This window comes from Acartia tonsa, chromosome 15 (genome assembly GCF_053477335.1).
Source record: "Acartia tonsa isolate MP-2025a chromosome 15, ASM5347733v1, whole genome shotgun sequence".
Classification (NCBI taxonomy): domain Eukaryota; kingdom Metazoa; phylum Arthropoda; class Copepoda; order Calanoida; family Acartiidae; genus Acartia; species Acartia tonsa.
The window spans coordinates 11453340-11589615 of NC_137274.1; the positions used below are offsets into that span (position 1 = coordinate 11453340).

Genomic DNA, 136276 nt, shown 5'->3' on the forward strand with positions numbered 1-136276 from the left:
AATACATTAAAACACCGCTTAAAAGACCTTTTCACTTAAAATTTCAGTTGTCTTTCTTCAATAGCAGCCAAAAAACACACAAAGCATGTTTTAAATGGACGTACTGACTTTCTGTTAACAATGATAGAGTTGCTTTCTAAATTATACCTAACTGTCATAGGAATCATCATGAAGAGTTTGAAATTGATAGGATAATTCTAACATGTCTTGTTTAATAATCTAAAATCAATTAATAATTTTATCTAATTTCAATTTCAATTTATCTATGAAATAAATGTAAAGCTGTACAGGTTAAGGCTACTATCTGACTCAATACATTTCTTTTTCTCCTCTTTTTAGCAACCGAATGAAAGTAATTCTTTTCAATTCCAGATAATTATAAGAATTGGTAACATTTGCTTAGATATTTATTTTATAAAAACATAGCAAAAAAAATAATAACCGTATTATAATACAGGTATTAAATATTTATATACAAACAATAAAATTGAATATGAATAAAAATTAAGGATAGATCAATCAAATAATAATTATGTACAGTGTCAAAGGACTAAACAATCTTGTGAGAGGTAAAATAACTTATGCATTTTAAAAAGATATTTGTTAAATAGACTGATTATTTAAAGACATATTTGTTAAATATGTTGCTCTACTGGATATCATTACCCTTGTTAGAATGTACCATTCATAAAGAAGGTTATTTTTTAATGGCAAAACTGTTTAAGCTAGCTTTTTTAACAATTACGTTCAAATTCCGTTAAATTTATTGATATAAATAATCTAATAATTTATTGTTTTGTTTTTATTCGTAATTGTCTTTTTAATATATACATTATTATGCTTAATTAAAAATTTCTGATAAACATCTCATTATATTTAAAGAAAAATTAGCTGTCTCTAAATTTAATATAGAAATAAAATTATTATGGAAAATCAATTGATTAACAGGTATAAGTTATAAAATACAGACGAATTTATAGATGTAATATTGAAAAGATAGCTTTAATTTAAAATGATAAATATGCGTTATTTTTACCAAAAACTAGACAAAACCCTTTTTTGTTGTTGTTGATAGCAATATCTTATTTCTTTACTCTCGTTTATATATAGTTTTAACCAAATATCTTTTGATTTAATTGTTATTGGTTTGAAATTTTGACTAAAAAGCTGGCTTAAAAAATAGCTCATATGTGATAAAATATATAGCATTTTGCGCTAACTTATGAGGTGTTTATACAATAAGTATAATTATAAAAGCAAATATTTGAAAATTATTTAAAATCATTCAATGTTTAATGTAAGATTAAGCCAATTATTAATCACGAAATTACATATAGGTTTTTTATTATTTTGCTAAATAATCTATAAAATATTTACACATTGTAAGTCAACTCTTGAGTTATGTAAGAAGTACAATATCAGCTGATAGATCTTATTTCAATTTTGAAAGATAATTTTATAAAAAAAAAATAAAAAAAAGTTGATTTTGTTTTTTAAAAGTGAGCAAAAATAATGTAGAATTTTTAGAAATATTTTTAATATTTTTTAAAAGCACAAAAAATCTTGATTTCAGGCCTATATTAACAATTCTTAAAAATCCTAGTAGTATCGACACATCCTATTTTTTTGACGTCACTAAGATAATTTCTAAGACACTAATACCGGGTTCGTCAATTACTTTAGTTTAGATTAGTAGGATATGCTATATTGGGTACTGGTAAGCCCCGTAGGGTTTCATAACCACAAGACCCAGCAGCGTAAGGTCCCCCCCCACACAGAGATGATGGGGGGCTATCCCCGCTGGGCTACCCAATATAATCTTTCATGGAACAATGGGCTGTTTATTAAACTAGTCCCCAAAGTTTTATAATAATGTCCTCTAAATCGTTGGTTTAACAACTTTGGAGACTTTATTAAATTTTTATTGGTTTATTTATTAAGTTTAAGCGTTTGAACCACTGAGTGTAATCTACACAAGAGGTAATTTTGTATATCATCAATGGGAGAGTACATCAATTTATCGGACATTGTCATGTCCCTTTAATCCCTGAAAATATCCCCTCCCTATTATTAATTTATTTGTATAAAGAATTGTGGTTGAAACGTATGGACACTTAATTTTGTAAACCAACCAATCAAAATTCATTAAAAGTCCCCAAAGTTGTTAAGCCAAATAATAAGAAAACGTAATTAAAAAACTTTTGGGACTTGTGTAATAAACAAGGTATAGTAATAAACAACCCATTGTCCCCTTTCTCTTTGACTAATCAAGTTCCTATAATGTAAAATTTTTGTCTGGAAAACCTTAAAATTGAATATATAAAATAGCCAAAATGAATCTATAGAAATTATTATAGAGTTGCTACCCTTTCACGATTACACATTATGTCTACAGGATTCTTTAGGCAGGGTTTTAAAAATTTTAGTACGAATATAAAACGCCTACTTATTTACTTATTTAGTGGTCATGGATGACAACAACATTAAAGTAAGAACACACCTCACTGTGGGCTACAATTTAATCAAGACAAAAGTAAGTGCCGAGCCCTGGGACCTATGTAGGGTGAAAATAGACATAAATCCTTGATGATTCCAGGTGGAGACAAAATATTTTAGCGGGGTCTTTTGGTTTTTTTTCAATTTAAAGTTCTGAAAAAAAATTGAAAAAAATATGAAAATCTTTAATAAAAAACAAACAAAAAATAATTTTTAATATTTTTTTTTACTAAAAGATACAAACAACTTATACAAATACTATAACCTTTAAAAAAATCACAATTTTCAAATTTAGACTTTCAATATAAAGATTTGTAGAAAAAACCTAACAACAAATTCTAACATATTTCTGATCAACATAGCAATAAAACGTCTTTTGCAAAATCTTTATCATCAAAAATAAATAGCACTTACTAAAGACTTTATTTCATTTAAACTTACACTTTTCACATTATTTAACTTTTAAGATTGATTTTTTCTAAAAGAAAGGTTGCATGATTTTTTTATTCATAATTAATTGCCTAATTTTGAGATTCAGATAAAAAACTTTACTACTTTATATTAATGGATAATCTTCTAGAAGCGGCTACGCCTCTAGAGGCATATGAGGCCCTTGGGTTGGAGGGGGGAAGTCGAACCCCCCTTACAATTACAGTTTTTTTTAATGAATAAGTCAAAAACATTTATTTTGGAGAGTTAATTCTCTTGGGATAGTGGTGGTACCCTTTCCTAAAATAGTAATAAACCTTACCAAGACATATAAGAAGCTACCATGTAAAGGAGAACCATATTGGTTCAGTGGTTAGTGAGATCCCTTGGTGCACAAAGACTCACATAGAACGTGTTACTTTATTATAAAGATACATATATATGTGGTATCCGCCTAGGATAAATGGCAGACACCAGAGTTCGAAAAGACTACGGCAGTGTGACAGACGTGGACACCTTACTATAGAGAAGCTACGCTTCTCTAACAATCACTAAATAACAAACAGCATCTATTCAGTTGTTCCTTTATTGAAGGTCTAAGGGTTACTAAAGCTATATACAACAAACAATAGTTACACAGATAGGAATAAATAATCATAACATAAAAGCATTATAATACATATACAATAGTCAGTTTGGGCAATAATGATCCCCCATCCCTGGAAAGGGTGGGGGAATTAACAATGCAGCTTAACCATAATAAAGCTTGTCAGATTCAATCATTAATTTTAGGCATAGGGAGGGGGTCGGCAGACCCCTTCCCCAGGACTCGGGGGAGGGCCTGTGGCCCTTCCCCGAACCCCGGTCAGGGGTGCCATAGGCATGGCTCACGGTTGCCGAATACTACAACTCTCCCCTCGGAAGGCTGGGAGAGGGTTTCCCTACCAGACTTCCGACAGTGGTTGAGGCCTTCGGCCCGCTCCTTAGGGCTAAGATATATATATACAATTGATAATGATTCAATGGAATCCTAGTGGTGAGTCTTTTCAGGGCTGATGGGCTCCCAACGTGGGATAGAAGGCAGAGGCTGGCTTTGGTTGGACACGTAGCTCGGCGCCGGCAGGTGTCAGGTTGGCGTGGGGCACAGCTGTTGCTGGGACGGTCAGCAGCGGGGCATTCTGGTTGTTGTTGGCAGCGGCTGGGGCACTGGCTGCCAAGTTGACCGTCTGGGCGGCAGCCTGACCTCCCGAGGGGCCGCGGGGTCTTCCAGAGGGCGGTCCTGGCCTGCCTGGGCGGTCATGCCCGCTATCGGCTGATTGCATGGACACCATTTCCTCGGCTGCTTCCCGGCCGATGGGAATGGCATCCCAGTCTACTGAAAAGTCCCGAGACTTGGCATGGGTGAGCCGGGCTCTGGCCAAGGCCTTCCTGTACAAAGTTGGATGGTACAGGAACACTTGTGACATCGCATTCATGGCGGCCCGTACACCTCCTTGTGCGGCTGCCAGGGAAATGATGGTCAGGTCCCCCAGCAGTTTGAGGATTAACAACAGCAGGCACAGTATGGCTGCGCCATCTCCCCACTCGTGGATAGCTTGTCTGAACCCAGCCCAGACATCCAGGGCGGCCTCTCCTTCCTCCGCCAGTCGGTCGATATTGTAGGACACTATCCCATGGTCCCCAGTGGCCAAACAGCTACCTTGCTGAACGCATGAGCCATAGGACAGGCCGGTCAGCATGGCGCTTTTATACGCTGGGAACGCCAGCAGTTGCTGCCAGTCGTTCAACTCAGCCTGCGAATACAAGCCCCCTGAACTGAAGTCATCCAAGGGTTCTGTCAGCAGCTGCTTGGGCGTATCCAGCGGGGGTGGCCTCTTCTTAGGTGCGGGGGTTAACTCTATCCAGCCTTCCTCCGCGTGCACAGTCAGGGGGTATGTGGAGGAGCAGGGAATCTTGGTGGCGTGGCCGCTATACACTCGTGTCACGGCGTCTACAAATCCTGTGGGTTCCACTGGTACTTTGTCCCAACATTCCTTGCTTTCACGGACAACGTATTTGTTGCGTTGGCAGGTGAGTTGGAGCAGGACATCTCCCCTCAGCACTGAGAACGTGCTCCCCTGGACACGCACTGGGTGGGCCGGGTCTAGTTGCTGGAGCTTCCAGCAGTTGGCCGCTACTTCTTCTGCTGCTGTGCTTTTCATGCGTGTCTCCAGAGTAAATCCAATATAGCCTGCATGTATCTGGGCCTGCAGGGGGACATCAACATCCCTGGCCAATACTCTGGGCAGCGCTGCCGCGGCTGGGTCGGCTGCCACGAACAATGCTGGGTGGTTGGTGGCATGGGCCTCAAAGTCGCAGTTCACTATCGAGGTGGGGTTGGTCATGTTGATGAAAAACTGGGCTTGATGGTCAACCAGGAACGCATCCATCACTAGGCTAGGCTGGAGGCTGCGGATCAGCCTCAAGGGGCAATCTCTCCCCAGGTGGTCCCACACGTAGGTTGCTTCCCCAGTGATGCAAGACAGCTCAGAATGGGGACATTCTAAGGCCAGGTGGTCAGATTGGGACTCCACCCGTCCATCCTCTACTACGTAGGTCTCTTCCTTGACCAGCAGCCGTTGTTCCTGGAGCACTAATTCATTGCGGTACAGCTGGCCCTCGAAGTGGACGTCCTCCCCTTCACAACCCACCCCCTCGGGGCTGTTGACAAGGGCGCCCACCATATCGAGGGTGAAGAACAGGGGATGGTTCAGCTGGAACGTCAGTGGCTGGGTCTTGCCTGGCAGCGTGTAGACTCGGTTCCTGGCCAGGTCTCGGCACGTTTCTGGATCGATCTTGGTTGGCCTCATGAGGGTGGGGACCGAGGTCACCTTGAGGTGACCCCATACCCCACACCTGAATGTCCACTGGGACACAGTGAGCTGACAACTGTATCCTGTTGTTTCCCTAATCTTGACTTGCTGCAGGACGTGTACTTCATGGCCCAGGGGCACCTCCTGGTGTAGCGGTTCCGTGCTACACATCTTTTCTTTATTGTAGGCTGTGACGTGGGTGGGGTTGGCGCAGTCCCACCCCACCAGGACGTAGCTGGTTGTAGGCCACACGGCTGCCAGCAGTAGTCCCCACAGGACCATCCACCAGTGTGAGAAGCTACCAGACAGCCATCTACCTCGCACACGCGGCTGGGGATCTTCGGCTCGGGTCACGGCTGCTTCTCGGGGCTGGACACGGCTGGGCTGCTCCTGGCTAGATACAAATTTCCATTGAGCGTTATCTTTGTGTGGCCGGGGCACCCCGATACCCTCCCCAATGACAGACTGGCAGGCGACTGGCGCTTGCCTGGGTGTCGGCTCCCCTAGCCCCAAGGGGTCCCTTCCCTTGTCCATGGCATGCCCAGTGGCATGGGGCTGAAGTGCGTGTGGCACAGGCTCGCCCTGACTCACGTCCCTCCCCTGCCCTAGGAACTCAGGTGCATGTGGCACAGGCAAGTCCTTATATCCCCAAATTTCAATCTCCCCAGCCTCTGGTGCAGGGGGCACAGGCAAGGTTGGGGTTTTACAATAGGTTGGATACAACACATTTGTTAAATTTAACTTATCCTGGCTCGACTGGAAGTGCTGGGCAGCTGGGTTCCTTCGGCTGGCAGGGGGCGCTGGATGGTGTATAGTTGGGCTCTCCCTACAGGCTGGTGGCGCTGGCTGACTGGGGGTGACGGGTGTCACCCCTTCCTCTGGGACTGTTGGCTTGTTCCAGGATCCAGGTATCTCGGTGGCGGCGACGGTTGTCGCCCCAGGCACCAGGTTGGAGGCTGGCTCGTTCCAGGATCCAGGTATCTCGGTGGCGGCGACGGTTGTCGCCCCAGGCACCAGGTTGGAGGCGCTGGATAGCACCCCCCAGTCATCGCAGGTGGCGGCGCCGGGTGGCGCCCCATACATCGACTCTGATGCGCTGGCTAGCGCCTCCTGCCTCTCTCGTTCGGCGGCCGCCAGGGCCTCCCCGTACACCGCCTCAGTGACGCTGGGTAGCGCCCCTCCACTCTTGCTGGGTAGGCTCGGTCAAGCAGGCTCCATCATGTTTAGGCTAAAAGGCTGGGGCCTCAGAACTTCTGGCTCGGCGATGTTGTTGGGTTGCACCAACTCCGGCCCCAGGTGGTTGAGACTGAAGCCCAGGCCAACCCGGTTGGGTTCAGCCGCGCCTCCCAGTACGTTGATCCTAGCTGGAACGGTCCCAAACTGCGGCATTCCGTCGGCTCGGCCCGCTGCGTTGGGGGCGGCTGCTTGCTGCGGTGGTGCTGGGGGCGCGCTCCCTTCCATGTGGGCTACTCTGCTGGGCTTCCCTGGGGGAGCACCCTTGTCTGCGGTGCGCCTACGGCCGGCTACCTGGTCCCAGTCGGCTCTGCACTCGGCCGCCGTATGGCCGGCATAGTGGCAACGCTCGCACTTGGCAGGACGGTCACGGCGTGGCTGGGTGCGTCTCTCCTCTAGGCTGACTTCCACAGGCGTCGGGCAGTCTCGAGCTCGGTGGCCTTTCCCTTGGCAGCGGAAACAGCGGCCTGGAACCTTGTCATCTGGAGCGACCTTCCCCATCTGGTGGAGACCCGGAGCCAAGGCGCCAATCTCCATTGGCTCCGACTCGCCGTAATGGGGCAACTGGATGCTGGCTGATCCCGTGAGCCCGTCGGTGGCGTCCACTAGGCACACACCCTCCTTCAGCTGCTTGGTAATCATTGTGACGGTGAACATGGCTCGCCTCGTGTACTCAGGTACAGAGGCGATCTCATGACTCATCATTACACGTTTCACATTAGCGTTACGAATGCCACGATTTAATTCGTCGACTAATAATTCGAGATCCTCATGGCTGTAGGCGTCCCTATACAAGGCACACTTTGTGGATATGTATGCTTGTATAGGTTCTGTCGAGTGTTGCCTGTAATCCCTAAACGCTTGTTTCAGCGTCTGGGATTCAAAGGCGGGACGAAATAACATTTCACACTCGGCCTTGACTTGTTCGTATGTCAAGGCTTGGCCTGCCTCGCCAAACAGATGAGAAGCCATTTCCGCCGCTTGCCCTACCAGTGACAGTAAAAGGGCGTTGCGGCGGTTGAGGGAGTCATGGGGCGGCACGCGGTAAGCCGCCCATGACATCTCGAGTCTGCGGATGTGGAAACTCCAGGATTGCTTGGGCGGTCCTCTATACTCCGGCAGGTTACTCAGCATCAGCTTGCGGTACTCGGCTGGAGCCGGCTGAGGGTCATCCTGGAGCCATCCTGGGGCTTGGTCGCCTCCTGGCGCTTGCGGCTGCTCCATCGGGTCAACGGTTCAACGGCGGGACACAAAGTTATAAGTCAATATTATAAATGGTTTGTCACTTGAGGCTTTCTAGCCTAACAGCCAACACTGTTGTATCACTAGGTTGGTAGTTTAGTTACAAAGATATAACTTAGCTGTACTTATCACTAGTTTTATTCTGAGGTTGTAGAGTAGGCTGGTAGGGGTAGATAGCTGTTGAGGGTCTGAACTGCTGTCAGGAACTGATTGGGTTTTCCTTTATCACACTATAGATAGGAGGGAGAAGCTTGTAATGCTTTATTTTCTAAAAATACCTCTGTTAGATGCTATGGAGTAGCTCCGCTCCTGTGTGTGTGTGTGTGCGTGAAATCTCCTTTCCTTGCAGCGCGCTTACGCACCGTCAAATCCGCGCACACAGGTAAAACGCGCACTTATCCCTCAACTCGCTCTCTCATTGGTCCGCTTTGTCCGTTGAATTTTATGATATTTCCCGAACTCCGTTGTGCGACCCGTAAATGGCGCTCTATTTTCCCGGTCGCTAGCTCCACACCGTGGGCGGACTTAGTCAAGTGTGGGTAGGAGGGGGGAAGCGCGTGAGGGGACGGGGTAAATCCGTCCGTTCCCCCTGTGAGGAAGGGGGGAGTGCTGTGGGTTTGAGGTAACTGTGTGATGAGGTAATGGTGCCCTTTCTCCTTAATCCTAGGCTTTATTGTTATGTCACCTTGATTGTATTGTCTTCAATGGAGAGTGGGCCCCTCCCTTTCCTCTGGAATAAGGGGTGTATTTTGTTGTGCTGGAGGCTTGGGTGGTTAGATTGTTTATCAAGGCATTGTTATATTACATCTAGATTCTATTTTTGGCCTTATCACAATACATAACAGATTTGTTTACCAAGCCTGTTCTATTTTTAGTTGTTATCACAATACACAACAAATCCAAGCCTGTTCTATTTTTAGTTTTATCACAATACACAACAGATTGTTTGCCAATCCTTGCTCATAAATCTATTGTTTAACCATCACACTAGGGTGGTAATCCCTGCAATGTGATATAATATCTGCTTTTCTAGATGGGTGGCTGCGCTGTAGCCTCTCAGGATACTTGGAGTTGACGTAGTTTTCTCTGCTTTGGTACACTACACTCGTATGTTGGCTCGCAGCTCGCAGCTATGTGGCGTGTTTCAGCCTATCGGCGGCAGGGAATGTCCCGTCCTGCTAGCGCCGTATATCCGAATCCGGCTGATGGCGGCAGGGAATGTCCCGTCCTGCTAGCGCCGCTGGTTCGGATCCTGCTATCTCTTGCAGTAAATGTTGGCCTATTTTTAGCCGTTTGCACTTATTTGGCCTGTTTCAGCCAGTCCGCAGGCCTGTTTCAGCCCTTTGAGCGCTCAATTCTCCGTTAGATGTCGGCGCTTCTCGCGGTTCTCCGTCAAGTTTCGCTGTTTCACTTCCACAACTGCCGGATGCAGAGTTAGACCTTGCTGTCCAGGGTGGGTAATTCAGGTTGCTTGTGTCAGTTTTTGCCAGTTTCACTGCTGGGAGTACCTTGGCCTCAGCTGCGCGTCTGCTCTACACTTGTGGTTTGCTGTAATCTCACACAGCTGTCACCAAGTTGTGGTATCCGCCTAGGATAAATGGCAGACACCAGAGTTCGAAAAGACTACGGCAGTGTGACAGACGTGGACACCTTACTATAGAGAAGCTATGCTTCTCTAACAATCACTAAATAACAAACAGCAACTATTCAGTTGTTCCTTTATTGAAGGTCTAAGGGTTACTAAAGCTATATACAACAAACAATAGTTACACAGATAGGAATAAATAATCATAACATAAAAGCATTATAATACATATACAATAGTCAGTTTGGGCAATAATGATCCCCCATCCCTGGAAAGGGTGGGGGAATTAACAATGCAGCTTAACCATAATAAAGCTTGTCAGATTCAATCATTAATTTTAGGCATAGGGAGGGGGTCGGCAGACCCCTTCCCCAGGACTCGGGGGAGGGCCTGTGGCCCTTCCCCGAACCCCGGTCAGGGGTGCCATAGGCATGGCTCACGGTTGCCGAATACTACATATACACAGAAACTCTACAATCAGAGTATGTCTGTTTGTTCATCTGTCTGTATAAAAACATTACAGAATATATTTATTTGGTACTAGCGGCTACGCCCCTAGAGGCCTTTAGGGGCACTTGAGACGGGAAGAAGTGGTTGAATTCTACAACTAGATTTTTATTTTAGACTTAAAAAGAAAAATTTATTTTTTGTGTGTGAAATGGGGTCCTTTTTTAGGGGTTGATTTCTCCTAGGATGGTGGAGGTACCCTCCCAAAATAAGTTATAAACCTTTCAAGAACCAATGAGAAGCTAAATAGAAAAAAAAGAACCATTGATCATTTTTAATTACTATTCAGGGATCTAAAGGGATAAGACAATGACCGCTAAATTGATTTACATTCCCAAATATGATACATGGAAAACCCTTCTGTATGTTTCAGTTAATGGTTGAAATGTTGGGCACTTAATTTAATAATCCAACCAAACAAAAATCGCAACAATTCCCCTAAGTAGTTAAGCCAACGAATAACAAATTCCTATATTAAACTATGGGGACTAGTCTAATAAACAGCCCATTGTCCCATCTCGCTCTGATTAATATATTTTTGTATCTGTATGTTACACTTCCTATTTTCTTTATTTGTATTCTTTTAAACTTAAGAGCTTTACTAATTATGGATGTTGTCTTTTTCCCTTGTTAAATCCAATTACCTAATTCTGGATATTCTTTGAGGTTGATAATTACAATTATATTTTATTAAATGGAAAAAGAACAATTTAATCATAATTCAAGATAAAAATTATTTTATCACTAGCGGTTTTGCCCCTAGAGGCATCTAGGGGCCCTTGACAAGTGGGGGGAAGTTGACCCCTCCCCTACTTTCAGTTTTAGTATGTAAAAGAAAATTTTTTTTTTAAATGTTGGGTAGGAACTAATTTTTTCTAAACTCAAAACTTCTCAGGACCATGAAAAACTTGAACCAAGAAGAACTATATCAGTTAAGCGGTTACAAAGAATCTTCGGTACCGACAGACACCCTCACACACACACACACACAAACAGACAGACACAGAAACTGTTACTTTTATATAAAGATTAATAGACACTAAACTACTCCTTAATATGTTGATCCTATTATCAGTCTAAAAGATAGGTCAATAAAGAAGAACCAAATTGGTCCAGCGGTTAGCAAGAACTTTAGACACAGACAGAAAAAACACACGGACATCCTATCTTTTTTATACATGGATATAACTTTTAAACGATAGGAAATTTTTTTTTTCCAGATGATATTTCTCTCCCTGCTTTAAAGCACTATTTATGATCCAAAATAGATTGATGTCTGTTTGTCCATCTTTCTGATGCTTAAGAACTGATATGGTTCTTTCTTTACTTTACTATGTAGCTTCTCATTGGTCCTTGGAAGGTTTATACCTTTTTTTGAGAAAGAGAAGAGAAATCGCCCCTTAAAAAAGGACCACAACACACAAAAAAAAACTTTTTCTTTTTAAGCCTAAAATATAAATATAGTTGTTGAATTCAACCCCTTTTTCACCTCTTAAGTGCCCCTAAAGGCCTCTAAGGGCGTAGCCGCTAGTACCAAATAAATATATTCTGTAATGTTTTTATACAGACAGATGAACAAACAGACATACTCTGATTGTAGAGTTTCTGTGTATATATGTATCTTTATAATAAAGTAACACGTTCTATGTGAGTCTTTGTGCACCAAGGGATCTCACTAACCACTGAACCAATATGGTTCTCCTTTACATGGTAGCTTCTTATATGTCCTGGTAAGGTTTATTACTATTTTAGGAAAGGGTACCACCACTATCCCAAGAGAATTAACTCTCCAAAATAAATGTTTTTGACTTATTCATTAAAAAAAACTGTAATTGTAAGGGGGGTTCGACTTCCCCCCCAACCCAAGGGCCTCATATGCCTCTAGAGGCGTAGCCGCTGCTAGAAGATTATCCATTAATATAAAGTAGTAAAGTTTTTTATCTGAATCTCAAAATTAGGCAATTAATTATGAATAAAAAAATCACGCAACCTTTCTTTTAGAAAAAATCAATCTTTAAAGTTAAATAATGTGAAAAGTATAAGTTTAAATGAAAAAAAGTCTTTAGTAAGTGCTATTTATTTTTGATGATAAAGATTTTGCAAAAGACGTTTTATTGCTATGTTGATCAGAAATATGTTAGAATTTGTTGTTAGGTTTTTTCTACAAATCTTTATATTGAAAGTCTAAATTTGAAAATTGTGATTTTTTTAAAGCTTATAGTATTTATATAAGTTGTTTGTATCTTTTAGTAAAAAAAAATATTGAAAATTATTTTTTGTTTGTTTTTTATTAAAGATTTTCTTATTTTTTTCAATTTTTTTTCAGAACTTTAAATTGAAAAAAAACCAAAAGACCCCGCTAAAATATTTTGTCTCCACCTGGAATCATCAAGGATTTATGTCTATTTTCACCCTACATAGGTCCCAGGGCTCGGCACTTACTTTTGTCTTGATTCAATTGTAGCCCACAGTGACCTGCAATAATTCCTTAGATTATTGATAATTTAGATATAGCAAAGTAAACAACATTTAAGAAGTGTTTAAACAAGGATGACAACATCCATAAAAGCAAAGCTCTAAAATCAGAAGGAAGGACAGACGAACAAAAACTCATATTAAACAATAACATTAATTTGTTAGTCTAAACAAAATTGTATGTAAATTTGTTGAGAATTGTATAAATAAGGATAAAGTAAAAGAAAATACTCTTTTTAAAAGACATACCTTGCTTATGATATTGAACCTTATTGTCATGGGAATCATTATCAGAAAAATCAGATGAATAGTATAATTATATCAAACAAAAAGTTGTTGTAAAAAAGTAAAAAATTAATATTTTTTAAATGGACGTACAGACTTTCTGGTAAAAATTACAGAGTTGCTATGCTTTTTTAATCATACATAATTGTTATAGAAATCACCTTGCAAAGTTTAAAATTGATAGGACAATTCTAAATTAACAAAAAGAGATAACCAGTAATAACTTACGGCAGAGAGACCGACCACAATCAAGAAAAGCTTTGCTTTTATAAAGTGAAAATACACAAAACAAGGATGACAACTTCTATGAGTAGCGAAGAACCTGAATGTAAAAATATTAAAAATTACAATTAATATTAATTAGCATTTGTAAAAATTTATCTATTCTTCAAAATCTAATCAAAATATGCATAATTAAAACTGGATCAGTATGTAAAAAAGGATCTCGCCAACTGCTGAACCAATGAGCTTCTCTATTACAGTGTAGCTTCTTATAGGTCCTGGAAAGGTTTATTGCTATTTTGGGAGAGAGTACCACAACTCTCCCAAGAAAAATCGCTCCTATAAAAAATACCCCCCTTCACAAATATTTTTTTCAATTTCATTTTTAAGACTACAATTAAAAGTTGGGTTGAATCTCCCCCCAACCTTAAGTGTCCCTAGAGGCCTTTAGGGGCGTAGCTGCTAGTTTACAAATATTTAGACAGAACTAACTTTAGAGTAGATATTGTTCAGGGTCATTCAAGAGAAATGATTTTTAAAAAAACTTAATTATGCATAGAAAATAAAACTATTTTGTAAAATGCTTTATATATTTGGAAAACCTATTATAAGACATTTATGTTTCAAATATTTAAAAATAATTATTTTAACAAATTATGCCCTAAAGACCGGTTTTTTCAAAGGCCTTTTTTTCGAAGATTTATGGATTTAAAGGGTGTGAAAAAAACACACAAATCTTTATAATTCAAATTGCGCGGCTTGTGTTAATAGTAGAAAAATGTTGCGCATACCGTTAGATTCGTCATGAGCTCTAGTTTATGAAAATATAAGTACTGTTTTTGTGCCATTTGTAGTGTAGGAGCTACGTTGAAAAATGTGAGAAAAAGGTTGAAAATTTTTAAGTAATTGGAACATTTTATCACGTAGCTCATATACCATACGTAACACAGGAATGGTTTTTATTTGTTAAAAAACTAGAGCTCATGACAATTCTAACTAAATGCATAACATTTTTCTACTATTAACACAAGCTGCGCAATTGAAATTTCAAAAAGGTGCTCGTTTTTTTACAACCTTTCAATTAGTAAATCTTCGAAAAAAAGGCTTTTAGGGCATAATTTGTTGAAATAATCATTTTTAAATATTTGAAACATAAATGTCTCATAATAGGTTTTCTAAATATACAAAGGATTTTTAATGATTATCTTATTTTCTATGCATTATTAAGTTTTAAAAAAAAATCATTTCTCTTGAATGACCCTGTAGATATTAATAAATACAGGATTCTTGTTAGTTTTTTTATTATCAAATCACACAAAATCACGATAATGTTAGTAATTATATCAAAAGTATAAAAAATATAAAAATCAATTGTCAATAATAAGGCATTTAAACAAAATTTTTTGAATTCTAAAGATTTGTTCTCTACAATGAAATGAATATAATTTAAGTTAGAATAATGCTTACAAATAAATGCAGAAAAATTAGAAATTACCTAGCGGGTAAAAGTGACTCAAAAATCAGCCATGTGACGTCATAAAAATGAGTGATTATCCATCTGTTTTTTAAGGGTTTAGGGGTTTTCTTTCCCACTTCTCCTGTCATCTCTTTCAATTTTATGACATCACATGGCTGATTTTTAAGTCACTTTGTCCCTGTACAAAATTACCATCAACAAAATTAAACAGGCATTATACATCCATAAGTAGCAAAGCATAAAAAAATACCCAAGATATTTTAATTTGAAAATTAAACCAAAAAAAATACTTCTTCTTTCATCTATAGACAAAAAAATCCTGGGAAATTAGTTTTACTTTTACAAATACTAGCTGCTATGCCCCTAGAAGCCTTTAGGGACCAGACAAATTGTTTCTTTTCAATCTATTTTAAAATCAGCTATTTACCAAAAATATTTTTTTCGCCGATAGATGGTGTTAGTTATGATTTTGGCTAATTGCAAAAATATCCGCAGGGCGGCGTTTTTTTTATTTTTGTCGATTTCTATGGGGAGGGTGGTGGTACCCTACCCCAAAATAGTTGTAAACCTTCCTGGGACTTATGAGAAGCTACCCTGTTAAGGAGAACCCGATCAGTTAAGCGGTTAGCGAGATCCTTCAGTACAGACAAACATACATCCTGTTACTTTATTATAAGGATTATTACAAACAAAAAAGCTGTTTTACAGAAGTCCAACTGCTATGGATATTTCATACTCCATAATATGCTCCATAATGAAGGAAATATTGACATCAAATTTCAGCCGTTTAACTTAAATAGGAGCCGAGAAAATCTCCCCTACACAGTTCAGACATACATTTCAAATTATAGAGTAGCTTTGCTACTAAAAATCTCCATTATACAATAAAAGGTTAAAACAAAGATATGTTACTGTGAATTGTCTCCATTATATAAGGAAATTAAGCTTTTTAAACCATTCAAAGCAATAAATATTGAATATATGTTACAAAAATGCTAAAAAGTCCCCAGAAATGTATGTCTTATAAAGGTAAATTAGTCTTTGAAAATGAAATTACTTTTGATGTTATTTCATACAAAGATTTCAACTCTCTAACTCTGATATTAATCAATCTATGGAATTAACAAAAAGTACCATAAAGTCATTGAAAAAATTTGAGTGTATCCATTTTAAAGAGTTGTTTCTTCACTTACATTTGGCTTCTCTGGTTGTTCAATCAAAGCCTGAAATTTAAAGAAATTATTATATATTATTAGAGCAAGTTTTTAGGCCTCTAGGGGCAAGGTGGTGGGGAGTAGACCGCCCAAAACAATATCTAATTGTATTTTTTTTATAAATTTAAAATGTTTTATTGAGTTGGGTTGATTTTTTTCTAGGGAAATTTCTTTCCACAAGAAGCTGCATTGTAAAGGAGAGCCATATTAGTTCAGCAGTTAGCATGATTCTTTGGTACAAATAGACAGACATACTCACATATAACTTTAACTTTCCATTAAGGATATATATGAAGTTGCTGTAAATAAAATAGAGAACTCAATTGGTTCATTTGTTTGGACATCTTAAAAGAAAAACATTTTCTAAAAAAAACTTTGAATTCAAGTTTTGAGACAAAATTTATAAAGTGATACAAATAAAAATCCCATTAGATAGATATTTGTAAATGTTGTAAATGAAAAGGAATGTGATATGAAGGGAATATTTTACCTTTACATCCAAAACTTCAGGGATATTAATATCCAAATCATCCTCAGTGCTGGGTACAGGAAGAACATCCTGGTAAAGTAATTTAGATCAAATGAATATTTATAGCCACTGAGACGTGAAAAATTGATGTTGATAGTTGTTGTGAATCAAATCCAATGAAGGAATAGTTATTTCTTGCAACCTATTATAAACAGCTTTCTGTGGATATAAAATGTACAATTTTTATGTTCATAGAAAACTGGATATCATACGATGCTAGGCGTAATTTTTTGTATGGATGAGAACCGGTTCTAATCCACTGGATATTAATTGGTTTAGAACAATTACCAGAAATAAGTTTATCTTTTACCTTTACAACTACAACTTCAGGAATTGCAATATCCAAATCATCTTCATCAGTACTGGGTGCAGGAAGAACATCCTGGTAACAAATTTTGTTATCAATTTGTTAGTTACAAAATTTTCTCCTTATTACCTTTAAAGTTCGTGCCGTGTTCATAAAAATATATTTCAAATATTTAAGAATAAAATGACTTTATCATTGCAGAGAGTTTATCATTTCAAAGCTCATGTTTTAAAAAATAATCAGACGTAATTTTTTTTCAATTTTGAAAATTTGAGTCTCTCCCCCCTCCCTCCCCAACAAAACTATGAAATCGGGCCATGGCGTTTTTTTTGCAATTAGGTTAGGTGGCCAAGCGCCTGCAGGCTAGGAAGGCCAGGTTTCATAGCTTTGTTGGGGGGGGGGGGGAGGGACAATTTTTTTTTCAAAATTGAAAAAAAAATTTTTGAGGATAATACCAAGAACCATAAAAAAGTTATAAGTACAACTACTTATTTTCTTTCCATGATTCCATTTTAAAAAATCAATTATGCAGAACAATCAGATCTGAAGAAAATTAAACCTGTCATGTATTTTTGGAATATTATCCTTCTAAATAAACCAGTCAAAATTTAAGAATATTTAGTATGTTGATTAGCCCACCTGTTTTACATTTGCAAGCAGGGGATCTATTTCAAAATCACTACCACTACAAATTTCTCTCTCAGTTTCCTAAAATATAAAAAATAATTATTAAAAAATAGGAAAGATCATCAAGAACCATCACAGGCTATAAACAATACAAAAGCCAAAAGACTTTAAAAATCATTTTTCAGCTGAAATAGATATGATCATTAAAATTAGATATATTTGTTCTCTTGTTACTTATTTTTTTTCCTAGCATTGATTTAAGTGATAACAATGACAGGGCCAACAAAGATATATAAAATTTTATAAATAGGAATAACTTACCTTTACAACCCCAACTTTCGGGATCTCAATGTTTGAATCCCCCTCAGTGCTTGGTGGGGGGCCATCCTAGTAAAGTAAATTAAATCAAAAGAAGAGTTATATAAATTTCTAATTTTTAAAGCTTATGTTTACAAAAAATCATAAAAACTTTAAAGAGGAACAAATGCAAATTTAGCTTTATAAATTTTGAATCACCTCGGAAACTGATTCTTGAATCTCATCAACCAACTTATCATCATCATCTTTGAGTTTGATGAGTGGAATTGTAAACTGAAAATAATTTTACAAATATATGTCAGGATTTTTATATAAAATTTAGAATTCTAAATTATTTCATAAAAACATTTTTTAATAATAGAAAATGCAAAGAAACCAATACCTGTTTAGTTTCTACAACTGGTTCTTTCTCAACACCCAAGGCTGGCAATTCTATTTCTTGATCCTAAACAAATGATCAATTATAGAATTAGTAATGCTGGTTTCTGGATAAATAACTTGTGAGAAGGTCTCATAATAGTAAATTTAAAAATTACAATTAAAGGTTTAAGGTTTATAACATGAATTAATCTGATCAATACCTTGATTATTGTTCTATGATTTCAAATTCAATTTATACCTTTACAACATATATTGCCTTTATAACATCTGCCAAATCTTCATATACATCAGGTTGATGAACATTTACATCCTAAGAAAATTGATTTTGTATTTTTGACTATTTCATTCTTTATCATTTTATAATGCATGATTCCTAAGAATATTAAGATGATTAACTCACCTGTTTTACATTAGCAAGCAGGGGATCTGTTTCAAAATCATCTCTACTGCAAGTTTCTTTCCCAGTTTCCTAAAAAGAAAAATAATTCATGATATCAAATAGGAAGGTTAATCAAGAACCATCATATGCTAAAAACAATAAAAAAAACCAGAAGATTTTTTATTTAGATTATATACTTTGATCAATGATTTCTCATGATTTTACTAGCCATTGCTTGAAATCTTTTTGAAAATTATAATTATGTTTTTAAAAAATGCATTGTGTAACTAATGCCTTATCAGAACACTAAAAAGTTAAGATTCCATTTTCTTAATAAATAGCTATTTTGAATTTGAATGAAATATGAATTTGAAGTGATACCAGTGACATTAGACAATTAAATTTGATGAATTGATATAATAGAAATAAACTAACTTTATACCTTTACAACCAAAACTTTAGGGATCTCAACATCAAAATCTTCATTTGCGCTTTGTGGACCCACATCCTGTTAAAGCAATTTAGATAAAATAAAAATATTTCTTGTCTCTGTGAAATAATAGATTGTAAAATTTGTTGTTAATCATATTCAACAAATAAAATAGGTTTATCTTTTACCTTTACAACCAAAACTTCAAGGATCTCAATAACCAAATCATCCTCAGTGCTGGGTGGAGGAACATCCTTGTAAAATATTTTTAATCAAATTAAATAAAAAATTTCATGTTACCTGAAGAGATTAATGGGGCACTATTTAATATTTTCAAAAAAAGAACCATATTAACTTTTAAAAGAAAAAATGTAAATTTGACAAACTCCTAACTACCTCTGATAATGAAAAATAAAATTTGAAGCTTAAAGATTAACTATCATATATTTATGAATGAACTCCAATGGTTTGTCTTCAATTCTACTAAAATTTTGAAAAACTACAATGTCTACCTTTACTTCAACTTTTTCCTGAGTATCATCTGCTATATTTTCATGTACATCAGGTTGATGAATGATCACATCCTATATAATAAATATAAGGGCAATTTTGAGAGTTTATATTTATATTTGAATAAAAAGCATTACAGAATCATTATTTAGATGATAATAATTAATAATGAATAGCTTGCCTGAGTTACATTACCAATTAAGTTAACTGTTTCAATATCAATTCTTGTTTCATTACCAGTGTCCTAGTAAAGATAAACTAAAATTTTCTTTTGTTATTTTTGACAACAAAAGATATTTATGATATTCTTTTACATATATAATATATGTACAATTTTTGTTTGGATATTAACCTTTGAACCAGACAGGAGAGGCTGTATTTCCTCAACAATATTGCCATCTACATCCTAAATTATTCAAAATTCTAAAAACAACCAATTTTTGAAGAGACAAATTGTGATATTTTTGGCATGATAGACTTAGTGCTAGGAATACTTATAACTTCATCCTGCAAATTGAAAAATAGATTATTTCAATTTTGATGAGGAAAGATGAAAATTGTGTCAAAAATGATCCATGTGACGTCATAAAAATGAGGGATTATCCTTCTCTTTTTTTAGGAGTTTTCTTTCCCACTTCTCCTCTCATCTACCTCATTTTATTACATCACATGGATCATTTTTGACACAATTTTGGCTTTGTCAAGGTGGACCAGGAAAGCAGCAGTAGTGCCACGAATTCAGTGGCAGCTTTGTCAAGTAGCAGAACTGGCAGCAGCAGCTCACAAGACAAGATGTATTGTTAGTAAATAGATAGATAAACAGATCAATAGTATAGATGTATATACTGATAACTACCTCCCTTCCTTTTTCAAAGACATCTTTCTTCTGCATCTAAATTATTTTCTGCTACTTGGCTGTGTTAATATAAGGGACACCATTGGTTGATTTTCAATGACCCAATAGAAAGGTTGCATCCTGGCTGGGTCATTTAGGTATAAAGCAAAAAAATTACTTTTTAAAGACCTTTCCTAATAATTTTATTTTTAAGAAATAGGTTTATTTACTTTTTTCAACAATTTCTCATTTTCATCCATGTTTTCAGTTTGTTCTGGTCCTGACTTCAAGTCATCCATGGGTTTGGTTCCATCAACTTTGGAATGAATAAACTTGAAATTGTCAAACTTCTCTTCTACTTCTTCAAGGGCTTTTCCACACAAAGTATTTTCCAGAGTTACTCCTAATTAGAATATATTATCAGTATTTAAAAGTATCTATAATACAAAGTAGAATGATGTCTATCCGTCTATCTGTCTATGTTTGTACAAAAGGATCTTGCTAACCACTGAACCGATCAGGTTCTTCTTAACAGAGTAGCTTCTCATAGGTCCCAGGAAGGTTTATAACTATTTTGCGAGAGAGTACCTCAGCCTTCACAAGATAAATAGCCCCTGTAACCCCCCCCCCTCCGTTCCCCCCCCCCAAAAAAAAATTTTTTAATTTTTTTTTTTTTAAATCTAAATTTAAAACAAATGTGTTTTTGATTCAACTTCCCCCTTCAAGTGCCCCTAGAGGCCTCAAAGGGGCAAAGCCGCTAGTTTTTTAATGTAGGATTTTAGAAAGAAGTAATCTGTTAGACAAAAGTATTTAAAATTTAAAATGATTTTCTGCAAAGCACTAAGTAGATTAACTAACCTCTCCCATCCCCCCTCCCACTATCATAACAAGGATGACAACATCCATAAAAGCGAAACACTGAAACGGTAGGACAAACGAACATTAACAATTATATAGTGTCAGAACTGAATAATCAGAATAAAAATATATAAGAATCGAAGCAAAATTGTAGACAAATTTGATGAAATACTGCTTGAAACAGGATAATGTTTATGGACATACTTACTTTTAGGACTTGATTATAGAGTTGCTTCGCTTATAACATTATACTTTGTTGTCCCAGGAATCAATATAACAAAAATCAGATCAATTGGATGAGTAGATCACATAAAAATTTGTTGTTAAAAAAGAAAAAAAATCAACATGTTTAAAATGGACGTACGGACATTCTGGTAACCATTATAGAGTTGCTACGCTTTCTAAATCGTACCTAACTACTAAAGGAATCACCATGCAAAGTTTAAAATCGATAGGACAATTCTAACATGCCTAAATTAAGGAATAAAAGATAACTATCTCGGACGGACGTACGGACGGACGGACGGACCGACCCTAATTATAGAAAAGCTTTGCTTTAAAAAAAATATTATAACATTTTCCAATCTGATCTAACCTGAGTAATCTTCAAATTCAGGCATTCTACATCCTGATATTGTAATTTTCTGCATTCTGTCATAACAAACTAGTCTTGACAGGAATGAGAACTCACACTTGTCTTCAGTTTTTACAGGCCCATTAATTTCATGCCAGACATGCAATTTTGAATAGTACAAAACCTAAACATTTTCAATTACTTATTGTCACAGAATTTATCATATTAACTATTGGTAATGATTTAAAAATATGTGAAATTATGAACTAATTTTATGAAATATTTATATCATTTATACTTTGTTAATTTAAACCTTTTTAACTCTTTGATCCTTTTTATTACTTTTTAATCTAGTAGATAACTCATTATTAACTTCTCAGAAAGGTTTTGAAAAATCTAAGGGAAAAAATTTATGAATGATAATGAATCAATGCAAGTTTTTGTATACATGTTTTACCTCTATCATGACAACAACAATCCAGGACAGATTAACAAAGATGGCTGCTGAGGTGAAGGAGCTGTAGTTGAATTCATCTTGGGGTGGAAACAAGGTAGGTGCAATGAAAGGTAAGATTGTCACAGTAAAGTTTTCCAAGAATATCAACATATAGAAAAAGCTGGTTGATAAAAATTTGTATTTTGGAAGATGTAGTTTGGATGAGTTGTAATGAATATCTACTTGAAGGAAACTTGAACATAAGCAGCTGATGATAATCTGAATCTTCCTCTTTTGTGATTTTACTTGGTTCTGTAGCCATTCTAGAGGCCCAATATTCTGTCTGTACAATGTTGTCTCTTTTTTTCGTGACTCAAATACAACTTTGACTGTTATTAAACATAGAAAATGGAATAACAGGAAACAAGTATATTTGTACCAGCCAGGAACAGTCATAAGCATCAAATTCGTGATGACTAATATTCTAGCCACAACCTGCAACATAACACTGGGGAATAGGAGAACAAGTAGCTTCATTTTTTTCAATAATCCAAGTCCTGGCTTTTGAAGTTTCTTCATGGCATGACCTAAACTTAGCATAACCACAGTGAATAATATCTTTCCAAGAGACATGTCAACATCTGATTCTGATTCATAGAGTCCAAAACTGATAATACTCCACACCCCATTGAGGCCAGCAGAGAATAGATCTGTCCATGATTTCTGAGAGATGCAACCAAATATCGGAAGGAGAACCCAAAGTTGGATGGTCAGTTGAATTATATTTTCAAATGACGTCTCCAACACCTTCGCCATATTCCATAAGATTTCTGTCTTGAATTTGGCCTGGATTGTCCTAGTTGGAGTGGTTGTTAATTGGTTTTCAAGTTGATAGGTCATCAGTAGAAATACAGGCCACAGAAGTTTTGCTGGAATTTTCATGATGTAGAGGAAAGCAGTAACTAACCTAGTTGTTATTCTACCAAAATTTCTTCCAAGACGATATTCATACAAAGACTCAGAGGAATTAACCCTTGCAATAAGGTTGTCAACATGAGTGGTGGGAACTAAAACCACTCCAATAGCGTACATTATTCCATTCAGAATCAAAATGGAGAGAGTCATCCCAGAAGCAATGTCATATTCCTTAGTTATATCCATAGAACCAACAGAGTTGTTACACCATAATTCCATATCTGCCTTTGAATTTGTAGAATTGTAGTCTTTAAAGGCATCATACACCTTGATATCTGAGAAGAAATCCCATAAGTAGGGAAAGATTGAGACAAGTAGTGTCTGAAAGATAACTGAGAACACAATCTTCATTTTCTCAAAACAGCTTTTCTCAGAGGTGTCATTCTGTCCATCTTTTTTGGTGCAAAATGACAACTGTGCTTTGACTGCTTCAATTGTGTTATTACATTTACCAGTGGATTCTCCTCTTATTGTGTCAACTAGTTCCAACTTTAAAGGATCTTCTTGAGTATTTTCTCTTAGACACTGAAGGACTGATTCAGTGTCTTGGCCATGAAGAATCTTTTCACACTCAAGCATATCTAATGCTAATTTGAAATCCTTATTAAGAATAGCTACATTTAAACAGGACATTCTCATTCCATCAAGGTCTTCATGTGTGTGAAATATTTGGAATACATCTTGAAATGTGAGCCCAATTTCATCTCTTTTCTGTTGAAGTATCCCAATCAATACATGTAAAAATTGTTGGTTATACTTGGCACATGCTTGGATGTGTTGAACAATAAATTTAATAATTTGTGTTTTCTCTACAGGCTTTCTTCTTAGTATCTTCATTATATCTTCCTCTGTAAGGTTCTTTGTATAATTTCCTAAGAAAAATAATATTAAAGAGATCATGAAACAATTTTTCAAATTGCATTTTTAATCACCTTTTCCTATGTTTTAAGTTATTATTTTCAAAGAATTATGCCTTTAAATTCCATTAATTTCATTTAATTTAAAGTTCTATTTCACAGGATTTTGATGCTAAAACCTTTGCACTAAAAAGACTTAGGGAAAATAAGCAACAAAATTGATACTCTACAAATATTATTGTAATAATTCTCTTTTAAAATTTGTTTTCAAACTTGGTTTGAAAATAAATATAACACTTCTTCTTCCAATTTTCTTTTCATTAATGTAAGTATGATGACTAAAGCAACATGGTTTAAAAGCAAAATAATGAAGAAATTAAGATTTATTTAGAATTTTTTCTAAATTTGGTGCCACCTAACCGACTTTGACCGGACGCCACGACCGACACAGACCAGATATCCTTATAAGATCAACTCTTGCCAACGTATAATTACTAAACTTAAAAAGTCATGAAGTCACAACTTTCTATCTTACCTACAAAAAAATGACATTGAAAAAACTAGAGGGGAGGGGTCAATTTCCCCCCCCCCCCCAATCTGTAAGGGAGATTTACAAGAAAATTTTTAAATTTGTTATATTTTTTTACATCAATGCAGAATTTGGTTTTTTTCTTTAAATAGTTTATATTGATATGCATTGTTATGCCATTTTAATAAGCTACAAATTCTTTATTAATTTTGACTTTAGTTCTTCACAAGTCAGTGCATTTGTTCTTATTAATGCATTTACTATTCAGTTTACCAACAAAAAGTTTTAAAAATCTTTTTGATTTAATTCAATATTTTTCATCTTTTAAGGCAATATTTGTATAGTTTTCTCTTTAATTGTCATATACCTATAAATTGAAATAAACTTATTTGCAAATTCATGTTCACTTTAAAACTAGCATCATAATCTAGTAAAAAGCCCCTAAAGGCGCTTTAAGGAAGGATTTCTCTTATGAGGGTGAAGGTTCTCTCTTCCATTATGGTTGTATTCCTTCCATGTACCTACAAGAAGCTACACTGTAAAGGAGAACTATATGAGTCCAGCAGATAGCTACTTTTACATCAGGATTATAACAAAATATTTTTATATTATTTTCTAAAATACACCAATTTTAAACAATTTCTATCAGTATTATAATTATTGAAGTTTTAAAAGTTGAATTGAATTAAAAATTTTTAGTTTGAATCAGTACACAGAGAAAAGTCATGTAATTTTGTGCATTTAACACATGATTAAAGTGATCACAAAGCAAGTTTTATAAATCTGATATATATTTGGAAATATTTAGATATTTAGATTTATGACAAAAATTTTGCTAAATTTGATATAAAATTTCTGCTTTTTACACAGTTGTTATCTATTTTGCTTATTGACAATCAAAAAAATGCAATAAAAGTTTAAAATGTTGGACCCAAAAGATATTTCTAAGCTTAATTTAGTGCTACTAACATAACAGGCAATTAGAACAAGTGTATAATAATGTATTAGAGAAACACAACTAAGGGGGCCCTCAAATGGTCTTAGAGAGATGTAGTATTAGTAATGCACAGATAAAATCAGTATGATTTTTGTTATCAATGTTGTGTCAAAGTGCCTCCATAAAATGAAACTTCTATGGACCATTTTACATCTTCTACTTACTAAAATCACCGACTAGCTACTTTAAATAAAGATAAAAAGTTAAGACACGTTCTTTAAAGAAATTTGCATATTTAGAAAGTTTTATACACACAAAAAAACAAAGGAGCAAGTGCAGATATCAAAACGGGAACAGACAAGGAAAATGCTTCATTTTGCTAGGCTCAGAGCAATTTGGAAATCTAACAAATATACAAAAGGACAAGGTTAAGGATGTAAAATAGAATGTCAAATCTGTCCTTTTATATGGTGCTGAATGCTGGATATGTTGATAATGTTGCTGATATGAAAAAGTTAATTGTTTTTCATAATAAGAGTCCTAGAAGAATATGCAAAACATACTGGCCAGACATTAAAAGTGTTTGATCTTGCTGGTACATGTGCTGAGAATGATACCAAAACTAAAGCATAGAGATGAAGCTGGAGGACGCCAACCTAGCTTAGGAGGATGTGAAGGAGACAGCCCAGTAATGGAAAAATCTTGTCAAGGCCTAATATTCCCCATAGAAATGAAAAGTTGGTACAAATACAATACTCTAGAACAATATTATCATATTTTGATCTGTTTAATTAAGAAAATTTGATTAATAACTTTAAAAATGAATTAAGCTTTGAAAAATGATTTTATCACTTTTTATGAAATTCATTAAAAACTTAGGTAATAAATTTTTATATTTCTTCATAAAAACTCAAAACAAATTATTTCAAAACTATCTTTTACTATTTTGGAAACAGAGGATCTCATAACACACCCCACCCGAAGGCGTGTTAGGTTAGAAAAAAAACCCTGCAGAAACGGTTTACACAGGATGTACTGGGACCTTATGGTGAGTTCAGAACACATGCTTTCCCTAAATTGAGTTAGTACCTTCCCATAGTAGAAAATTTTAAAATTATTTTTTATGATCAAATTTTACTTTTATTTTTAGACCACCTTCACCTAACCTGCTTTATTGTCTTATTTTGCCTTTCATGTTTATCATGCAAATTTGCTCACATTACAGTTGAAATGACAGATATTGGAGCTTTCTAAAAAGGTCTCTAACATTTTTCTAGCTCTAATACTTTTTGAGATATCTTATTTCAAAGTATTGTTGTAAAAAACATCTTTTACACAGCAAAACGTTGAAATAAAAAATTAGTTATTCACTTACCTTCATCAATGTCAGAAATTTGAACCCCATGATATAACATCAAGGTCAGAATATCTCTCCTTTCATCATTATTTTCTGATATCTGTAGAGCAGTTCTTCCTGAAAATATGAATTATTTATCTTTCACTAATTACTCGTTTTCAGTATTCTACTATTTTCTTTGCAAATGTTTATTAAAACTTTTAAAAGCCTTCTAATTTTTATTTTATGGATGATTTCTATATACATTTTATGAAACTTATACTTCGTGTCCTACAAACCTGGAAAAAAAGATTAAATCATTTGAGAAGGAGTGATTTCATACCCTAAACATTACCTTGCAACAAAAAAGCATAAAAATCTCACAAATTTAGTAAAGGGTTGATTTACCCCCAAAATTTTTATAAAACTTTTTTATTTTAACCCCCCCCCCCTTTGAAATTTATCCCTACCTTGGGGGTGACCCCAACTATTTAGTAGGGGGTTTTTATCCCCCCCAAACAATTTTAACGGAGTATCTAACCCCATCCCCCCCAAATAAATAATCCCTAAAAAATTCTTTGCTTCATACACATTTCTACTTCCACTATTAAGATTTTTTACCACCCCCCCATTATGAAAAGGCTTGAATGTTCTTCATCAAATACTAAAAAAGTTACACCAGATTAAAACATTTATGAACTATGATAAAAAATACATGGTTTAGTTTTAATGGCAAACAATGCACTGGGTCTGTCTAAATAATGTCTATTCAAATAAAAAAAATTTCCAAATAAGTAAAAAAAAATTTTTAATCAAAATTATTTTTGAAGCTTCTATGAAATAGATAAATCAACTTAAACAAACATTTCAGAAAATATATAAATCTTTTTTCTAGGGGAAATTTTTCTTTGCAGGCTGCCAGGGTTTTGTTACCTCACCAAAAATAGTTAAAAACCTACCAGGACTTGTAAGTTGTTTATTGTGTTTTCATGAATAAGATTAAGATACTACTAAATATTTATAGTACTTCATAATTTGGTAGGTACTTTTTTACATTATCAAATTATGGGGGTTAATATCCCCCAATCCCACATCTGAACAGATTACAGGGGGTTATTTACCCCTCCCAACAGATTTTAGGGGGGGTTTAACTGTTTCCCAAGCAAATCTTATCCCTAGGGTAAAAATTTTGGGGAGGGGGTAAAAAAATTTCTATATTTTACCCACCCCAATTCCAAATTACCCCCACCTAAAAAAATTTCCACTTTCCCCAAATAAAAAAGCATGGACGCCCTTGTTGGGGCAGTGAGGGTTCAAAATAATACAAATATTTTGATACATGATTATATATGCTTAACCCTTAACAGTCGGGGGGGGGGGGGGGCGTTGAACGCCCCCCCATCCGGTTTTTTCTATCTCATTTTCTGTGTGTGAAAGATAAAGAGCCCAAACTGCTTGACTTTTTAAGTGTGGGTATGACACATAATTGAGAGTTGGAATTTTTTGAATATCTCCATCCTGGCGGGCACAGGATGCCGTCAAACCTGGCAGGGTCATCCAGGTAAAGAGCAAAAGTATTTTTTTGACTTAAACAAAGCATTTTATCTTACCAAAATACTAAAATATCCTTTAGTAGTACATCCTCATATTAAATACAGGTGTTCAAGTCAATTTCAGGTTCCAGGTATGATCCTGCAGGTCCTGATCCTCCAGGTCTCCAGAAATCTTTAAAAGGCTCCTGTGGCCGCAATTTTTGACTTAGAGACTTCAAATTTTAAACTTAAGCTTTTCTTAAATGTCTACATAATGTATTAAAATTTCATAAAGATCCGCCGCCGTTTTCCCGCCGACCGCCGACTGCGGCGGCTGGCAGCTGCCATGTACAGCTGCGGCCGCTGAAATATATATTTTGATATTTCTATTATAAAATTTACATAAAGATAAACATTTTCTGCAAAAAAAATTTTCTTCTAGATCCAAAAGTAAAAAAATTAAAGCCGTTTGAAATTTTTGAGTAAAAAAGGACCTAAAAACAAAGGTTGTTAAATAAAAGGGTGAAGGAAGCGAAAATTGACTTAAGGCCGGAAATTCATCATAACACAGGGGACTAGCACAAATTTTTTTAGCCCTCTAGCTCTAATAGGAACTGAGATAATATGGGGGAGCGTTCAACTGATTAAGGTGCGGCAAGGGGCCCGACTGTTAAGGGTTAAAGGAACCCTGCAAGAAACTGACTACTAAAAGACTGCCATGAGTAGACTCAATACCTAAAATTTGAAGCCTCCAGCTTCAATAACAGATAGTATAGACATTTAAAAATGATATTTTTAGCACAATGAAAATTTTGAAAGTTTTTCATTGCTAATAATAAAAATTTCATTATTAAAATATGACGCCTAGAAAGAAAAATATTAGCTTATTTTTGGCAGAAACTTTGGATGCCAATAACTGATAACATTTTCAAAATAAAAACACCCTTCTTTATAGTCAAAATCATTTTAAAAAATTCAGTTTAATTTGTGTTGTTCTGAGATTACTGTAGTCTGAGAATGCCAGCCTTTATGATTTACAGCCAATCAGAAGGCCAAGTCCACGCTAATTCCGCTAAACAACCAATCAAAGCTGAGCATCTGTATTACTTACATTAGTTTCATTTTTTCCTGCTATGATTTTACGTTTACAGATTTAATTTAAACCAAATTTTTAAAAGAGATTTTGACTATGGGATAGGGTGTATTTTTTTAAAAATGTTATCAGTTACTGGCAAAAAGTTTATGAAAAAAATAAGCTTTAAATTTTTCTTCTAGATGACGTAATTTAATATTGAAGCTTTAAATTTAAGCTGAAGGCTTTAAATTTTTGGTATTGGGTCTACTTGTGGCAGTCTTTCATCAGTTGAAGCGGTGTAATTCTTGCAGGGTTCCTTTAATCTATATTTCAGTGACATGAGGAGAGGACCAGATAATGATTAAATGGTGTTCCAGAACTCCAGCCAATTTTATTGTAAAAATTATAACTTTGGTATCAAATTAATATAGGGGTTAAGATTTAGGTGTGACATAATTCCTTTTTTTCCTCTCTTTTAGTTTCATGTGTAATTGAATCTTTGATAAACTTTAACCCTTAGCACGCGGGCACCTAGCCGTGGGGGGGGGGGGGGGGGTCAGCGGGAAAACGGCGGCGGATCTTTATGAAATTTTAATACATTATGTAACCATATAAGAAAAACTTAAGTTTAAAATTTGACATCTCTAAGTCAAAAATTGCCACAGGAGCCTTTCAAAGATTCTTGGAGACCTGGCGGATCATACCTGGAACCTGAATTACTCTTTACCTGGATGACCCTGTCAGGTTTGCTAGCATCCTGGATGGAGATATTAAAAAAATTCCAACTCTCAGTTATGTGTCATACCTATACTTATAAGTCACGCAGTATGGGCTCTTTATATTTCACACACAGAAAATGAGAAAAATTGAAAAAACCAGACCCCCGACTGTTAAGGGTTAATCAGGGAAGGGGGGATTAGCATTAGGGTGGGTCGATTTTGGACATTTTTTTCTGAGGCCAAAGCGGGGATCTGCACTCAATTTATATAGATATAATACACCTCTGGATGATTTAAAATTTATCCTAAGTCTTAAAACCGCTGACGACCAGACATTCAATTGTATAGCTATTTGTAAATGGGAGTCAAAAATTTATTGAATCAGAACTATGGCTTCATGGTGCTCCCTGGAAATGCCTTGAGGAGCTGAGTCAGGAACTTTTGTCCGTTTCAAAAAATCTCGTTCCTAGCCTGAGAAAATCTAAAAAACCTCTACAAATTGGACAATTCTCAATAAACCTTAAAAAATTTTGGTTTTTTAGTGATTTCTAAGGCTAGGAACGAGATATTTTGAAACGGACAAAAGTTCCTGATTCAGCTCCTCAAGGCCTTTCCAGGGTGCACCATGAAGCCATAGTTCTGATTCAAAAATTTTTTGAATGTCGTCTTTGCATACTAAGTAAGTATAAGTAAAAAATTATATTTTTAAGTGGTCGTGTTCTAAAAGTAAATTTTTTAAAATTCTTTTTCGGTCAGAAATGTTTTTAAGGTTAATTTTATCTGTTGCATATCCCCGCTTTGTCTAATTCCGATATGAACCCACCCTAATTAGCATATTTGCCTTTCCTCTCATTTTGCTCCCCCAATAGATTGAAAACTTTCCAAAGTTCTTTTATTATAAGGTTAATAATAAAATATGTATTTTACCATGTTATAAAACACTTAATATATGAGTAACACACAAAAGTTTTAGCCAATAGGGGGTTATAGGGAGTTGGAGGGTTGACTTACTTGATCTTATTTTTATATTTGTCATGCTGTTATCCCCTTACAGTCGGGCCCCTTGCCTCACCTTAATCGGTCGGGGAGGGGGGGGGGCGTTTTTTATATTAGAAATATCAAAACATAAATTTCAGCGTCCGCAGCTGTACTTGGCAGCTGCCAGCTGTACTTGGCAGCTGCCAGCTGCTGCAGTCAGCGGTCGGCGGGAAACGGTGAAGGATCTTAATGAAATATTAATACGTTATGTAGACATGTAAGAAATGCTAAAGTTTAAAATTTGAAGTCTCTAAGTCAAAAATTGCGGTCACAGGAGCCTTTTAAAGATTTCTGGAGACCTGGAGGATCAGGACCTGCAGGATCATACCTGGAACCTGAAATTGACTTGAACACCTGTATTTCATATAAGGAATTACTACTAGAGGATAATTTAGTATTTTAGTAAGATAAAATGCTTTGTTTAAGTCAAAAAATATTTTTGCTCTTTACCTGGATTACCCTGCCAGGTTTGCTGCCCGCCAGGATGGAGATATTCAAAAAATTCCAACTCTCAGTTATGTGTTATACCCATACTTAAAAAGTCACGCAGTTTGGGCTCTTTATCTTTCACACACAAAAAATGAGATAGAAAAAAACCCGGATGGGGGGGGGCGTTCAACGCCCCCCCCCCCCCCCCAACCGTTAAGGGTTAATACTGTGTTTTTTTTTATATTTACTTTTTTATTATCCGGATGATGAATATTGAGTAATAGCCTTACTAACTTTGTTCACCCCCATTCTTATTTTATTTTGTCCTGCTGTTATTATTACTGTATTTTTAGTAGCGAAGCTACTCTATAGTTCACTTTGTCTGTTTGTCCATAACGCTATAGGGGAGAAATCGGATTACTCAGCTCCTATAAAAGATAGAATGCTGAAATTTTTTGACAACATTGACAAGTATAAAACATCAATGGCGGTAGGACCGCTTTTTAGCAGGTTTTAGGTTATTTTGTATTTTCACATTTTTCTCCATATCTTCAGTGTTTATGGTGTGATTTTCAAATTTTTTTCAGTTATAGATATCTAAATTAAATTTCCAGTCATTTTAAGAAAACAACTATGACGGTCAGACTGCCTTTAAGCAGGTTTTAGGCTATTTTTGTATTATTCACATTTTTCTCCATATGTTTGGTGTTTATGGTCCGATTTCCAAAATTTTTTTTGTTATAAATATTAAAATTAAATTTCCTGTCCTTTAAAGAAAACAACTATGATGGTCAGACTGCCTTTAAGCAGGTTTTAGGCTATTTTTGTATTTTTCACATTTTTCTCCATATCTTTGGTGTTTATGGTACAATCTCCAAAACTTTTTTCAGTTATACATATCAAAATTAAATTTCCTGTTGTTTAAAGAAAACAACCATGACGGTCAGACTTCCTTTTTGCAGGTTTTTGGCTATTTTAAAATTTTCCCATATCTTTTATGTATATAGTCCAATTTTCCAAATTTTTTCAAGTTAAGGATTTAAAAATTAAATTTCCAGTTGTTTTACTATGTCTGTTTGTTTTGACTGTATTTTTTTATGTTCAACTCTTTTAACATCTGGTATAACAATCTTAAATGTGTATTGAGTAATATTACCAATAATAAAGTAAATGTGGATAAATATAATTGACTTACCTTCATTATCCTTGACATGAACATCTGCCCCATGTTGTAGAAGTATATCAACTGTACCCTGGTGGCCTCTATCAGCAGCACGATGCAAAGGAGTATTACCTAAATATTTAAATTAATTTTTATATTAGTCATGACCATTTTTACAACTTAATAGTAGTGCAGCTACATCATTCATATCATGTTTCTTCCAACTTATAAAAGGAGTTTAACTTCCTTGTAATTTATCAATATTTGACAGCCATATTAACTTTGTTGACTCTAAACCATTTTTTACCCCCTTTCTTATTTTACTTTGTACTGCTGTTTTTACTGTATTTTCTTATTTTATTTTCAACTGAATTAATAATTGGTATAATAAACTTAAATGTATATTGAGTAATATTATCAATAATAATGCTAGTATGAATACATATAATTAACTTACCATCATTATTCTTGACATGAACATCTGCCCCATGTTGTAGGAGTATATCAACTATACTCTGGTGGCCTCTCCTAGCAGCAAGATGCAAAGGAGTGTCTCCTGAATATTTAGATTAATATTAATATTAGTGTTGACAAACTATACACATTTTTTAGAATCTTTTTCTACATTTGTAGCAAACAGCTACTTCATTGATGTGGTATTTCTTATGTAATTAAAAGATAGGAGATAAACTTTTGTATTTTATAAATGTTTGAAAGCCATATTAAGTTTATTGATTCTGAACCATTTCCTTTTTTCTATCCCCTTTCTTATTTTACTTTGTCCTGCTGTTTTTACTGTACTTTTTTATGTTCAACCGAAATAATATCTGGTATAATAAACTTAAATGTATATTGAGTAATATTACCAATAATAAATTAAGTATGGATAAATATAATAAACTTACCATCATCATTCTTGACATGAACATCTGCCCCATGTTGTAGGAGTATATCAACTATACCCTGGTGGCCTCTCTCAGCAGCATCATGCAAAGGAGTATCACCTGAATTTTTAGATTATTACTAATGTTAGTCTAGACATATTTTTCAGATTCTTTCAGAGTAGTGCTGCTACTTTATAAATATCATCTTTCAAGATTTTAAAAGATAGGAGTTTAACTTTCATGTAATTTATCAATATTTGACAGCCATATTAACTTTGTTGACTCTGAACCATTTCCTTTTTTCTACCCCTTTTCTTATTTTACTTTGTCCTGCTGTTTTTACTGTACTTTTTTATGTTCAACTGAAATAATATCTGGTATAATAAACTTAAATGTATATTGAGTAATATCACCAATAATAAATTAAGTATGGATAAATATAATTAACTTACCATCTCTATCCTTGACATGAACATCTGCCCCATGTTGTAGGAGTATACCAACTATACTCTGGTGGCCTCTCCAAGCAGCACTACACAAAGGAGTATCATCTGAATATTTAGGCTAATATAAATATAAGTCTTGATAAACTTTACCTCTTTTCAGTATTTTTTCTATATTTGTAGCACATCTACTTCATCAATGTGGTATTTCTTATGTAATTATTAAAGATAGGAGTTAAAATTTTTTGTATTTTATCAATGTTTGAATATTAATTTTATTGACTCTGAACCATTTCCTTTTTTCACTGTCTTTCTTATTTTACTTTGTCCTGCTGTTTTGACTGTATTTTTTTATGTTCAACTCTTTTAAAAACTGGTATAACAATCTTAAATGTATATTGAGTAATATTACCAATAATAAATTAAGTATGGATAAACATAATTAACTTACCATCTCTATCCTTGACATGAACATCTGCCCCATGTTGTAGGAGTATACCAACTATACTCTGGTGGCCACTCCAAGCAGCCTCATGCAAAGGAGTATCACCTGAATATTTAGGCTAATATAAATATAAGTCTTGATAAACTTTACCTCTTTTCAGTATTTTTTCTATATTTGTAGCACATCTACTTCATCAATGTGGTATTTCTTATGTAATCATTAAAGATAGGAGTTAAAATTTTTTGTATTTTATCAATGTTTGAATATTAATTTTATTGACTCTGAACCTTTTCCTTTTTTACCAACTTTCTTATTTTACTTTGTCCTGCTGTTTTTACTGTACTTTTTTATTTTCAACTGAATTAATATCTGGTATACTAAACCTAAATGTATATTGAGTAATATTACCAATAATAATGTAAGTATGGATAAATATAATAAACTTACCTTTATGATCCTTGACATGAACATCTGCCCCATGTTGTAGGAGTATATCAACTATACTCTGGTGGCCACTCCCAGCAGCATGATGCAAAGGAGTCCATCCTGAATATTTAGATTAATATTAACATTAGTGTTGACAAACTTTACATATTTTTCAGTATCTTTTTCTACATTTGTAGCACAGCTTCTTAATCAATGTGGTATTTACTCTGTAATTATGAAAGATAGGAGTTAAAATTTGTTTTTTTGTATTTTTTCAATGTTTGACAGCCATATCAACTTTTTCACTTCTTACAATTTCATTTTTTGAACTCCACTTTTGATGAAGTTAATGAACAGCTTGTCCTGCTGTAGTTACTGTGTTTTTTTAAAGTATAAAAAACTTCTATGTATATGAGGTAATATCACCAATAATAAATTAAAGGGACTGTTAACGTAAATTTTTCTCATCTTAATATCAAATCTTAACATTATCTCATTCATAATATCTCACAGATAGAGCAAAAGGCGCTTTTGTTTGCTTAAAAAACGTCTTTTTCCGACGATTTTTATAAGGTAAAGGGAAAGGAAGAAATTTTCAGTATTATAAAAAATATGCATTAAATTGCTTTTTACTCCCATTATAGCTAAAATTAAACTTTTTCACATAGTTCTTGATTTTTCCTAACGGTTAAGCTGACTTTTAACATAATCCTTGCTTTAAACCAATGTATAGTTACTTAGAAATTGATAAAATAAGCAATATTTTTTATTGAAAACCAAATGCAATAACAAAGCTAGAAACTGGTTTTTTATTAGTATCCAATTAACTTAAAATGGCCCATCTCTCGCCCACCTTTAATTACAAATTTGTAAATAATAAAGACACAATATTTCTTTATAAACAGTCTAATAAACGTGTAAACTAATTCTCCAAAGTGGGTTATTTATTGTCCAACACAATAAAAAAGAATATTATTATTTTAAATAACCTATGAGATTCAACCCTTTGTAGACAGTGAGGTATTTTTTTGTCAATAATACGAATTTAAAATATGTGTTTATTACCTAATTACTACGTTATAAAAAAACTAATTGGCAATTTTATATCATAAAATAAATCCTTAACAGTAAGTAAATTGTTTCAACTATATATGACAAGTTAAATATTCCTACAAACATTATAAGAAACAAAAAAGTTCAGATTTTCCCTGTTTTTTCCTTTTTTCCTCCCAAAATACCATAAAATCAAGGCATTATTCTTGGATATTTTTGTTAATAGGACGTTTTTGGTTGATCAGTGTAGTGAAATGTGCTTAGAAAATGTTAAGATTTGATAATCAGAAGAGAAATTTTTACGTTCACACTCCCTTTAAGTATGGATAAACATAATTAACTTACCATCTCTATCCTTGACATGAACATCTGCCCCATGTTGTAGGAGTTTATCAACTATACTCTGGTGGCCTTCATCAGCAGCTTTATGCAAAGAAGTTTCACCTGAAAATTTAGGTTAATATTAATATTAGTTTTAACAAATTTCAGACCTTATTAGAATTTTTTTCTACATTTGTAGTGGAGCTACTTCATCAATGTGGTATATCTTATGTAATTATGAAAAATAGGAGTTAAATTTTTTTTGTATTTTATCAATGTTTGACAGCCATATTAACTTTATTGACTCTGAACCATTTCCTTTTTTCAACCCCTTTCTTATTTTACTTTGTCCTGCTGTTTTTACTGTATTTTTTTTGTTCAACTGAAATAATATCTGGTATAATAAACTTAAATTTAAACTGAGTAATATTACCAATTATAATAAAATTAATTGTTTTTTTGTATTCCTTCTTGTTATGTCAGAAAAACAGAAAACATAGTTTTATTTGTAACACTGTGTAGATAGATAGACAGTTTGATAGAGAGATAGATAGATAAGTATATGTGTATTATCCACATAGGATTCTATTTTCAATTTAATGATTTAAGTTAACCCCCTCATCCCCCCCTCATAAAACTATGAAAGCTGGCCGCTGCGCTCGTCCCCCTGGCCTGCCTAACCAGAGTGCTTGGCTCCCTAGCCTGCCTAGCAGCAGCACTCGGCCCTCTAACCCATAACCTAATCTAACCTAATCGAAAAAAGCACCACGGCCAGGTTTCATAGCTTTTTTTGGTGGGGGGGTGGGAGGGGTTACCAAAATTTTCAAAATTAAAAGAAAAAATTCTAATGCCAAGGAATAGTTCCTTTCGTCCCAGTAGCTTATTGGTTATTGGTTATCTTAGGTTAGGTGTTGCCCTGCAGGGTTAGATAATTGACCCTGCATGTGTTAGAGCCCCCTGCAAGGGCAAGAAATAGGAGAAAAGCTACAATTAGACGAAAATCCCCTAAGAGGCAATATCATACTATACCCTTTACTGAATACTATACACTGTCTTTAAAACATGAATGGGCAATTTGATGTTATTAAACAAAACCAAACAAAGATTTTTTTACTTTTCATGCTAGGTAAAAATCTCTAGAAACAGTAAAATAATAGTAAATGTTCAGATTTTCCTTTTTTTCCTTTAAAAAAAGCAGAATCAAGTCATAAATCTAGGATATTTTTGTTAATAGGACATTTTTTTGGTTGATTAGTTTAGCTTAAGGTGCTTAAGACAATGTGTTTCTATACGGTTTCAAAGTATAAAAAATAATGAGCAGACTCTTTAATGTTTCTTGTGTTCGGAGCTTTAGAGATTATGAACAATATCCTTTTTTAAGGAAATAGGATCTGTGTAAGTCTTTTTGTGTGTGTACCAAAGGATTTTGCTAACCGCTGAACTGATATGGTTCTCCTATACTAGTTAACTTCTCATCCTGGATTGGTTTATAACTATTTTGAGGGTGGGTGAAAAAAACATTGAGAAATCAGCCATAGAAAATAAATTGACGTCCGCCCCCCCCCCCAAAAAAAATCCTTTTCTTTATTTTTTTCTTTTTGAAACTGCAATTGCAAGCAAGGAGGTAAACTTATGCCCCCTCCCCTCCCCCAAAATATATAAAAAAAATCATTGAAAGTTTTATTATTAGTATGTAAATATTATCATTGTTATATAATTTTTAAGCTTTCCCTTATACAGGGTGCGCCACATAAATCCGGACTTTTTCTTATTTTTAAACAAATGAACATAAAATCGTCAATTTTAAATATTTTATTGGATTTTAAAAACTGGGAGGCAAACTAGGTATATGACTATTAGATTATTCAATAAAATCGCCACCAGCCTCAACCACCGCCTCTACCCGCCCCCTGAACCGTCCCTAGATCCTGGTCACCATGTCCCTGTCCAAGCTGGCGAAGTTCTCCTTGATAGTGGCAATGAGGGAGGTTTTTGTGGTATGGGCGCGTCTATTGGTTCGTGCTTTAGTGGCGCTCCAGGCCCAAAAGTCAATTAGATGAAGACTAAAGGCTGCTGGGAGGCCATATCTCCTTAGGGACGTGAGTAACTGCAGGATCAAAATTCACCCATCTTTCAAGCTACCCTTCGACACGGCGGCTCTCATTTGGGCCACAAATAAGATAGAACAACGTTTAACCCTTAACAGTCGGGGGGGGGGGGGCGTTGAACGCCCCCCCATCCGGTTTTTTCTATCTCATTTTCTGTGTGTGAAAGATAAAGAGCCCAAACTGCTTGACTTTTTAAGTATGGGTAAGACACATAACTGAGAGTTGGAATTTTTTGAATATCTCCATCCTGGCGGGCACAGGATGCCAGCAAACCTGGCAGGGTCATCCAGGTAAAGAGGTAAAATATTTTTTTGACTAAAACAAAGCATTTATCATACCAAAATACTAAAAAATCCTCTAGTAGTACATCCTTATATGAAATACAGGTGTTCAAGTCACTTTCAGGTTCCAGGTATGATCCTGCAGGTCCTGATCCTCCAGGTCTCCAGAAATCTTTAAAAGGCTCCTGTGGCCGCAATTTTTTACTTAGAGACTTCAAATTTTAAACTTAAGCTTTTCTTACATGTCTACATAACGTATTAAAATTTCATGAAGATCCGCCGCCGTTTTCCCGCCGACCGCCGACTGCGGCGGCTTGCAGCTGCCAAGTACAGCTGAGGCCGCTGAAATTTATATTTTGATATTTCTAATGTAAAAATAAACATTTTCTGGGAAAAAATTTTTCTTCTAGCTTCAAAAATAAAAAATTACAGCCGTTTGAAATTTTTAAATAAAAAAAGACCTAAAAACAAAGGTTGTTAAATAAAAGGGTGAAGGAAGCGAAAATTGACTTAGACTTATAAAAGGTCGGAAATTCATTATCAAACAGGGGACTTGTACAAAAAAATTTAGCCCTCTAGCTCTAATAATAACTGAGATAATTAGGGGGGGCGTTGAACGCCCCCCCCCCCCCCCGACCGATTAAGGTGCGGCAAGGGGCCCGACTGTAAAGGGTTAATACCTTTTTGGAAATGGCATAAAGATTAAGCTAGGGTTATCATCGCAACACATAGTCTAAAACGAGTTTTAAGGTTACAAATCGGCCTTTGTAGTCGAGAACGGAGAAATTTTCACGAATTTTCACAATTTTTGAAGTTTTTGACATCTCAAAATCTGCCATGTTTCACTTTGATGGAGTACTACGGCCAAGCCATTTCAGATAAAGAGCTCTAGTCTTTTCGACTGTCTTACTTATGTATCTTACAGTATCCCCAGCAAGTTGCATAACTCTACCTCACCTACAGATGGGCTGAGGTCAGATTTAGTGGGCCCTAGTCGAGTATCCAGGGTAAACTATCAGCGCAATTCAATTCTGCCATGTTAACCCATTAGTGACGAACCGGCTTTTAACGCCCGGTTCCAGAAAATGCCGAAAAAAAACAGTTCTCAGTTTCAAGATTGCATCATTCTCAGTATGAATTCCCCCTCTACTACCCTGGTTTTCATTTCCCCCTGGAGCAGGCAGTTTTGCTTACTTCTGTTTGCCGGTATAGCTCAACAAAATTTGAAAACCAAGAAAAACGAGGTGATTTTAAAATACCCCTCCTAACTTTTTTGTTTATGAAGTAAAGTTAGTGATTTTTTTCGTTAAATGTAAAGTTTATTGGCAACTACATTCATTTGTGAATTCGTTTTATTCAAATTATTATTTTTTATATGATTTTTTTATCGTTTTTTTACGTTCTATATTGGCCCGGCTCGGCCCAAGTAAAGATACCCGCCAATCTTATTGCCCGGCTTGGCGCGAGTAAAGATACCCGTCCACATATAATATCAAAATTTTAAAACTTCTAGGAAACGGGCTTTTTTAACTGAAAAGGGTGGCACCTATAGCCAATACACTAAATGTGATATAAATCGTTTTGTATTTTACTTGTAGCTCTATCAATTACATGAGGTTATGTAGTTTTCAATTGCAGATCGTATCGTAGTATTAGCTACTCTACAACTCAATTTGGACGTTCAAAAATTACATTTTTAATTTTTTGGGCATAATAACCGGGTATTTAGGCTTGAATGCCGGGGGAAAGCACCAAAAAACGCCAAATTGGGTACCTATGCCGAACGGTTTCTTTACTCGCACCGAACCGGGTTTTATTGCAACTTTCCTGTGCACGCCACTAGAGCAAAACAAAAAAATTGGAATTCCGTTTTAACCATAACAAAGCTTCCCTGAAATTTTCAGCTCGGTCGGTCCATAAAAGTGGTGCTCGGCACTAATGGGTTAAACATAAGCGCTGCTAGCTCGGAGAACACGTCCTCCATCGTCCAAAAATTTTATGGGCAAAAAGGTAATTACCTAAGCTTTTTATGGTGTGGTCAAACGTCATGATTGGTCAAGTAGTTTTGGTGCTATGGCCATTAGAAAAAAGTCCGGACTTATGTGGCGCACCCTGTATTTCTAATATCGACTAAATTTCAAAGCAGCTAAATTGACTTACCCCAATTGTCTTTTTCATGTATAATATCTGGGTATTTAGAGAGGGCTTTATTCACTTCATCCAGATTTCCTTCTTCACAGTTCTCAACAAACTTATCCACATCTTCTTTAGAATACATATTCCTATAAGAAAACAATAATCTATTTCATGATGTTTTGATATGAATACAGAATACAAATATATTTTTATATATACTAGAAATACTAGTGGTACTATAATATACTGTGATGTTCTAGACTTCATATTACAAATATATTTCTATATATACTAGGTATACTAGTGGTACTGTAATATACTGTGATATTCTAGACTTCATAATATAAATATATTTGGTACTATAATATACTGTGATGTTCTAGACTTCATATTACAAATATATTTCTATATATACTAGGTATACTAGTGGTACTGTAATATACTGTGATATTCTAGACTTCATAATATAAATATATTTCTATATATACTAGGTATACTAGTGGTACTATAATATACTGTGATATTCTAGACTTCATAATATAAATATATTTCTATATATACTAGAAATACTAGTGGTACTATAATATACTGTGATGTTCTAGACTTCATATTACAAATATATTTCTGTGTATACTAGGTATACTAGTAGTACTGTAATATTCTGTGATGTTCTAGACTTTATAATACAAATATATTTCTATATATACTAGGTACTTCCTTAACCCTTAACAGTTGGGCCCCTTGCTGCACCTTAATTGGTTGGGGGGGGGGGGGGAGGGGTCAATGCCTCCCTCCCCCTATTATCTCAGCTCCTATTAGAGCCAGAGAGCTACATTTTTTTGTGCAAAGCCTCTGTTTGATAATGAATTTCCGACCTTGAGTGAGTCAAAAACTATTTTTGCTTCCTTCTTTATAAAATTTTAACCCATTAGTACCAAAGCTCCCCCCTGTCGTCAGAACCGCATGAAATTTTAAACACAGCTTCCTTAAGGAATTGTAAGACATTTGTATTTTTAGATTTTTTGAATTGTGGCATACCAAAGAAGTTTTTTTTTGCGTCATTTTCGACGCATATGGACCAATCATTTTTCCTATGCGTCTATTTTGTACCATATCGGACTAATCATTGTAGGCTTTTGCTGTATAATCTATTAATTGCTTCTCCCCTAACCTCTAGGGCGGGTGGGGAATGTCAGAAAAATAGCATAAAACCATCCCAAGATATTTATAAAGCTTTCCTGATAAGTAAAACCAATTCAGACCCGCAATTTCTATAATCTTTAGCTTCAGACAAAAAACCTTACTACTTTATAGTATGGAACGCTATACTAGCAGCGGCTATGCCCCTAGAGGCATCCAGGGACCCTTGGGTTTGGGGGGAGTCAAACCCCATCTTTGAAGTACAGTTTTTTAAAGAAAAAGTAAAAAAAATTTTGAGAGGGGTTTATTATTTTCTAGGGGTGATATCTCCTAGGGCGGTTGTGGTTCTCTCCCCCAAAATGGTTATAAACCTTACCAGGTCCTCTGAGAAGCTACCATGTAAAAGAGAACCATATTCTTTCAGTGGTCAGTGAGATCCCTTGGTACACACAGACACATGTAGAATGTATATCCTGTTACTTTATTATAAAGATACATAACACAGATACTCTACAATCAGTTTTTGGTACTAGTGGATACGCCCCTAGAGGCCTTTAGGGGCACTTGAGAGGTGGAGAGGTCATTGAATTCAACAACAATAATTATCCTATTTTTTATTCTAGACTTAATTAATTAATTTTATTAAGTTAGTTCTATTTTTTCTTGTATTGGGGGGTCTTTTTTAAGGGTCGATTTCTTTTTGGAGGGTGGAGGTAACCTCCACAAAAATAGTTATAAACTTTCTTAGGACCTATGAGAAGCTACATAGTAAAAAAAAGAGGCATTTCAGTTGAGCAGATACACAGAGATATATCCTTTCCCTTTATTACAATGCTTTAGCAAAGAAATATGATTTTGTCGACAATTATATTGAACAACCCAATACCCCTTCCAGCCCTTGTTAGTCCCCAAAGTTTTATAATAACTTTTTCTTATTTGTTGTCTAACCAACTTTAGGAAATTGTATTTGTATTTTGATTGGTTGGTTTATTAAGTTAAGTGTCCAAATGTTTCAACCACAAAATGTAATCTACAGAAAGATTTTATGGTATAATATCCCTGAGTAAGTACATCAATTTATGGGCCAATTGATTTATTACTTTAGATCCCTAACAAATACATTTTTTAGTTGTAGAGTACACTGTTAAAAATAATTTTTTTTATTTAGTATCAATTGATACTCTGGAGAGTATTGGAACCGTAAGTATGCTACAACTATATAATTAATATATAACACTATGTAATACTATATAACACAATAATTATTACTATACAGAACCCATACATTTTTTTAGTATCGATTGATACGCTCTAGAATACTGGAAAATACACTACAGAAATTTTTATTAAAATAGTAATATTTGATACATTCTAGTGTACTGGAAAATACGCTGTAGAAATGTTTTTTAATTTAGTACTATTTCATACGCTGTAGAGTATCAGACAATACGCAAGAGAATGGTTTATTAAAATAGTAACTATTCATACACTCTAGGGTACGAATCTGTACTGTAAAGAATAATTGAAACAGACACCATTGGTGCACACCTCTCATGGAAGTGTTTCTGCTTGGTCGTTTTAGACAAAGATGAAATGTTACTATTTATGCTCAGATTTATAGTTTTGGTTTTTGTAATTATGACTGACCATAGTTTTTATTTTTAAGGATCATGTTTAGTCCTAAACATCTTTAAAGTCATTTTTTTTACTAAATTTACATTTAAATTAATGTTTTATTGCTCTGCTTGGTATGTTTGTTGATATAACAAAATGTATATGTACATATAATAATCATATATTATAAACTGATCTTTCATCCAAAGTAAAACAGTTTCATACTCTACAGAGTTTCAAAAATTATGATAGAGGGTAACAACAATTGCGAAAGAGCGTAATGAAAAGTTACTTCTACCGTACTGAATTTTATTCCCAAGAGCGTATTGGATAATACTCTACAGACAAATACATTATTTAGTACAACATGTTACTTCACAGAACATTACCTAATACTCAATACAGCATTGAAAACTTCCTTGTATCGTAATGAGATTTTTTTCCTAGTACGTACGGATTGATACTATACATTAATGTGAAGAATATATAGTATTACCTGATGCTAAAAAAAAAAATATTTTTAACAGTGTAGTTGTTAATTATTTGGATGCAATTATATATATACAGACGGACGAATGTACAGACAGACCATAATTGTAGAGTATCTGCGCTATTTTTATAAATCAGCTAGGCGGCAATAAAAAATACAGAAGGATAAACATATTTACAGTCTTTAATTGGCTGTAATTTTGGATATATAGACAGACATACATACATTCACTAGTTGTAAGGTAGCTATTATTTATTTGGATGCAATTATGGAAATACAGACAGGTGGACGTACAGACAGACCCTAGTTGTAGATTATCTGCGCTACTATTTTCATATCCTTAAAATAAAGTAACAGGTTATTGTATGTCTTGCTAACCACTGAACCTATATGGTACTCGTTACATGGGAGCTTCTACTAGGTCCAGGTAAGGTTTATAACTATTTTGAAGGAGGGTACCACCACCATCCCAAGAGAAATCACCACTAGAAAATAAAACCCCTCAACATTTTTTAAAAACTTTTTTTTAATAAACTGTAATTGAAAGAGGGGGTTTGACTACCCCCCCCCCCCGAACCCAAGGGCCCCAAGATGCCTCTAGGGGCGTAGCCGCTGCTTGTATTGTATTCCATACTATAAAGTAATAAGGTTTTTTGTCTAAAGCCAAAGATTGCGGGTCTGAATTGGTTTTACTTATCAGGGAAGCTTTATGAATACCTTGGAAAGGTTTTATGCTATTTTCCTAACATCCCCCACCTGCCCTAAAGGTTAGGGGCGAAGCAACTAGCAGATTATAGGAGATTATACAGTAAAATCCTAAAATGATTAGTCCTATAAGGTCAAAAGGGACGTAATGGCAAAAATGATTAGTCTTGATGCGTCGAATACAACGCACAACAATTTATCCAAAAAAAAGTATGTAAACTAACTAAAATTAAAGAAAACTTAGCAGAAACTAAAAATATATACTAAATGCTATAATTAATCATAAATAAGTATGTTTTAATTCTTTAAAAGAAAAAAGTTAGTCCTGGTGTGTAAATTTTTTCCTATTTTTTCCACTTCTGCCACTTCCACTTCATTCATCTGGTCATCGAATGAAGTGAGGGCCCAAGCAATTTAGTAGAGGACAAAACTTGAAGCTCTATTCAGTTATTTACAAACACTTACAAAGGACAGCATAAAAAAATAGAGTGATAGTATAGGTTTGAATTTGTGCGTCGTTTTTGACCCTATTGTCATAAATGGGTTTTAATACGTCATGTAGACATGTAAGAAAAGCTTTAGCAAAAAATTGCAGCCACAGGAGCCTTTTAAAGATTTCTGGAGACCTGGAGGATCATACCTGGAACCTGAAATTGACTTGAACACCTGTATTTCATATGAAGATGTACTACTAGAGGATATTTTAGTATTTTGGTAAGATAAAATGCCTTGTTTAAGTCAATAAAATATTTTTGCTCTTTTCCTGGATGACCCTGTTAGGTTTGCTGGCATCCTGTGCCCGCCAGTAAACTCTCAGTTATGATTCATACCCACACTTAAAAAGTCACGCAGTTTGGGCTCTTTATATTTCACACACAGGAAATAAGAAAAAAAACGAACTACTTCAAACTATACTAACTACTTCAACTAGTTGAAGGATATTGTAACTAAATAACATGTTAGAGTTATTTTGTTTGAAAAATTTTAAATTCAACCAATTGGGCTCAACTCTTGAGGTAATATAGCTATTGGCTGTGTGTTGGTTTTAAGCTATTTTTTTAGGGAGAGGGACACTCCCATCCTACTAAACTAAGAAAAAGTTTTCCTTTCAAGTTTTTTTGTAAATAAAAACAAATAATTATGGGGTGAAGCTCCTAGAGGCAAGGAGCGAAGCCTTTAATATTATATAAAGCAAAAACTACTTTAGATAATTAGACTTAATTCTAATAGAGGGGTAAAACAGAAAAATAGCCTAACACCATCCTAAAACTTAAATTATATAATTTAACAGTCTAAAGCCATCATGATACATATATAAAGCTTTCCTGAAATAGAGGACTCAATCAGTTTAGTGGTTTTGGAAATCATAAGCTATAGACAAAGTATCACCACCCTCGAAGAGAAAAAATAACTCCCTTTTACTTTTCTTTAAAAACTTAAATTGAATGTAAAGTGTCTTTCAGCTTTTCTTCCCCCCCACCCCCGCCCTCAAGTGCCCCTAGAGTCTTAAGAAGCATAACTGCTAATATCTTATTATCATTAAAACTTACTTTTCTATAGAAGTATCTTCTAGCTTGTCACCATCAGAAGTAGATATATTCCTAGAATTAATTATCTGATTACATCCAGGCATAAAAATTAATAAGTGGTCTGGTGAATTCTCAAATAATCCACAAACAAACTTTTTAAATTAGGAAAGGTTAAAGCTGCCACTCTGCATATAAAAATTGGGAAGTTTTTATAAAAAAAAGTTGAAGAGAAAGCACCAGTTTATCTGTCTAATCATAATTTATGGTTTATTACACTATTATGGATTTTTCCTTCATATTAATAATTATATTTAATAATCTTTGCTACTACTTAGTGCCTTAATTATGATAATAGCTCCATCATACAGGTTTTAATTTCCAAATAGATTTATTTAATTGGATTAATTAGCTAGAGGACAATTTGAACTGTTTTAAAAATAATATTCAATGTATGTTTTGAAAAAATAGAAATAAATTGTCTGTACACTTAAAAGGTTTAGTTCTTTAATAGTAAAGCATTGTTTAAATTTCATCTATTTAAGGTTAAAACATTTTCAAGTACATTGTTATGAACAAGACATTTTTTGTATAATTGGGTCATTGATAATTTAGGAATGCTTAGAAACTTAATTAAATTTTTTTATAAATATAACAATAACTTACGCCTCAGATAAATCATTCCTTTCTTCACCAGAAGAAGACCTATTCCTAGAATAAATTAATTGATTATATCAAGGTGGATTAACAGGCATAAAATATACATATATATATCCTTATACTAAAGTAACAGGATGTCTGTCTGTCTGTTTGTGTGTTTGAACTGAAGGATCTTCCACCCCCCAATAATTTTTTTTTTACTTAAAAAAAAAATCTAAAATAGGAAATTGGGTTATCAAATTCAACTCCACCCTACTAAAGTGCCCCTAGAGGCCTCTAGGGGCGTAGCTGCTAGTATATATATATATATTTTCAAATTATCCACAAACAAACTCTATACAATTCTTAAATTTTGGAAGTTAGGTTAAGTAAAGGTCAGAGCCTTCCTGCATATAAAAAGTTAGGAAAATTGGGGTTGTTCAAAAAAAAATATGGCAGTTCTTTATAAAGGTTGTTAAAAAAAACACCAATCGCTTCACTCTTTTCAATATAAACCCTACAGTTTTAGTAAAAAACTAACAAAAAATGACCCAAATCATGTCCAAGGAATGCCAATAAGAAAGCACTATTGAATTTAGATTTCTACTCACCTCTCCTGTGCACTACAGCTCGAGTCCTAGCCCTTGTGGAGAATTTTTCCTTACATGGAGATTAAAAATCAACAAATCTTCTTAAGTACTTAAAATCTTGTAGATATTACCCATAACGTTTGGAATTTTTGATGGAGCATGTAAAGACCTTTCTATAGACACCTTAACCAGGTTTCTAACTCAATCCTAGCCAATTTGGCATAAAAAAACAGACCCATCAAACATTTAGACATGACAGGTCTCTCTGGTTCTTGATGTTTGAAAGATCTTTCTTTTGGGTGTCAAAATGGCTCATATTGTGTTAGAAACCTGATTAACCCTTACAGATCGGGCCCCTATTCCCACCTTAATAGATCGGGGGGGGGGGGGGGTCATATTGACCCCCCCCTCTATCTCGGCTTCTGTTACAGATAAAGACGTAAAATTTTTTTCTGGTGGTTCATGTGTATTTTTAGAGAAAATTACTTTTTCTAGTCATAGCGGTCAGGCCGCTCCTTAGCCGCTTTTTAGCGGCCAGACGCTAAATTTTAAAACAGCTGTAGAGCGGCCAATTTTGCAGTTAGGATGACCAAATTTTAGGACGAACTTTTATTTTTCATAACAAAAAAATTACTTTTTCTGATCATCGCCGAAAAACGGCAAATAACGGAAACCGCCATTTTCGGCGGTTACGGCGGTAAACGGCGGTTGGCGGCGCCAATTAATATTTTTATCTGTTTATTGTTGCTGTAATAGAAGCCACGATATTCATGATATATGTCTGTAGTAAAAGCCGGACAAAAATCGGTCATAAAGTCGGTCAGCGTGCGGTCAAACGGTCATAACACCACATTTCTCATAAGGTCATTGATATCTCAGTATTCACCAAAAAAAATTTAGGTTTCTACCTTATACACAAAAGTCATAATGTAGAAATTAAGATTTATTTAGAATATTTTTTAAATTTTGGTGCTACCCAACCGACTTTGACCGGACACCACGACCGACACAGACCAGATATCCTAATAAAATCAACTCTTGCCGACGTATAATTACTAAACTTAAAAAGTCATGAAGTCACAGCTCTCCATCTTACCTACAAAAAAAATGACATTGAAAAAACTAGAGGGGGGGGGTCAATATGACCCCCCCCCGATCTGTAAGGGTTAAGGTGTCAATAGAAAAATTCTAAACAATATGGGTTCTATCTACAAGATTTTAAGTACTTAAAACGGGTTGTTCTTTTTTTTTAAAGACAGAGCAGTCATGTCTCAATGTTTGATGGGTCTGTCTTTTTTATGTCAAATGGGCAAGGACCTCATCAAAAACTCCAAACATTATAGGGTCTATCTACAAGATTTCAAGTACTTTAGACAGTTTATCCTCTTTTTAAAAAGACAAAAGTTTCTTAATTTGTAATAAAATATGCACTCTCCACGTAGAGAAAGATTTTCCACAAGTTCTAGGACTCAAGCTGTAGTGCTCAGGAGAGGTGAGTAGAAATTAAAATTCGAAAGTGTTTTCTCATTGTCATTGCTTGGACATGATTTGGGTCATTTTTTGTTAGTTTTTGACCAAAACTGTAGGGTTTATATTGAAAAGAGTGAAGCGATTGGTTTTTTTAAACACCCTTTATAATGTACTATTATAATATGATGTAATTTGGGATTTTTTAACCAAAAGTTTTAAAATTTATCCCTTTTTATTATCGGCTCTATAAAGAGCTTAAAAAATATAAATAAAAACTAATAAATAAAACAAAGGACACATCTACTTTTTTGATTTATAGTAAAATCATCGAAAATGAATAGCTATGCCTCTAATCTGAAAATTCGGATTTGTCTATTTATTTGGTTTATACTGTATGTATTTGTGAAAACACCAGTTTTTCTGTTCCATCATGGTTTTCTAGTTTTATTACACTATAAAGCATTATTCTCTCACATTAATAATTATATTTCATAATCTTTGGAACTACTTTGTGTCTTAATTATGATATTAGCTCCCAACTGTTGAGCATATTTTTGTAATACAGTTAATATAGTTCTTAATCTTAACTTCCAATTAGATTTATTTAAGTGGATTAATTAGAGGATAATTTTCATTGTTTTTAAAAATAAAACTGACGTATACTTTAAAAGAAAAAAAAATTTGTCAGTACACTTTAAAAGTTCAGTTCTTTACTAGTATAGCATTGTTTTAACGTGCATCTCTTTAAGGTTATATGTAAAAAAGTTATTTTGTTTTTAACTATGTTGTTATGAGCCAAGCATTTTTTTTGTATAATTCGGTCATTGATAATTTAAGAACGCTTAGATACAATAGTGATTTAATCTTATTGATATAGAAATAATGTACTCTTCTGATAAATCATTCCTAGAATAAATTAATTGCCATGCATGCTTCCAAAAAATTGTTGCAATTTCCTATAAGTTCCCTCAAAGAGATACATCACCCCAAGTAAATATTAGTATGGGTGAAAACTGTAACTGAACTTTTAACCCTTAACGGTCGGAGGTTCAACGCCCCCCCATCCGGTTTTTTCTATCTCATTTTCTGTGTGTGAAAGATAAAGAGCCCAAACTGCTTGACTTTTAAATGTGGGTATGAGACATAACTGAGAGTTGAAATTTTTTGAATATCTCCATCCTGGCGGGCACAGGATGCCAGCAAACCTGGCAGGGTCATCCAGGTAAAGAGCAAAAATATTTTTTTTGACTTAAACAAAGCATTTTATCTTACCAAAATACTAAAATATCCTCTAGTAGTACAACCTCATATTAAATACAGGTGTTCAAGTCAATTTTAGGTTCCAGGTATGATCCTGCAGGTCCTGATCCTCCAGGTCTCCAGAAATCTTTAAAAGGCTTCTGTGGAAGCAATTTTTGACCTAGAGACTTCAAATTTGAAACTTAAGCTTATCTTACATGTCTACATAATGTATTAAAATTTCATAAAGATCCGCCGCCGTTTTCCCGCCGACCGACGACTGCGGCGGCTGGCAGCTGCCAAGTACAGCTGCGGCCGCTGAAATTATATTTTGATATTTCAAATATAAAATTTATATAAAGATAAACATTTCCTGCAAAAAAATTTTTATTCTAGCTTCAAAAATAAAAAAATTACAGCCGTTTGAAATTTATAAGTAAAAAAGGACCTAAAAACAAAGGTTGTTAAATAAAAGGGCGAAGGAAGCGAAAGTTGACCTTGACTTACTTAAGGTCGGAAATTCATCATAACACAAGGGACTTGCACAAAATTTTTTAGCCCTCTAGCTCTAATAGGAACTGATTAAGGTGCGGCAGGGGGCCCGACTGTAAGGGGTTAAGCAATAAAAAATCTCTTTGAGATTAAGGAAACATTCCCCTTACACCTTATATGATTTTTACATAGTTTCCTCATGAGGACTCAAATATGAGTATTTCAGAATATTAAATATTTTTTTTCTTTTTTGTTATTTTAGTTGATCATAGAACAAAACTATGAAATATTATTACCTTTTTATGGTTAATTCCAGTGAATTATCTGCATCTGATATTATTTTCATAATATCAGTCTTGGCTAGTCTGTCCACTGAATTTCCATCAATGCTTGTTATAACATCATTTTTCTAAATTAAAGAAGCTGGTAAAAATAGTGATTTGAAGAATATTCTTTTTGGCAACAATATGATAATAGTTATTTATTGCAAACTATTTAAGACAGTGGATGATGGAAAGAAAAAAAAGTAGAAGGTTTGGTTGGTTGGTATTTCAAGCCAATGTGGGGAGCTTAAACCATGCGGGGCAATATTAAAAGATATACTTAGCCTAACCTAACTTAAAGTAACCTATCAAAAGCTAATATGAAAAAAAGATGATACTTGCTACTTCTTTTTCTTTCCATGATCCAAGAAAGCTTTCCATGGATATCAAAATCAAAAATTTTAAAATTAATTACAAGTTTTTTTAGCCCCAACGGGACAAAGGGCTAACAATCCTGGTATTACTATTATGATTTTCATTTTATTATTTGTAGAAAATTGTCTATGATAAGATACAATACATGAGTTTTCATTATATCTGAGAACCTCTTATAATCCATGTGATGTGTATTAATTTGAAAGCCATACTGGAAAAGTAACTTTTGCTTATTTTGAAAATAATTGAAAATTGGAAATACTTTAGGATTTAGACTTACTTTGCAACCTGCAACATCTGCTGGACTATTTGGATACACATGCAACACCCATGGTGTGGAGGACTACAAATATTTACTTTATACTTGTTTGAAATAAAAAAAAACTATTTTTAAAAGCGAAGCTTTTCTATAATTAGGGTCGGTCCGTCCGTCCGTACGTCCGTACGTCCGTAAAGGATTGCTTTTTTCGTTAATTTAGGCATGTTAGGATTGTCCTATCGATTTCAAATTTTGCATGGTGATTCCTTTAATAGTTAGGTACGATTTAGAAAGCGTAGCAACTCTATAATCATTACCAAAATGTCCGTACGTCCGTTTTAAACATGTTGATTTTTTTACTTTTTTAACAACAAATTTTTATGTGATCAAATCATTCGATTGATCTGATTTTTGGTATATTGATTTCTGGGAGAACAAAGTATAATGTTATAAGCGAAGCAACTCTATAATCAAGTCCTTAAAATGTAGGTATGTCCATAAACATTATCCTGTATAAAGCATTTTTTAAAACAAATTTACTTAGAATTTTGCTTCGACTCTTATATATTTATATTCTGATTATTTAGTTCTGACAATATATAAGTGTTAATGTCCGTTTGTCCTACCGTTTCAGTGCTTCGCTTTTATGGATGTTGTCATCCTTGTTATTCTATATGTAATTAAATCTGACATATAGACAGACACACATAATAATAAATTATAGGTTATTCTAAAATCTTGATATTACCCTCACATAAAGTCTTAATCACTTGCAACCCCTTTTCCTAGTCCATTTGTAAATTAATTGAAAATAAGAGGGACTAAGGAATAAAATTTATGAGAGGTCAGAGGGTGTTATTAACACTTCCTTTGAAGTTACATAAGTCTAAACTAGTAAGGTTCCTTTATGATAGTAGGTCACTGACTATAAAGATAACTTTTTAACAAAAAAAAACTAAAAGTCCCTTGGCCTAGATTAAATTTTTTGGGGGGGAACGATTTTTCATTGGAGGGTGGTGGTTATAAACATTCACAGGACCTATGAGAACCATATTGATTCAGTGGTTAGCAAGATCCTTGGGTACAGACAGACATACATAGAGGCAAAGATACTGTTATTTTATTATATAGATTATATCTGTCAATATTGTTTAATCTCTTACCTTGTCAGCAGCAAATTCAAATCCCCACTCTTGACCAGAGTCCCTTTTCAGGGTTAAGGATATCTCCTCCTCCTTTGGCTTCATTTCTATATAGTAATTGTGAAAAGTTAGGAATAGTTTTATCTTGCATCATATTAGAAACAGCTTCCGCATATGTAAAATGTACAATCATAAGATTAAAACTATTTTTTAGCCACGGGATGCCAAAGGCATGGGCTATTTAACTGGTTTTAATCTCATGATTGTACATTTTTATATTCGTAGAAAACTAGATGTAAAATGATGCTAGACATAATTTTTCCATTTGTCTAAGAACTGATTATATAACACCGGATATTAATAGGTTTGAAATTTATATGGGAAATTCTGTTTCCTTACTATTTATAGCTGCTCATGGCTTTATTCTCAGCATTAGGGAGTTACTCATGAATGGGATTAGGTACTGCACGCACATATAACTTTTGAATGTTTTTTTTATAATTTTTTTGTAAACTCTAAAACAAAAATTTATGGCAAATGAGATATATCATGATATTGAGATTTATCATGGATCTTCACATTTTGTAAGCTATTAATGTGTTTTTGTAATCAATAAAATTATGAACCCTTTCGTTTTCCAAAAATGTATTTTATGTTATAGAAAAAAGTAATTTCTTCCAAAAACAAAATAAAACATTCTCGAAAAAAAATTTCAAAGAGTGTAACAGTTATAGAGATTTTGGATAGCAAAGATAAATTTATTCCTAAAATCAATATTTGAAATAAACTAGAAAAGACAAAACTGTGAATTAGAAAATGCTTACCTCACAAAGTTGGAGCTGAAGCAAACTTATTCTTTCTTCTTATCTCTCAATTTTTAACAGTCTACATAAAATTAAACATTAAACAAAAATTAGATATATAAAAAATAATATAACTATGAATAAAAATCTAAAAGATGAAACAGATATGTTGAGGTAAGGCTGCACAAAAATGGATAAAATTGAAAAAATGTTTAAATGTGGTAATACCAATCTTTGAATATAATATTAGACTATAACTATCTTTCATTTAGTTAAAATATTTATGAATTGTATTGTCCCTGTTGGTATTTTTGAATTCTATATTTTTCACTCACACATAAAGATAAAAAAAGAATACACTAGGTAAGAGCAAAAGCCATTATATCATACTGGTGGCTGCGCCTCTAGAGGCCTCTAGGGGAACTTTAGGAGAGGGGAGTTAAATCCCAAAACCTATTTTTTTAATTAAGATTTGTTTTTAAAGTATAAAAAAATGGGGAAAGGGAAGGGGGGGGCAACCCCCTCAAAAACCTTATTTTTCATTTAGTTTTTTACCCTCCTTCAAAATAGTTATAAGCCTTCCCAGGAACTATGAGAAGCTACCCTGATTAGGAGAACTTGATCAGTTCAGCGGTTAATGAGATCCTTTAGTACACACAAACATACACACAGACAGACAAGCACACATCCTGTTACTTTATTATAAGGATATGTATATTGTATATGTATCATAAATGCTAAAGACTTACATAGCACACAGCTTGCTTTAAGACCACAACTAAAAAATATTCAATTCAACTAAATTCTCTTATCTCTTCATAATTTAATTTTTATTAGGTTAACTTTAATTTGAAATTTTAAGCTTATAGTATAACAGGAGATAAGAACATTACTTGAATTTTGAATTTAACAAAACTTTTCTTAAATTATATTTTTTGTTATGATTAATGAAAGCATTTGCTGTTAAATCAGGGTTAATATTTATAATCCTTAAAGTAACAGGAAATTGTATGTCTGTATATATTTATTTCTGTCTGTACCAAAGTATCTCACTAACAGCTAAACAGGGTGGCTTCTCATAGGTCCTGGAAAGGTTTATAACTCTTTGAGGGAGGTTGCCACTACCCCTCTAAAAGAAATCGCCCATAGAAAAAAATAAACCCCCTACCAAAAATTTTTTTGAAAACTAAAATAAATAATTGGGGGGGGGGGGTGTGGTTTAACTCCCCATTACTTTTATTTTTATTTTTAAATCTAAAACAAAAATTGGGTTATCAAATTCAACTCCCCCCTCTTCAAGTGACCCTAGAGGCCTCTTGGTGCATAACTGCTAGTAACTTCATATAGCATTAAGATTTAAGGGCTCTTAATCACCCCATAGTAGTATAATGCTTATTACCATGCTAGGAGATAAGAACATTTCATTTTGAATTCTTAATTCTTTTTCAAGTTCTTATCTTTTATTATAGTTATTAAGCATGACATGTTTTCTAAATATTATAATATTCCTATTTTCATAATTCAACTTTTATCTAACTAACAGGAGATAAGAACATAATTATAGTGTATGATTAACTCTAATGTTGATATTTTAACTTATATTATAAACAGGAGATAAGAACATAACTTGAGCATTTCCAATTCAACAAATAATTCTTATCTTTTCTGTATTAAATTATACCTTATTATACATTTTAATGCAAAGCTTCTCTATAATTTATTCTGTAAAGTCAATTAAAGTTTTTTAAAGATATTAACTGTGAGCAATACAGTAGTGATGGACATTGCAAGAGCATTTAAAATCTAACAAAATTGTCTAATTTCTCTGCTTTAAAGAGGACTATCCACGAACAAGAGCAAGTGATTCTAAGTATCTTCCATCATTGACCCATAGTATTTTTTTAGTAAATATACTGGGTTTATATTTAATATTTGCTTTGTCGACTAAAAAGTTAGGTTTCACCATGGTTTTTTATGAAAAAAACATTGAAATATTAAGCATTGTTTGATGCAATATCATCCAATGTTTTGATGAGTTCAAACTAATGTTTAAAAGTTTAACACAAAATAAATTATTGTAATTAAAAATATATATTTAGAAAAAGGATTGAACACTTGTAAACAGTTTAATTAACCCTTAACGGTTGGGGGGGGGGGGGTGTTGAACGCCCCCCCATCCGGTTTTTTCTATCTCATTTTCTGTGTGTGAAAGATAAAGAGCCCAAACTGCGTGACTTTTTAAGTTTGGGTATGACACATAACTGAGAGTTGGAATTTTTTTAATATCTCCATCCTGGCGGGCACAGGATACCAGCAAACATCCAGGTAATAAGCAAAAATATTTTTTTGACTTAAAAAAAGCATTTTATCTTACCAAAATATTAAAATATCCTCTAGTAGTACATCCTCATATTAAATACAGGTGTTCAAGTCACTTTCAGGTTCCAGGTATGATCCTGCAGGTCCTGATCCTCCAGGTCTCCAGAAATCTTTAAATGGCTCCTGTGGCCGCAATTTTTGACTTAGAGACTTCAAATTTTAAACTTAAGCTTTTCTTACATGTCTACATAAAGTATTAAAATTTCATAAAGATCCGCCGCCGTTTTCCCGCCGACCACCGACTGCGGCGGCTGGCAGCTGCTAAGCACAGCTGCGGCCGCTGAAATTTATATTTTTATATTTGAAATATAAAATTTACATAAAGATTAACATTTTCTGCAAAAAAAAATTTATTCTAGCTTCAAAAATAAAAAAATTACAGCCGTTTGAAATTTTTAAGTAAAAAAGGACCTAAAAACAAAGGTTGTTAAATAAAAGGGTAAAGTAAGCGAAAATTGACCTTGACTTACTTAAGGTTGGAAATTCATCATAACACAGGGGACTTACACAAAAAAATTTAGCCCTCTAGCTCTAATAGGAACTGAGATAACATGGGGGGGCGTTGAACGCCCCCCCCCCCCCCAACTGATTAAGGTGCGGCAAGGGGCCCGACTGTAAGGGGTTAAAGTACTTCAGCATTTGATGCTTTTCTTCAGTGTAATTTTATTTTGTCCTTTGAACTCAACAAAGCATTTGATGATATTGCTTTAAAAATTGCTCTACATTTTAAAGTTTTTTTCATATAAAACCATGGTGAAACCTAACTTTTTAGTCGATAAAGCAAATATTAAACATAAACCTAGTATATTCACTAAAAAAATACTATGGGTCAATGCTGGAAGATGCTTAGAATCACTTGCTCTTATTCGTGGATAGTTCCCTTTTGGTACAAACTATTTTGTTGCAAAGCTTATTTTAATTTGAATGTTATAGTATGGCTTAGCTTTATAATATAATGGATATTATTATTTAAATGTCTAATATTATTTATTCTTTAAACTTGCATTAAAAAAACAGGAGATAAGAACACTCAAATATTTATAAGGGCAAAACAAAATATACATTTATTGTCAACATTAGATCTTTTCATGAAAATACCCATTCTCGAATTTCTTTCTTCTGCTAACCTAAAAAGTTACTTAGGGGCCTAGAAATACATGTACAAAATTTCAGCTCTTTATCTCTACTGGCGACCTAGCGCCAGGCATGTAAAATATCAACAGATAACGGCAGCACGGCGGTTTTAACAATATCTCAGTAATGTGCAGTTTTTAAGCTCTTCTGCATATTTCAATTTAAACACATAAGGCCAAAGATATTATATCCAAAAAATCTTTTGTCAAAGTCTACTCTACACCTAGCGCCAGTCAGTTTTCTAAAATCATGCATTTTATACCTGTGAAAAATGAAATCGCCAGCGCTAGGTGTAGAGTAGACTTTGACAAAAGATTTTTGGGATATCATATCTTAGGCCTTATGTGTTTAAGTTGAAATATGCAGAACACCTAAATTCACCTTCCAAGCCATTCTCTATGCATTTTAATTTTTTTTATGAAATAACGGGATTTCAAAACTGCCTTTTGAAAAGGCCTAAAAAGTATCTTTTTTTGTCCCTTTTTTCACTGTTTATAGTTACAACTTATTAAGATATTATTCTCAGTTAAAAAAAAATCGGCGCTTCCAGCACCAAAACCGGCAAAAACAGGCAGTTAAACTTCTGTACCACAACTTAACCCCCTAACAGAACCCCCACTCTATCTCGGCTCCTGTTACAGATAGAGACTTAAAACTTTTTTCTGGTGGTTCATGTGTATTTTTAGAGAAAATTACTTTTCTAGTCATAGCGGTCAGACCGCTCCTTATCCGCTTTTTAGCGGCCAGCCGCTATATATTAAAAGTGCTGTAGAGCAGCCAATTTTAAAACTAAGAAAACCAAATTTTATGATGAACTATTATTTTTTATAACAAAAAAATACCTTTTCTGACCATTGCTGAAAAACGACAAATAACGGAAACCACCAATTTTGGCGTTTGGCGGTGAAATGGCGGTTGGCGGCACTATATTAAAAAAAAATTGGCGCTTCCAGCACCAAAACCGGCAAAAACAGGCAGTTAAACTTCTGTACCCCTACTTAACCCCCCAACAGACCCCCCCCCTCTATCTCGACTCCTGTTACAGATAGAGACGTAAAACTTTTTTCTGGTGGTTCATGTTTATTTTTAGAGAAAATTACTTTTTCTAGTCATAGCGGTCAGCCCGCTCCTTATCCGCTTTTTAGCAGCCAGCTGCCAAATATTAAAACTGCTGTAGAGCAGCCAATTTTAAAGCTAAGAAAACCAAATTTTATGACGAACTATAATTTTTTATAACAAAAAAATACCTTTTCTGACCATCGCCAAAAAACGACAAATAACGGAAACCGACAATTTTGGCAGTAAAATTGCGGTTGGCAGCGCTAATTAATATTTTTATCTGTTTATGATCACAATAAAAGACTTCGTACAAAAATTGGCTGATTAAGGTCCAGAAAGGGGCAACACAGTTAATTGTTGAAACTAATGTAATAGATTTTTATTTTAGTCAGATGCCAGATGCAGGCAATTAAATAAATTAATATTTAGAAATAGGAAAGAAAACAAAGTCATTCCTAATTAGGACAGAAGTCATTGGAAATTGATCTAATTGATCTAAGGAAGGCTACTTATGTCCTTCATCTAACAAAATCTAACTTAACACATTAGTGACGAACCGGGTATTAAAACCCGGTTCCGAAAAATGGAAAAAAAAACAATTTCCGTTCTTCAAATTTCATCATCCCTTTGAGAGCCTCCCCTTTACTCCGTTCTTTATCTATTGTCCCTGGAGAGAAGTCTCAGATATGGATCTATGATATGGATAATATGGATCAACCACAAAAGAAAAGGTGCTTTAGAAAAACGTTAATAACTTTTTTGTTTTTATAGTTAAGTTGCTGATTTTTTTTGTGAAATCTAATGTTTATTGACAAGTACATCTATTTGTGAATTCGTTTTATTCAAATTATTATTTTTTTTATCATTTTTTTATGCCCTATTAGGACCCGGTTCGGCATGGCCATAAATACCCGACAGTTTTAAAACCCGGCTCGGTTTTGGTTTTATTACCCAATTTTAACTTTTCAACCATTAAATAAATTGATCTAAGGAAGGCTACTTATGTCCTTCATCTAACAAAATCTAACTTAAGGGAGGTGACTTATGTCCTTTGTCTGACAAATTCTTACATTAGGAAGGCAAAACCTCACAAAACAAAGCTTTTCTGTCCTTCACATAACAAATTCTTGCAAAACATAGCAAATTCTTGCAAAACATAGCAAAGTCTTGCAAAACATCGCAAATTTTTGGAAAACTTAGCTTTTCTGTCCTTCACATAGCTAATTCTTGCAAAACATAGCAAATTCTTACAAAACATAGCAAATTCTTGCAAAACATAGCAAATTCTTACAAAACATAGCAAATTCTTGCAAAACATAGCAAATTCTTGCAAAACATAGCAAATTCTTGCAAGACATAGCAAATTCTTGCAAAACATAGCAAATTCTTACAAAACATAGCAAATTCTTGCAAAACATAGCAAATTCTTGCAAAACATAGCTTTTCTGTTCTTCACATAGCTAATTCTTGCAAAACATAGCAAATTCTTACAAAACATAGCAAATTCTTGCAAAACAAAGCAAAGTCTTATAATACATAGCAAATTCTTGCAAAACATAGCAAATTCTTACAAAACATAGCAAATTCTTGCAAAACTTAGCTTTTCTGTCCTTCACATAGCTAATTCTTGCAAAACATAGCAAATTCTTACAAAACATAGCAAATTCTTGCAAAACAAAGCAAATTATTATAAAACATAGCAAATTCTTGCAAAACATAGCAAATTCTTACAAAACATAGCAAATTCTTACAAAACATAGCAAATTCTTGCAAAACAAAGCAAATTCTTATAAAACATAGCAAATTCTTGCAAAACATAGCAAATTCTTACAAAATGTAGCAAATTCTTGGAAAACTTAGCTTTTCTGTCCTTCACATAGCTAATTCTTGCAAAACATAGCAAATTCCTATAAAACATAGCAAATTCTTGCAAAACATAGCAAATTCTTACAAAACATTGCAAGAATTAGCTATGTAAAGGACAGAAAAGCTGAGTTTTGCAAGAATTTGCTATGTTTTGCAAGAATTTTCTGTGTTTTGTAAGAATTTGCTATGTTTTGCAAGAATTAGCTATGTGAAGGACAGAAAAGCTAAGTTTTCCAAGAATTTGCTATGTTTTGCAAGAATTTGCTATGTATTGCAAGAATTTGCTATGTTTTGCAAGAATTTGCTATGTTTTGTAAGAATTTGCTATGTTTAGCAAGAATTTGCTATGTTTTGTAAGAATTTGCTATTTGCTATTTGAAGGACAGAAAAGCTAAGTTTTCCAAGAATTTGCTATGTTTTGCAAGAATTAGCTATGTGAAGGACAGAAAAGCTAAAATTTCCAAGAATTTGCTATGTTTTGCAAGAATTTGCTATGTTTTGCAAGAATTTGCTATGTTTTGCAAGAATTTGCTATGTTTTGTAAGAATTTGCTATGTTTTGCAAGAAATAGCTATTTGAAGGACAGAAAAGCTAAGTTTTGCAAGAATTTGCTATGTTTTGCAAGAATTTGCTATGTTTTGCCAGAATTTGCTATGTTTTGCAAGAATTTGCTACGTTTTGCAAGAATTTGCTATTTTTTGTAAGAATTTGCTATGTTTTGCAAGAATTTGCTATGTTTTGTAAGAATTTGCTATATTTTGCAAGAATTTGCTATGTGAAGGACAGAAAAGCTATGTTTTGTGAGGTTTTGCTATGTCAAGGACAGAAAAGCTAAGTTTTGCAAGATGAAGGACATAAGCAGCCTTTCTAATGTAAGAATTTGTCAGACAAAGGACATAAGTCACCTCCCTTAACCCATTAGTGCCGAGCGCCACTTTTATGGGCCGATCAAGCTGAAAATTTCAGGGAAGCTTTATAATGGTCAAAACGGAATTCAAATTTTTTTGTTTTGCTCTAGTGGTGTGCACAGGAAAGTTGAAAAAAACCTGGTTTGGCATGGCCATAAATGCACAAAGGGTATTTAAACCTGTTTTGGGTGGTTTTCTGTCAACATTATAAGCCGCTTTTTCCTAAATACCCTGTTATTTCGACAAAAAAATAAAAAATAAATTTTGAACTCCCAAAGTGAGATGAACACTTTTTAGAACTTTGATACGATCCGTAATATAAAACTACACAACCTCATGTAATCTATAGGGTTACAAGTAATATACGAAGCGATTTATTTCAAATTTAGTGTTTTGGCCGCCGTAACCGGGTAAAAAAGCCCGTTTGTCCAAGTTTTAAAACCTGACATACACAAAAAAAGAACATATAAAATTGGATGAAACATAACAGAAAAAGAGCACAAAACTATTGGAGGACACATATAGAGATTACTAGGGTATACTGATTAGGGTGGCTCAAAAATAATAAATCATAAAAAAATATTTAATGGTTGAAAAGTTAAAATTGGGTAATAAAACCAAAACCGAGCCGGGTTTTAAAACTGTCGGGTATTTATGGCCATGCCGAACCGGGTCCTAATAGGGCATAAAAAAATGATAAAAAAAATAATAATTTGAATAAAACGAATTCACAAATAGATGTACTTGTCAATAAACATTAGATTTCACAAAAAAAATCAGCAACTTAACTATAAAAACAAAAAAGTTATTAACGTTTTTCTAAAGCACCTTTTCTTTTGTGGTTGATCCATATTATCCATATCATAGATCCATATCTGAGACTTCTCTCCAGGGACAATAGATAAAGAACGGAGTAAAGGGGAGGCTCTCAAAGGGATGATGAAATTTGAAGAACGGAAATTGTTTTTTTTTCCATTTTTCGGAACCGGGTTTTAATACCCGGTTCGTCACTAATGTGTTAAGTTAGATTTTGTTAGATGAAGGACATAAGTAGCCTTCCTTAGATCAATTAGATCAATTTCCAATGACTTCTGTCCTAATTAGGAATGACTTTGTTTTCTTTCCTATTTCTAAATATTAATTTATTTAATTGCCTGCATCTGGCATCTGACTAAAATAAAAATCTATTACATTAGTTTCAACAATTAACTGTGTTGCCCCTTTCTGGACCTTAATCAGCCAATTTTTGTACGAAGTCTTTTATTGTGATCATAAACAGATAAAAATATTAATTAGCGCTGCCAACCGCAATTTTACTGCCAAAATTGTCGGTTTCCGTTATTTGTCGTTTTTTGGCGATGGTCAGAAAAGGTATTTTTTTGTTATAAAAAATAATAGTTCGTCGTAAAATTTGGTTTTCTTAGCTTTAAAATTGGCTGCTCTACAGCAGTTTTAATATTGAGCGGCTGGCTGCTAAAAAGCGGATAAGGAGCGGTCTGACCGCTATGACTAGAAAAAGTAATTTTCTCTAAAAATAAACATGAACCACCAGAAAAAAGTTTTACGTCTCTATCTGTAACAGGAGCCGAGATAGAGGGGGGGGGGGTCTGTTAGGGGGTTAAGTAGGGATACAGAAGTTTAACTGCCTGTTTTTGCCGGTTTTGGTGCTGGAAGCGCCAATTCTTTTTAACTGAGAGTAATATCTTAATAAATTGTAACTATAAACAGATTGAAATATTACTTAGCGCTGCCAACCGCCATTTTACCGCCAAAATTGGCGGTTTCCGTTATTTGTCTTTTTTCGGCGATGATCAGAAAAGGTATTTTTTTGTTATAAAAAATAATAGTTCGTCATAAAATTTGGTTTTCTTAGCTTTAAAATTGGCTGCTCTACAGCAGTTTTAATATATAGCGGCTGGCCGCTAAAAAGCGGATAAGGAGCGGTCTGACCGCTATGACTAGAAAAGTAATTTTCTCTAAAAATACACATGAACCACCAGAAAAAAGTTTTAAGTCTCTATCTGTAACAGGAGCCGAGATAGAGTGGGGGTTCTGTTAGGGGGTTAAGTTGGGGTACAGAAGTTTAACTGCCTGTTTTTGCCGGTTTTAGTGCTGGAAGCGCCGATTTTTTTTTAACTGAGAATAATATCTTAATAAGTTGTAACTATAAACAGTGAAAAAAGGGACAAAAAAAGATACTTTTTAGGCCTTTTCAAAAGGCAGTTTTGAAATCCCGTTATTTCATAAAAAAATTTAAAATGCATAGAGAATGGCTTGGAAGGTGAATTTAGGTGTTCTGCATATTTCAACTTAAACACATAAGGCCTAAGATATGATATCCCAAAAATCTTTTGTCAAAGTCTACTCTACACCTAGCGCTGGCGATTTCATTTTTCACAGGTATAAAATGCATGATTTTAGAAAACTGACTGGCGCTAGGTGTAGAGTAGACTTTGACAAAAGATTTTTTGGATATAATATCTTTGGCCTTATGTGTTTAAATTGAAATATGCAGAATAGCTTAAAAACTGCACATTACTGAGATATTGTTAAAACCGCCGTGCTACCGTTATCTGTTGATATTTTACATGCCTGGCGCTAGGTCGCCAGTAGAGATAAAGAGCTGAAATTTTGTACATGTATTTCTAGGCCCCGAAAGTAACTTTTTAGGTTAGCAGAAGAATGAAATTCGGGAAAGGGTATTTTCATGAAAAGATCTAGTCAACATTACTTACCAAGTAACAAGGAAAAATTGAAGTAAAATATTATTATAAAATACATTGTAGGAAATTTTCCAATAAGTGTCTGATTAGAGGGAAAATGTTTCAAATAAGTGAGCAAGTTGTAGTTTGATGTGCCATTGTAAGATCAGAATAAAAAAATTGCAGATTCAAACCAAAAAAATTGCAGATTAAAACCAAAAAAAAATTTCCAACAAAAGATTGATAAGCTGGGTGATGAATAATTGTATTAAAACAAGGATGACAACATCAATAAGTTGTGAAGCTCAAAAAGTATGATGGGATATCTGGAAAAAATGTACTATAGAGCAGTGTCATACAAAAATCATTAAACTTGATAAAATAGAGAAATCACGAAACTTTTAAAATCATGCAACCTTTAAATCACTAAAGATAAAAAATCTAGGAATCGTCTAGCACCGCAATTAATAGACAAATCTTAATGAAACTTGATGGAAATATGTGGAATATTAGAATATTCAATCCCTGAAAATTTCAGCTGTCAATCAGAAAAACCTAAAAATCTAGGAATCGATATAGAACCCCCAAATAATACACAAATTTGAATGAAACCAGGTGAAAATATGTAGAATGTTAAATTAATTATTCCCTGAAAATTTTAGCTTTATATCTTGAAAAAGAGTTGCAAAAATTAAGAAAACTTGAAAATCTAGGAATTGATCTAGCACCCCAGATAACTGAAAATGGACAAAACAATGTAGAGATTACATGGGAATATGGCATAGGATTTTCACTAAAATTTTCAGCTGTCTATCTTGAATAGAAGCTGAGAAAATCATGTTTACCCCAATTCACTAATTATGAACAGACGGACTTACGGACATTTGGAATTATAGAGTGGCTTCGCTACTAAAAATACAGATAAGCACTTCTTAGTAAAAATGTATACTATAGGTTTAACACAATATAAGAAGCCTCTAGGGGCACTTATGGTTTATTTACAATTTATTGTCTTGTAATTAATCTACCTATCCCTCTATCTATAGGTGAAGATTATGTTCAACAATCACATCAACATGTTCATCAAGAGGTCTGAGATCAACATAGAGACAAGTTCCTTCTGTTTGAACACCTAAATGATTTTTTAAATTTAAAAATTATGTTTATTTGTAATTTCAATGTTTCAAAAATTCCTCTAAATTTTGTTGAAAAAATGTGTAAATGCTATCTATTTGTCCAACTTTCAATTAAGATTTATGGTGCAAAAAATATCACTTTTACTATATATAGTATAAATAGGCAGGTTTGTGACTATTTTCTTTAGGAATGTAAATTTTAAAGTAACTCAAAGTTTTTATAACAATATTGTCTTATTTGTTGGCTCAAAAACTTTGCATTCTTTAATTTTATTTTGGTTGGTCGATTCCAAACTAGTAGTGTAATCTTTTTTTAAGCAATGCTTTTAATTTACGAAATGGGTCATATTGTTTATTTTTATTGGGATTATAGATTTTTCTGTTTGTCAGTCAGTTAACTTTTTTCTTAAAAGGTTTCGTGGTTTACTTTGAGTTTTCGTGTTTTCTTTTTGATAATGATTAAACATTTGCTCTATTACTTACTTTGTCATGATTGTTTTACATGGGCTTTCTTTTGGATGCTGGTATCCTTGTCAGTTAATATCTATATACAATCAAGGACTATACATTTTTTCAGGTATCTATAGGGATAAGACAATGACTGATAAATTGATATTATCCCCAAGGATAATTACCAATCAGTTGTTGAAACATTTGGATATTCAACTTAATGAACCAGCCAACCAAAATTCAAAAATTTAATAGTCCCCAAAGTTATTAAGTCAAGAAATAAGAAATCTTTTGGACTAGTGTAATAAAAAGACCAATGTCCCCCCTCTCCCTGCATTGCATTCAAAGTTGAAACTTTCTTTGTACATTTTAGTATTATTGGATATTTTGACAGGGGAATTTTTCTCCTTAATTTAGGTTGCTAATATAATCATCAGATATTGGTCAATACCTTCCTCGATGGTCTTGGGAGTTGATTGGAGCGCGTATAAGTTAGGAATGGGAGGGGAGGTTATTAGCAAAAAAAAACATTTAATCAGGGTTGACGAGAATCTCTAACAATATCCACGTATTATACATCCATTTTAGAAACTGGAATTTACCAAAAATTTTAGTTTTCATACATTTTTATATTTTTCATTTCTTTTTAAAGGGAGTGTCAATAGCCAAAGAGAGAGGGGACTTATTACACTGGTCCCCAAAGTTTTATAATAACGTTTTCTTGTTCGTCGGCTGACAACTTTGGGGACTTTTAATTAATTTTGATTGGTTGGTTTATTAAGTTGAGTGTTAAAAAGTTTCAATCACTAATTTTACGTTCCAGAGGGGGTAATTTTGTGTATCATCATTGGGGATGTACATGAATTTATCGGCCATTGTCTTATCCCTTTAGATCCCAGGTCAATAGCCATACATACCATTATAACATCTCTGGTAAAGGAATTGCCATGCAAAGTTTTAACTCGATAAAACAATTTTAAGATGCCTAATTTAACGTTTTCATAGTTGCAATGCTTTCTAAATTGTGCCTTCTGTTAGAGGAATTGCCATGCAAAGTTTGAAGTCAATAGAACAATTTTAACATGCCTAATTTAACGTTTACAGAGTTGCTATACTTTTTAAATTATACCCAACTGTTAGAGAAATCATCATGCAAAGTTCGAGATCGGTAGGGAAATTCTAACATGCCCAAATCAAAGATATCTATTATCTATCTATTACAACATTGTAACGAGCTTTGTTTATATGAGATGAAAAGTAGACACAACTTCGTGTAGTATGTATATTATAAAATCATTAGGGACAATGGGCCATGTTTATTACACTGGTCCCCAATTTTATAACAACTTTGGGGTCTTTTATTGAATTTTGATTGGTTGGTTTATTAAGTTGAGTGTTAAAAAGTTTCAAGCAATAATTGTAATTTACAGAAGGAATAATTTTGTTTATATGCATTGGGGATTTACATCAATTTATCAGCCATTGTCTTATCCCTTTAGATATGAAATTGAATAGATAGATGTAAAGCCTTGAAAAACATGTTCCTAATTATTTTGTAACTTACACAACAACAAAATTTCCAGGGATCTAAAGGTATAAGACAATGGCTGATAAATTAATATACATACCCTGATACATATATATAATAACGTTTTCTTATTTGTTGGTTTAACAACTTTGGGGACTTTAATTGAATATTGATTGGTTGGTTCATAAAGTTGAGAGTGCAAACATTTCAACCACTAATTGTAATCTACAAGTTAACAAATAAGAAAAACTTTGGCAGAGAGAGAGAGGGGACAATGGGCTGTGTATTACACTAGTCCCCAAAGTTTTATAATAATGTTTTCTTATTCGTTGGTTTAACAACTTTGGGGACTTTTATCGAATTTTGATTGGTAGGTTCATAAAGTTGAGTGTCCAATAAGAGATATAAGTTTTCCGTAATTTTTAAGGTAGGGAGTAGATTTTAAATCTGCATCAAATTTTAAGGATTTTTTATAAAATTAGTTTTTTGTAAAATTCTTTATCTAAAAGCGAAAATACATTTTAAGTTAATTAATTTTGACCAATAGGATAGGTGGATTTTAAACTACCTGCGCTCTAATTGGTTGAATGATGTACGACATCCAATCAGAGCGCAGATTTTTTAAATCCACCAATCACAGATGCCAAAATTAATTAACTTAATTTGTATTTCCGCTTTTAGATAAAGAATTATACAAAAAACGAATTTTATAAAAAATCCTTAAAATTTGATGCAGATTTCAAATCTACTCCCTACATAACAATTCCAGAAAACTTATATCTCTTAGTGTCCAAACGTTTCAAACACTAATTGTAATCTACAAAAGGGGTAATCCCCAAAGTTTTATAATAACGTTTTCTTATTCGTTGGCTCAACAACTTTGGGACTTTTATTGAATTTTGGTTACTTGGTTCATAACTAAAACAAATATTTACTGTAACTTCATGAATATTTCAACGCTCTTTTAATTTATGCTTTATTAATGTTGTATGTAAAATTTGCAACATAACTTTGAGTGTCCAAACGTTTCCACCAATAATTTCAATCTACAAAATGAGTAATTGGAGATGTACATGAATACTTGGGCCATTGGCATATCCCTTAGGATCCCTGAAACTTTGGGGACTAGTGTAATAAACAGCCCATTGTCCCCTCTCTCTGTCTGAAAAAATTTAATTCTCGTTTCGAGAAGTGTTTAGCTTTAGATAAGCACAATTGAATTTTGGCTTCCCGCATTTTAGACATTGCTGTCTTTTTGTTAGAGACTTGACATTTGAAGACTTTTAGGATGCCTAGTTGGTTCGTTGGTTAGTTTTAAAGCTTCGTTAGAGGAGTAGTGATATATAAAGAGAGAGGGGGCTGTGTATTACACTAGTCCCCAAAGTATTGTGATAAAGTTTTCTTATTCGTTGGATTTACAAGTTGATTTTGATAGGTTGTTTTATAAAGTTGAATGTTTAAACTTTTCCACCACTGTTTTTAATATATAAAAAGGGGTAATTTTGTGTATTATCAGTGGGGATGTACATCAATTTATCAGCCTTTATAATCAGAGAGGGAGGGGACATTGTGCTATTATTTACACTGGTACCCAAAGTTTTATATTTTAATCGTTAGCTCTGAAACTTTGGGTACACTAACTAAATTTTGGTTGGGTTGTACAAAGGGAGAAGTAGGTTGCGGGTAAAATTCCGTAAAGGTGTGTGTTTTAAGGCTTAAAAATAGCAGTAGAACGATAATATTCACTAAATATGTGTATTATTTATTGAAAAGAACTGTAGACAAATTTTAAAAAAAAGTTAACTTATGTAGTGTCCAAATGTTTTAACCAATCCTTTTAATCTACAGAAGGAAAAATCATGTTTATTATCATTGGAAATGTATATCAGTTTATCGTCTACTAGCGGTTACGCCACTAGTGGCTTCTATGGGCGCTTAAGGAGGGGGGGATGAATACCAAAACCCGTTTTTTTATTTTAGATTTTTAAAAAAGCAAATTTTTTTTTTGGGGGGGGGGATTTTTCTAATTTTGATTTCTCTTGGGAGGGTGGTGGTACCCTCCCCCAAAATAGTTATAAACCTACCCTGAAGAGCTACCCTGTAAAGGAGAACCTGATTTGTTCAACGGTTAGTGAAATACTTCGGTACAAACAAACAGACAAACAGACATCCTGTTTCTTTATTATTAGGATGAAGATACATGGCTAAAAATATTAAATATTATATTTTTAGCATTTTTTATTAATTTTTATCAAAAACATGTTTCTCTAGTGAGATTTAAGAAAAATAATAGTTATTTCTCGCATCGTATTATAAACAGCTTTCCGCGGATATAGAATGTACAATTATAAGATTAACATCAGTTTTTTAGCCCCAAGGTGCCGAAGGCACGGGCTAAAAAACTGGTTTTAATCTTATGATTGTACATTTTTATATTTGTAGAAAGCTGGATATAATACGATGCTGGACATAGTTTTTTTTCGTATGGATGAGAACTGGTTCCTATCCACCTGATTCGAATTAATACGAGAAAAAGAGATTTTGTGTTTGACAAGGAACTTTAGGGGAAAATACATAGGATAGGAGAAGGGTATAGTTAGTTTACATAACTAAATACCAAGAAAACAAGGATGACAACATTCATAAAAGCGAAGCTCTGAAATGTTATGACAGACGATCATTAACTCTTGTAGAGTGTCAGAACTGAAAATACAAAATAAGAATATATATAAGTTTTGACAAAATTATACGTAAATTTACTACTACAGGAAACATCATGCAAAGTTTTAAATCGATAGGACAATTCTAACATGCCTAAATTAACGAAAAAAGGCTATCTGTTACGGACGGACGGACTGACCGAACCTAATTACAGAAAAGCTTCGCTTTTAAAACTTTGGGGACTAGTGTAATAAACAGCCCATTGTCCCCTCTCTCTCTCTGAAAAATATTCGCTTTTAAAAATGGGGATTCACTTTTTTTTTAAATGACACTTTCTTACTATCTCAGGGAGGGAGGACATTGGGCTGTTAATTAAACTGGTTCCCAAAGTTTTATTACATTTGCTTTTGTTTGTTTGAACTATAATGTGTCCAAAATCTACAGAAAGGTTAATTTTATTTTTGGTATTCATTCGAATCCGGTGGATAGGAACCGGTTCTCATCCATACGAAAAAACTATGTCTAGTATCGTATTATATCCAGCTTTCTACGAATATAAAAATGTTCAATTATGAGATTAAAACTAGTTTTTTAGCCCCGAGGTGTTATTATCATCCATTGTTTTATCCCTTAAGATCCCTGACTTGACAATGGGCTTGGTTTCTAACTGGGAGAGAGAGGGAGGGGACATTGGACTGTAAATTACACGGGTATCCAAACTTTTATAACCACGCGCCATCCTTTTAGTTGGCGCATAATCTTTGGGTACTTTTATTGTTTTGTTCCAAACTAGAGGTGATTATACTTTTTAACCACTAATTTGAATCTGCAAAAGAGGTACTCTTGTTAAACGTAATTTACAATGTTCCCTACCATCCTATAACCATAATCTTAACCTTTTAATAAACAAAAGAAGTTTAAAATATCCAGGGAGGGAGGGGACATTGGGCTGTTTATTATACTAGTCCCTAAAGTTTTATAATAACCTTTTTAATATTTGTTGGCTTAACAACTTTGTGGACTTTTTTTTGAATTTTGATTGGTTGGTTTATTATTCATTCAGCACCCTAAATTAACGTATAATTTATATATTTGTCCTACCGTTTCAGAGCTTCGCTTTTATGGATGTTGTCATCCTTGTTATGTAATAAAAATGGGTGGTGTAAGTCTCCCCCACAAGCAATCAACAAAAAGAAAAATGTCAAAATTACTTGAAATTATGAAAAAATTGGACAGATTGATAATTTTTAGTTTTGGTGAGTAGTTTTTATTCTTCTTTTAAAAAAGTAACAGGATGTCTATGTATGTGTGTGTACCCACCCTCACAAGAGAAATCACAAAAAATATTTTTTTTTTTTACTTATACACACTTGAACGCAACATAGATAGGTATTATCAAATAAAAACAAAAAAAACATAGAGGCCCCCAGGGGCGTAGCCGCTAGTTATATAATAAACTGCTCAATAAACATGTAACGATTGATGAAGCCATTTGCGAGATATAATTTAAAATACACAACAAAAATTTAAATTCTAGTGGCTTCGCCTCTAGGGGCATCTTATTCTAGTCGAGGGGGTAATTTTTTTTCTAGGGTTAACTTTCTTGGAAGGGTGGTGGTACCCTCCCAAAAAATAGTTATTACCCCTCTCTAGAACTATGAGAAGCTTCACTGTAAAGGAGAACCATATCAGTTCAGTGTTCAGAAAAATCTTTTCGATAAAAAACACACACTATCACATCCTATTAATTTAAAACTTTTATTTATTTTAGTTTTTGTGTCTTTAATATCTGTTTGTTCAGCCACGTATTTAAATATTACAAATCAGGTAATTTTTTTCAGGGATCTAAATGGATAAGACAATGGCTGATAAATTGATGTACATCCCCAATGATGATGATACACAAAACTACCCCTTCTGCAGATAAAAATTAGTGGTTAAAACGTTTGAACAATCAACTTAATAAACTAACCAAAGTTGAGAAGAAAATTTGACTTTTCTAGTATGATAAGATAAAAATTATAAGATTAAAACTTGATTTGTTAGCCCCAAAGGAGCCGAAGGCTGTCAACAATAATAAATAACAATTCTTCCCTTATTTTGAATCATCAGAGACAACTTTATTTAATTTTTGATGAAAATTAATTTTTTATTTTGTTTTAGAAATTGAAAATCCAATCCTTTTTTGGTGAAGATATTGATAGTCAGGTAAGAACCTAGTAATAGTGTCTAACTTTTTATCCTTGTGACGTAACAAAAATCGAAGGATGAGAGGGGAAGTGGGAAAGAAAACCCCTAAAAAAGAGATGGATTTTTGTTACGTCACAAAGATAAAAAGTTAGACACTATTACTAGGTTCAAAGTGACCCCTTCTGTAGATTGCAATAAGTAGTTGAAATGTTGGACATCCAACTTAATTTAACCAACCAATCAAAATTCTCTAAGGTCCTCAAACTAAAGTAAATATCAGAAATCTAAAGGAATAAGACAATGGCCGATAAATTGATGCACATCCCAAATGATAATACATAAATTACCACTTCTGTAGTGGTTGAAATGTTTAGACACCCTACTTAATTAACCAACCAATCAAAAGTCACTAAAGCTGTTAAGCCAACAAATAAGAAACGATATCATAGGACTGTAGAGACTGGTGTAATAAACAGTCCATTGTCCCCTTTCTCTCTCATCTAGGTAAATATATATTTGTCATTTTATATAGAGGTAGGATGTCTATCTGTCCGTCTGTCTGTCTGTTTATTTGTCAGTCTGTCTACCGGGGTGTTTGTATCAAAGGTTCCTGCTAACCGCTGGACCAATCAGGGTCTTATTTACATTAGTTCTTAGAGTTCAGTGGTGCGATATAAAAAGGACCATAATGGTCTGGCGATGGCAGATGGGGTGGTGTTGAACCTAGTAAAAGTGTCTGACTCTGATTATGACGTAAAATGAGAGGCCAGTTTACACTTTAATTGACCAATGGTAAAATTTATAGTGGCCACTCATTTGTAATTTTTTTGGACGTCATAATCAGAGTCAGACTTTTTTACTAGGTTCGGTGGTGTTACATTGGATAAGAAAAGGATTAGCTATTTTCCTGCCATGTTAGAGAAGCATAAATTCTCTTCAATTGGTTATCAACAAAATTTATATACTACAGTAATATAGTTCTTTTAATAAAAAATTTCTTATTTTTAGGAATATTTATACAGAGAAAAAAGAGATGCTCAATTTGCTCAGGGTAGAAACTCTAAAACAACCTTTTCCCTTCAGGTATACATACATACGTTATATGACGTCATTTTTTTTATATAGGCACTATAAAAAGCTTCAATGCAGATTATACCGATAAGTTGGAAAACAAATTACGAAACCTAGACATATTTTTAAGCTGTTGTTGGGGGGGCAACACATAGTAAAAATAACAACCTCTCCATTTGCCCCCCAAATATAATTTTAGATTTATTTTGCTTGTTGGTTATACCTAATTCTTGGCTTCAATGAGTAAACCCGGTGCTTTCCTCTAATAGTTTAAGGTTAAGAGTCCTGAAAATTACAAAAAAATTGTTATAGGAAATTTTGGACAATAATTGTAGGAAACCCTTAAAAAATGATGGATAATCAATCACTCATTTTTATGACGTCACATATTTCTCCATTTACAAAATTTTTTTTATAGGAAATTCTGGACAATAACTTTAGATCTGAAACTTGGAATGGAACCTGGGTGGGTAATTCTGAATATGTCTTCAGGTATAGATAAATAGATAGATAGATAGATAGATAGATAGATAGATAGATAGATAGATAGATAGATAGATAAATAGATAGATAGATAGATAGATAGATAGATAGATAGATAGATAGATAGATAGATAGATAGATAGATAGATAGATAGATAGATAGATAGATAGATAGATAGATAGATAGATAGATAGATAGATAGATAGATAGATAGATAGATAGATAGATAGATAGATAGATAGATAGATAGATAGATAGATAGATAGATAGATAGATAGATAGATAGATAGATAGATAGATAGATAGATAGATAGATAGATAGATAGATAGATAGATAGATAGATAGATAGATAGATAGATAGATAGATAGATAGATAGAAAGATAGATAGATAGATAGATAGATAGATAGATAGATAGATAGATAGATAGATAGATAGATAGATAGATAGATAGATAGATAGATAGATAGATAGATAGATAGATAGATAGATAAATAGATAAATAGATAGATAGATAAATTGATAAATAGATAAATAGATAGATAGATAAATTGATAGATAGATAGATAGATAGATAGATAGATAGATAGATAGATAGATAGATAGATAGATAGATAGATAGATAGATAGATAGATAGATAGATAGATAGATAGATAGATAGATAGATAGATAGATAGATAGATAGATAGATAGATAGATAGATAGATAGATAGATAGATAGATAGATAGATAGATAGATAGATAGATAGATAGATAGATAGATAGATAGATAGATAGATAGATAGATAGATAGATAGATAGATAGATAGATAGATAGATAGATAGATAGATAGATAGATAGATAGATAGATAGATAGATAGATAGATAGATAGATAGATAGATAGATAGATAGATAGATAGATAGATAGATAGATAGATAGATAGATAGATAGATACATAGATAGATAGATAGATATGGTTCTTTTTATATTGTAGCTTCTTATAAGTCCTGGGAAGGTTTATAACTATTTCAAAATTGGCTCTATAAAAAATACTTAGATAGATAGATAGATAGATATGTCAGAATCGCGCATCTGAACCTTTTTTTAGAACAAGCAATTAACCACTAAAATAAAGCCTAATATTTAACAATTATATTAAAATTTTGCATAGCACTTATTATCTCCGAATGACTATAAAACGGATTTGGCTCCCCTTACTTATCCTGGGTTGGTGGACAGTATGAGGTTGACTAAATAAAACTGGATTCATTCTTATGTTTGTATATTGTTAGATATATTTGTAGAAAACTGGATATAATACGAAGCTAGACATAATTTTTCAGTATGGCTGAGAATCGGTTCTAATCCACCAGATATATTAGTTGTTTTCAAGGTTATACAGAAAAATTTATTCTCGTATTCATTCGAATCTGGTGGATAATAACCGGTTCTCATCCATACGAAAAAACTATGTCTAGCATCCTTTTATAATCAGCTTTCTAGGAATATTAAAATGTACAATCATAAGATTAAAACCATTTTTTTAGCAGGTGCCTTCGGCACCTGGGGGCTAAAAAACTAGTTTTAATCTCATAATTGTACATTCTATATCCGTGGAAAGCCATTTATAATACGATGCAAGAAATAACTAATCTTTCTTTGAAATTTCAGAGATGTTGATGATAGTCTCGTCCTTGTTGATGCTGTGCGTGGAAATCCCAGGGTAAGTGGATAATTATTTTATCCGAGTTTCGTCTGCTAGGATTATGACAAATTTTACAGCATTTTAACCAAGTAAGTTTCGTCTGCTAGGATCATGACAAATTCAGCGGCATTTTGTGCTAGTAAGTTTCGTCTGCTAGGATCATGACAAATTCAGCGGCATTTTGTGCTAGTAAGTTTCGTCTGCTAGGATTATGACAAATTTTGCGGCATTTGTAACTAGTAAGTTTCGTCTGCTAGGATTATGACAAATTCAGCGACATTTTGTGCTAGTAAGTTTCGTCTGCTAGGATTATGACAAATTTAGTGGCATTTTGCGGTAGTAGAAAATCTAGTGTGATGCAGGGATATAAAGGGATAAGACAATGTCCGATAAATTGATGTACATCCCCAATGATGATATATAAAATTACCCATTCAGTATATTAAACTTAATAATCCAACCAATCAACAGTCACTAAAGTCCCCAAAAATGTTAACACAACGAATAAGAATCTGTTATCATAAAACTTTGGGGACATTCCGTTTAAGTTTATATTAAAGCATTATTATTTTAGACAGACATTCTGATTCTTTATATAATAAGATAATTTTTTATAACATACATAAAGACATCCTTTTACTTTACATTATAGCATTATTATTTCAGACATACATACAGATAGATTGATATTCTGTTACTCTATATTATAGGATATATTTTTTAGACATGTGCATACAAACATACAAACATACATACATATAGACATCATGTTAATTGGACTAGCGGCTACGCCCCCAGAGGCCTCTAGGTGCACTTGAGGAGTGGGAAGTTTAATACCAAAATCAATTTTTTAAATTTTTTTTCTGGGGGGGATTTTTTTCTAGGGCGATTTCTCTTGGGAGGGTGGTGGTTACCTAACCCAAGATAGGTATAAACCTTCCCGGGACCTATGAAGAGCTACCCTGTTAAGGAGAACCCAATCGGTTCAGTGGTTAGCGAGATTCTTCACTACAGACAAAAAAGCTTTCTTCTTTATAAAATAAGAAGATAGATAGATAGATTTATTATTATTCCACTAGTTACATATAATATAATAATAAAGCACATTAGGATTTAATAATGAATTACAATTAACATATACAGTATTATATATTAAAATATAACTAGGAAGATTCATGGCACTACACTGTATCTTGGTACTTTGTAGATTTACCCACAACTTGGTTCTGTTTTTCAGGTTGGGGATTGGGTGAAGGCGGCAGAAGGACAAGACAGGCTGAAAGGCTAAAAGTCATGTTTAATGTGTTATATTTTTTAAATTTAGTAGCCTTCATTCCTGCCTATCCCCCTTCGCCCTGAGAATGATAACATACTTATGAAAGTATGGATACTTATGAAAGAAAAAAACTTCCGGTAAGCAGGTTTATGGTTCATATTGTTACTTTTTTTTGTTATTTAATACAGTAGTTGTTTATTTTTATTTTATATAGTATCTCTTTGCAAACTAGCTGTAAATGGTTAAATCACATACACTGTCAGTTGGGTTATTTTGTCATTTTATGTCATGTCATAGTAGTTTTATTTTATTATTCTTTGTCTTTGTATATTTTTTGCTCTTGTTGTAATTTACAAAGAGTAATTTCATAGTATTTTTTTTTATTTTTTTTTTGGTGGTGAGTTTTCAGGTTTGTATATGTTTGTGTTTTTATTGGTGGTTTGTTTTGTTTTTCTGTCACTGAGTGTTTGAGTTTTCTCTGTTTGCGTTATGAGCTGTGTGTCAGAGTTTTGATTCCAGAGCGAGCTGTTGATCTAAAATAAAGAAATTGATTTTTGATTTTAGTAATTAGGAGTGTCCTTTTAAGGACTTGATTATATTTAATTAATATTATTGACTGTTCATGAATAAGATTGTAATTTTATAACTTAAAACTCAGCAATTAGCAGTTTTAATTTTATTTTTGACGAATCAATGAATATTTCTAAGAATTAAGTCAGCAGATTTTTTTTTTCTCTTAAAAGTATGAATTTTAACTTAGTAGTTTCGATTTATTATACTCTAGTATTAAGTAGTTTAGTCGTTTTGTCCTTAAATTTTTGTTTGTTGCTGGCTTGAAGCCTATTAAGTAGTTTTGTTTTAAGGTTTTCAAATTTGCGCTCCATACTAGAGTGTGTTAGGATTTTATTTTGTGTAGTTACCTTTTTTTTTTATTTTTTTTTAGTGTGTTAGGATTTTATTTTGTGTAGTAACCTTTTCTTATTTTTTTAAAGTCAGTGTAAGTGTTTTTTTGTATTAGTAACATAGTTAGTGTTAAATTGCTTACCTGGTAAATGCTTTCACAAATACAGTGAGTTTAACTGAGGTGTGTGTGTAGGAATGAGATGTTTTCATTCTGAAGCTCTCAGCACAACTGAAGCTCTCAGATAGTATTTTAAACTTACATACAAGCATACAAATATTATGTTACTTTATATTATTACTAGCGGCTACGCCCCTAGAGGCCTCTAGTGGCCTTTAAATGTTTTTTTTTTATTTTAAATATCTAATTTGAGAAATAACTTGTCTATGTTTTCAATTGTTAAATTCAAGCGTCTACGCAGCGCGACTACGTAGCGCAACTATGTTAGCAACACTATGCGGCGGAAATATTTAATATTTTTGATTTTATTGTGATTTCTCTTGGGAGGGTGGTGGTACCCTCCCCCAAAATAGTTATAAACCTTCCCGGGACCTATGAGAAGCTACCCTGTTACGGAGAACCCGATCGGTCCAGCGGTAAGCGAGGTCCTTTGGTACAGACACACAGATACACACACAGACATCCTGTTACTTTAGTATAAGGATGGGATAATTTTTTTTAGACTTACATATAGACAGACATTCTGTTTCTTAATATAATAGAATATTTTTTTATGACATACATTAAGACATATAGACATCCTTTTACTTTACATTTTAGAATAGTTTTTTTGAGATACATATTATAGGGTGGTTGGTTTCGGAGATACATACATACAGACATACATCATATTATTTTATATTATGGGATAATTATTTTTAAAAGCTTTTCTATAATTAGGGTCGTCCCGTATGTCCGTCCGTCCGAGACAGATCGCTTTTTTTCGCTAATTTAGGCATGTTATAATTGTCCTATCATTTTCAAACTTTGCATGATGATTCCTGTTGTAGTTAGGTACGATTTAGAAGCATAGCAACTCTGTAATCATTACTGAATGTCCGTACGTCCATTTTAAACATGTTGATTTTTCTACTTTTTAACAACAAATTTTTATGTGATCAATCTATCCGTTTGATCTGATTTTTGGTATATTGATTCCTTGTACAACAAAGTTCAATATTATAAGCGAAGCAACTCTATAATCAAGTCCTAAAAATGTAAGTATGTCCATAAACATTATCCTGTAACAAGCAGTTTTACAAAAAATTGACTTACAATTTTGCTTCGACTCTTATACTTTTATATACCTTAATACATAATACATACAAAAATCCTGTTACTCTATATTATAGTATAATTATTTAAGATGTACATACAGACAGAAAAATAGACATCCTTTAGACATAAACATACTTAATAGAATTAAACAATTTGTTTTGGACAAACAAACAAATATCCTTTTACTTTATATTATAGGATAGTTCTTTTAGACATACATACATACAGAAAAACAGACATACTAAATAGAATTAAACAATTTGTTTCAGACAAACATACAGATTGACATCCTGTTACTTTATACTTGTTTAGGTAATCGTACCTGGTAATATCATGAGAGACCCAAGAGTTTTCAGGTAAATTTAATTTTTAGTTATTTTAAAGAAAACAAGGATGACAACATCCATAAAGCAATGCTCTGAAATGGTAGGACAAACAAACATTAACTTATAAAGTGTCAGAACTGAACAAGCAGAATATTGATGCACAAAACTAAATTAACGTAATTGTATGTAAATTTGTTGCAAAACTGCTTAAATACATGATACGGTTTAAGGACATACTAACATATTTAGGACTTGATTATAAAGATGCTTCGCTTATAACATTGTAAATTGTTGTAATAAAGGTCTCTAAAAAGTCTGTCTATCCGTCCGTCCACTTTATACATATTATATGTGTCCTAACAATTATCTTAGGATAGTAATTTTATTTTGCTTATAGCAGTATATTAATTATTTATTGCATGCTTCCCGCATATATGAAAATGAAAAAGAGTGGCTGAAGGTCCAAACTAACAAAACTGACAATAATTTTATGGTTTTCAATTTAATGTTTGTGGAAAAATGTCTATTTATCCGTATTGCTAAGAACCGGTTATTTATAATCCAGCAGATATTCATCGGTTTCAAAGTCTTACTGGAATTTTATTTGTCCTGCATGAAATTGTGTTTTTTCTTGTCGTAGATTTGTTTTTATATTTTTCATATTTTCTGCATCTTTAAAGACCCCGCATATTTAAGGCCCCATGGAAAACAACCAACCCCATTTATTTTTTTTGGGGGGGGGGGGATTCAGTGAACAAGTAGGCACTTTGATGGAAAACATTTAAATTTTATTTAATTTTAGGTTCAAGTTATCACCTGACGGACAATATGTTATGCTGGCATTTAGACCTCAAAGGTAACTTTTTTATTCAAGGAGATATCCACTGGATTAGCACTGGTTCTCATGCATACTATTCACATAATATTCACGGAAAGATGTCTATAATACAGGGTAAAAAATAACTATAAAACTAAGGGTTCTAGAGGGATAAGACAATGGCTGATCTACTCTTGTACGTCCCCAATGATAATAAACAAAATTACCCCTTCTATAGATTACAATTTGGAGTTGAAACGATTGAAACACGTAGCGCATCCGCTCGTTGTCGGGTAGGTGATAGTACCATGTTATGACTAAAGACATCATTCCTACTGCTGCTATGTTAGATGAGTGACATAAATAGTTAGAGTAGGGGGAATGCCTCGGCCCAAAACAGGCGCAACTCATTACCATGCACAGTTAGGACTTCTCAGACAAAGGTCATGCAATCAAAGGGTTGGTTGTCTGATGGGTGTTGATACCCTAGGTGATTGAGCGCGTTACATTGCAATTTGAAATGCAGAGTATGTTCAAAGGTGACGTGGAGAGGACTTGTACCTGAAGCGTAACAACTCCCCTAAAGTTAATAATAACATATTTATTTATAGATTGTTCCGACATAGTTTCTTAGCTCAGTATGAGGTCTACAATATCAGGAGTGGAAGGTAAGTAGCATAGCTCATCTATATAATTATGTATAGATTGTTCTGACATAGTTTCCTAGCTCAGTATGAGGTCTACAATATCAGGAGTGGAAGGTAAGTTGCATAGCTCATCTATATAATTATGTATAGATTGTTCTGACATAGTTTCCTAGCTCGGTATGAGGTATACAATATCAGGAGTGGAAGGTAAGTAGCATAGCTCATCTATATATTTATGTATAGATTGTTCCGACATAGTTTCCTAGCTCAGTATGAGGTATACAATATCAGGAGTGGAAAGTAAGTAGTATAGCTCATCTATATAATTATGTATAGATTGTTCCGACATAGTTTCCTAGCTCAGTATGAGGTATACAATATCAGGAGTGGAAAGTAAGTAGTATAGCTCATCTATAATTATGTATAGATTGTTCCGACATAGTTTTCTAGCTCAGTATGAGGTATACAATATCAGGAGTGGAAGGTAAGTGGCGTAGCTAATATATAATTAGGGTCTGACTGTGTGTCTGTACGTCTGTCTCAATGTTTTTAGTCATGGTAGATTATTTTTACATCTCTTCCTGTAGATATCTTTTCTTTCTCTCTCTCTCTTACTCTCTCTCACCCTTTCTTCAAGCTATCTTAAATACTTATATCAGTTTATAATCCTTTTATATAATAGATTCCAGGATTGCTTGAAGGTATTTTATTTTTAGATTTGAGTCTTGGGAGGGCTTTAGGTTGTTATTATTTCTTTTGTCATCCCTTTAAATATAATTCTCCTAGATTTACAATTCAAATACTTTGATGTTAGTCAGTTTGTCCGTCTGTCCATCCATCCCTCAGTCAGAAGCTTAAGATCTTTGTAACCACTTAAACGATTGGATTCTACTCTTCAGAGAATATATCTACTTGTCCTGAGGTGGTATTAAGTTATTTTCTTGGGGGGTGGGAGCCACTATTTTTACAATATATTTCAATAACTATTTACCTTTTATCTATTTATCTATCTTTCTATCTATTAAGACGCGTGAAGCTGCAGCCGGATCTAGACGCGCTGCTAAGATCCCTGGGGGTTGAGGTAACCCCTGGGGTCCCGGGAGGTCTCCAGGGTGGAGGTCCAACCCCTGGCACTTCCCCTCCACATTTACCAATTGAATATGCAGAGTGGGGACCTGTGGGTTCTAGCATCGCCTATGTGTTTGGTGCTAATATTTACTACAGAGAAACTCCTGAATCACAAGATGTGCCCATTACAGTCTCTGGAACACCAGGTGTAGTCTTTAATGGAGTTGCGGATTGGGTTTACGAGGAGGAGGTTTTGAGTGACACACGAGCATTATGGTTCAGTCCAAATGGAGATAGAATTGCTTGGATTGAGTTTAATGATACAAGTGTTGATGTAATGACAATTACCCACTATGGTCAACCTTCCAACCTTCAGTTCCAGTATCCTATTCAGACTCCGCTAAGATATCCAAAGCCGGGACGAACCAATCCGACAGTGACCGTGTTCACAACAACTGTCCGAGGTGTCACCAGAACACCAAGGCCCCAGAAATTAGACTCTCCGTCTTATTTTAAGAATAGAGAGAGTATTATTTATGCTGTTACTTGGCCTACTGATAATGAAATTGCTATGACGTGGGAGAACAGACATCAAAACTATTCCGTGGTCAATATCTGTCGTCTGTCCGCCAGCAATCCAGACTGTCAGGATAGTCTGGTTATGACTTCACCAAATGGATGGTTGGAATTAGAAGAGGCTCCAGTTTTTACTAAGGATGGTAGAAAATTTGCCATGGCACTCTCTGCTAATGGATTTAAACAGGTAAATGTGATCAATAGAGATACAAACCAGAGAGTACCCATCACCAGTGGAGCTATGGTAGTCACTAACATTCTTCACTGGGATCAAGTCAATCATGAAATTTATTTCAAGGCTACCAAAGAAAATAGTCCTGGTGAACGCCACCTGTACAAGGTGACAGACCTGGAGTCTGGACATCCTGGTCGGGTCACATGTTTGAGTTGCCAGGAGCTGAACTCTCGTGGTGGTGCCTGTGGCTTTAATGAATTTGAATTCTCTGCTGACCACAGTTTCTATGCCATGTCATGTGATGGACCTCATGTGCCTCAGGTGTACCTGTACCAGACTAACCCACACAAGAGACTGGATATCCTGGTAGATAATGGACAGTTATCCACAGACCTGGCAAGAAAACGCCTTCCCAAGGTATCTAATTTGGACATTCCAGTGGCCAATGGGAAGTACATGGCCAAAGTGAGACTGTACTTGCCTCCAGATTTCTCTGAAAATAAAAAGTACCCCCTGATCATAAATGTTTATGGAGGTCCCAATTCACAGCAGGTAAATGACAGGTTCCACTTGGATTGGGGAACATATCTAACCACCTCAGAAAACATTATCTATGGTTTTATTGATGGCAGAGGATCTGGGTTCAAAGGCGATGACATGCTGTATGAGATCTATTACAATATTGGACAGGTAGAGGTAGATGACCAGATTGATGTTACCACCCAGCTTGTTATTCTGTATAACTTTATTGACAAGTCCAAGGTTGCCATCTGGGGCTGGAGCTATGGAGGCTTTGTGACAGCCAGTGTTCTTGCCAGGGATTCTGATAGAGGAAACATCTTCAAGTGTGGGATAAGTGTTGCTCCAGTGACTAACTGGATCTATTATGACTCCATCCATACTGAGAGATACCTGGGTCTCCCCACTCCAGAGGATAATCTTCGTGGATATCAGGTAAACTGATCCGATAAGGTAACCTAATAAGGTATCCCGATCCAATAAGTGTTACTCCAGTTACTCCCCGCGACCATGGCTCAACACATAGCACATCTGCTCATAGTTGAGAAGGTGATAGGATTGAATCTTGGTCCCACACTGGGTCATAACTAAAGACCTTAAAAATGGTTCCTACTGCTGCTACTGTGAAAATGGCTTGTTACTGTTACTATTACCAGTGACAAACTGGATCTATTATGATTCCATACACACTGAGAGATACATGGGTCTTCCCACTCCGGAGGATAACCTTCATGGATGTCCTGATCCCTGTAAATGATAGGTAATATCAACAACAAATCATGTATTATATAATGTTTAGGCTAGTGATGTATCTGCTCAGGCAGCTAAATTTGCTGGGAAGAAATTTTTATTGGTTCATGGGTCAGCAGATGATAATGCCCACTATCAGAACTCCATGATGTTAGCCAGATCCTTGGAGGAGGCCAATGTTTTGTTCAGGTATTTGTAAAACTTTGGGTACCAGTATAATTCACAGTTTTTCAATGTGCCCTCCTTCCGGGGCTTTTGATAAATTTATGAGTGTGTTAAAAACCAGAAAAAGAGGAGACAATGGACAATTATTACACTAGTACCCAAAGTTTTATAACAATGTTTTCTTATTCAACTTTGGCCAGGTATCTGGGGGAGGAAAATTCTCATGTCAGATATAATCAAGGATCTAAAAGGATAAGACAAAACCTGATAAATTGATGTACATCCCCAATAATGATACACAAAATTACCCCTTCTGTAGATTAAAATTAGTGGCTGAAACGTTTCAACACTCAACTAAATGAATCAACCAATCAAAATTAACTAAAGTCCCAAAAGTTGTTAAGTTAATAAATAAGAAAGTGTTATTATATAACTTTGGGTACTTATAAATGTTTACTTTATAGGCAGCTGAGTTATTCTGACGAAGCCCATGGACTGGTTGGTCTCCGCCCACATTTCTACCATTCACTCACTGACTTCATCCTCAATGATTGTTTCAGTAGTTAAACAACCAATATCTCACTTTCATTGTCTGAGAGGTGTTACAGCCAATAGCATCGCTCCATTTTATCATGTGATATGATTTGAGCTAATAGGATTGTTCAATTTCATTGTTTGTGAAATATTTTCAGCCAATAGCAATGCTCCTTTTTATCATGTGATATGATTTAAGCCAATAGGATTGCTTAATTTTATTGTTTGTGAAATGTTTAAGCCAATAGCAGTGATCCTTTTGATAATGTGACAAGAGTTAAGCCAATAGGATTATACAATTTCTTTGTTGGAGAAATGTTTCAGCCAATAGCAATGCTCAATTTGATTATGTGAGATGAGTTGAACCAATAGGATTACTTATTTTTATTGTTTGTGAAATGTTTCAGCAAATAGCAATGCTACATTTGATCATGTTACATGAGTTGAGCCAATAGTATTGCTCAATTTTTATTGTTTGTATTATTTTAGCCAATAGCAGTGCTTAATTTGATCATGTGACATAATTTAAACCAATAATATTGCTCATACTGATCAGATTGAATTACAATCAATAGCAACACTCAAATAATTCCTAAAAAATCTTCCAATGGTTTCAAAGAAAATTCATAAAAAACAAGGCATATTTTTAAAAGAATTTAAAAAAAACCTTTTAATTTTTGGGGTAGTTGCATGAAATGCATTTAAACTTGATTTTAGTGAACCCCATTTTTTTCTGTTCAATGGTTTAAACTATATCTATTTAAAATGATTTAATTTTTCTAGCATGTAGTTTTAAAAATATCAAGACTTTAAAACTGTATTTTTGTGATTTATACAATTTCTATAACTGGCTTATTTTCACAATAACAGCATTTTAGTGATGTCTATTTGTTTGTTATATATTGTAATACAAAATTAAATATGTTTGATGATATAATTGTAACTTATGCTTGAAATGATTTTTCTGAAAAGCACTTCATGCAACTATCCCTTTAGTAAATTTTGACAATTTTCAAATACTTTTTATCATATCGTATTATGTTGGATGTTTATAAGATGTTCTTATTTTGTACTGTAAATATTGTAAAATAGAATTTGCCCTCAAGTAGATTAGATTTACTGGTAAACATTTGTTTGATATCTACTTTATACAATCCAATCAAAATTTAATCTGAAAATTTCAGCTGTTTATTTTCAATAGCAACCAATGAAATTATATTTTTCCCATAATAACAAAATAAATTATCTTTCTAGATTATTTTTTTTTATAAAAACTGACATCATTTTTGCTTTTACATTTTGTGTTTATACTTAATATATATCCTTATATTAAAGTAACAGGATGTCTGTCTGTTTGTCTGTGTGTATGTCTGTTTGTACCGAAGGATCTTGCTTACCACTAAACCGATCAGGTTCTCCTTACAGGGTAGCTTCTCATAGGTCCTGGGAGGGCTAACAACTACTTTGGGGGAGGGTACCACCACCCTCTCAAGAGAAATCACAAAAAATCAAATTTTTTTACGTAGACATTTGAACGCAACATAGAAAACTTTGGTTTTCACACTTTGGTTTTGGTTTATATATTTGAAAATAAACATTTAAAGTGACACTAAAGGCTTCTAGGGGCGTAGCCGCTAGTACAATAATAAAGTAATAAGTTTTTTTTTGTCTGAAGCTAAAGATCTCATAAAATGCAGGTCCGAATTGGTTGTACTTTTCAATGAAGCTTTATAAATGTCTTGTAGTGGTTATATGCTATTGTCCTTACCCCCCCTGCCCTTTAAATAAAGCTTATTATAGGTCTAATGATTATATTAGGATATTTAATATTTAGATTAAAGTATTTTAATGGTTTTAAGCTATTTTTGCCCCCTTTTTACCCCTTTGTGTACAGAACCTTTGGATGCTAGGGTTGCAGTCGCTAATAACATAGATATGAAAATAAGTTTTTCTATGATTAGGGTCGGTCAGTCCGTCCGATTAGATCTTTTCATTGATTTAAGCATGTTAGAATTGGCCTAGCGATTTCAAACTTTGCATGGTGATTCCTGTATTAGTTAGGTACAATTTAGAAAGCGTAGCAACTCTATATTTGTTACGTCCATTTAAAACAAGCATATTTTTTAACTTTTTTGACAACAAAATTTTTTATGTTAAAATTATCCTATTCATCTGATTTTTAAATACTGATTCCTAGTACAACAAAGTAGATTGTTATAAGCAAAGCATCTCTATAATCAAGTCGTAAAAATGTAAGTATGTCCTTAAACATTAATATCCTGTATGTTAGCAGTTTTTCAACAAATTTACTTACAAGTATGTCTCGACTTTTATACATTTATTTTCTGATTATTCAGTTCTAACACTCTACAAGTGTTAATGTTCGTTTGTCCTACCATTCAGAGCTTCGCTTTTATGGATGTTATCATCCTTGTTTTTGTATTTCTTTACATTTTAGTATAGATAGATATTTTAATTAATGTATATTTGTAATTTAACAATCATTTTATTTCAATGATGATAAATTTTATATTTTATGACAGTGTTAATCATTATAATAATAGAATCAATGTATTAGTGTGGTGTTTATAGAACAAAAAATTAGTAATCTTTCCTCAATAGAAGAAGAGAAAATAAAGAAAAATGTATAAAAATAAATAAATAAAAGCTGCTTGTCTATGAACAATGCATATTTGATTTCACATATTTTAATTTCTAGGGTTGGGCCGGATACTTTTTGGTCGGATATCTGGCTTATTTCTAATGCCGGTATCCGGACGGATATCCGTATTTCGGACGGATTTATGGCCAACGCCGGAAATCCGGCAAATTACCAAATATCTTGTTGGATAACCGGATATCCTGCATTAAAAATCAACCGGATATCCGGTATCCGGATAGTTTCAATATCCGGCCAGATATTGAAAATGGCCGGATATCCGGCCTTTTTCAATTGTTACCCATGCATAGAAATTTTGAAAATCGGACCAAAAATCAATAAAAAATAACAAAAGTTGCTTCAATGTAGTCAGACTTAGGGATTTAAAGGGATAAGACATATACAATACATCCCCAATAATCATACACAAATTTACCACTTCTGTAGATTACAATTAGTGGTTGAAATACTTGAACACTCAACTCAGTGTATCAACCAATCAAAACTTTGGGGACTAGGGTAATAAACATTTCCCCTCTTTCTCTGGTTTGGACTACTATAAATGATAATGATAATTCTAATAATAAAGTAAAAGGATGTTTGTTTGTCTGTTTGTACCGGAGGATCGCACTAACCACAGAACCGATTGGGTTCTCCTTAACAGGGTAGCTTCTCATAGGTCCCGGAGAGATACCACCACCCACCCAAGAGAAATCGCCCCTAGAAAAAAATTATAAGATTGGGGTTAGGATTCAACTCCTCCCTCCTCAAGCGCCCCTAGAGGCCTCTAGGGACGTAACCGCTAGTAAATATATATTCAGAGACAGTCACACAGACAGCCAGACAAAGTTAGTTACAGAGTAGATACTTATTAGGATTTTTCACAAGATTTTATCTTTCAACTGAGAGAGAGGGGACATTGGGTGGTTTATTGCACTAGTCTCCAAAGTTTTATAATAACGTTTTCCTATTTGTTGGCTTAACTACTTTGGGGATTTTTAATGGTTTTTCATTAATTAGTTTATTAATTTGACTGTCCAAAAGCTTTTAACCACTAATTGTAATTTGGACCAGAAAATGTACTTTTTTGTGTATTAACATTGGGGATGTACATCAATTTATCGGCCATTGTCTTATCTCTTTAGATCCCTGGTTTTTCTAGCAGCTAAATAAATTATAATTCCCCAGTAAAAGTTTCAAATTCTTCAAAATAATCTTTTGAATGACGACATTTAATCTAACCCCCAATTATGATGATTAAAATAACCCAGTTAGTCGATTAAAATCATTGGTTGGAAGGTTTGTAAACTATTACTTTGTTCCAACCAATCAATCAACCAAACTAGTTTCAACAAAGATGACAACATCCATAAAAGCGAAGCTATGAAATGGTAGGAAAGACGAACATTAATATGTCATAACTGAATAAGCAGAATGTAAATTAGTTAAAAAACTGTGAAGTACAGGATACTGTTTAAAGGACGTACTTACATTTTTATGACTTGATTATAGAAATGCTTCGCTTATAACATTGTACTTTGTTGTCCTAGGAATCTGTATCTAAAAATCATTAAGGAAAATATCTAAATTAACTTAAAGAGCTAACTGTTATGGGCGTATGGACGGACGGACTGGCACAAATTATAAAAAAGCTTCGCTTTTAAAACGAAAAATTTTATAAAAGTATTTCTTTTTAGGTGCAATTTACCTTATAATAATATCCAATCTTTGTGGTGGGACTCAAAAGTGACTCAAAAATCAGCCATGTGACGTCATAAAAATGAGTGATTAACCATTTCTTTTTTAGGGGTTTTCTTTCCCACTTCCCCTCTCATCTCCCTCATTTTTATTACGTCACATGGCTGATTTTTGAGTCAGTTTGTCCCACTACCAAAACTTTTCCTACAATAATAATTGGAAATTATTGTCCATTGTCTTATCCCTTCAGATCCCTGCCATATAAGTATACAGGGAATTTAAGGGAAAAGACAATGGCCTTTTAAATTGATAAACAACCCCAATGATTATAAACTAAATTACCCCTTCTTTAAGTTTAAAATTACTGGTTGAAAAGTTTGATACCTTTTAAAATACCCAAAGATCTTGAATCAACTAATAAGATAATGTGCTTATAAAACTTTGGGTACCAGTACGTAATTTACAGTCCAATGTCCCCTCCCTCCTTCCCATGAAGTGTGTATGTTGTATCGGTTTGTAAAAATTTTGCTTTAATTTACTATGGCGACATAAGTGTGTGTATATGTGTTTGTGTATTTGTGTGAGTGGTTGTGTGTATGTGTAGGTTTCTGTGGGTGTGTTTGTGTGTGTGTGTTTGACGTTTGTGTGTGTACGTGTGTGTGTGTGTAGAAAAGTACACAAAGGAAAGAGGTAGAAGACAATGGCCGATAAATTGATGTACATCCCAAATTTTGACACATAAAATTACCCCTCATGTAGATTAAGATAAGTGGTTAAAATGTTTGACCACTCAACTTGAACCAATCAATCAAAATTTAATAAAAGTCCCAAAGTTGTTAAGCGAACGAAGAAGAAAACATTATAATAAAACTTTGGGGACTAGTGTAATAAACAGCCCATTGTCCCCTTTCCCTCTCTGAATAAAATAATTTAGCTTTTTTATTTTTATTATTTTATGTCGTTTTTGGATAAACACAAAAGAAATATTGGGTAATTATTTTTAATTTTGAGTGGAGAGAAAATAGATATGTAACCCTAGATGATGACTCTAGGGTGCTGGGTGTCGCTTCGGGTTCTAAACCTCTCAACGCACCTTGAAATATACTCGCTTTTATTGATTGCGTCCATTCGCCCATTAGACAACCAACCCTTTGATTGCACGACCTTTGTCTAAGAAGTCCTAAATGTGCTTGGTAATTGGTTGCGCCTATACCCATACTCTAACTATTTATATTGCGCACCTGGCATAGCAGCAGTAGGAACCTTTTTAAACGTCTTTAGTTAAACATAGTGTCAGGCCGAGATTCGAACCTATCTTCTTCCTGACAACAAGTGGATTGTCCATAAGACAAACACCCCGAATGCTCATGTACATTCCAAATGATGATACACAAAATTACCCCTTCTGTAGTTGAAAGGTTCTACTTAATAATTCAAAATTCAATAAAGGTCCCCAAAAATTGTTATTTCAACGAATAATATTAGGTTATTATAAAACTTTGGGGACTAGTGTAATAAACAGCCCATTGTCGCCTTTCTTTTTCTCTACCAAATTCAAAGAAATTCTTCTATTAATAGCTGACTCATAATGCAAATCAAATTTAAAAATAACTGTCCAAAATCTGTTTCTAACCAATTTTATAGACGGATTGTTCTGTCACTGGTTTCCAATTGGTCCCATTTTTTGAGTATGTATCTATATCTTCTATATTTATACCAATAAAACACATTTAGTTTCAAATATTTTTATAGCAGGAGTCTCTTTAACGTATATCCCTTTCTTCAACTTGCTTTAAAAAATGGATATAGAATCCTATTATACAAAGTAGTAAGCATTTTTTGTCTGTCCCGAAGGATCTTGCTAACCACTGAACCAATTTTGTTCTCCTTTACAGTGAAGCTTCTTATATGTCAAGGGAAGGTTTTAAATTATTTTGGGGGAGAGTGTCTTCAACCACCTCCCCCCCAAAAATGTTTCTTTTACTCTTTTGAACAGAAATTTAAATGGAATGAGGTCGACTATTCCCTTCCCACCTTAAGTGCCCCTAGAGGCTTTTAGGGGGCGTAGCCGCTAGTAAATGTATATTGTGACAAGGTTTGTTTTACTTTTGGGTTAGTTTAGGTTAAAATTTCTATATTTTTAGATTAAAAGTATTGGTGAAAATGTTTTTATAATCAACTTAATTTAATTATATTAAAGAGTGCATTTATTTTTATTTTTTGGTAAGTTAAATATTCTCAAGAACAAATGAGCTACAGTTTGGAAGATGGTCCCATATGAGCGCAAATTAGATGAAAATGAATAATAAATTCGTGGATTTTCTCAGAAAGGGCCCAACAAAAAATTTATTTTCCAGTATACCAAGACATGTGATTTTATGGCTGTGCAAACCACTTTCTATTGCAACAAAAAGGTGATGTTAGCGAATAATTTCTTGAATAAAATGATGAAATGTTTTTTCATTTAATTTTCATTTATTTTACTGTTGTGTTTTTGTTTAACAATAAAATAAAAAAAATGGAAAAAAATCTTTCAAATAAGTTTTAAAAATCTTTGAATTTTTTCAAGAAAATGTTCGAATTTATTGAAATAATATTTAGTTATTCTAAAACCACCGACAAATCTAAAGCTGAATTATTCAAGAAGATTATTCAAGTAAAACAATATTAATTTAGGTAATATTTTCCTATTATTTTTTATTTAATTATAACTAATGGACAACTGGTTAAAATACATGATTAAAAATTATGCATATTTAAGATGAATTCAAAAAGAAGGAATCGACTTTGGAAATAAAAACGAAACAAAGTATTATTACTTATTATTAAATTTTTCCTTTTCTTCTGGGGATAAAAATCTCTGGGTCCATCAGAAATGGTTGTAGATAAATGTAATTTAAAAAGCCTTCTCCAGAGAAAACAATTAAATTTCATAATTGGTAAAACTAACTGCAATTTTTGTTTATAAATCATTTATAAATTATGTTCTACAATCCCATTGTAATAAATATTATCATATTTTGAATAAAGAAATCTTTTTTTCTTAGACATAACAAACCAACCGAGTATTAGCAAGGCAGCCAAATCTACAGATGACTTTAAACAATGTTCGATTGTTACCCAGCAGACATCACAGTCTATCCTTCAACCAATTGTAGATTAAATCAAACCATTTATGGAAACCAGCATTTGCGGGGCCAATCCACACCTACCACCTAATATGTTATACCTCCTTCCTTTTATGAATTCTAACCAACCATACAGAACTTCAATAATCCTCTTTATGGCAACCATATGTTTAGCTATGTTGTACCCACTGAACCCATATGGCTACTAGCAGTAACTTTTTCTTGTTTTCTTGATTGGTCACATTATATGATTGTAATAATTAGTTATAAATAAATATCTCATGTGCATAGTTATTTATCGCATCGTATTATAAACAGCTTTCCGTGGTTATAAAAATGTACAATTTTAAGAATAAAACCAGTTTTTTACTGTACATTTGTATAATCGTAGAAAACTGAATATAATATGATGCTATACATAAAATTTTCAGTATGGCTGAGAACTGGTTCTAATCCACCGTATATTAATCGGTTGCGAAGATATACTGGAAATGTAGATTATTTTCTTATCTCATACTTTTTTTCCCACACATCAGAAATATGAAATTATGTGTGTCATTTAAATGAAAATTAAATGGTTCTCACGTTAAAAAAAAGTTCCCACGGGTCCAAAAAATGAATTTAAATGAAAATCATATGTACCATTTAAATCAAAATAAATGGTTCACACGTTTGAAAAATTTTCCCACGCATGTAATTCTTGAAAAAACCTAATTAAATGGATATTTAAACAAACCCAATATCGCGTTTTTTGCAATGGAATGGTTATTTTCAAAAACATGAAAGGGGGAGGTAGGTTGTGCTAAAATTCCTATGTTTATTACTTATTGAATAGAACCATAGGCAAAAAATTTATATATTTATATTTAGAGAATATTATCATTCTACTACTGTTTTTAAGCCTTAAAACTCACACCTTTATGGAATTTTAGCACAACCTACCTCCCCCTTTTTTCAGCCTACCCGTGTTCAAAATAATCTCCTATGAAAAAATATGTTTGGGAACTAAAGTGACAATTAAAAGAATTTCCATACTATGTATAAGCGAGGCTTTTCTATAATTAGGGTAGGTCCGTCCGTACGTCCATAACGGTTAGCTTATTTTGTTAATTTAGACAAGTTATAATTGTCTTATCTATTTCAAACTTTGCATGTTGATTCCTGTAGGATATAGAAAGCATAACGACTCTATAATCGTTATATCCATTTCATATAAACATGTTGTTTTTTTTTACTTTTTTTAACAGCTATTTTTTATGTGATAAAATCATTCGAATGATCTGATTTTTGGCATACTGATTCCTAGGACAACAAAGTACAATGTTGTAAGTCCTTAAACATTATCCTGTATTTAAGCAGTTTTTCCAACAAATTTACTTACAATTTTGTTTCGACATTTGTATTCTGATTATTTAGTGCTGACATTCTACAAGTGTTAATATTCGTTTGTCCTACCGTTTCAGAGCTTTGCTTTTATGGGTGATGTTTATTATAATAACTACTCTTCTATTAAGGTCAAGAAAAAAACAAAAAATCATCTTTTATTAAATTTTGATTGGTTGGTTCAATTACTGGCAAAAGCAGTGTCTAAATTTTTCAACCATTAAGTTTAATTTATAAAAGGGGTAATGTGTTTATTATTATTAGGGACGTACATCAATATATAATCTATTGTCTTATCCCTTGGAAATTTTCGATTGTATTAGTAGTTTTCTGTGCTACTTATTTTCATTAGCGTTCTTGTTTTTTTTTCTACAATATATAAATTGTTGGGTTTTGGTATTAAAAAAAACATTATACAGTTGGTAGAAAGCTTTCTTTTAACAATGTTTAACAATACTCTATCAGATACAGAGAGAGAGGGGGACAATGGGCTGTTTATTACACTAGTCTCCAAAGTTTTATAATAATGTTTTCCTATTCGTTGGCTCAACAACTGAATTTTGATTGGTTGATTCGCTAAGTTAAGTGTTTAAACGTTTTAACCACCAATTTTGATCTACAGAGGGATTAATTTTGTGTGTCATCATTGGGATGTACATCAATTTATCGGCCATTGTCTTATCTCTGATACTATATGGATTTATTGTTACTTTATTTATATTTTAATGTTCTCTAATAAAGTGAAACTTGTAGAGGGCTAAAATAACGGCGTTATGGATATATGTAATTTTTTAGAAAGTGTAGCAACTCTAAAATCGTTACCAGACACACCCCACCCGAAGGCGTGTTAGGTTAGAAAAAAAAACCGCAGAAACGGTTTACACAGGATGTACTGGGACCTTATGGTGAGTCTAGAACATGCTTTCCCTAAATTGAGTTAGTACCTTCCCATAGTAGAAAATTTTAAAATTACTTTTGGTGATCAAATTTTACTTTTATTTTTTGACTACCTTCACCTAACCTGCTTTATTATCTTATTTTGTCTTTCATGTTTATCATGAAAATTCACTCACATTACAGTTGAAATGTCAGATATTAGAGCTTTCTAAAAAGGTCTCTAACATTTTTCTAGCTCTAATACTTTTTGAGATATCTTATTTCAAAGTATTGCTGTATAATCATCTTTTACACAGCAAAAAGTTGAAATATAAAATTAGTTATTTTAGAGTAAATTACATGTATCTTCATATAAATCTCTCTAATTTTGCTCCAAATTGGACAGCTAAAGTGCCTAAACCTATCTTCATTCAATGGACAATCCAAATCCACACTTTTTGAGACTTTATAAGTAACCAGGAGAAACCTAAAATGTAATATCAAAGAAACAAATGTAATTTAATTTTTTATAAAAAAAACACTTTTAAGGCATTTTTAATAATTTAATAGGTGTTTAAGGTACAAGAAACTCTAAATTAATTATTATTTATTATTTTTAGAAATCTCAGTACTAGTTTAGAGTATCTAATAGTGTATATTAACAAAAAAAATGTGGCCTAAGAATACATTTTTTTCTTTTATTATATGTGAGATCATCCATGAAAGTCTTTTAATTACTTTGTTTTCTATTATAAAAAATTTAAAACTTTTCTTAGATAAAATTACTAGAATTAGTAGATTACATTTGTAAACTGCTTGGAAATGCTTAAAATTCTTACCAATTTTTGGTTCATTTTCTATGATTATGTCTATTTTTCTGACGATATGTTTCTATTAGTTCAAATATCATATGATTGTGTTTTTTGGCTTTCTAATTACAAAGTGACAACTTTATACACCATAACTTACCTTAAAATCCTTGCTAAAGTCAATTAAACTTCAATTTGTTTAAAAAAAACAGGAAACATTTTTTCCTTTAGCAATTTTAAAAATCACTACAGCATGCTAATTTTTGCTTAAAAGTCTCAGAAAGTGTGTATTTGGATTGTCCATTGAATGTAGATAGGTTTAGGCACCTTAGCTGTCCAATTTGGTCAATTTGGAGCAATATTAGAGAGATTTACATGAAGACACTTGTAATTTTCTCTAAAATGACTAATTTTATATTTCAACTTTTTGCTGTGTAAAAGAGGATTTTAAAGCAATATTTTGAAATAAGATATCTAAAAAAGTATTAGAGCTAGAAAAATGTTAGAGACCTTTTTAGAAAGCTCTAACATCTGTCATTTCAACTGTAATGTGAGCGAATTTGTATGACAAACATGAAAGACAAATTAAGACAATAAAGCAGGTTAGGTGAAGGTAGTCTAAAAATAAAAGTTAAATTTGATCACCAAAAGTAATATTAAAATTTTCTACTATGGGAAGGTACTAACTCAATTTAGGGAAAGCATGTTCTAAACTCACCATAAGGTCCCAGAACATCCTGTGTAAACTGTTTCTGCGGTTTTTTTTTTCTAACCTAACATGCCTTCGGGTGGGGTGTGCAGACTGTCCGTACGGCCATTTTAAACATGTCGATTTTTAACTTTTTTGACAACATTTTATGTATGATAGAATTAGATTAGACGCATTAAAATTAACCTTTTATTTTAAACGTTACGGATACCTCTAAAATCGTTACCAGAATGTCCGTACGGCCATTTTGAACTTTTTTCAACTTTTTTTTTCAACATTTTTTGTATGATGGAATTAAATTAGACGCGTTAGAATTAACCTATTAATTTCAAACTTTGCAAGAGGATTCCTTTAACATTTAGGTACAGTTTAGAAAGCGTAGCAACTCTATAATGGTTACAAGAAAGTCTGTACGTTTATACAAGTTTATTTATACACAGACTAAATTCAATTTTTCCAGATTTAGGATGGGTTCAATAGGATAATAATAGATTAATTTTCTTTCTAGTATTCATTCGAATCCGGTGGATAGGAACCGGTTCTCATCCATACAAAAAAAACTATGTCTAGCATTGTATTATATCCAGCTTTCTACGAATTCGGCACCTCGGGGCTAAAAAACTGGTTTTAATCTTATAATTGTACATTCTTTATCCGCGGAAAGCCGTTTATAATACGATGAAAGAAATAACTATTATATATTTTGGGGGAAGGAATCAACAACACAATAGATAATACTAGCGACTACCCTCCCCCAAAATAGTTATAAACCTTCTCAGGACCTATGAGAAGCTATCCTGTAAAGAAGAACCATATCGGTTCAGCAGTTAGCGAGATCCTTCCGTACAAACAGACAGACAGAAAGACAACTTTTACTTTATTATAAGGATATACCAACATAGGCTTCTGATAGGTTCCACTGTATTTAAATTTGACATGACATGACATGACAAAATTCGAAGATTTTTTATACATGTTGATTTTTAACTTTTTGTTTGATATAATAATCCGTTTGTTCTGAGTTCTGGAATATTGAGTAAATAGTACAATGTTATAAGTGATGCATCTCTATAATCAAGTCCTAAAATGTAAGTATGTCCATAAACAATATCCTGTATTTAATAAGTTTTTCAACAAATTTTATACATTTATATTCTGATTATTCAGTTCTGACACTTTACAAGTGTTAATGTTTGTTTGTCCTACCTTTCCGAGCTTCGCTTTTTAATTAAGAAGAAATGTACATGCTTATTTAAAATCAATATGTTTAATTTGTTCTTTTTTGTTGAAACATTACCTCAGTCTATCATAAATATTTAAGATCGAGTTTAGAAAACCTAAATTTGTAATAAGAATAATCATAGAGGGAGGGGAAATTGGGCTGTTTATTACATTAGTCCCCAAAGTTTTTTATTAACGAATTCTGATTCGTTGACTCAACAACTTTAGGGACTATTTTCAATTTTGATTGGTTGGTGTATTAAGTTGAGTGTTTAATCATTTAAACAACTTATTGTAATCTACAGAAGGGATAAATTTTTGCATCATCATTGGGGATGTACATCAATTTATCGATCATTGTCTTATCCCTTTAGATCCCTGTGAGTAAGAATAATCCATTTTTATAAAATCTATTTCTTTCCAAAAATTATATTATAATATACGTGGATGATGTAACAGGGGAAAAATTGTGGTCAATTTAGGTTGCAATTTCCCCCCGCATTTACTGGTCGGCCGTTTATCCAGTAGGAGGAAAGAGGATGGGGTTTAAAGGAGTGGGATATCTTTATTTTAGCCCGCTACAGAGTTCACTTTATTATAGAACATGAAAATCTGGTGTAAGTCATCCTCAAGACCAATTTTAAAAATTGAAATTAAAAGATTTTTCTTTTTTAGTTGGTAGATTTTTTTAATTTTCAAAATTAAATCAATATTCTAAATTTGTTAGGGACAGAAATAGTAGTTACTAAACTATAAACTATCATTATTTTTATGTTAATATACGTGGGAAATTGCTTGTAATAAATTAATATACATAATTTTTCAGTATTGCTAAGTTCCAGTTCTAATCCAGCGGACATTAATCAGTTTCAAAGCTATACTGGAAAAATGAATTTTATATTCTTGTTGAAGCCAATTAAAATACCTATAAAAATGACGTCATATTAAAATAGTCCATTATTCTAATTTGACGTAATTCGGGATGTTTAGACCAAAAGTTTAAATTTTTGGTATCTATAAAAAAGGTGATAAATAACTTAAAAACTTTTTGGCCGAAAATACCGAATTATGTCGTATTTTAAAAATGGGGTATAGTCCCTTTTGTGGCAATTTGTTCGTAATTTCATAGTAGCTCTTTTTCTATTTCTAGCCCCAGCGAGGGCTCTAACCCTGCGGGGCAATCACCTAACCCAATATAACCTAACCTAAATTAATCAATAGCCATTTTAATAATACGACGAATCGCCTCTTAAGGGCCGTTGCCACGAAAGAGATTATAATAGACTATTCTAATATGACGTCATTTTTTGTAGACACTATAAAGAGCTGCAGTACTGTTTATAAGTTTTTACAAGTATTCTACTTATAAATTTTAATGAGCTAACGTCAGCAAGCCAATAAATTAATAAAATATCTAATATTTATGCTTTTAAATAAAATAAATTCCAATATTTTCTTGTTTTGTTAAAATATACGAGTTTTGGTGTAGGTATCTATATATCTATCTATCTATCTACCTATCTAATTATCTATCTATCTATCTATTTCAGAGAAAATGATAGTGTTAAATTGTATTTAAGTTGTGCAATGAAAATTATTTTGTTATTTTTAACAATTCCAATGGCTTTAATAAAATTAGGTAATCTAAAATACAAAGTAGAATGATGTCTGTCTGTCTGTCCGTCCCTTAAGATCTCAGTAACCACTGAACCTATCAGATTCTACTCTTCAGGAAATATACCTACTGGTCCTGTGGTGGTTTAAGGCTATTTTCTTGGGATGTGGGACACCCCCAACCCCAACTCCCGGAAAAAAAATCCCCCTCAATTTTTGTTAGTTCATTTGAAATAGGTAGTTGCACCACCAGAGGTACTTATTTTTTTAAAATTACCTCTTGGGGCAAAGCCCCTAGAGGCTTGGGGCAAATCTGCTAGTCCTATTATATAATGTTTAAAGTTTTTTTGTCTAAAGCTTTCATATCAACAACCACTGAACTGAGTTATTCTTTTATGGGAGGCTTTACATAGGTCCCATGATGGTTTTAGCCTATTTTTTTTTTATGTAAGTTGGTTTTCATGCTATTTGTTTCCCCATTCAATAATGAGCCTTTAGATGCTAGTAGTGCAGCCGCTAGTATCATATAATTAGGAGAATAAATGTCATAAGTAAAGTTAGGTTAAGTAACAACCAGCAGACAACCAACCCTTTGATTGCACAACCCTTGGCATGGCATTCCCCCCTACTCTATAAAATATGAACTAATTTTTCTCTTTAAAGATTTTCTTTAAACACCTCCCCCTTTTTATATAAAGATGCTAATCCCCCCCCCCCAAGCCCATATAGGATATAACTTGTAAAAAAAACCTGCAGGGGGTGCAATTTTCTTACACATACTTCTTTCTTATTATTTAGTCTATTAAAAGGATTTAAAATGCAAGGACATATATTTTTTTAAATCTTATTTTATACATCTTAATTGCAACTGATGATCTATTTAATAGTGAAACAATTGTATTCCATCAACAAAAAGTTAAAGAAATGACCTGTGTTTATATATATAATAATACTCTTATTATTAGTGTCATATGACAACATTGGGTAACTTTTTTAATATCTCTAGTCAGGAATAAGGTATAACCAACAAGCAAAATAAATCTAAAAACATATTTTGAAAGCAGATGTAGAGTTTATCAGTTCTACGATGACAGCTGAAATAACGTACAGGTTTCGTTATTTTTTGCGAATTAATTTTGTTGTTGGTATAAGCTGATCTTTAAGAGTATGTTATAAAATAAAAGTTATTTATCGCATTGTATTATAAACAGCTTTTTACCTCTATAAAATCAAAAACGTAGAATTATAAGATTAAAACTATTTTTTTTAGATCTGAGATACAGAAGGCACGGGCAAAAAAATGGTTTAAATCTTTTGATTGTACATTTTTATATTCGTAGAAAACTGGAAATAATACGATGCTAGACATAATTTTTCAATATGGCTGAGAACCGGTTCTAATCCACTGGATATTATTTGGTTTCTAAGCAATACGGGAAACATTTTTCCAACATGTGAAAAAGATGGCTGAAATTCACTTTCAAAGTTTGAATTTCAAGATTTCAAGAATACTTCTTAGTAATAATATTTTAGATTCAGGCTTTAAAAATAGTTCCTACTACTGTTAGGTCAGGTGCGCAATATTGATAGTTAGAATGATAGAATGCCTTGGCCCAAAACAGGTGCAACTCATTAACATATACAGTTATGAATTCCAGGCAAAGGATGTGCAATTAAAGAGTTGGTTGTCTGGTGGGTGTTCCTTAACCTAATATCCCGAGAGTTTGGACAGAAAAGGAGATATTTGACTCCCATAGTTATCCTGGGCTGTTGGACCTGACATTAGAGTGTCATACACAGCAGCCCCGCCCATATGAGTTATATAGTATTAGCGGCTAGAGGCCTCTAGTGGCATTTAAACTTTTTTATATTGTAAATATCTAATTTGAGAAATGATTTGTCTATGTTATGATCAGCTGTTAAATTCATGTCTCTACGCAGCGCCACTACGCAAGTAACACTATGCGGCGGGAATATTTTATTTTTTTTCGATTTTATTTTGATTACCCTCTCCCCAAATAGTTATAAACCTTCCCGGGACCTATGAGAAGCTACCTTGTTAATGAGAACCTGATCGGTTCAGCGGTTAGCGAGATCCTTCGGTACAAACACACAGACATACAGACAAACAAATAGACAAACAGACATCCTGTTACTTTAGTATAAGGATATGGTAAATTTTACCCAACTTTAGGTAAGAGTGGGTCGATTTTTGGATATTTTTATCTGAGACCATGATTTTTATAGGTATAATACACCTCTGGATGCTTTAAAATTTATCTTAAATCTAAAAACCATTGACTACCATGCATACAATTGTATAACAATTGTATAATTTAGTGAATCAGAACTATGGCTTCACGATGCTCCCTAAAAAGACCTTGAGAAGTAGAATCAGAAACTTTTGTACGTTTCAAAATATCTCGTTCCTGGCTTAAAAAATCTCAACAGAGGTGTATTATATTTATAAAAATCATTTGCAAGTTCATGCTTTGGCCTCAGATAAAAATGTTGGGTATAGTCCGTTCCGTGACAACACCTCTTAAGGGGCGTTTTGTCATATTTTCACATTAGGTTTTCCCGTATTTTTAGCTTCTGTGAGGGGCTCTAAACCTGCTGGGCCAATTGTCTAACCTTGTGGGACAATCACATAACCTAAGTTAGCCTATCAAAAACTATTGTGAAAATAGGATGAAACACCCCTTTAGAGGCGTTGCCACGAAAGGGACTTTACACATGTATTGGAAGTATATTAGTGTGATGCGTTTGTGAACTCGAACCTTTATCCTTTTGTTTTCCTTATCATTAATGTCAGTTTGGAAAGCGGTGAAATTCAAATGTTCATAATTGAACGCGGCATTAAAAACAATGCTTGCGCATGGACCATAAACAAAGCGAGTGTAGCCATCTTTGATCTTTCTTTCAAAATGTGCGGATTATCTGCGTGAAAAAAAAAAAACATGTATAGTCAGAATTGTGGTGTTGTCCGTACTGAAAAATACCTTTGAGTGCTTCCCGGCTTTACAGGAACAAAAACTTCGGTAAGAATTCTTTCTTTAAGCATTTTTAATGGAGTGGAGTGAATTTTAAAAGACGGCAAATTAATCTTTCATTTTTACTTAAATAAGACCAAGTAATTAATTTATTTTTGTATCAGAATATTTTAATCGTAGTCTATAATGATTTTGTTTATGAATTTCAAACTCGTATTTAATTTTTGGTTAATTTTAAGCAAGAAAAGTAACCCTAGTATTTTATATATTTTAAAATATAATTTCGAATGCACGCAACCTCTCATAATGAATATTTACTTTATTAAAAAAGACGATTGTTCCAAATAAGAAAAGATTTATTCTCTTTTACAAGATTTATTTTATCATGTATTTAACATTTTAATATTTGATTATTAATTTTGTTATTTTCTATTTCAGCATGACCGTTTTCATACAATAAATTGTATTAGTAACTATGCTGGTTTTGTCTCTTGTGGGAAGTAGCAGGTTTCGTACGTCTGTACGCAAAGATCTGGTAAACGGCCAGCCAAATGCCGTTGTACCGAAACAATGAAAACGGTAAGAAGTCCAGTCAGCCAGTCAAAGCCAGTGACAGTTACCGTATGTGTTGAATGTGAATAAAATTCTACACATGACTATAGTTGTAATCAGTGTTAACAAAAGTGAAAATGGCACCTAAAAAGACTAGGTATGAATTATTGTCGGGCAGATTGCCTATGGCAGTTGAAGTGATAACCGCAGAGTTAGACAGAGTGATGCAGGTAGTTTCAGACACCGCAGACATCAATGTTAATCTCGCCAAGGAATGCATCCTTGTCCATGATGCGAACCTAAATCTGGAACGTACCATGAGCGGTCTTCAACAGCTGGATGTGTTAATCCAAGATGATATTAACCTAAAGGATTTTTATAGTGACGTTATCATGGCACGAAAGAACTATAGCGAGTTAAAACTTACATTAAGTGCTATAGATGAGCTAAGAGCGATAAACAATGAGGTCTTAGTTCTTGGTGATGATCTTGCAGCTCACAAAAACAGTTTGCAACAACGTTGTATGCAAATAGTGAAAGTTATTAAAGGTGATTATATACCTTTACCAACTAAAATTATTAGTGATATGACTAAACTGATGGAGACGCTGGCAAAGGCTAAGCAAGAGCCTGTTACGCCAGTCTCAGGTGCCTCGGTAGATCCAATGCTGCCGTCATTTGGCGCCCAATCGTTTGCTGCCAGTCCGATGTTTTTGTCTCATGGGTACATGCCACGCCTAGACGAAAAACTCCTTCCCAGCTTTGATGGGCAAGAATCTTCTTATGCGCAATTTAAGGAGAATTTCCAGAAGCTTACTACTGGATATGAGCCCAGCTACCTGCAGATGGTTTTAAGTTGTGAACGAGTTATGAAGGATAAACCGTTGAGGCTTCAGTTGCAACAGATTGCCACGCATGCAGCGCAATGGACATATCTGGACCAATTGTTTAAATCCAGAACCAGACAGATGTTGTGTATATTCAACAGCTGGGACAAGAAAGGTAAATTGTCCGAGAGCGGCCAGATTGTTAGCGCTCTTGCCGAGTTCTCAGGTGCCATCAACCAGCTCGAGCAGATGACCAAGGCTGATGGTAAGGATGCAGTTTCTACAAGCCAATGGCTCACAGTTTTATTGTTGGAGATGTTATCTAAGAAACTGCCAAAAGAGTTTCAGGATAAGCTCGATCTTGCACTCGGGTCAATGGACGTTCCCGACGTGCCTAAGCTGCTGGATATACTAGAACAGCAGCGTGGCGCATTATTGATGCGTACCAGTCACGGCTTGGACACGCCGTCCAAGAAGAAAGGTAATCCTGCCGCAGCCGCGGCCGCCGTAGGTAAACCTGGTACACCTAGCAAGTTCAAGAAGAAGCAGTCCTGTCCGTCAGACGGCTGCAGTGGAGATCATTTTTTGTTTAAATGTTCGAAGTTTACAACCATGTCTGTTCCAGAACGGAAAGATTTTGTGATGAAAATCGGCGGGTGCCTTTTATGTCTTAATAAAGGGCACAGCGCCTCAGAGTGTCCGCGTGCTGAGAAGCTTGGAGGCTGCAGGATCAACAATTGTGGACAGAAACATAACTCCCTCCTCCATGAGTCCGTCGCCCAGGTTTCAGCTGTGTATGAAGCGCCGTTTTTGGGTGAGAATAATTACATGTTGATGCTCCAGAAGTTGGACGCCCTGGATGTCTACAAGAGGAAGGTGCCTGTGTCTGGGATGTGGGACACAGGTGCCAACCTCACCATGGTTACACAGTCTATTGCCAAGAAGTTGCAGTTGCCCTCTACTGGACGTGTAGCTACCATTTCAATGGCTGATGGCAAAGTTCAGTCATGCCCAACAGTTAAACTCTGCCTGGTTGACCGTAACAAGAACAAGCATGTTATGGAAGCAGCTGTTGTGCACACAATTGGACATACAGATGGGCTGCGCAGCATGGACCCAGTCGCCGCAGCTGCTCTGTTTGATATGAGGCCACAAGATTTTTCATTGGTCAATGGACCACTTGATATTCTCCTCGGGCATGTCACGCCCACGACGTTCCCAGCGGCGGATAAACTCATCGGCGAGTCAAGATTATACCGCAGCATTTTTGGTACAGGTTTCCTTGTTGTTTCAGCCGATGGAAAGCCTGTTAGCAAGCCAGTTGTTTGTAAAGTTACTAAGTTGGAAGTTGCAGCTATGGACTTCCTATCGTCGGAGGCGTTAGGCGTGCAGCCGCCGCGGCTGTGCAGTGGATGCACGGGCTGCAGGCATTGCCTGGCACTTGCGTCAGGCAAGTCAGCCGTTGATCAGCGAAAACAGGATCTGATAAAAGAAGGTTTAACATTGGATCTTGTGAAGAAAGAGTGGCCGGCAGCTTATCCATATCGGCTGCCAACACATACGCTGCCGAACAATTCGTGGCAGGCGTATAATATAGCGCTTCGTGATCGCCGGCGCATGATAAAAAACGGCAAATATGACGTGTTCGTGAAGGTGTTCAAGGAGGCGGTGTCCCGTGGGGTGTACGTCAAAGCCACGCCACAAGACTTAGCATATGAAGGGCCAATCTACTTTAATTCATTAGTGACGGCCTTCAAGGATAGTATTTCTACCCCCTTGAGAATCTGCGCAAATTCTAGCTTGACCTGCAATGGTACAAGTTTAAACCATATTATGATGGATGGCCCACCACCTACCTACACTTTGTTTCACAATCTTATTCGGTTCAGAAGTTACAAGTGTGCCTGCGTGTGTGATGTCTGTAAATTTTACAATTCTTTGGCGGCCATGTATGAAGATTCGCAGCTGAAGAGAGTGTGGTTTGCAGAGGATGAACATGCCAACCCCGAAGTTTACTTGACCAAAAAAGTTAACTTCGGGGAGAAATTGGCAGGCGATTTCGCCGTCACAGCCCTGAGATTGACAGCACAGATTTTTGGAGGGCGCAGCCGCCAAGATGTTCATGATGTTTATGGATCTGAATACGTCAAGGGAGCAGAGGTAGTTGCGAAGCAGGACCTGTGGAGAAGTGAGCAACAACCTACCGGTTCCAAGTTTGTACTGCATCAGGATGCTCCAGCTATCAAGCTGGAGCAGTGTACCTACATTGATGACCATACTGGCGGTCATAATAGCAAGCCAGAAGCCGTCAAAATGGTCAAAGAGCTGAAGGAAATGATTGAACCTGGCAACTTCAGCTTCAGTTATTTATTCTGGAGATGATGTTGATCCTGTTAAGGTACTGGGCATACAATGGGCCCCCAGAGAAGATGTTCTTACTTTACCTGCTCGGGTGAATCATGGCGCCAAGATAAAGGGCCGAAAATTGCTGGAGGACCTTGATCTGTTAGATTTATGGAGAGCCATGCCAGAATGTGTAACGAAGAGAGAGATTTGGTGGGTTGTACAGCAATTATATGACCCCCTTGGCCTCCTGTGCCCACTACTCCTGAAGTCCAAGCTTATACTTTGGGAGGTTTGCATTAGTGGCGTATCATGGGATGAGCATGTGCCTGCCAAGCTGAGAGATGATTTTGTTGACAGTTTGGCCGACAGGGCTAAGCTTGCAGAAGTGCCATTTCAACGTTCTTTAGTTCCTGATGAGCCACTGGGGCTCCCAACCATCATTGGGTTTTCTGATGCTTCAAGTTCAGCCTACGCAGCCATCATCTACCTACGTTGGCCAACGGCCAGAGGCTTCGAAGTGATTTTGTGTAGTGGCAAGAGTCGTGTGGCTCCTGTTAAGATTGAGTCTATTCCAAGACTTGAGTTATTGTCATGCTTATTAATGGCAAGATTGGCGGATGCAATTGTCCGAGCCCTGCCCTTTGCAGTAGCAGGCAAGATGTTTTTTAGCAACAGCACTTGCGCTATATCGCAAATAGTGTCTGAATCAGTGATGTTAAACATATTTAACAGTCATCGTGTGAGTGAGATCCAACAGCTGACCAGCCCAGAGGATTGGCGCTGGCTTCCTACAGATCAGAACATTGCAGATCTTGCCACCAGAGGTGCCTGTACCATTCAAGATGTTTCACCAGGATCCAGGTATCAGGATGGGCCTGAATGGCTGCGCCTGGAGCAGGACCAGTGGCCTGTAAAGACGGCGGGTGAAGTAAATCACCCCATCCCAGAGGCTGAGATGAATCAGCGCATGGTCCGATTGAAGTGTATGGCCGTCCAGGTAGTTGATACTGATTTCTGGAGAATTTTAGCACGACGTACCTACAGGCAGGCACGTAAGACTATGCAGGCGGTGATCAGAGCTGCCAACTGTTTTAAGTTGTTGTTTGTTAAGAAACGAGTTCCGGCCAGGCAAGAGCCGATGAATGTTGCGGTTCCAGCTGGACAAGAGCCGACGGGAGTTTCGGTTCCAGCTGGACAAGAGCCGCTAGTTGATTCCAAGTTTTATAGCAATCACACTTTTTCAATTACCTACCTAGATGTGGTGTGTGATTTATTCCTGGCATCATACAACCAGGGGAAGGAGATGGTTATGGAGGCTGAAGGTAAATATGATAGTCTTCAACCTTATTATCACGAGACTGAGGTGTACTGGCCTATCGTTGGTAATAATGGCTATTATCCTGTTCGTAAATTCAGAGTCCTCAAGATGCGTTCCCGTGGAGATGAGGCCTTGGAGGCAGCAGCCGAGGGGAAGAGAAAGCTGTTCAAGGATTCCCCTGGCCTTATTTTGATTGATCGTCACAATAACTTGGCCAGACTATTCCTACAGCAGGCCCACGATGAACTTGGCCATGCCGGTCATAGAAAGACTTTGGTACAGAGTCGCAGGTATGCTTGGATATCCCGTGGCCGCCAGGAAGCTATGAAGGTTGTCAAGTCATGTTCCAGTTGTTGTCTAGAGTATGCACGTCATTCAGCCCCAACTATGGCAGACGTCCTGCCTGACAGGTTAGAATCTTCAGTTCCTTTCTTCCATGTTCACCTGGACCTTGCGGGCCCGATGGAAGTTACAAGGCCTGGGGTCCGCACCAGAAAGAATCCAGCCAAGTACAAGGTTTGGTTGCTAATTGTTTGTTGTCGTTTTACACAAGCAGTGTTTATCGATGTTCTGCTGGATTACAGTACTGAGGCTGTCATTATTGGCCTCAGAAAGCTTCAAGCATTCTACAACATGCCCAGAGTCGTGACTACTGATCGCGGCACCAACTTTCTTGGCTCGAAAAGAATACTTGATGAGGTTATGAAGAAATCTGATGTGAGTTTTGAGTGGCACCTTGTACCGACTGGCGCTCATTCGTATGTAGGAAGTGTTGAGCGCCAGGTCGCCATGGTCAAGCGTGTCCTCAATAAGAAGTTGTGTGGAGCTGTTGTCAATCACAACGAGTTGTTGCTGCTGACTGCTGAAACTGCTAGAGTTTTAAACTCTAAACCCTTGAGCTATGCTACACAAGGGAATGATGTTAATACATGGAGAATCATTTCTCCTGCTGATTTGTTGGGTGGCAGAGCTAACGACGGGATTTGCTCGTTCGAGACCGGTTGCAGAGATCAAATTACACGCCGTTTAAGCCATCTGGAGGAGCTGACTAGACAGTTCCATGAAGTCTACAAGCAGCAGCTGCTGCCTGAGCTATTGCGCAAGGTAAAGTGGAGGCGCAATCAAGTTCCGCTGAGCGTTGGAGATGTCGTTCTTGTCGACGGGTGCACCAACTTGGTTAAGAAGTATCGCCTCGGCAGAGTTCAAGACGTACGAGGCGGTGGCCGTACAGTTGTAGCCCGTTTCAAATTGTCCGATGATGTTGAAGCCACGGATAACGAGATTTCTTCAAGACGATTGTTGAAAGTAAACCTACCCCAAGATGATTCCCAAGACGATTAAGTATTTTTATTAGTATTGTTCTTATCGCGTATTTTTTTAAACTTTCAACAAATTGCATATTTTTTAAAATTCATAATTGACGCAAATTTCCTTACAAATTCGTTTAAAATTATAAATGAGCTCAGAATTTTATTTCCAACGCATAAAACTAAAGTTTTCTATTCGAATACATGAGTTTTCTTTACGGATTTATTTGATCGGGACCTGGGATTTTTTCGCGTAAAAAATCTTAGGTACGTATTTTTTTAATTTTGGATGCAAAGCATTATTGTCGTTTCTTGTTTAACAGACGTGAAATATGATATATACAGATAAGAATAGAAATGAAACACATTTGATCATTTTAAAAATATCTTTTTATATTACAAGCATCATAAATAATTTTATATCAACTACATATTAAGATTATTATATTTTATTTCGTTCTGAAGATTACCTAAAAACAAAGCAGTAATTTTATGAACACAGCAGATTTACTTTGATTTGTTTGATTTTATTCGATGAGTATAGCCTAATGAAACTGCTATACAAAGCCTTCCAGCTCTGTTTCCTCGGCCGAAGACCTTGCATAAATGCAAAACTAAAGCTTAAGAAATATCTGATAATTTTGAAAAGATTCTTTCATGATTTCTTTGATTCCTTCTTTATTTGAAGATTTTAACTTTGGAACATTTTTCATTCTATCTTTTTCAGAAATGTTCGTGAATTGAGCCCCGCGCCAGGAATCCTGTTCACGGTTACACAAAAAAGAAACAAAACATAACCATAAACAGGACTCGTCGCACGTGGCATTATTATAATTGTAGTGCGTCGGTTTGATCTGCAAGCTTTCGAGGTTCAGGTTGAACTGAGGCCCCAATTGCTCTTAATTTTAAAAAGACTGTATAAATAAGTACACGGAAAAGCTTATTATCTATTCAGCCAAAGAGAAATTGCCAAATAAACACTTTTTGAGACTTTTCTTTTACTTTGAGCTTAATTTAAAATTCGCATATGCAAAAATGCAATTTTACTTTCATTTTGATGTTTTATTGATGAATTAATACAGTTCTTTTATATGTTCTTAGATATAAGGATATTTTATTTTGATGATATGTTTAGATTAAGGATAATTTTACTTTATTTGATTATTCTGTTTATCTAGATTTAAGGATTGTTTCTTATCTATCTTTTACATAAAGATTTGATCGAAGAAAGATTTACGTATGCATTTTCACTTTTCTTTAGCAAAAAATATTTGTTTGAAAAGAAGTTTTTTAAGTAATTATTCTTCTTTTATTAAAAAGTTTGAATGAATTATTTGATGATTAATGCAGAATATGTTTAGCATTAAGTTTATTTAATATTAAGAATATTATTATTATCATTATTATTGATTAGGTACCTAATTAAAGTTTGGGTACTTATTGAAATTATTATTATGTATTGCATTACATGGTCTAACAATTTCAAATAACTATTTGTTTATTTCGAAAAAATTGTGAGGCCATGAGAATAAGTGTTATGAGTGAGTAGTGAATGTGTAAGCTTTCAATGAAGAATGTTTTATTTCCTATTCCTTTATTCCTACATTTTTGTGGAATTGTGTCATTTTGTGTTAGTGCGAGTATTTGTGAATATTACTACTAGCAAATTTGAGGCCAAAGGGCCAAAATTTAAAACTCTTGTAATTTATGTGGTTTTGAATTGTGACTTTTGTGGACATTGTCTGCACACAAAGTTGAAAATTTGAATAGTGTGGTGTTCGATTCCCCACTTTCAGGCGGGTGTGTATTGGAAGTATATTAGTGTGATGCGTTTGTGAACTCGAACCTTTATCCTTTTGTTTTCCTTATCATTAATGTCAGTTTGGAAAGCGGTGAAATTCAAATGTTCATAATTGAACGCGGCATTAAAAACAATGCTTGCGCATGGACCATAAACAAAGCGAGTGTAGCCATCTTTGATCTTTCTTTCAAAATGTGCGGATTATCTGCGTGAAAAAAAAAACCATGTATAGTCAGAATTGTGGTGTTGTCCGTACTGAAAAATACCTTTGAGTGCTTCCCGGCTTTACAGGAACAAAAACTTCGGTAAGAATTCTTTCTTTAAGCATTTTTAATGGAGTGGAGTGAATTTTAAAAGACGGCAAATTAATCTTTCATTTTTACTTAAATTAGACCAAGTAATTAATTTATTTTTGTATCAGAATATTTTAATCGTAGTCTATAATGATTTTGTTTATGAATTTCAAACTCGTATTTAATTTTTGGTTAATTTTACACACTTTTCCTCAACAGTTTAGCGGATTTAAGACCAACACGCAACAAGCGGTCAATGGATCCTATAAATAGACATATTTGCAAAATCAAAACTGGTTTTAGTTAAATTGTATCTGCTCCTTCTTCCGGATTATAGAATTTTCAAGAATTTGACTAAAAATGTGTGATAATTTGACTTTAAAATAGCCTTTGATGTAAAATGTATATTACCTCTAACACATGAAAGCAGTAGTTGTTTTAAAAACTTTCTTTGTAGATTAATTATAACTCATGAAATTGTCGACGGCGGTACCTTCTGGTTTTAATTAATGATTTTTTTCTTCAAATTACCTTGAAATCTTAAACTTAGAAAGTAAAAACAGTAATGAAAAATCAACATATTATTCAACTAAACAATTATGACAACATCCATAAAAGCGAAGCACTGAAACGGTAGGACAAACGGACATTAACACTTATATAGTTTCAGAACTGAATAATCAGAATATAAATGTATAAGAGTCGAAGCAAAATTGTAAGTAAATTTGTTGAAAACTGCTTGATTCAGGATAATATTATGGACATACTTACATTTTTATGACTTGATTATAGAGTTGCTTCGCTTATAACTTATACGTTGTTGTCCCAGGAATCAGCAAACCAAAAATCAGATAAATCGGATGATTAGATCACATAAAAATTTGTTGTTAAAAAAGTAAAAAAATCAATATGTTTAAAATGGATGTACGGACATTCTTGTAATGATTATAGATTTGCTATGCTTTTAAATCGTACCTAATTACTAAAGGAATCACCATGCAAAGTTTGAAATCGATATGACATCTCTAACATGCCTAAATTAACGAAAAAAGCTATCCGTTTGTGAAGGACGTACGGACGGACCGACCCTAATTATAGAAAAGCTTCGCTTTTAAAAATACTGACAGAATTTATTTACAACATATTTACTGTTATTAAAAGCGAAGCTTTTCTATAATTAGGGTCGGTCCGTCCGTACGTCAGTAAAAGTTAGATTTGAAGGTGGAAATGTTAGCTTTTTTAGTGGAACGGTTAGCTTTTTTCTGTTAATTTAGAATTTTCCTATCGATTTCAAACTTTGCAAGGTTATTCCTGTAGTATTAAGGTACGATTTAGAAAGTGTAGCTACTCTAAAATCATTACCAGAATTTCCGAACGCCCAATTTAAACTGTTGATTTTTAAAAATTTGGATCATGGAAAGAAAACAAAGTCATTCCTAATTAGGACAGAAGTCACTGGAAATTGATCTAAGGAAGGCTACTTATGTCCTTCATCTAACAAAATCTAACTTAAGGGAGGTGACTTATGTCCTTTGTCTGACAAATTCTTACATCAGGAAGGCTGCTTATGTCCTTCATCTTGCAAAAAATAGCAAATTCTTGCAAAACATAGCAAATTCTTGGAAAACTTAGCTTTTTTGTCCTTCACATAGCTAATTCTTGCAAAACATAGCAAATTCTTACAAAACATAGCAAATTCTTGCAAAACATAGCAAATTCTTACAAAACATAGCAAATTCTTGGAAAACTTAGCTTTTCTGTCCTTCACATAGCTAATTCTTGCAAAACATAGCAAATTCTTACAAAACATAGCAAATTCTTGCAAAACATAGCAAATTCTTACAAAACATACCAAATTCTTGCAAAACATAGCAAATTCTTGCAAAACATAGCAAATTCTTGCAAAACATAGCAAATTCTTGCAAAACATAGCAAATTCTTGCAAAACATAGCAAATTCTTACAAAACATAGCAAATTCTTGCAAAACATAGCAAATTCTAGCAAAACATAGCAAATTCTTACAAAACATAGCAAATTCTTGCAAAACATAGCAAATTCTTGCAAAACATAGCAAATTCTTGCAAAACATAGCAAATTCTTACAAAACATAGCAAATTCTTGCAAAACATAGCAAATTCTTGGAAAACTTAGCTTTTCTGTCCTTCACATAGCTAATTCTTGCAAAAAATAGCAAATTCTTGCAAAACATAGCAAATTCTTACAAAACATAGCAAATTCTTGCAAAACATAGCAAATTCTTGCAAAACATAGCAAATTCTTGCAAAACATTGCAAATTCTTACAAAACATAGCAAATTCTTGCAAAACATAGCAAATTCTTGGAAAACTTAGCCTTTCTGTCCTTCACATAGCTAATTCTTGCAAAACATAGCAAATTCTTACAAAACATAGCAAATTCTTGCAAAACATAGCAAATTCTTACAAAACATAGCAAATTCTTGCAAAACATTGCAAATTCTTACAAAACATAGCAAATTCTTGCAAAACATAGCAAATTCTTACAAAACATAGCAAATTCTTGCAAAACATAGCAAATTCTTACAAAACATAGCAAATTCTTGCAAAACATAGCAAATTCTTGCAAAACATAGCAAATTCTTGCAAAACATAGCAAATTCTTACAAAACATAGCAAATTCTTGCAAAACATAGCAAATTCTTGCAAAACATAGCAAATTCTTGCAAAACATAGCAAATTCTTGCAAAACATAGCAAATTCTTGCAAAACATAGCAAATTCTTACAAAACATAGCAAATTCTTGCAAAACATAGCAAATTCTTGCAAAACATAGCAAATTCTTACAAAACATAGCAAATTCTTGCAAAACATAGCAAATTCTTGCAAAACATAGCAAATTCTTGGAAAACTTAGCCTTTCTGTCCTTCACATAGCTAATTCTTGCAAAACATAGCAAATTCTTACAAAACATAGCAAATTCTTGCAAAACATAGCAAATTCTTACAAAACATAGCAAATTCTTGCAAAACATAGCAAATTCTTGCAAAACATAGCAAATTCTTGCAAAGCATAGCAAATTCTTGCAAAACATAGCAAATTCTTGCAAAACATAGCAAATTCTTGCAAAACATAGCAAATTCTTGCAACACATAGCAAATTCTTGCAAAACATAGCAAATTCTTGCAAAACACAGCAAATTCTTACAAAACATAGCAAATTCTTGCAAAACATAGTAAATTCTTGCAAAACATAGCAAATTCTTGCAAAACATAGCAAATTCTTGGAAAACTTAGCTTTTCTGTCCTTCACATAGCTAATTCTTGCAAAACATAGCAAATTCTTACAAAACATAGCAAATTCTTGCAAAACATAGCAAATTCTTACAAAACATAGCAAATTCTTGCAAAACATAGCAAATTCTTACAAAACATAGCAAATTCTTACAAAACATAGCAAATTCTTACACAACATAGCAAATTCTTGCAAAACATAGCAAATTCTTGCAATAAGGGTCCCAAACTCAAAAACAAATTTTCAGCGCGATCCGACCATCGGTTCTTGAGATATGGTGACCTGGTGTACTTGGTATCGACTGTAAGATTTGGGAAATGGTTCGAATCCTTAGTAAATTTGGCTAAGTCCAAAAATATTTTGACACTTTGTCAAATTTTTGAAGAAAAAATACTCAGGTGACACCAAGCGTACCTACTGAGAGGACACCAGGTCGAAAATATTCTAAGTGTCAAAAAAATTTTGGACTTAGCCAAATTTACTAAGGATTCGAACCATTTCCCAAATCTTACCGTCGGTACCAAGGACACCAGGTCACCGTATCTCAAGAACCGGTGGTCGGATCGCGCTGAAAATTTGTTTTTGAGTTTGGGACCCCTGTTGCAAGAATTTGCTATGTTTTGAAAGAATTTGCTACATTTTGTAAGAATTTGCTATGTTTTGTAAGAATTTGCTATGTTTTGTAAGAATTTGCTATGTTTTGTAAGAATTTGCTATGTTTTGCAAGAATTAGCTATGTGAAGGACAGAAAAGCTAAGTTTTCCAAGAATTTGCTATGTTTTGTAAGAATTTGCTATGTTTTGTAAGAATTTGCTATGTTTTGCAAGAATTTGCTATGTTTTGTAAGAATTTGCTATGTTTTGCAAGAATTAGCTATGTGAAGGACAGAAAGCTAAGTTTTCCAAGAATTTGCTATGTTTTGTAAGAATTTGCTATGTTTTGTAAGAATTTGCTATGTTTTGCAAGAATTTGCTATGTTTTGTAAGAATTTGCTATGTTTTGTAAGAATTTGCTATGTTTTGCAAGAATTAGCTATGTGAAGGACAGAAAAGCTAAGTTTTCCAAGAATTTGCTATGTTTTGTAAGAATTTGCTATGTTTTGCAAGAATTTGCAATGTTTTGCAAGAATTTGCTATGTTTTGCAAGAATTTGCTATGTTTTGTAAGAATTTGCTATGTTTTGTAAGAATTTGCAATGTTTTGCAAGAATTTGCTATGTTTTGTAAGAATTTGCTATTTTTTGCAAGAATTTGCTATGTTTTGTAAGAATTTGCAATGTTTTGCAAGAATTTGCTATGTTTTGTAAGAATTTGCTATGTTTTGTAAGAATTTGCTATGTTTTGCAAGAATTTGCTATGTTTTGTAAGAATTTGCTATGTTTTGTAAGAATTTGCAATGTTTTGCAAGAATTTGCTATGTTTTGTAAGAATTTGCTATTTTTTGCAAGAATTTGCTATGTTTTGTAAGAATTTGCAATGTTTCGCAAGAATTTGCTATGTTTTGTAAGAATTTGCTATGTTTTGTAAGAATTTGCTATGTTTTGCAAGAATTTGCTATGTTTTGTAAGAATTTGCAATGTTTTGCAAGAATTTGCTATGTTTTGTAAGAATTTGCTATGTTTTGCAAGAATTTGCTATGTTTTGCAAGAATTTGCTATGTTTTGCAAGAATTTGCTATGTTTTGTAAGAATTTGCTATGTTTTGCAAGAATTTGCTATGTTTTGCAAGAATTTGCTATGTTTTGCAAGAATTTGCTATGTTTTGCAAGAATTTGCTATGTTTTGCAAGAATTTGCTATGTTTTGTAAGAATTTGCTATGTTTTGCAAGAATTAGCTATGTGAAGGACAGAAAAGCTAAGTTTTCCAAGAATTTGCTATGTTTTGCAAGAATTTGCTATGTTTTGTAAGAATTTGCAATGTTTTGCAAGAATTTGCTATGTTTTGTAAGAATTTGCTATGTTTTGCAAGAATTAGCTATGTGAAGGACAGAAAAGCTAAGTTTTCCAAGAATTTGCTATGTTTTGCAAGAATTTGCTATGTTTTGCAAGAATTTGCTATGTTTTGCAAGAATTTGCTATGTTTTGCAAGAATTTGCTATGTTTTGCAAGAATTTGCTATGTTTTGCAATAATTTGCTATGTTTTGCAAGAATTTGCTAAGTTTTCCAAGAATTTGCTATGTTTTGCAAGAATTTGCTATGTTTTGCAAGAATTTGCTATGTTTTGCAAGAATTTGCATTGTTTTGCAAGAATTTGCTATGTTTTGCAAGAATTTGCTATGTTTTGCAAGAATTTGCTATGTTTTGTAAGAATTTGCTATGTTTTGCAAGAATTAGCTATGTGAAGGACAGAAAAGCTAAGTTTTGCAAGAATTTGCTATGTTTTGCAAGAATTTGCTATGTTTTGTAAGAATTTGCTATGTTTTGCAAGAATTAGCTATGTGAAGGACAGAAAAGCTAAGTTTTCCAAGAATTTGCTATGTTTTGTAAGATTTTGCTATGTTTTGCAAGAATTTGCTATGTTTTGTAAGAATTTGCTATGTTTTGCAAGAATTTGCTATGTTTTGTAAGAATTTGCAATGTTTTGCAAGAGTTTGCTATGTTTTGTAAGAATTTGCTATGTTTTGCAAGAATTTGCTATGCTTTGCAAGAATTTGCTATGTTTTGTAAGAATTTGCTATGTTTTGCAAGAATTTGCTATGTTTTGTAAGAATTTGCAATGTTTTGCAAGAATTTGCTATGTTTTGTAAGAATTTGCTATGTTTTGTAAGAATTTGCTATGTTTTGCAAGAATTTGCTATGTTTTGCAAGAATTTGCTATGTTTTGCAGTAATTTGCTATGTTTTGTAAGAATTTGCAATGTTTTGCAAGAATTTGCTATGTTTTTTAAGAATTTGCTATGCTTTGCAAGAATTAGCTATGTGAAGGACAGAAAAGCTAAGTTTTCCAAGAATTTGCTATGTTTTGCAAGAATTTGCTATGTGATGGACCAAAAACCAATTTTATGCAAGATTTTGCTATGTGAAGGATCAAAAAGCTAGGTTTTTTGAGGTGAAGGAAGGCTACTTATGTCCTCAATCTTGCAAAATCTTTGTTAAGGGAGGCATGTTATGCCCTTCATCTAACAAATTCTCACTTGAGGAAGGCTACTTATGTCCTTCCTAGGAAGGTGACTTCTGTCCTAATTTAGGAATGACTTTGTTTTCTTTCCATGATCCAAAATTTTAAAACAACATATTTTTATGTGATAAAATTATCCGATTGAACTGAATTTTGGGGTACTGATTCCTAGGACAACAAAGTACAATGTTATAAGCGATGCATCTCTTTATCAAGTCCTAAAAATGTAATTATGTCCTTAAACATTAACTTGTATTTAAACAGTTTTTAAAAAATTTACTCATAATTTTGTTTAGACTTTAATAAATTTATATTCTGATTATTCAGTTCTGAAACTTTACAATTAATAATGTTCGTTTGTCCTACGGTTTCATAGCTTGGTTTTATGGATGTTTTCATCCTTGTTTATATAGAAACAATAAGCAATTTAACACTCGAATTTTGTATGAAAGACACAATAGTATAAGTTATCAAACACATAAACAATAGATTGTTGAAGAAATTAGGCATTTAATTGATTATATCAAAGGAAAGTTATTAATAAGTATAGTCTAATTAGTTAAGAACTAAATAGTTCATTATACATTAAATAGTTTTACTATTAAGTAAATTTGTTGCAAAATACAAAATACTGTTTAAGGACATTTCTACATTTTTAGGACTTTATTATAGATGTGCCTCGTTTATAACGTTGTACCTTGTTGTAGTATTTATTACAAAAAGGTTTAAAACTTTTTGTAGAATTGCTATGCTTTCTAAATCGTACCTTACTACTAAAGGAATAACCATGCCAAGTATGAAATCAATAGGACAATTATAAAAGGCCTAAATTAATGATAAGAGCTATCCGTTATGGACAGACCGACCAACCCTTAATAAAGAAAAGCTTTACTATTAAAATCAAGCATCAGAAAAAGTCTAGTTTTTTTTAAATTATAATTATAGATCCACAACGACCAAAATCTTTGACCTATGTAGATTATGATCACATTTGAAAAAGGTTTTGCCATGTCTTAAATAAGATACAAAATTAAATAAAAATTGTTTTCAATTGCTAAATAATCTTTAATACACCAGACATTAATTTGATGTTAAATTAAAATATACTATATATATCTCTATATAAAAAAATAGCGATTGTGCCCCTAGCATCCAGTTGGTCTGTTTTCTAAGGGGTAAGGCATAAAATCATCCAGAGACTTAAATCTAAAAATCAAATAGCCTGAACCCATCCTGGGTCCTATGTACGTGAAGCTTTCCTAGAGTGTAGAACTAAATCAGCTATCGAAATCTTAAGCTACAGATAAAATACATACTGTTTACTTACAAAACATATCAGATGATCATTGTCAAATTCTTGTCAACTTTAATGCAATTAAAGTTAAAAAAAACATTTACTTTACCTAGTAACTATTAAGTAATAAAATGGTAAATGAAGTGTATTCAAGTATATCTTTTAAAGTAATGTTTTTAAATGAACCTTTCGTGTCATATATTAACCTACTTACTGTTTCATTATATCAAAATTTTATTCATATAAAATTTAAAATGGTTTAGAACAAAAAAGATAGACTTTTGTGTAATAAACGGCTAAGTATATCTAATCAATAAGAATTAGTGCTTTTTATATGACTTTCTATATCACTAATAATGCATAAAATAACCACTGTTATACATCCTAAATATGCAGTGTTGAAATGTCTATAAAAATATTGTTTTAAAGCCTTAACAAATATGACAAAATTATATTTATTCATTGCTTTATATAAGATGATTTTTGATTAAAGGTTATTTTAAAGTCAAATAATCACATATTTTTATTAAAAATCTTTGAAATACTATAGACACGAAGAAGGAGCAGATACAATTTAGGTAAAACCAGTTTTGATTCAGCAAATGTGTATATTTATAGGATCCATTGACCGCTTGATGCGTGTTGGTTTTAAATCCGCTAAACTGTTGAGGAAAAGCGTGTTTAAGCAAGAAAAGTAACCCTAGTATTTTATATATTTTAAAATATAATTTCGAATGCACGCAACCTCTCATAATGAATATTTACTTTATTAAAAAAGACGATTGTTCCAAATAAGAAAAGATTTATTCTCTTTTACAAGATTTATTTTATCATGTATTTAACATTTTAATATTTGATTATTAATTTTGTTATTTTCTATTTCAGCATGACCGTTTTCATACAATAAATTGTATTAGTAACTATGCTGGTTTTGTCTCTTGTGGGAAGTAGCAGGTTTTGTACGTCTGTACGCAAAGATCTGGTAAACGGCCAGCCAAATGCCGTTGTACCGAAACAACACATAATTTCCAAAATCAACCCACCCTATTTTAGGTGGATGTTCTCAATGTTTCAACAAGCCTCCCCTACCCCCTGGATATCCATTGGACAACTCAGGTCTTAGACCAGTCAGCTTTAATAAGGTATGTTTATCTTTGATTTATTTATCAATCTATCTATTGGTCTTTTTATCTATTGATCTATATATTAATCTATTTATCAATAAAATTATTGATATATTTATCAATATATCTATCAATTGATCTACTTATTTCTCTATCTATCTATCCATTTATTTATCAAACTATCTATCAATCTATTGATCTGTCAATCAATCTATCAATTTATATATTGATCTATTTATCAATCTATCTATTGATCTATCTATCGAACTATCTATCAATCTTTTGATCTATCAATCTATTGATCTATCTATCAATCAATAAATCTATCAATTTATCTATCAATCTATCTATCAATCTATCTATCAATCTATCTATCAATCTATTTATTAATCTATCAATCTATCTATCAATCTATCTATTAATCTATCTATCAATCTATCTATCAATCTATCTATCAATCTATCTATCAATCTATCTATCAATCTATCTATCAATCTATCTATCAATCTATCTATCAATCTATCTATCAATTTATCTATCAATCTATCTATCAATCTATCTATCAATCTATCTATCAATCTATCTATCAATCTATCTATCAATCTATCTATCAATCTATCTATCAATCTATCTATCAATCTATCTATCAATCTATCTATCAATCTATCTATCAATCTATCTATCAATCTATCTATCAATCTATCTATCAATCTATCTATCAATCTATCTATCAATCTATCTATCAATCTATCTATCAATCTATCTATCAATCTATCTATCAATCTATCTATCAATCTATCTATCAATCTATCTATCAATCTATCTATCAATCTATCTATCAATCTATCTATCAATCTATCTATCAATCTATCTATCAATCTATCTATCAATCTATCTATCAATCTATCTATCAATCTATCTATCAATCTATCTATCAATCTATCTATCAATCTATCTATCAATCTATCTATCAATCTATCTATCAATCTATCTATCAATCTATCTATCAATCTATCTATCAATCTATCTATCAATCTATCTATCAATCTATCTATCAATCTATCTATCAATCTATCTATCAATCTATCTATCAATCTATCTATCAATCTATCTATCAATCTATCTATCAATCTATCTATCAATCTATCTATCAATCTATCTATCAATCTATCTATCAATCTATCTATCAATCTATCTATCAATCTATCTATCAATCTATCTATCAATCTATCTATCAATCTATCTATCAATCTATCTATCAATCTATCTATCAATCTATCTATCAATCTATCTATCAATCTATCTATCAATCTATCTATCAATCTATCTATCAATCTATCTATCAATCTATCTATCAATCTATCTATCAATCTATCTATCAATCTATCTATCAATCTATCTATCAATCTATCTATCAATCTTTCTATCAATCTATCTATCAATCTATCTATCAATCTATCTATCAATCTATCTATCAATCTATCTATCAATCTATCTATCAATCTATCTATCATTCTATCTATCAATCTATCTATCAATCTATCTATCAATCTATCTATCAATCTATCTTTCAATCTATCTATCAATCTATCTATCTATCTATCGATCTATCTATTTATCAATCTATCTATCAATATGTCTAATCTTTCAATTTATTTATCAATTTATCTATCTATCTTCAGATCTATCAATCAATCTATCTATTGATATATTGATCTATCTATAGATCTATCTATCAAGCTATCTATTGATATATATATATAAATCTATCTAGTTAACTGAAAGTTAAATCAACTAATTTATCAATCTTTCTATCAATATATCTATCAATACATCAATATATCTATCAATCTATCTATCGATCTATCTATTGATATATCTATCAATTTATATATCGATCTATCTATCAATCAATATTTCTATCAATCTATCTATCAATCTATGTATTCATCTATTTATTGATTTACCAATTAAAATATCTATCAATCTATCTAATGATCTATCTATCAATCCATTGATCTATATATCAATCTATTGATCTATATATCAATCTATCTATCATTATATCTATCAATTTATCAATTGATCTATCTATTGATCTATCTACTGATATATCTATCTATCTAATTATCTATCGATCTATCTATTGATCTATCAATCTATTTATCGATCTATCTATCAATCTATCAATTGATATATCTATTGATCTATCAATCTATCTATCAATCTATCAATCTATCTAGTGATCTTTCTATCAATCCACCTAGTTAAGTCTTGCATGTTAAGACATATGAGCTTGGAGAGAAAGTTGTGTACAGATGCCCAGACAACCAGGTCTACCTGGATAATGGACAGACACAGTCACAGCTCACTATTACATGCCAAGGAGTGAACAGGTGAAGCCCACTGTTTTGTTAGCTGTTGTAGAGAATCTTTGCATTAAAAAAATGGGATCTACTGCAGTTCACGGTGAAATATTGCTGGTTACGAATATTGCTAAAAGTCTATGAATTTTAAAGGCTGCTAGCTGCCAAATGGCTGAACGTACAGATCATACCCGCACACCATTTTAAGCGGTATAAGACGGCCCACAAATAATCTGGAATAGCCAAGATCCAATGATGCACAGGGAAAGCTTCACTGAAGAAAAAACGTGTACTGCGAGATAAATAAGCATTATTGATTTATGGCTATTCCAGATTATTTGTAGGCCTTCTTATGCCGCTTGAAACAGTGTGCGGGAATGATCTGTATGTTCAACCGGTTGGCAGCATTTTAAATTCATAAATTTTACACTACTAGATGTTATAGTTTTGAAGGCATTCTCATTATTAAAGAATGTGGGATGAAAAAAAGCATATTTTGAATACAAAAGCTAAAAGGGAATTTTCAAGGCTTTTTGGGTGGAGGAAAGGTCGTCTTGTGGATTTTTTTTAATAAGGAATTATGAAGCATTTTTAAAAACTACATCACATAAACATTATTTAATAATTTTTCCAAATTAAAAAAATTAACTACTTTCTTATTAAAACACCCGGGAATATGATCACATAACAATGTTTAATTGGTTGGCTTATCTAGAAAACCCATGAGCATCAGTTTAAAACTTAAATTGAAAATGAGAGGAGGGCTTCCCCCACCCTTTCCCACCTCAAGTTCCCCTAGAGGTCTCTAATAGTAATATAATATTCTAGGTATCAGGGAACACCTTCTGTGTGGCCAAGCTGCCAGTGCTCTCTACCCAGGAATACATTAGAAATTTATTTCCTCATATTCATTAGAAACCAATTAATATCTGGTTGATTAGAACCAGTTCTCATCCATATGAAAAAACTATGTCTAGCATCATATTTTTCTACAAATATAAAAATGTACAATCATAAGATAAAAACTAGTGCCTTTGGCATCAGGGGGCAAAAAAACTGGTTGTACATTTTTATATCTGTGGAAAGCTGTTAGTAAAATGATGTGATAAATCACTATTCTAAGCTACCTCAGAATAAATATATCAATCCTAATATTTAGAAAATGTTCTAATGTATTTTTATTTTGGCTCAGAACCACAAGTTGCCAAAATGTAGAAAAATTGAGTGTTGAGACTTCAGACAAGGTGAGTTCTCTTCCAGGGATCTAAAGGGATAAGACAATGGCCGATAAATTGATGTACATCCCAAATAATGATACACAAAATTACCCCTTTTGTAGATGACATTTAATGGTTTAAATAGGAAAATTTAATTAAATTAGGGAAAGACTGATGGACTGACAGACAAAGTGAATTATAGAGTAGCTAATAAGTCACTTTGGAATAGTTGGTTTTTAAGGCATAATTTTTTGGAAACAATTAATATCTTTTTCTGATTTCAGTAATATACATATGATCTTTAGAGAAAGGTGCAACCCTTATTGTAGAAAAGCTTTTTAAAAGCAAAGTTTTTCTATAATTAGGGTTGGTCCGTCCGTACGTCCGTCCGTACGTCTGAGATAGGTAGCTTTTTTCGTTGATTTAGGCATGTTAGAATTGTCCTATCGATTTCAAATTATGCATGGTGATTTCTGTAGTTGTTAGGTACGATTTAGAAAGCGTAGCAACTCTATAATCATTACCAGAATGTTCGTACGTCCATTTTTATGTGATCTAATTATCCGATTGATCTGGTTTTTGGCATATTGATTCCTGTGACAACAAAGTACAATATTATAAGCGAAGCAACTCTATATTTATAATCAAGTCCTGAAATGTAAGTATGTCCATAAATATTATCCTGCAACAAGCAGTTTTTAAACAAATTTTACTTACAATTTTGCTTCGTCTCTTATACATTTATATTCTGATTATTCAGTTCTGATACTATACAAGTGTTAATGCCCTTTTGTCCTACCATACCTTTTGTCCTATAGTTTCAGAGCTTCGCTTCTATGGATGTTGTCATCCTTGTTTTATTAAGTATGAACAAAATAATATTATATTTTTGTAGCTAAAATAAAAATAATGGGCTAAAGATCTTGGGTAAGGGGACAAGTTAATCCTCTTATATAAAGTAGTACGCGTTTTTTGTCTGTCCTGTCTCGCTAACCGCTGAACCGATATTGTTCTCCTTTACAGTGAAGCTTTTTATAGGTCCTGGGAGGGTTTTAAATTATTATTGGGGAGGGTGTCTTCACCCCCAATTCCCCCCAAAATATTTTTTACTCTTTTGTAACTCAAATTTAAAATGGGATGACGTCGAATTTTCCCCCTCCAACCTTAATTGCCCCTAGTGACTTCTAGAGGCTAGTGAATAATAAATTAATATACCAGACATTTATAATAAACAAAATTTCCCATATTTAGATAAAAATTATTGGTATAAAAGTTTGGATATATTTTCTTCATTTAGTACAATGTTCCCTCCCTCTCTCTCTCTGACAAAAAAAAATATTAGAAATAATATTTATAGAGGAACATTTGGGTTAAGTCCCTTTCGTGACAACGCCTCTTAAGGGGCGTTCTATCTTATTTTTCCCAATTTCTTTAGCTCCTGTGGGGAGCTCTAACCCTTTGGGGCCAATTTCCTAACCCTGTAAGGCAATCACCTAACCTAACATAAACTAAAATAACCCATCAAAAGCTACCCTCTCCTTATTTTTTAGTAAATTAAAAATAGGGGGGGAGTAAAATTTTTCTCGTATTCATTCGAATCCGGTGGATAGGAACCGGTTCTCATCAATACGAAAAAACTATGTCTAGCATCGTATTATATCCAGTTTTCTACGAATATAGAAATGTACAATCATAAGATTAAAACCAGTTTTTTTAGCCCGTGCCTTCGGCATCTCGAGGCTAAAAAAACTGGTTTTAATCTTATAATTGTACATTCTATATCCGTGGAAAGCTGTTTATAATACGATACGAGAAATAACTATTCTAAACTTAGTACCAATGCAATGTGACCTAATCTAAAAATTTCCATTTGTGATTCAAAATTCCTAAAATTTAACAGTTTTCTAAAGACTGTACGCCATAAATAAATGTGGTTTTTTTTTCTTGTATTCATTCGAATCCGGTGGATAGGAACCGGTTCTCATTAATACGAAAAAACTATGTCTAGCATCGTATTATATCCAGCTTTCTACGAATATAAAAATGTACAATCATAAGATTAAAACCAGTTTTTTTAGCCCGTGCCTTCGGCACCTCGGGGCTAAAAAACTGGTTTTAATCTTTTAATTGTACATTCTATATCCGCGGAAAGCCGTTTATAATACGATGAAAGAAATAACAATTATAACGTTCTTTGTTTTGTCCGTGGAGTGGAGATGAATAATGTAGTTAATAAAAGGGATAAGACAATGGCCGATAAATTGATGTACATCCCCAATAATGATACACAAAATTACCCCTTCAGTACAATAAAATTAGTAATTAAAACGTTTGAAAAGTCAACTTCATGATCCAACAAATTAAAAGACCCCAAAGTTGTTAAGCCAACAAATAAGAAAACGTTATTTAAAACTTTGGGGACTAGTGTAATAAATAGCCCATAACTCTCTCTGGGTATAACTTTGGAACTTTTAAATAATTTTCCTCTAGTATTAGTTTATGGGATAAGAAAATAGCCGATAAATTGATGTACATCCCAGCTTACCTCTTCAGAGTATCAAGATTAGTGGTTGAAATGTTTGAAAAGTCAACTTCATGATCCAACAAATTAAAAGACCCCAAAGTTGTTAAGCCAACAAATAAGAAAACGTTATTTAAAACTTTGGGGACTAGTGTCATAAACAGCCCATTGTCCCCTCTCTCTCTGTAATTTGCCTCTAGTATTAATATCTCTATTGTAAGGCTCAATAATAATATATCTCAAATATGTTGAAAGGAATTGTTACTTCCCATAGACTAAATATTGGATAAGATCAGATATATGTATGAACCAGGGATCTAAAGGAATAAGACAATGGCTGATAAAATGATGTACATCCCCAATGATGATACATGAAATTACCCCTTTTGTAGAATATTAGTGGTTATTCACTTAACTTAACAAACCAACCAATCAAAATTAAGTAAAAGTTGTTAATCCAACGAATAAGAAAATATTATTGTAAAACTTTGGAGTCTAATGTAATAAAAAGCCCAGGAATTCATTGTTTGATAAAACCACAGCTAAAAATTAAATTTAAAAAAACAATTGCTTATAATTTAAAGTACATGAAACCTTGGAGATAAACCCCATAAAATAATAATTTTTGAACTTTCTAAAACTTTCTATAGTCGCCTGAACTCAAACCTTGCCATTTGGAGCTAGGTTTTCTTATTATTATTGATTTAAGCATGAAAAGGATTATTTTTATCTGTTTTCTTTTATAAAAAAAAAACACTATTTATTTTACTCTATCGTCAATCTATGGAAATATTAATAATCTGAACTTTGAGAAAACTTATTGGTTTTATAACACCATTGGGGACTTTGATTTGTTGATTCATAAAGTTGAGTGTCAAAACGTTTCAACCAATGATTGTAATTTAGAGAGGGGGTAATTTTGTGTATCATCATTGGGAATGTAAATCAATTTATCTGTCATTGTCTCATCCCTGGGGACACAGCTATTTAAATGTATTGCCCATCTATGGAAATATTGAGTCTCTGAACTTTGAGAAAACTTATTGGTTTTATAACACTGTTTTCTTATTCGTTGGCTTTACAACATTGGGGACTTTGATGATTGGTTCATAAAGTTGAGTGTCCAAACGTTTCAACCAATAATTGTAATTTACAGAAGGGGTAACTTTGTGTATTTTTATTGAAGATGTACATCAATTGATCACCCATTGTCTTATCCCTTTAGATCCCTAGAGCAATTTAAATCTATTGCCAATCTATGCAAATATTGAGTCTCTGAACTTTGAGAAAACTTATTTGTCACTTTGATCCTCTATTATTCTTTACATCACTCAAGCAGAGACAATCCCATACACATCATATTGGACCACCCAAGATAAGATAAGATAAGAAGGGGTAATTTTGTGTATCATCATTGGCCCATAAATTGATAAAAATCCCCAATGATAATACACAAATAACCCCTTTTGTAGTTTACAATTTCAAAAAAAATTTCAAAAAGAAAAGTCAAGCCGACAATGCGAGTCAAACAGCAGATGTTTACTTGGCATAAGAAAAACAATGAAAAGATTTTAAAATTAAATACAAAGACACTCTAATTATAATACTAGTTTTGAAATGAAATATGTAATGGGTTGGGGGGGGGGGGGGGGGAGATATTAAAATCCAGGGGCGATTTATCTGGAATGGTTATGTAATTTTCTCAGACCTTTAAGAAGCTTTACCTTAAAGGAAATCAATATTCGTCAAGCAGTAGGCGGGATCCTAACCTGCATACATATAGACATCATTTTACTTCCCCCTCCCCCCCACCTCTTCTATTAAGTACGTTTTAGTAAGGAAATTTATGGGGGGGGGTTGAGAGGGGTTCAGATTTAGTTTAGTGGGATGTTCCTTCCCCCCCCCCCCCCCCAATAATATACTGATTTATTATAAATACATTATTTATTTATTTCTGCAGTATAAATCCATCTATCTATCTTTCTATCTATCAATTCTCTATCAGTATGTCTTTTTATCTATTTGTCTATCTATCTGTCTATCTATCTATCTATTTTTTTAAAAAATATTATGTTTAAAAAATCTTCTAAAATATTTGTAGAAATCCTTTAAATTTAAATTTATTTTCAACTTTAGTTTTACATTGACATCTGAAGAGTGCAAACATGCACGAAACAAATTGTAATGTCTCAATAAATATGTAAAATTCATATTTTGTTTGTTAGTTAACCTATTATATCTTTCTATCTATCTATCTATCTATCTATCTATCTATCTATCTATCTATCTATCTATCTATCTATCTATCTATCTATCTATCTATCTATCTATCTATCTATCTATCTATCTATCTATCTATCTATCTATCTATCTATCTATCTATCTATCTATCTATCTATCTATCTATCTATCTATCTATCTATCTATCTATCTATCTATCTATCTATCTATCTATCTATCTATCTATCTATCTATCTATCTATCTATCTATCTATCTATCTATCTATCTATCTATCTATCTATCTATCTATCTATCTATCTATCTATCTATCTATCTATCTATCTATCTATCTATCTATCTATCTATCTATCTATCTATCTATCTATCTATCTATCTATCTATCTATCTATCTATCTATCTATCTATCTATCTATCTATCTATCTATCTATCTATCTATCTATCTATCTATCTATCTATCTATCTATCTATCTATCTATCTATCTATCTATCTATCTATCTATCTATCTATCTATCTATCTATCTATCTATCTATCTATCTATCTATCTATCTATCTATCTATCTATCTATCTATCTATCTATCACTCTATCTATCTATCTATCTATCTATCTATCTATCTATCTATCTATCTATCTATCTATCTATCTATCTATCTATCTATCTATCTATCTATCTATCTATCTATCTATCTATCTATCTATCTATCTATCTATCTATCTATCTATCTATCTATCTATCTATCTATCTATCTATCTATCTATCTATCTATCTATCTATCTATCTATCTATCTATCTATCTATAAATCTATAAATCTATCTATCTATAATCCCCCAATGTTCAATACTAATCCGAAGATTATTTATAACAAAATATCTATCTATCCACCTATTTATCTATCTATCTATCTATATATATATAATATATATCTATCCACCTATCTATCTATCTATCTATCTATCTATCTATCTATCTATCTATCTATCTATCTATCTATCTATCTATCTATCTATCTATCTATCTATCTATCTATCTATCTATCTATCTATCTATCTATCTATCTATCTATCTATAAATCTATAAATCTATAAATCTATAAATCTATCTATCTATCTATCTATCTATCTATCTATCTATCTATCTATCTATAAATCTATCTATCTATAATCCCCCAATGTCCAATACTAATCCCAAGATTATTTATAACAAAAGAATATTTTTTTATTGCTGTGCATTATTCCCTTTTTCAGGTGGCGCAGCTACTCTATAATTAGCCTATGGTAGTACGTCTGTCCGTCCGTTCAACAGATCTATAGCATGGAAAAAACTTTGGGTACCAGTGTAATTTACTACAGTCCAATGTCCCTCTCTTCTTTTTTATTCAGGGATCTAAAGGGATAAGACAATGGCCCATAAATTGATAAACATCCCCAATGATGATAAACAAATTACCCTTTCTGTATTTTAACAATTAGTGGTTGAACCGTTTGGATACTTAACTCTTAACTGAACCAACCAATCAAAATTGAATATGATTCCACAAGGTTGTTAAACCAACGAATAAATAACGAGATTATAAAACTTTGGGTTCCAGTGTAGTTTACAGTCCAATGTATTTAAATATATATTCAGGGATCTAAAGGGATAAGACAAAGTAATATACATCCCCAATGATGATAATCAAAAGAAAAACCCAATCATAAACAGTACCCAAAGTTCTTGATTCAACGAATATCAAGGATGACAACATCCATAAGTAGCGAAGCACAAAAAATCATTGATGGGAATATGTACATGTAGATTTAAAGTGTATTTATCAAAATCAAGAATAGATTTCTTAGAGAAATTTTGGAAATCGGACCAAAAACACTAAAGATAGGGAGAAAAATGTGAAAAATACAAAAATAGCCTAAAACCTGCTAAAAAGCGGCCCGACCGCCATTGATTTTAGTAGTTATTTGTACTCCTTAATGATGGGAATGTTGTCAAAAATTTCAGCATTCTATCTTTTATAGGAGCTGAGTAAATCCCATTTCCCCCGTTACGGACGGACTGATGGACAAAGTGAATTATAGAGTAGCTTTGCTACTAAAAACTTTGGGTATCAGATTATTTTACATTACAGTGTAATATCCCCTCCCACCCTGTTTTCTTTTGCCTTTAGCTGAGGTGGGTTCTTAAAAAACCTTACCCCACTGAACTTTGGAACACTCGTTTGGAACACTCAATTTCTCCCTTGTTTTCCCATTTTTTTGGAACATTAAATGGGGTAAATGCGAATGTCATTCTTAAAAAAAATTGAATTGAAATTAATAGTGTACCAAAATAATGTTCCAAAAGACCGAGTGGGGTAGTCACAATTAAATTTGGAATATATTTTTTTTTTAATTCAGAGATTTTTCAAATTTTCAAATATTTAAATTAGCATAAAAAACATGTCAAAAAAATCAACAAAGACAAAAACCTAAAAAATCTTCCAAATTTCAAAATAATGTTCCAATGGGGATGTTTTATCCCCACTCAAAAAATCACTTTGGAACATTATAATAAGTGGGGTAAAAGTTTTTTAAGAATCAATATTACCAAATTTTGTACTTTTCCCCACTGGTTATAATGTTCCAAACTGATTTTAGTGGGGTAAAAATTTTTTAAGAACCCACCTCTGGTCAGTTGAATTTGAATTGCCGAATGTGTACACAGTTTCCTCATCTTATCTCAATATCCTATCCTATTACATAAAGTAGTAGGCATTTTTGTCTGTCCCGAAGGATTTCGCTAATCGCTGAACCGAAATTGTTCTCCTTTACAGTGAAGCTTCTTATAGGTCCTGGGAAGGTTTTAAACTATTTTTGAATAAGGTTTCTTTACCCCCCTCCCCCCCCCAAAAAAAAAAATATTTTTAAAATATAATTTAAAATGGGATGAGGTCGACTTTTCACCCTCCTACCAGTGCCCCTAGAGGCTTCTAGGGGCGTAGCCGCTAGCTTACTAAAAAGCTTCAAACTTCCAAAAAAAATCAAAATTTCAAAAATTTAAATTTTGAATTTATAATGTATAAATCGTTTATACATTCAAATTTTGATTTTTTTGGAAGTTTGAAGCTTTTATAGCTAGTAGTAAATATTGAGATAGGATGAGGAAACACCGAGGAAACTATGTACACAATTGGCAATTCAAATTCAGCTGACGTCGTTTTCTGCTTTTAAGATGTACTAAAATTTAGTTTCCGAAAGTGTATATAGCTTCCTCGTCCTATCTCAATATTTACTACTAGCTAAAAAAGCTTCAAACTTCCAAAAAAAAAAAAAAAATTGAAAAAATTTAATTTTGAATGTATAATGTATAAATCGTTTATGCTTTCAAATTTTGATTATTTTTGGAAGTTTAAAGTTTTTTAACTATTAGTAAATATTGAGATAGGATGAGGAAAACCGAGAAAACTGTGTACACATTCAGCAATTCAAATTCAGCTTACCCTTTTAGCTGCTTTTAATTAGTTTTTATCACGGATTATCAAGGATAGAACATTGAAGGAAAAACAACATTGGACTGTAAATTATACTGGTACCCAAAGTTTTATCTATATATCTATCTATCTATCTATCTATCTATATATCTATCTATATATCTATCTATCTATCTATCTATCTATCTATCTATCTATCTATCTATATATCTATATATCTATCTATCTATCTATCTATCTATCTATCTATCTATCTATCTATCTATCTATCTATATATCTATATATCTATCTATCTATCCACCTATCTATCTATATATCTATCTATCTATCCACCTATCTATCTATCTATATATCTATCTATCTATCTATCTATATATCTATCTATCTATCCACCTATCTATCTACCCACTATCTATCTATCCACCTATCTATCTATCCACCTATCTATCTATCCACCTATCCATTTATCCACCTATTTATCTATCTATCTATATATATATATATATATATATATCCACCTATCTATCTATCTATCTATCTATCCACCTATCTATCTATCTACCTATCTATATATCCACCTATCTATCTATCCACCTATCTATCTATCCACCTATCTATCTATCCACCTATCTATCTATCTATCTATCTATCTATCTTTGTTATCTATCTATCTATCTTCCTATTTGTTAGTTTATAAACTTTGAGAACTTTTATTAAATTTAATTGGTTAGCTAAAACTAGCACCAATAGCTTTGAGTGGGGTATTATTGTTTATCATCAATAGGAATTTTTAGCGTCCCTTTTCCCTGCTTTTATTTAATTAGTTTTAATATTAAAGTTATATGTAAGTAAATAGTTCTGACAATCAGGGATCTAAAGGGATAAGACAATTGGCCGATAAATTGATGTACATCCCCAATAATGATACACAAAATAACCCCTTCTGTAGCTTACAATTGGTGGCTGAAATGTTTCAATTCCCAAGTTAATGAATTAACCAATCAAAATTCAAAAATTTCACTAAAGGTTTAAGCTGACAAATAAGAAAACGTTATCATGAAACTCTGGGAACTAGCATAATAAACAGTCCAATGTCTTGTCACTCTAAGCAGATTATACCAACAACAAAATTGATTTTTTAAAAGTCATAAATCTATACATGATTTTCAGCTGTCGTTGGAGGAGGCATAGTAAAATTGACGACTTTTTTATCTGCCCCCTAAATGTTATTTTAGATTTATTTTGATTGTTGGCGATAAATTATTCTTATAATATTCTTATATATATATAAATATCTATGATGCAAAGTAGCTTGATGTTCGTCCGTCTGTCCATCTGTCTGAAGCTTAAGATCTTGGTAACCACTGAACCGATTGGATTCTACTCTTCGGGGAATATATCAACTGGTCCTGTGGTGGTTTTAAGCTATTTTCCTGGGGGGTTGGACACCCACAACCCCCCCAAAAAACAGGCAGTCAATTAAAAATTGGTGGTCGCGGCACCAGAGGTACTTCATTTTTTTTAAATTACCTATTTAGGCAAAGCCCCTAGAGGCCAGGGGCGAAGCTGCTAGTATACATATATGTTGCCTAGTGGCAGGATCAAACGCAAAAAAAATGTGCAAATTTTTAAGTTCAACGTGGATTATTAAACAATAACATTATGAACATGCGGTGATTTGTCCGTACGTCCGCAACGATTAGCTCATTTCGTTAATTCAAACATATTAGAAATGTCCTATCGATTTCAAACTTTGCATGACGATTCCTTTAACAGTTAGGTACGATTTAGCAACTCTATAATCGTTACCAGAAAGTCCGAATTTACATTTAAAACAACTAGATTTTTTTACTTTTTGACAAAATTTTTTTTAATGTTTAAATTATCCTTTTTATCCGATATTTTGAATCCTAATTCTAAATACAACAAAGTACAATGTTATAAGCGAAGCATCTCTATAATCAAGTCCTGAAAACGTCAGTATGTCCTTAAGCATGTTTTTATTTAATCAGTTTTGCAACAAATTTATTGACAATTTTGTTTAGACTTATATTTGATGCTAAACTGCAATAGAGTGAAGAAGGTGCCCTGATTACGAATAGTTATTTCTCGCATCGTATTATAAACAGCTTTCCGCGGATATAGAATTTAATCTTGTGATTGCACATTTTTATATTCGTAGAAAGCTGTATGTAATACGATGCTAGACATAGTTTTTTTCGTATGGATGAGAACCGGTTCCTATCCACCGGATTCGAATAGATACGAGAAATATATTTTCTGTATTGCTGGGAAACAGATTAATATCCACTGGTTTTCAATCATAATGAAAAATCATGTATAACATCGTAATAAAGACAGTTTTCCACAAATATTAAAATAAAACTGGTTTTAATCTTATATTAGTTATAAACATTCCCAGGACCTTTGAGAAGCTTCCATATTAAGGAGAAACATATCGGTTCAGTTGTTAGTGAGATCCTTTGCTATAAGCAGACAGACAGACACAGATTCTATTACTTTTATATAAGGATTATTACATTATAAATTTACTGGAGCTGGATCTTTAAATCATTTTAGTGGTGAGCCAGATAGGGGTGCGCCGAATTTCAGCCATTTACAGCGCGGCATTTTATAAAATGCTGTGCTTTCATTGGTGAAAAGTTGGCTCACCCCGATATGGCTCACCACTAAAATGATTTAAAGATCCAGCTCTGAACTTCTCTGCCTTAAGCACGGAGAGAGGGGACATTGGACTGTTTATTACACTAGTCCCAAAAGTTTTATAATAATGTTTTTGTTAGCTTAACAACTTTGGAAACTTTTATTGAATTTTGATTTGTTGTTCATTAAGTTGAGCGTCCAAACGTTTCAACCACTAATTATAATCTAGAGAATTTTATTATAATTGGGGATGTACATTAATTTATCGACCATTGTCTTATCCTGTAAAATTCCTGGACTTAAGAATTGTACTTTGAAATTAAATTACTTTTTAACTTTTAAGGGAATAATTTTGTATAATTTTTGTATAATGTTCGTTTGTTAGTTTTGCCATTTAAAGATTCCAATGATCATTATATATAATCTTTTTGTGTATAGTTCCTTTCGTGGCAACTCCTCTTAACCCTTACAGACCGGGGGGGGGGGGGCTCAAAGAGCCCCCCCCCCCTCTAGTTTTTTCAATCTCATTTTTTTTGTAGGTAAGATGGAGAGCTGTAACTTCATGACTTTTTAAGTTTAGTAATTATACGTCGGCAAGAGTTGATTTTATTAGGATATCTGGTCTGTGTCGGTCGTGGTGTCCGGTCAAAGTCGGTTGGGTAGCAAAAACATTAGAAAAAATTCTAAATAAATCTAAATTTCTACATTATGACTTTTGTGTATAAGGTAGAAACCTAATATTTTTTTTTGTGAATACTTAGATATCAATGACCATCTGAGAAAAGTGGTGTTATGACCGTTTGACCGCTCCCTGACCGACTTTATGACCGATTTTTGTCCGGCTTTTACTACAGACATATATCATGAATATTGTGGCTTCTATTACAGCGAGAGACCTATATTTTTTTTTGGTAAATCCTTGAGCAATAATAAACAGATAAAAATATTATTTTGCGCCGCCAACCGCCGTTTTACCGCCGTAACCGCCGAAAATGGCGGTTTCCGTTATTTGCCGTTTTTCGGCGATGATCAGAAAAAGTAATTTTTTTGTTATGAAAAATAAAAGTTCGTCCTAAAATTTGGCCGCTCTACAGCTGTTTAAAATTTAGCGGCTGGCCGCTAAAAAGCGGTTAAGGAGCGGTCTGACTGCTATGACTAGAAAAAGTAATTTTCTCTAAAATTACACATGAACCACCAGAAAAAAATTTTACGTCTTTATCTGTACCAGGAGCCGAGATAGAGGGGGGGGGCTCTTTGAGCCCCCCCCCCCCCCGATCTATTAACCCTTTACAGTCGGGCCCCTTGCCGCACCTTAATCAGTCGGGGGGGGGGGGGGCGTTCAACGCCCCCCTTATTATCTCAGGGAAAACGGCGGCGGATCTTCATGAAATTTTAATACGTTATGTAGACATATAAGAAAAGCTTAAGTTTAAAATTTGAAGTCTCTAAGTCAAAAATTGCGGCCACAGGAGCCTTTTAAAGATTTCTGGAGACCTGGAGGATCAGAACCTGCAGGATCATACCTGGAACCTGAAAGTGACTTGAACACCTGTATTTCATATAAGGATGTACTACTAGAGGATTTTTTAGTATTTTGGTATGATAAAATGCTTTGTTTTAGTCAAAAAAATATATTTGCTCTTTACCTGGATGACCCTGCCAGGTTTGCTGGCATCCTGTGCCCGCCAGGATGGAGATATTCAAAAAATTTCAACTCTCAGTTATGTGTCATACCCATACTTAAAAAGTCAAGCAGTTTGGGCTCTTTATCTTTCACACACAGAAAATGAGATAGAAAAAACCGGATGGGGGGGCGTTCAACGCCCCCCCCCCCGACCGTTAAGGGTTAAGGTGGGAATTGGGGCCCGATCTGTAAGGGTTAAGGGGCGTTGCATCGTATTTTCACAGTAGCTTTTTTTGATAGGTTATTTTAGGTTAAGGAATCCCTTTTCACTTATTAATTACTAGTGGCAATTTTCAATTTTAGATTTCAAATACAATTTTTTTTTTTGGGGGGAGGGGGGTTACCCCCATCTTTTTGAGTTTAGTTTAAAAATTTAATTTAAATTTTTTTAGGGGGGAGATGGATTTTTTTTCTAGGGGCGATAACTCTTTGGAGAGTGGTGGACCATGGTACCCTCCCCCAAAGTAGTTATAAACCTTCCCAGGACCTATGAGAAGCTACCCTGTAATGGAGAACATAATCGGTTCAGCATTTAGCGAGATCTTTCGGTACAAACACACAGACAAACATACATCATGTTACTACTTTAGGTCTGTGAATGGAGCATTCGGGTTAAAGATATTGTTGACACTAATTCTTGGAGAATATATATCTTACTTTCAAGGTAGGTAGATACATAGATAGATAGATAGATAGATAGATAGATATATATATAGATATATAGATAGATAGATAGATAGATAGATAGATAGATAGATACATAGATAGATAGATAGATAGATAGATAGATAGATAGATAGATAGATAGATAGATAGATAGATAGATAGATAGATAGATAGATAGATAGATAGATAGATAGATAGATCGCCCCAGCACAATGTCCTTGTGCCCACTCTCAATTGGGTAATTGAAAATTAACCAATGGTGTTGGGAATATTAACACAGCCAAGCAGCAGAAAACAATTTAATAGCAGACAAAAAAGATCATTGGAAAAGGGAGGGAGGTAGTTATCTGTATATACATCTATACTATAGATCTGTTAATACCTAATCTTAATTTTCTTTTTAGGAGACTAGAACCAGAATTTAAACTTTCCACCCATCAACAGCTGAAAATAAAACAGGTTTTCTTAATTGCCATTTGTTGCATCTAAATGAACAAAAAAGCAGATTTTTTGGGGTATAGTCCCTTTCGTGGCAATGCCTCTTAAGGCGCGTTTCGTCGTATTTTCAAAGTAGCTAGAAATAGGGAAAAGCTACTGTGAAAATACAACAATACACCTCTTAAGGGTCGTTGCCAGGAAAGGGACTATACCCGATTTTGATTGGTTGGTTTTAAATAAGCAGTGTCGTGTTCAATCAATTTGAAGAGGAAGAAAGTCTGTTAATGTGACGTCATAAAAATGAGGGATTATCCATCGTTTTTTTAGAGGTTTTCTTTCCCACTCTTCCTTTCCTCATCCCTGACACAATACAATCTGTCCCGATATTGTATTACTTTTGCGGAACATGATTTCAGTTACGTCATATTTTTCTTTCCCAAAAAAGGGAAGGGGGGAAGAAAATCTCTTCAAAAGAGATGGGGAAAACCCCCTTTTCTCCCATATCTTTTTTCTTCCCCCTTCCCTTTTTTTCTTTCCCCCTTCCCTTTTTCGGGAAAGAAAAATATGACGTAACTGAAATCATGTTCCGCAAAAGTAATACAAAATCGGGACAGATTGTATTGTGTCCTTATCCCTCATTTTTATGCATCACATTAACCGACTTTCTTCGTCTTCATCAATTATGGGAATTTTT

At 33.5% G+C, this 136276-nt stretch overlaps 4 protein-coding genes and 3 long non-coding RNA genes across 7 annotated transcripts; 3 read left to right on the forward strand and 4 right to left on the reverse strand.

Moving 5' to 3' along the window:
* Positions 1-16506: 16506 nt before the first annotated feature.
* LOC145307458 (uncharacterized) lies at positions 16507-17562 on the reverse strand. Its single transcript, XR_013875477.1, has 3 exons — positions 17493-17562; positions 16857-16928; positions 16507-16576 (listed from the first exon to the last, which is right to left on the reverse strand). It is a non-coding gene; the product is annotated as an uncharacterized LOC145307458 (long non-coding RNA).
* An 85-nt stretch (positions 17563-17647) lies between these two features.
* LOC145306889 (uncharacterized) lies at positions 17648-18948 on the reverse strand. The gene is made up of 7 exons (XM_080149232.1): positions 18940-18948; positions 18580-18648; positions 18418-18489; positions 18181-18243; positions 17997-18071; positions 17802-17867; positions 17648-17665 (listed from the first exon to the last, which is right to left on the reverse strand). Exons 1-7 carry the CDS (start codon positions 18946-18948, stop codon positions 17648-17650), a joined length of 372 nt encoding a protein of 123 aa, XP_080005358.1.
* Positions 18949-18999: 51 nt separating this feature from the next.
* LOC145306755 (uncharacterized) lies at positions 19000-19569 on the reverse strand. The gene is made up of 3 exons (XR_013875194.1): positions 19501-19569; positions 19177-19242; positions 19000-19066 (listed from the first exon to the last, which is right to left on the reverse strand). It is a non-coding gene; the product is annotated as an uncharacterized LOC145306755 (long non-coding RNA).
* A 77-nt stretch (positions 19570-19646) lies between these two features.
* On the reverse strand, positions 19647-52996 carry LOC145306890 (uncharacterized). Its single transcript, XM_080149233.1, has 17 exons — positions 52913-52996; positions 51771-51833; positions 51089-51201; positions 40912-41033; positions 36387-36485; positions 35010-35108; positions 34569-34667; positions 34127-34225; positions 33696-33794; positions 33248-33346; positions 32824-32922; positions 26875-26973; positions 22223-24048; positions 21787-21949; positions 20564-20736; positions 19851-19904; positions 19647-19679 (listed from the first exon to the last, which is right to left on the reverse strand). Exons 1-17 carry the CDS (start codon positions 52994-52996, stop codon positions 19647-19649), a joined length of 3423 nt encoding a protein of 1140 aa, XP_080005359.1.
* Positions 52997-64818: 11822 nt separating this feature from the next.
* LOC145306891 (venom dipeptidyl peptidase 4-like) lies at positions 64819-84828 on the forward strand. The gene is made up of 13 exons (XM_080149234.1): positions 64819-64855; positions 71196-71344; positions 71681-71725; positions 72716-72790; positions 73197-73270; positions 74917-74968; positions 78718-78761; positions 79534-79587; positions 80160-80216; positions 80623-80679; positions 81222-82968; positions 83333-83472; positions 83913-84828. The coding sequence occupies exons 1-13, from the start codon at positions 64819-64821 to the stop codon at positions 84013-84015; spliced, it is 2634 nt and encodes an 877-aa protein (XP_080005360.1). The 3' UTR covers positions 84016-84828.
* A 16218-nt stretch (positions 84829-101046) lies between these two features.
* On the forward strand, positions 101047-107456 carry LOC145306892 (uncharacterized). Its single transcript, XM_080149235.1, has 4 exons — positions 101047-101120; positions 101511-104767; positions 104850-105925; positions 106214-107456. The coding sequence occupies exons 2-4, from the start codon at positions 101762-101764 to the stop codon at positions 107454-107456; spliced, it is 5325 nt and encodes a 1774-aa protein (XP_080005361.1). The 5' UTR covers positions 101047-101120; positions 101511-101761.
* Positions 107457-118244: 10788 nt separating this feature from the next.
* Positions 118245-121564, forward strand: LOC145307352 (uncharacterized). Its single transcript, XR_013875410.1, has 3 exons — positions 118245-118337; positions 120606-120715; positions 121514-121564. It is a non-coding gene; the product is annotated as an uncharacterized LOC145307352 (long non-coding RNA).
* The last annotated feature ends 14712 nt before the right edge of the window (positions 121565-136276 follow it).

Bases quoted from the DNA above. Each gene is read 5' to 3' on its own strand.
- LOC145306891 (XM_080149234.1), top strand. From the start codon at position 64,819: ATGTTCATCAAGAGGTCTGAGATCAACATAGAGACAA. The intron at 71,726-72,715 runs GTAAGAACCTAG...TCTTATTTTTAG, and splicing joins GTGAAGATATTGATAGTCAG to GAATATTTATACAGAGAAAA. The intron at 78,762-79,533 runs GTAAATTTAATT...ATTTAATTTTAG, and splicing joins AGAGACCCAAGAGTTTTCAG to GTTCAAGTTATCACCTGACG.
- LOC145306890 (XM_080149233.1), bottom strand. From the start codon at position 52,996: ATGAAGCCAAAGGAGGAGGAGATATCCTTAACCCTGAAAAGGGACTCT. The intron at 41,034-51,088 runs GTAATAATATTT...GTTTTCTTATAG, and splicing joins CTGGAATTAACCATAAAAAG to GAATATGTATTCTAAAGAAG. The intron at 33,795-34,126 runs GTAAGTTAATTA...CTAAAAATTCAG, and splicing joins TCATGTCAAGGATAGAGATG to GTGATACTCCTTTGCATGAT.
- LOC145306889 (XM_080149232.1), bottom strand. The intron at 18,490-18,579 runs GTGAGTTAATCA...CAATTTTCTTAG, and splicing joins TGCTTGCTAATGTAAAACAG to GATGTAAATGTTCATCAACC. The intron at 18,244-18,417 runs GTATAAATTGAA...TCATTTGTTTAG, and splicing joins AGGCAATATATGTTGTAAAG to GATCAAGAAATAGAATTGCC.
- LOC145306892 (XM_080149235.1), top strand. From the start codon at position 101,762: ATGGCACCTAAAAAGACTAGGTATGAATTATTGTCGGGCAGATTGCCT. The intron at 104,768-104,849 runs GTCAAAGAGCTG...GATCCTGTTAAG, and splicing joins AGCCAGAAGCCGTCAAAATG to GTACTGGGCATACAATGGGC. The intron at 105,926-106,213 runs GCAAGAGCCGAT...TCGTAAATTCAG, and splicing joins AAGAAACGAGTTCCGGCCAG to AGTCCTCAAGATGCGTTCCC.